Source organism: Perna viridis, chromosome 13 (assembly GCF_037379345.1).
Source record: "Perna viridis isolate PV_CMFRI_1.1 ecotype Kerala chromosome 13, ASM3737934v1, whole genome shotgun sequence".
Classification (NCBI taxonomy): domain Eukaryota; kingdom Metazoa; phylum Mollusca; class Bivalvia; order Mytilida; family Mytilidae; genus Perna; species Perna viridis.
The window spans coordinates 9,514,315-9,657,359 of record NC_142457.1 but is presented as its reverse complement, the minus strand read 5'-3'; the positions used below and the strand labels follow the sequence as shown (position 1 = coordinate 9,657,359).

The window sequence follows — 143,045 nt, the reverse complement described above, 5'->3', positions numbered from 1 at the left end:
TTTTGGATTTTTGAATATTTCTGATCTTTGAACAAAGTTAAGTGTATGTCCAACCTTTTCACATGTTTGAATGATATTTTGGTCGAACTATGAACATTTTTTAAGTATCATGTATGAAGGACTTTTTGTGTCATAATGTGTTTTTTGATACTTTGTATGTTATTGTTATTTATATGCTATATTTAGTAGTTAGGTGTTACATAGGGCTTTATTTGTATTTTTCAGCTTCTTACCATCAATTGACTACGTATACACATCATTTCAATCGTTCATCAGCATATCATGTACCATGCTACTTGTAAGGATTGCGATGTAATAAAGTGGTTAACTTCTCTGTAGTCCTTTTATTTGAAGCAAATAATTGGGAGGCAGAACAACTTTTGATATTGATTAATCCCCTTATCTGCTGACTAAATTACTTATGGCGTTTGTATTTGGTTTAACATATTGGTTTTACAAAACCAGGAAGGTTTAAGAATTCTTTCTTGCCATTCGCCCTCTGAGTAAGTGTCCTATGTGACCCTTTGAAAACCACATTAAAACACAAGCCTTTATCGTTATCAATAAATAATACATTTTAGGTTATCATTTGGTACGTCATGGTTATACAAATGTACGTTATCAGTGGTATGCGGAACACTTCTACAGATTAATTACTCGTTGTTTCAATTCCAAATGAAGTGATGGTTTAACAATGTGCTTTTATAATTAACCTGACTGTTGATCTACTTCATTTTAAACTCTTTTTTTCATTGCGATAACTGAAAAAAAGTAATTAAGCAGGAAATGTAATTATTGGTGGAAGGAATAAAGACTTTTGATAAATTTAAGTCTTTTTCTTTGTACACGAATAATTGCATTGAATCAGATTTGTGAAGCTTTTTTTGATATCCGAATTTCACAGAATTCACGTTATGGATAAAACTATTATAATTTTATCATGGATGACGTTGACTTCGGCATGGTTAAGAATTTCTGACGATTTGGTTTATTCACCTTCAGGTAATATTTTATGACCTTAGATTGTAACTGATATGATTTTTTTTGTCGTTAAGCTGTATCAGATTCTACATACTTGACTGTTGGTAGTTTCTTTTTACCATATTCACTTCTAAAGTCGACAATAAAACAATACAAATCTTCAAAAACCTGTTAACCCGTTTTCCTGATTCGTGATTTTCTTTAACAAAAATAAATATATTTTTTTAAAATGAGGATTGTTTCATCTTTCAGCGACCTAAATTATAGAACTTTAAATTGAACGCTGGAAAAGAGAAAATAGGAATACATGGCAGAATGAGTCATTTAACTCATGTTGATTTAGATCACAAACATTCCTTATTTTTTTCATCTTAATTTGAACATTTAAATGTATGTTAGAAGGGAAACGAATACTGAAATGAGAGTTCTGAACCCTACTTCGTCGACATTTCTGTATTCGAAAATGGTAAATATTGGAATAAATATTAAAACTGTAATGAATTATGAAGCAAGAATAAAAGCTCTCGCGAATCTATTGAAACGATTGACATGTTTTGCAATCTAACATGGGAATACCGATGGTCTGATCGGTAGAGCTTACCCGGAGAAAGACTATTAATGCATTTCCCCAGAGCTTGAAATAAACACAATAAAAATAGCTCATTAAAAATGTACACCGCACTTATCACAAGACAGGTGAAAATAACTGCCCACCTCATGTTATTTGTCTACTAATAGTGTCTTTCCAGTTACACAGTTATGTTTGATGCCATGCACTAAATGTTTATCCAGGATCCTGCTTATCTGATCGATTGCTCCTTCAGTGATAATGTTGCGGTGTGGTTTTATATTATTGCCGTTGTGTCTAACTTTCTAAAATGCTATAAATTACCAGTAACTATTAATGAACAAAACGGTTGCATGGAAGGTTCTGAACGTCAGAACATGGATGAAATGTCTTCCATTTCTCAATGCTAGTTTGTCCCAATATTCTAAATTCATGTTGTAGGAACAGTCTAGATTTCATTTCCTCGAGAGAAAGATCCGATGTAGCGGAAATATAAGAGTAGGTTGGAAGTTGTTGAAAATAATACTCTTTTCTTCCAAACAGCAGACATTCAATTACTGCAAATGTAATCAATTAATAAATACATAGACAGGTTGAAAGTATATTAGTGAATGAAAAATGAATAATTTAAGACGTCAACAACAACGACAAACACAGAAAGGCATATGTTAAATGATCAATGGGGACCCAGCAAAACAAAAGGGCAGTCTCTGCCTGTTTTGCTAGTAAAACTCGCTATTAGTCTAATTCAAAATTGTACATATTTGTCTCTCAAATTACAATAATTAGCTTGGTGTTTTTTTCTGAATGCATTTTCGTTTTCTGATTCTGGATTGACACTAATATACGTCAAGGCCATGTGCATATCAGGTTTGCTGTGTTACCAAACTATATAAGAAAATCAATCACTGGCAGATTCATACCAGACATTGGTATTTCATTATGGAGCTCGTCACCGAGATTCTTTATAACAATGGGGGCATCTGCCGAGAATGTAATAGAACAATCGATAATTTCTATGTGCACACTTGCTGCAGTTGTCTCGGAACGTTCCATTACCGACTTTTTTCTTTGGAGGAACTATTTAACCAACTATGTGGATAAGATTAGGAACACGTACATCACATTTTGTTAGGAAGCCCGTCGAAGTCGAGAAGCACTATGATTATGATTCTTTCCTCACATGGTATCCAGTATGTTGCTATGTATATCAGATCCATTCGGTCCGTTTATCAACAAGGTCATGATGCAAGTACTGTCGTGCAATATACATGATATGTACGTTGATCTTTTTTTCATACCGGTACGCAACCTTTTTGTGTACATGCATTCATTTATCATATGCTTAGTACATGTACCTTGAAATCGTATGTTTCATGTTGATTAGCACATTGTTCATATAGTTTAATTCTGAAAGAATGAAAAAATTCATTGGGTAACCAAACTAAATAACATATTCAATAGCCTCATCAAACACAAATGGGTAAGATTTGATATTTTATTCTACTTCTGTCAAATTTTCAAACACAAATAGAAAATATGTGATATTGTTCTACCCTCTGACTGATTTTCAAACACAAATGAAAAAGATATGATATTTTTTTCTTCCTACAGATTTTATTGTATTTTTGCGGATGAGTTCATGTGTCACGTCTCAAACTATGATTGAGACAGTAAAATACCGTACAATTAAACACAGCAAATGCCCAGTATCAATGTTTTGGGCTGTTTTAACTTCTGATTTAAGTGAGGTTTATCTAAAAATAATTTGATTTGTCCCAGTCATTCGTCTTGAACAATCATGCCGTCTCTTTAGATATAGCATAAACATTAATGTCTGATCTCCTTGACCTATATCTAGTGACAGTATGATGAGGTCTGTTCAGCAGTGACAAAAATATTCGCTTATTTTGCAATCTGTATAAAACGTCATTTCGTTTAAATTTTTTAATTTCCTTTTTTAAGCAGCAGAAATAGTGGTAGAAATAAAACCCACCAACCGTTCAAAGCGGTCCATCAAAGACACGTACACGGAACCAAGAACACTTGATTTGGCATTCCAAATCGAAGGAAGTCCTGTCAACTTGCATTTAGAACGAAACGATGGAGTCAATACAAATTTACCGGTTACTGTTTTTGAAAATGGGAATCTTAGGAAACGAAGTCTGCAAGACGAAGAGGTAATTATATGTACAAATTTCAACTAAAAAAAGGACCTTAATTGTGATTTTTAAAGATTCATTTTTAGACTGCTTGGTTTTTTCATATGCCAATTAATAGATGAAAAGCAAAACAAATTCTGCTCTAATACTTCATTTCGTAAATTGTTTCATTTGATTGATGAGAATACACACTACATTGGGTTAGAATTATCACAATGTTTTTAAATATTTATTGGTTCGTATTATGTGATATAATATGAAAGTCTGTACTGTATATAGCTAGCAATGCACTTCGTGATTATGCAGTCACAAACAGGCAGGTCCAATAACAACAATGCTTCACTTAAACAATATCCATTTTTTTGCATCACAATTGTTTCCTTTAATGGTTCTTTTTAAGTGTCAGTCACTGTAATAATCAGGCAATAGTTGAAACATGGTATAAAAAACTAACAATTTTGAAAGCATAATCTGACCATTTGCACCAATATAATCAAGGAAAAAAGACAAGATTCCCATATCACTTTGCTAAATTGAGTTAGATTTTCATTGAAATATTCTGCAAATGAACATTTTAAGGGCAGATAACTCTGTCAAAAACCTCACCTTACCAACATTCTATTGAGAAATTTCTGAGAAAATCCAGTAATTCAGACATCAAACATTGTTTTTTTTCGAATAGAAAATGCATGCCTGAGGGATACCACATTGTCACGTAGGAGGGACGTTGATATGCATGTTTCAGATTTTTCCAATTTTGTCTGATTCTTAAAAAAAAAGTAATCTTCGATCCATTGGAGAAATTCATATGTAAGTGACTGCCATATTACATCAACGTTCCACGTACATGTACCTACATGTATCTATATGTACAAAAATATATTTTTGTGTATTTGAATCCATAACAAAACTACGATATAATTTCAGTTGTTTCTATCGTAAATCCATCCGTACCTTGTTCTAACAATTGTCATACTTAAAATAACAACTGTACATATCATCGTTAAGAAGTAAATATTTCACGCTTTAAGTCGTTCCACTTACTTATTTGAAGGTAACGACCTTTTATCAAGATAAAAACACAGGTTCATCATTTGCTGTACAGAGGATAGATGATACAAATATAAACATGGTACGTACCTAAATTGTGTTTTGTGTCTGAGACATTTTCATTTGTAAGATTATGTCGAAAGAGTAATCAAGGGATCCATGACTTGAGTGACGATTCATCATATCTATTTCAAGGATGAACACCAGACAGGGGAAACAGATACATACAACAAAGAACATGAAATGGTCAAAATAAAATACACAAATGAACAGAAGCAATGGATCAACTAAAACCGGGCACATGGACCAGGTGTATCGGTGGAGTAAGCATCATCTGCTGTTCTAGAAATACTCCAATATCTGACATAGTCGGATATTTTTTTTTAAATGATGCAGTATAGAATATATGAGTAAACAACAATTTTGTTTCCTTTTTTTAACATTTGTAACAACTGACGTAAGAATTTGTTTTACCAATAATTCTCAGATAGGGAGATTCAAAGGTCAATTTAATTGGTATACAATTCAGTCCAAGGACACGGATTCTGCTACATTAGATCCTGGTTACCACAAATTTGATATACGAACAGAGAAAATAGTTCTCATTGCCAATGATGCAGATTTTATCGACGGTAAGAATTGCTTTTCATTCAAATTCATTATTGATGTCATTTATGTATCTGAAAAAAAACGACATTATTAGGGTAATTGCATAAAATGTTTAATTAAGTTTAATGAAAGTGATAAACTTCCCGATATTTTGTATTATGATAAGCTTGTGAAATTTTGTTCTATCTGTTTCTAATCAATAATATTTGAACTATAAATTAAATGAAAAAAGTTTATTACTAAGTGTATTGAATAGAAGTATATCTGGTGAAACCCAACAAACGCAACCATCGTAATCCCCCTATCAAAATAGTAAATACTTACAGAGATCATCAAAAGGTCATCAATAAGTGTAAACATACCTTCGAGCAAGCTCTCAAAATTCTCGACAATAAAAGTAATAAAGTCCACTAGTAGTAATATTAAAAAAAATAGTAGTATATTAATGACAACCATTTGTGTGAAAGTTTGTTCACAATGGCACATCTTTTTTGGTATACGGCTAGATTTTGAAGACGAAAGAGAAGGGTATGTTATAGAATGAACATTTCTAACAGAAAATAAAATTAACAAGCGTAACATACATTTATAGTAATCAATTGTTGTACATGTATTTATAGGAATTGTTTAGAAACGACTTGTAGTATAAATTCTTCATTTATCAGAAACAATAAACGACACAAATACAAGCACCGAACACGTGAGTGACCACAGACAGAAACGAGCGGCAGGATCCTATAATGTAGAACTACTGATAGTCTCTGATTATTCCGTTTATCAGTAGTAAGTATGCAAAGTACTGGAATAAAACCATGCAATTATTATATTTTTTACTTTGAGTTTTGAGTGTTATTTTAAGCAATATACTTTATTAAAATGTATAAAAAGCAAATGTACTATTTATTTTGAGGTAATTTAAGCTTAATGTTGGTAAATTTTCATAAGAATATTTAGATATATTTTCTCAGGAAATACTATCATAAGTGTTCTTATTCTTATTTATCCTCCAGTCATTGCATAGAGACTGATGTAACGATTTGATACTTTTTGAGAGAATATGAAAGGTTTTAGTACCAAATATCTGCTTATCTTATAAGATTATTTGCTCTTTCAGTTGGTACGATCTGAGTCGAAAATCATCAGATGCAGAAAAAGTTGAAGATGCATATAAGTCAATCCGACAGTATTATGCATTTGTTATAAATGGGGTATAGTTAAATCGAATACCACAAATATTCCCATTGCCTTAAAAAAAAACCTTTTTTTTTTTTTTTTTTTTTTTTAAGTTTTTTATATTGTCCATGGGTAAACCTTACAGAGGGAGATAAGGATATACCCAGAACAATATATTTCTATCATGTTTGTCTCGCTTCTTTTTATACAAAGAGAAGTGTTAGATGTTAGACTTCCATCATATTCTAGAGCATCATCCTTTGGTATACATTGTACGAGATAAACAGATATTAAAACTAACATTAAACAAATCAAAATAAACTCCATTCTATCGCATTTCTGTTAATGTATATTTTCTATTTGTTTTATTATTTTATCATACTTTTTCACAAAAAATATGCTGTATCTACATAACAAAAATATGTTATAATTTTTATATCATCTCCACAATAACACCTTTTCTGCACTGCTTGAAATACAAAAATGAGCATTAAAATATATACACATGTACATGTACGCTATAATTATTAACTACCAGTCCACATAAAATTCAGACACTGCCAATTTTTAAGTGATTCATGGTGAAGGAAACCCCACCAAACAAACGATGCTTTTTCAGTCTACATATGTTATACTACTTTCACATGGCGATAATCATTTTTGCATTTAGATCTGCACTTTTTAGAATTTTGTTTGTTTGTTGGGGTTTAACGTCCGAGCAGCAATATTTCAGCTATATTCAGACAATGAACATGAAATGGATGATAAAATGAACATGAAATGAAAAAAAAGGATGGGTCACAAGGATAATAGGGTCGACAAATTTTGATTGCCACTGGAAAAAGGGGGGATGGGTAAGGTAGGGCAATTTAGCCTCCTGTGGCGGAGCGCAAAGGTTCCTACTCCTATCGAATACCACAGCAGGGTTCTTTAACGTGCGAGGAACGTGGCTTCTTTCCCAACACGGTGCATCACTATGGTTTGCGGTCAGGTTTTCCGTATTATAGCCTGACAACCCCAGCATGTAACACGCCAGGGGTACCCCATTCCACCACCTGGGGCACACATCCCAGTTGCTCTGTGAGCAGAGCGCCTAGCCCCCGGCTAGGTTTCTGAGCACTATTTAGTCGCCTTATACGACAAGCTTAGCGCTGCTGCAGGCCTATTCTTTTAACACCCGGACCTGCACGGGGACACTTTTTAATCATACATTCATCTCCAACTTAAATCAACCACATGAAATCAAATCAAGAACGATAACTCTTGAAAAGTGCCAATTTCATGTGCAATCTATATAATTTTTATCTTAATAGCGCAACAACCAAAGGAAAAACTAGGATGGATTATATGATCAGTAAACGTTTCTGAACAAGAAACAAAACTTAATTTGTTGGGTTTTTGACATACATGGATCAGCTTCTGTCTGATCGTTTTAAAAAGATTGATACTTAAACTATGTTCATATTTAGCCTTATTTAGCACATGTAACTATGTATTGATAGCATAAGGTCGACGATCCGTCATCTGATATGAATATGATGTTTATAAGTATGTAACTTATTCGAAGAAGTGTTCTGTTATGTGCCTATTATTGTTTCAATCATGTATATGTCATATTTGTCATTGCTCCCTTTTTGGTCCTTAATCGAATTTGTGTTTAATTTTTAAAGTTTTCTGTATAAATGAAAATGAATAAAGATCATACCGGTATGTTTAAGTATTAAAACATAATGTCATTTCTGTTATTGAAATTCATAATAAGGATGTCACACGCAATCGACTTTTCCTTTCTATGTAGCATAAGATATGCGACAAAATAATTGTATATCTATCATTTTTTTCTTATATTCTGTCAAAGATGGATGCTGCTTACAAGAACATTCAGACATCTGCGTACACTATTTCCGTTGTTTTTGGTGGACTTATTGTTGCTAAGGTAAGTTATTAGCTAATTTCTGTATAAAATAAGGAGGAATAAAACAATTTGGTATCCTTAAATATTAAAACTAAAAGCCGCAATAATTGTACAGGAATGTCAAGGTGTCTGTATTCTCTTATTCAAAAATGGTTTTTGTCAAAGTTCACAAATAAGTTAAAGCATTTCTTGTTCAATAGACAGAGACTGATTCAACTTGGACAGAGGGTATAAAGAACACAACGAAAGAGAGAGTTTCGATAGATTCCGATAATAGTCTAGAAAGATTTCGTGAATGGATAAAGCAAAAACCAGAACCACTACCTGAAATGGACCATTCTATGCTTTTTACTAAGTAATGTTGCTCATCTGTTTTCTTATGAAGTACTATCGAATTGAAAATATTCGAACGGTGCCTTCATCATAATATTTGCTACAGAGAATTGGTTAATTTACTAATTTGAGTTCAGGAAACCATGATGTTTGATTTATTTGGCAAAATAAAGCCAGTACATTTAAGCACACTCCGTTTAGATATTTCAATATCACAAAAGTAAAAATAAATATAAAAAAACAGATTGTTTACAAAGCCTAAATATATACATATTTAAATTAAAAAAATCAAGTACAAATATACAGATATTTAAGGAGTTAGATATAGGGAAAAGGAGACAACTCTTGAAATCAGTGCTATGTTTGTATCATTTTCAATTTCACAAAAAGCCTTTTAAGCTTTCCTTTGAAAGAAAATGAAATCAGCCCATGTTACACTGATGCTTAGACGAGTGTGTTTTAAAATGGTGAATACAAATTTTCGAATGTTTTGAAAGAGTTTTGTCCCTAACCCTAACGATGCACATGTTTTATTACCTTTTAATCCTCCTAAAAGTAAATAGGTTGCAGTTTTTCAATTCTACCTATGTTTAATTTTCCTTAACGTATTTATCGTTCAGTTTTGTTACTTTTATTTTGTTGTGTTCTCCTTTTATAATTATATAAATTACATTCAACTTCATACACTTTTGAATGCAACGACAAACAATGCAATAATGTTTTTTCACTGTAGGTATGATTTAACAAGGAATGGATCATCCAACAATATAGGTAATGATTCTGTTTTAAAACTTTGGTGACATTAGAAATATGTCGTTATAATAACATTTAGCTCGAGGTAATAATAAGGTGATAATTAAAACACAGAGTGACTTTGTCGCTTTAAGAAAATTTAACAATTAATTGAAACAACTGTATAACCACTGTGTCTAAAATATATTATATAACACTGATTTCATAAATATGTTAACGGTGGCCAGTTGGCCAGTTTGGATCAGGAAAAGTACTTTAGCTGCACCAATCGTGACTTAAAGATTTCCTATAAACCTCGCATTCATGTACACCGTTGCCTTTATTATCATCTCCTTATAGTTTTATTTGTATTAAAATTCCTAGACTTCAATTCCGGTTATAATATTGATGTTTGAAACGTGATGGTATTTCGTCTAATCATTGTACCACATTACTAGCTGCTAATGTAAACTTGATTGATTTCTTCATTTGTGAATTTTGATTCTGGTATACTGACTGAATGTCTTTTGTCATTAATATTACCAGTGACAATTGCTTCTTATCTCCAAGTAATTAGTGTACCACGACTAATATTCCATTCTCTTTTAACGTGAACAGGACATTTATGTGACTTTTTTTATAGTTTTTTTCCTTCAAATTAAAGATTGTTAAAATGAAGTATTTTAATAATGGTACTTTTACACACATTTGATCTGCATTTATATATTTGTTTTGCAATTTTTGAAATGCACAAATACGATTTGAGGTCATTTTAGTATAAAGAGTTGGTTACTTCGTATTGCTTTGCATTATCGGCGTCCCATATTACTTATGAAGGAATATTTTGCATTGAGTATCGCTGAAAATATAGGTAAGGGAAATTTTAGTCAGAAGAATTTCTGTTTTGTTCTGTTTTGATTTGTTGATCTACTATGGACTGTTTTCCCTGGCTTTGTTTCATAACGTTATGATGTATGGTCGGATTACAAACTAACATTGAAACTTATTTTACCATGCTGTTTTAGGAAAATTTGAGGAATAATTTTCTAATTATTGATAAAGAATCATTCGAAAGAATTTATTTAACATTTATCTTTTCAAAAGTTGATTTGAATTCATTGACTGCTCCAAGATCGGGTCAAATTTTTGGTGGCCAACGGGCAGGAAATCTATGATTATTTTTATTATAAGAATATTAAAATCCCAAATTTTGCCTGTGGTGTGCATGGTTAACTGTTTTTTTTTAATTTTCTTTGTTTTTTCATTCAAGGTTTAGCTTATGTTGGCGCTATATGCGGACCTTCAAGCCAGTCAATTATTGAAGATCAATTTGACTTTGGAATTATTACAACCACAGCTCACGAACTTGGCCATAGGTGTGTATTTATGGATTGATTTACTAATTGATACTTTTAAATTATGTTTTAAATGCTGGAGTACAAACCCTGAAAATTACTACAATGAGTATATCGATTTGCTTTAAGTGACATAAAGAAGAGCTTTATATTTATATATTATATCTTAATCTATGAAACTGAAAAAAAATAAAATTCTCTATTATGTTAACCAAATGATTTTTTACTTTTTTAGCCTTAGTGCTGAACATGATGGGAAAGGTAATGTCTGTGATGGAGAAGATGGTTTTGTAATGGCGGCCGTCAGCAGTATACATAAGGGAGTAACAGCAACAAATCCCTGGAAATTTTCATCTTGTTCAACAAATTATTTCACGACTAAACTAGATTCTCTAGACGCGTGGGTATAGCATAACTGCTGTTTAATATGCAATGCAGCAGAATGATACATTTGATTGATTTAGAAGATATTTTTGCTTTAGGAACACCGCTTTATTATCATACAGAAATACGAGAAAATTGTAAAGCTACAATTCTATACCATTATGACTTCCAATATGTGTTAAAATAAAACTATATCAACGTCTTCTTGGACGAACAGATTTGATAAAATTCAGATAGAAAATTATTTTTGAAATGGTAGTTATCAACTGTCGCAATAATTTCTCCCCTCCTGCAATGTAACCTGTTAAAAATTATTAACATGCATTTAATTTAATTTTTAATGAATAAAAGTTCAAAGATTGATTACCGGTTGGTAATCAAAACGCTTCTTTCTATGGAATTACTTGAATCGTGGACAAATCAACGTTAATGACGTCATAGTACCAAGCCATATCATACGAAATAACATTGTTTGCTCAAAGAGAACCAACCAACCAGAAAACCTGTTTCAAATCAAACTAAATTATGCTTGGATACAAATGATAATGGCTATTATTTTGTTTATCGTAAGGTATATTTTACTTTAAACTTTTACTTTGCCAATATCGTATAATAAACACACATTTTGTATACTTTTAGCAAAGAAGCAAATTGTTTGCGTGAACAGGGTCCCAAGTATGACCCAACAGCCTTGACCCCTTTCAATAATCAATTTCCTGGTGAAATGTATGATGCTGATGAACAGTGTAGACACATCCATGGAAGGAGGTCTTTCTTTTGTAGGGTATGTTTTATACTTACGAAACATGTAGGTTACAAAATCGAAGCTATCTTATACATGTATATGTTTAAGCCAAACCAGGTTCAGAACTGCGTAATATGTTGAAATTTTAAATAAGTACGTTCATTTGTTGTGATTTTCCAATGGTTTAACTTGAGATTATACCTATTTCTTACAGAAGGTATAACAACACCGACGACGTACAAAAGTGGCAAGGCAACACATGGAACACTAAAATTACAACAAACAAGAACAAAACACCAAACACTAAAAACAAAAAGTATACATAGAAAAACAAACACCAAATACATATCAAATATAGCAGAAATGCTATTACTTTTTAAACGACACTTAACAACGTTTAGAACGGATATACGTTTACTCATTGTGAGAATCAACAAATCGTCAAAAATGGATTTATTTCTTTGTTACTTGCTTTTTCTCCTAGGCCTAAAATGTGGACAAATTGCGTTACACAGGCTACATATTTTCACACAATTTTACTTTTCGTCAAAAGAAGTTTAGCTGAATCGAGCACACAAGTACTGTTCATATGAAATGTTTACATCGAAATTACATCAAAATCATATGAATAGACTATTACGTACAAATCACGTGAATTGCACGTAAGTCCGATTCACGATTCACATAACTTAAGCATGAATAGTTTTGCCTGTGTTGGTTTTCACACGGTGCAAACATAATTATTGTTGTTATTAGTCGAATGGAGAAAGTTGCATTTTTATTTTAATTTTTTTTATGTTACAAAATATACAGCGGTATTTTTGAGAATTGATATAAAAACACCAACCTCTGCGACTACTCCTGCTAGAGGGCTATGCAACTCATACTCAGGTCCCGTGCAGGTCCGGGTGTTAAAAGAATAGGCCTGCAGCAGCGCTAAGCTTATCGCAAAAGGCGACTAAATAGTGCTCAGAACCCTAGCCGGGGGCTAGGGCGCTCTGCCCACAGAGCAACTGGGATGTGTGCCCCAGGTGGTGGAATGGGGTACCCCTGGCGTGTTACATGCTGGGGCTGTCAGGCTATGATACGGAAAACCTGACCGCTAACCATAGTGGTGCACCGTGTTGGGAAAGATGCCACGTTCCTCGCACGTTAAAGAACCCTACTGTGGTATTCTCCCGGAGTAGGAACCATAGGGCTCCGCCACAGGAGGCTAAATTGCCCGACCCTACCCATGTCTCCCTATTTACAGTGGCAATCAAGATTTGTCGACCCCATTGTCCTTGTGTCCCATAAGTAAAATATTTACATTTTAGGACAGATACCACGGGAATTTCACTTCAATTTGCAACGGAATGATGTGTGCAGACCCAAATAATAGAACCTACTGCTTCAATCACATACCTGGAGACGGCACGCAATGTGGAGATAAAAAGGTATGATTGTGAAGGAAAAAAGCAAATTAACGAAAAATATGTCGTTTGCATTTTGTACAATTTCATTTTTGTAAAAGAAAAGGTATCGGAAACGCTGTATTTTTTTTCTTCAATTTTTGTGCGAATTTGATATAATGACACTTACTTATGTCCTCTAAGCGGCGAGGAACAAATGGCTACGAGTTACTTATTTAAATTATTATCATAAATATCTTATAACTACACGTATATTTAACAACATATTATTGTGCAAGCTGCATTATACAATTACGTAAGGCTACTGCATATGCAAAAAATCATTCACTACACACACACTTTCATCTTATTATTGTAAATTATTACTTAACTAAATCTAATTTTTACGACACGTTGACTAATGTAAATCTTTGAACTAAACTTTCATATGCATTCATTCTGAAATACCTATAGGGCGTGACTGATTATTCCCAAGGTAATTTCGAAAGACCTCGTGTTGATTTTTTGTTGCTTGCACTGCGTACATTATACAATAACCAAGTCTTTTTCAACACCACTTGAAGGTAACTAAAGCTGTACCTGACTAACTGTCTCCAGCTTCTTCTACTCTTTGCAGACAAGACCTTTATTGCATTATGCAGCAATATCAAACTGGCAATTAACATGGTAGCCACAAAACCTGCTAAGCTGACATTTCACATTTTATTTCACATCCGATTCGCAATGATTCTTTGAATGACTCAATCACATTACGTTATTTCATAAATAATGGTTCACCTACTTGCCGATTTAGCGTCGATTTGTATCTTCACATTTTCCAAGTGAAGAACGGTGAGGGATTGATCAATGAACGTAGCACAAAAGTATTTAAAGAATGAAAAGAATGAAAAAAAAAATAGCGATACATGGAATCCTAAGCAATAAATGTTCAAATTATCAGCAATGAATATGACGAGCGATAGGAATAGAAGCTTGAGGGATAACAGCTCAATTATGAAAGTTAAGTGTTACTGGACCTTTTTTTTTCATTTCAAACTGCGTACTACATTTTACAAAGTACCTTGATTTATGTATGCACGTTTGCTGATTAGTCTCAGTTCTTTTTTGTTCTCTGTAGATGTGTCTTGCTGGCGTTTGCAAAATAAATGAAAGGGCTAAACCAGGAAACGGTAAGTTTACTTTGTATGACAAAAAACAAAAAAACAAACAAAAAACAAAAACAAATAAACAAACAAACAAACAAAAATACAACCAAATCTAAAAAAACAAACAAATCATGGTCAAAATATATAAATACAAAAGTAAGAAAAACGGTACATAGAACAAATCTAACACTACAAATAAAATAAATGTGCAGAAGCGGAGAATTAAAAAGAAATTGCACTACTCAAAAGTGAATTTGTTGTTGTCATTGATTTTATTAACAATATGAATGGTGATTCAACGAGACCTCTCATTTGTGTTATTCCTTAATATACAAAAATAGTCTGGTATCAATGAAAAATAATGAATTAAAAAAGCAAAGGCACATTGTATTTTACCTTATTTTATACGATGAGTTTAGTAATTTAAGAACATTCATTATTTTCGTTTAAGAAAAATGTTTGTATGGTAATAAAATCGGAGGAGTGTTTAGGAACGGTTGGACGTGCAAGCAGATGTATAAGGCGGCACCTAGAAACTGTCATCTCGTTGAACATGAATGTTGCAAGACTTGCCAACCACTTTTCGCATTGAATGGTATTTCAAACCCAGATGAGTTCTGCAAACGCCTGCTTGGAAATAGTTCATATTTTTGTAGGGTATGTTTTATTTGGTCAATTCATGGCTGGAATTTTAGGAAGAGTAATCAAGGGAACCAAGGTTATAGCGGTAATCAAAAGAATGTAATCCAGGGACAAAGACCCGACATGGAAAACAGACATACACAACAAAGAACATACAGTAACTAAAATCATACATACAAAGTAACAAAAGTAAATGAGGAACTCGGACTCCACTAAAAACTGGGAGCATGGACCAGGTGCACCAATTTTTTAAGCTTTTAATATTTTGTTTGACTAATTTCATTGGGGTTTAATTACATTTCTTAATTCATAGATGTTGTTGGAAATCAAGCCCCATCAACAGTTAGTATTTCTGGTAAAGGAGTTTCTGGACAACCCAACTCTGCTCAGACTGGGAGTTTCTTTTCCACTACTTTCAGCAGTGCAAATGTTGGGACTAAACCCGACATGGAAAACAGACATACACAACAAAGAACATACAGTAACTAAAATCATACATACAAAGCAACAAATGCAAATGAGCAACTCGGACTCCACTACAAACTGGGAGCATGGACCAGGTGCACCGATAGGGTAAGCGTCCTCTGCTTTTCTAGAAACACCCTCCGAGTTGCTCATAAAAAATTAAGTCCTGGGTAAACAAACGAGACAATTTCTATTGCTTGTTCAACCTTATGAAGTTTGAATCCTTTACAATAAACACATTGATAGATTCCTATAAGGGAAAAAATATTAGAGGCTACATGTCATGTTCTTGGTTCTGGAATTGAGTCTTATCGGGATTTTGTTGGATGCAAATACCCAATTTCCATATGAAAATATCACAAATTCAAAAAATTGTTTTATAATGTGAAATAATAGATTTATTTCACTTTAACAATCGAGAAAATACTTTGATTTAAGTAAAAAGAAAAGCATAAAAAGCATAAAATTGGAAAGCATTTATTGTGGTAATTGGTTCAGTGGTTTTTTTAGGATCGATACAATGGAAATTATACATCGATTTGTGATAGTTTGTGGTGTAAGGATCCAACGAGAAATTCACATTGCATTGATTATATAGCAGGTGATGGAACGCTTTGTGGAGATAAGAAGGTATGTGTATAACATAACCTTATAGTTGAGAATTTATCATTTTATAATAGATGCTAAATCGAACCCCTTTTAGACTGTATAAATATGTTCACTTTGGACAGGTATTTAGGTTAAACGTTCATATGGTTTTCAACGGAGTATTTGCGTGCAATATAGAAAAATCTTTGTATATGCCTGGCGGAATTTAATGGGATGATATTTCATTGTCTTGTATCCGTACAAAATGGTGAATGACGAACATTCCATATGGGTTAGTTTGTCGGTTTAACTACCAGATAGATAATTAGCAGAAGGGATCAATGCCAATTTCAGTGTAAACAGTAAACAACAAAATTTTGATTTATTTTTGCAGGTTTGCGTCTCTAGTGCTTGTAAAAGTGACATCAACGCACCTACAGCTGACGGTATGTTAATATTTTAAATGCATAACTACGGTAAATATATGTGTTTACTCCACTAATTGTTAAAAAACCATTATGTATCAAAGTGACGACATTTGACGGTGAGATTTAGAAATATCCTGTAATATTTTAATTTTAAAACATATTTTATATGTTGGCATACCTCAATATATATTGGCGTGTTGTTGAACAAAGCCGAGTTCTTTTTTCGGCAATTTGCAAAGAAATGCGGGAGTTAGATGAAAATTTAGTATGTTTTGCATTGTTTTATAACACATTATTAAAAAACCTACTCAGGTTTTCGTCAAATAGAAAAAAAGCAATAATGTATTGCCTACATTCTTCGTGTTTTAAAGAAAATTGCCTGTATGGGGACAATATAGGCAAGGTCTTTTCAAACGGATGGACATGCCAACAGATGTACAAAACAGCACCTCAAGACTGTCAGTATGCCGAACGTGAATGCTGCAAAACCTGCAAACCTCATTCAGCACTAAGGAATATTACAGACCCAGATCAACTGTGTAAAGGGATCGTAGGAAAAAGTTCTTTTCTTTGCAGGGTATGTTTCTGGCTTTATAAAAAAGCAGAAGAATGTATTTATAATTGAATCATCGATCGCTATTTGAGCCATTGAAGTACACCACAAAAATCAACAACGAAATACTCATGTTCTTTGCTTACCTTGGTTCCAATTATTATTTTACAATTCATTTAAAGCCCTTAGCAACCCAAAAAGTCCCTACTTTAATTTTAGTGTGGAACCTTCCCTTAAAATCGCCTTACTACATGTATATATTTGTAACAGTAATTAAGGTCATTCAGATATAACGAGTAATTACTAAACATTTAAGTAATTATGTTCAAGTTGATTAGTTATTACAAGGAATGTATGACATAAATAGGCCAATTTACGTTTATTAACAGAATAAAAACATAGGGCAATTCAGGAATATCAAGTCAAAGTTAGTTATATTTGGTAGAATTCAGTAACTCTTAGAAAAAAAATATCAAATGTAAAAAATTTGGATACATTCAGCATAGTATTCATAACAAGTTTGAAAAAATATGGACCAATTAAGTAAAATGTTGGAAATTAAAGGAAAAGTTTGGCGTAGAAAGGGCCATTTCGACAAATTTATTAATGTACAAAGAATTTAGCAAAATTGGGTAAAATTTAACATCATTAAGTAAATGTTTGCAAAACACATTGTCGTCGTAATTTATTCATGTAGCATAATTTTTAAATGAATTGAGGAACAAATATGAATTGATTTAATAAAACAATCACAACAATTTATGACATTTTGATAAATTATGAAGATCTGATGAAAAGCATAAAGCAATTAAGAAATGTTTAGAAAATAAAAATAGAAAACAATCTGTCATACTTAAGGAAACTTAGCAAAATTGTGCAAATGTCAGGTAAAATCATTCAAAAATTTAGTTACATGAAGCAAAATTGAAATTAAGTAAATTAGTAAAATTTAACAAATTCAAGTTTAATTTGGAAAAAAAATAAAACAAAAATAGTAAAGGTTATTATTTTTCTTATCCTAATGTGGATCAAGTTTAGCCAAATTTAAGAAAATATAGAATATTTTGGAGTAGAAAGTCAAATTTTGCATTCTGAATTATAATTATTATTTTTTGATTACTCGTAATGAAGAAAGACATATCAAGAAAAAAACGTGTATTTACTAAACTAGTTATTAATCACTTGTAATAACTACAATTCAGTTACTATGGTTTATTCCTTATTTCGCATATTTACTTACACACATTTACCAAAGAATCAAACATCAGGCACCCACACCATTTCCTCCCATTGCGTCATCATGTATGTTTCCAAACCTAATGTCAAAATTTATGCTTTCTGCTTTTATCTACAGGGAATTTACAAAGGAAACTATTCTTCCATTTGTGCACATTTGTGGTGTAGTAACCCGTCTAATCCGGAAAATTGTGTTTCAATACAAGCAAACGATCGAACTCTCTGTGACACTAAAAAGGTTTGCAATTTAAACATGTCAGTCTACTGTTGGTAGTTCTTAGTTTTTACAGTTGTATAATTTATGTTCAGTTTTCCTTATGTCTGTTGTAGAAAGGATTCAGACCTTTTTGAACCGATTTTAGGTGTATTTAATTGTGTAATATTTATTTTCACAGTGGCCAGATTTAAAGTGGGAGGGTTATAATCACGTCAAAGTACTTAAATCCCGCCGCAAATGTGCGCCTGTCAGGTATTTCCGGTCTTTGTATGGATTGTTTCGTTGTCACCGTTATTTATTTTTTTTATCACTTTAGCATGTAGTGGCAGCTCTTTGGCTGTACCTGTGATGTTTTGATGCCAGCTGCAGCCTGCCCTGTGGTATAGGTCGGTAATTGAAGGTGACCTTTGGTTGACATGTTCACCCGCGTGGGGTTTTCATTTGCTTACTATCCTAATATTGGAAGAGTAATAGAGGAAAACAATCAATATATAGCTAATTTTTGTGGTATTGTGGTCCATTATACAGTCACCAGCAGATTATCGGTCGTGTTACTTGCATTGAGTTAAAAAAAATTATACATGTACGAATGATGAGTAGAAATATCATTTCTTTCATTGCTACATATATGATGTACGTTGATTGCTTCTATGATTTGTCTATATCTATCTATATATATAATTACACTCTTTGATTGATATCTTGGTTGTTTTGTGTTACAGTGGTGTATAGCTGGTGTTTGCAAAAGTGATATTGATGCGCCTGTTGCAGACAGTATGTATCCTTTGCTTTATTGATAATCTGAAGTATATACATTTGTAAATGATACGTAATTCAGCGATAATTTATTTTAAAAGCATAAAAAAGATCAAATGTTTTTTTTTAATATTCTATAACTGTTTTCAACGTAATTTCAAGTTCTGTATTGTATGTAGGTATTTATATCTGTCGTACATGTATAAAATCAAATATCAAATGCATAAAATACAAGCAACAGAAAAAAATCACCGCGGAATATGTTGAAAGTGAACATGTGTGAACTTTGTACCAGACCGATATGTTATGGCCTACATAGGCAAAATTATTTCACATGATTTTCACCCGAACTGAGCAAATAAACTTTCAAATAAATGTTCACGTGAAATTAGTGTGAATTAAGCCATCGTGTGAAATTCACATGAGTTGTTCGCATGCAATTCATGTTTTGTGAATTTCACATAAAAATCAGGTTATTTTTATCTGAAGTTCATGTGAATTTCATGTGAAGCTCGATTAACATGAATTTCACGTGAAAAATATCTGCCTCTGTATATTGGCCGTGGACATAGTTGAATTTCAATATGATCTTATAGTTTCAAATACAACATATTGAAAAACTATAATATCCTAAATTGCTTTATTACATATGCATTATATAATACAACTGTTTAGTAACATAGCTTGAATACATGCACGCATGGAAACAAATCGCCGCAAACTATTCTTATATGCACAAGACTGGTTGAGCCAATGAAAATCAATAAAAATATACATCAAACTATATGTAATATATTGCATTATGACCCTCAGCATCTCAAACATTTCTTACCCTACCGGTGCACCTGGTCCATGCTTCCAGTTTTTAGTGGAGTCATAGTTGCTCATTTGCTTTTGTTACTTTGTATGTATGATTTTAGTTACTTTATGTTCTTTCTTGTGTATGTCTGTTTTCCATGTCTGGTCTTTGTCCCTGGATTGCATTCTTTTGATTACCGCTTTAACCTTGATTCCCTTGATTACTCTTTAAGATAATAAAATATGAAGTGGATGCATCAATACTAATACAAAGCTGGATAGTATGACTTTCACCTTAAGTAGTTAAAAAAAAATCGGAAATCATGAACACAACAAAGAAGGACTAACTCAAACTGAGACCAGTTTCCATGGTGCTTATTTGAACTGTCATTAAAACTGTTTGCTTTAAGAAAATATATTTTGAATATTACGTGAATTCTAAGATTTCTTTTATTGATGTTATTAATTTGTTTTAATTAAAGACCGGAAGACAATTATTTTCTTTTCGAACTTGTTTTTACCTCATATGTGGAAAATGATGTAGGTGATTTACCGAATGTTCCCTTTGTAAAATTGTTTTCGATCATTCACATTGTTAAATGAATTCGGTAATTTCAACCTGGAACTACCTCCCGATAACATTCGATGACCATGTTTTGCACGCAAACTGGATATATGGCCATTAAGTATAGAGAACCCAGTTGATATTACAACCATTGACAATCCTTTCGGACGCGTTTAAGTATTAGATATTTTGGATAAAATTTCTTAATTGAATATTTATAATTAGTCATGCTGTGTACAATATTTTTAAAACGGTAATATTGCGAGGAAAACCACAAGATATATGGGAGGATTGTTTCATTGGTGTCCTTAATTTTGCTAAACCAAAAATGTAGTTATGGTATACAGAAAATACAATAAAACAATTACATACAAAAATGTTGGTAAATGTGCTGTGTCAAGTATTGTCCCTACAGAAATTTTTCCGTAGCAATTATGTGTACACTAGTTTATTACTCACGAAACTATTTATTACTTTATGATAATGTCTATGTAGGTGACTGTCTTTATGGAGATTATGTTGAACCTGTGTATACAAATGGAGAAACTTGCTCTATTGCATATCGGAACAATCCAAACGTTTGTAATTACCACCCTGAACGTTGCTGCAAAACATGTTCACCTAAAACAACAGGCGTACAAAAAGCCACTACATTTCCATCTACCCAATCTACCCAGAAGACGATAATAAATACTCATATGGGTACACATTTTCAAACAACTTTTCAGTTCACAAAAAGTATTTTTACTACAACAAAACCGACAAAAATAAAATCAACCACATCAGTGATTCGGTCAACCAGATTACCAACATCTAAAGCAACAAATAGACCAACAACTGATATTATGACGTCATTACAGCCGCTACCAACAACTTTAACTAATTTGACGTCAAATGTTTTAACAAGAACAGATAATCGCTATTCTCCTGAGTTGTCAACATTGACTTCTACAGAAGAAACAATGTCAAGTAAATCATTGATTACTTACTTATTTACTCGATATTTGAGTACAAATTTTATAACGTCTTCAAAAGCAACAACAACGACAGTAACGGAAAGACAAAGGTTAACTGTAGAATCTTCACATAGAATTAAAACATCTATAAACAGCTTTGGGACAACACAGTCGACGAGTAAATTTGTTATGACTACCAAGTCATCAAGACCAGATACTCCTTCTGTTGAATCGACAACTACTGGATCAACACATTTTACTTACTCAAGAACTGATGGAACATCAGCATCTAGCGATTCTCTAGGTAAGAGGGGTAATGTTTGAAAAACATATTTTGTTCGTACTGATCTAAATGCAATCGTGTTATACAGAAAACAACCTTACGTAAATCAAGTTAATATCAGACCTTACATTGACTGTCAATTCAGACATTTATGCAATTTTGACATTGTCTAGTAAAATGGCACTGACGTAATAGTTTTATAGTTTTATTACAAAAAAATAAGTAAGTATGTTTGCTGGAAAAGACACAATCACAGTTATTATTGCTCGCTCGAAATAGTTTTTAAATGTACAAGTTATAACCTCTTTATATGAGAAGGACGTGTCATTCTATGTTATAATGTTTTCAACCACAGCAGTGACCAGATCTAGTTGATTACCAACAGATAAAAAGGTAGATAGACCAACAACTGATAGACGTTATCACAACCGATACCAAAACATCAGCCAAATCAACGTCAAATGTGTTTGTATTTCCATCAAATAAACCTGCAAGTAGCTTTACTTCTGAGATATCAACACTGATTTCATTCCCTTCTTTTCAAGAGGGAACAATGTCAAGTAAAGCATTAATTACTAAAATATTTTCTCGCTATTAAGTAGAAATTCCTTAACGTTTTCAGAAGCAACACCGACGATAGTAACACACAGACAAGGATTGACTGAAAAATCTTCAGATGGACTTAGAACATCTTCAAACAGCTTTCCGACAACAACATTGAGGACTAAATTTGTTCTGATTGTCAATCCATCAAGATCATATACTTCCCCTGATCAACCGACAACTAGCGGGTCAACTACACCTTTTACTAACCCCAGTGACGATGGGATGTCAACATCTAATGATTCCTTAGGTGAGAAAGTTTTTCTTTTTCAATAACACGTTTTGTTCGCACTGCTATTAACGCAATCATGAATTACAGAGAAAAAACTTTGGATATCAATTTCATATCAGAATTTACATTCACTGCTTACATTTTTTGGTAAAATGGCACTGACACGATAGTTTTATCGTACAATTTACCCTAAGCAGGATTTGTATATCGAAAACTGGAAAAACTTAGTAAGCTTATTTGCCGGAAATGACCAAAATAACAATATTTTAATAATTCAAAGTTTTTAACATCATTTAATAAATGACTTGTTTTTCTATGGATAAATCTGACTCTCATCAATTTGTAGTAATTTATTTGTTATTAAACATGTATGCATATCATTAAGACTTTTTCGTTCATTTAACAATATTATGTTTCAATTAGTAAATTGGCATTGAAATTTAAGACACATTTTCATGCATTTTCCTACTTAGTAAAATAAGTATTTCTCAATGTTCCCATTTGACACAGTAATAGATACATATTAAATTCGGATATAAACATTAAATATAATGTGTCTCAAAGGCTCAACATTATATGGTAAAACTGATGTAACAAAATCAAACTTATTGTTGCTGACATATAACCTCTTTGTCATTTATTTAGGTAATATGATATTGATACCGATTTTTGCCGTCGTTGGAGGTATGGTTGTATTGGTAGTAGTGACTATAACTGCTTGTATTGCGTGCCGAAGAAAGCAGCTGAAATCTGAAGTGAAGTTATAAAAAATAAGATATATCAAAATATTGTGGCTGAGAATTTTTGGTTTAGATTATGTACTATAAAAAGAAATTTATTTATAAAGATTTTGAATTTTACTTCTTTTGTATTTTTAAGGCATCGTTTAAAAAGACCCGAATACAACATATTTATTCTCCGTATTTAAAAAAAAATGTTAGAACTACACTGTACAGTGACATTTCTACATACGAAGGAAGAACATACGATTTTCTGCTCAAGCATGTTCGATGAGCTCATTTTCCACAGTGACATAAGATGAGTGCACCTGAACTTTAGGACTATTTTTTGCGTACATTCGAGAATAGTGGTGTGTTACCTAAACAGATATTTTTTTACTAGCAAGAATAAAAGCACTCTGTTCAACATTAGCATATTGTGAACAGATTTACCAACTTTTTTACAGTTTCAATGAGAAGTTTTAAACAATTGTATTAATAGAATGATAACATAGGGACAAAAATTAAACTGCGGACTGAAACATGAAACATGACAAAGGGTTTGAGTGTTTGCTAACATCTGTATTTGAATTAATTCATCAACTTAAAATTAAACTACCTACAAAACCATATTAATTACTCACAGAAAATCTATCTAAAATTAACAGTTATAAAGATAACCTTTGAACTGACTTATATCACCTGAATGCTACATGTTCTAAAAAAGGAATTCCTTACATTTCACAAAAAAGATCATACAGAACTCATAAAAATATTTAAATTCATTTAGTTACGTTTACCATTTTGTGCATAAATAGAGAACATATGCTTCTATGCTAAACACAGGTTGACTGAAGTACCCCTTTTTTTCTATAGTTGTTGTATAGGACTATTTTTCCGTTCAATATTTAAGTTCTTTGGTTGAACTAATGGTTTGTAACGTAAAAACCCACCTACAACTATAGAAGACTAATTGAATTTTTTCTTTAATGTAAGGCCATCGAAGAAGACTTTAGTCACGTGTTTTATGAGCTCCTCAAATGGATTAAAAAGAGCGTCCTTTTTAGCCGATAATGGTCACACACGGTTGTCATGTTTTGTAGGAATAAAAGTATGGAATACCGTTTAAGACCTTGAAGAAGATAGACTAAATTGCTTTTCTAATTTTGCAAACAAGTTTCTCCATATGAAATGTTTTACCCTGAAACCATATCGAAAATGACGTTATTATGCAAAGTTGAAAATACATCTTTTTGCTTTTGTCGTAAATTCTCACTGCTCACCATACTTGAACATTGCTACTTTCATGCACACGGGTCGTTGATGTGAGACTTTTTATTTTTTGGGAAGGGGGGGGGGGCAGTCCTTTATATGTTATTTAGTCAATTATTTTCATATTCTGTGCGTTCATATTTATACATTACATATGTCTTTGACAAAAACTGCGGTTCGTTCCACACATACCAAACTGTTCTTCTGACAGATGACCGAAGGACATGTGATGTTTCATTTTATTCGAGTTGGTTCACTCATTACATCATTCTGTAAGATGGGCCCTTTATTGCTGTCTTCGTGTGTGTGCATTTCTTACACTTCGCAACCCCTTTTCACTTAAACGTCAAATCTTTGGTAATGTTATAAATTTATTTTCCTTAAATCGTACAAATATTTTGCCTACATGTATCTCACAAGACTATTTTCTAGGAGATTTATAGTAATGCACTTATTGTACGTGGGTTGAGATAACTGTGACAATTGGTGTCATATAGGTTGTGTCAATATGTCCCAAACTACGTACGAGATATATGGAGGTTCTTCAGTACTATGGATATTTCCTGTATATGACACACTAAACCGTTCAAAAACTATATTTCAATCCTGTTATTCATCAGGGAATTAAATTTTGGCAATTAATTCATTTTCCTGTTTATCTCATTCTGATAGCTCAGCTTATTCAATTAGCCTACATGCAACTTCAAAGAGTATTGGTGATCCAGTAGCAACATCATCTCAAAATCCTAAACAGGCATTAACATCATCACCTTAATTTACAACACTGTCAATAAAGCAAATAAGAGAATAAATAGGCGAACATCATTGAGATCACTAAACATAAACTTTAGAAGTTGTAAAAATAAAGTGTCACAGATTGAAAACTTAATATCATCATCAAACCCAGATATAATAATTAGCTATGAGACATGGTTAAAGAAGGATGTCATATCCTCTGAGATATTTCCTACTCTAAAGAAGGCGGAGGTGTTGTCATAGCAATTAAGAAAGGTATCATATATCAACAAGTTTACAGTAGTAAAACTATACAACTAATAGCGGCACAAATAAGTATAAAAGAGGATAAATCACTGATTATTGTCTCGGTTTATCGCCCACCAAGTTCTGACATAAATTATTTAAAACAAATGTTATCAGAAATTACTGATTTGAAACATAAATACGACACATTTTGGTTAAGTGGAGACCTAAATATCCCAGACATTAAGTGGTCATCAATGTCAGTACAGGGTAGCATGTACCCTAAAGAGTTAAATGAAATGTTTCTGGAAACCTTAAACGATCTTGGCCTATACAAGATGGTCAATTTTCCAACCAAGAAAGGTAACACTTTAGATTTATTTTGTACCAATGAACCATCCTTGGTAACTAAAATTAAACCCATACCTGGTATCTCAAACTATGACATAGTCTAAGCAGATGCAATATGTAAACCTAAAAGGGCAAAACAATTTCCATATAAAATCTATTTATGGAAAAATAAAACAAAAAATAAAGAAATTACTAAGTCATTCTTATCAGATCTTCTTATTTAAAGAAGAGCAGAGCTTACTATTGACCAATGGTGGAATAAATTTAGAGATGGTATTTGTAGAATCACCAATGATAATATCCCTAGCAAAATGCCAAAGAGTAAGTATACTAATCCTTGGGCTGATAGTAAAATGGATAAATTATGTAAAAAACAAAGAAGAGCATTTAACAAAGCCAAAACAAAAAAAAACAAACAAACAAAAAAACAAAAAACAAAAAAAAACAACAAAAAAAAAAAAAAAAAACACGAAAGAAAGAGCATGAAGATAAATATAAAAAACTAACAGCCACAGCCCAGAGATGACGTAATCAGTCCCCAACTGCATAATAAACAGAAATCATTTTGGCAATATATTAAAGGTAAAAGATCAAAAGATCATTTAGTGTATCCAAATTGAGAGGCATTGATGGCCTTCTCTACAAAGACCTACTGACTAAGGCAAATTTCTTGAATAAACAATTTAAGGGTCCTTTTACTAAAGAAGATAAAACTTCAATTCCATCTTAAGGCAATAGTTCATACCTTACTATGCGTAATATATGTATTAATACTCATGGTATAACTCAACTCTTAAAAACATCCCCATAAAGCTACAGGCCCGGATAATATTCCAGCTATGTTTTTGAATAAATTTTCAGAAGAGTTATCTCCATTTCTTAATTTTTTTTCAAAATTCTATAAATGATGGTAAAATCCCAGAAGACTGGAAACAGGCTAGTGTAGTACCCATTTTTAAAAAGGGTGACAAACATACCGATATAAACTACAGACCTGTATCCTGAAAAGCTATTTGTTTTTAGATCTTTGAACATATATTAACAAATCAAATCAGGAAACTTCTAGACATAAATAATACTTTAAGTGATTGTCAACATGACTTTAGAAATAAACGGTCGTGCGAAATGCAACTAATAACTTGTGTTGAGGATATAGCCAAATCATTATCAGAAGGCAGCCAAGTAGATGCAGTTCTATTAGATTTCTCAAAGGCCTCTGATAAAGTTCCCCATGACAGGTTAATAAACTATTATGGAATTAGAAATAATAATCTTAATTGGATAAAGAATGTTTTATCAAACAGACAACAACAGGTGATCTTTAATGGCATTCAATCTTCTAAATTATCTGTAGATCAGGTGTCCCACAGGGTACCGTATTGGACCCTACCCTATTTTTATTATTTATTAAAGATCTGCCAGAGCATGTATCTAGAAAAGCTTGTATTTTTGCTGATGACTGTTTATTATACAGGATAACAAATAAAATAAGTGAATCTAATGTATTACAAAAGGATCTCACAAATCTTGAACTCTGGGAATCAGAATGGCAAATGAAATTTAATCCAGAACAATGCCATGTCATAAATATTTCTACAACAACTAAACCAGATTCATTTCAATATCACCACATACTTGAGACTGTACCAGACAGCAAATATCTAGGTGTCACTTTAAGTAGTGATCTCGATTGGGGTCCACATATTAACAATAAGAAGGCGAAAGCCAATAAAACCTTAGGTTTTTTACGTACATATATGAAACCCTGCACATGGAAGGTTAAAAGCGTTACATACACATAACTTGTGCGTCCGATCGTAGAGTACTCCTCGTGAGTTTGGGATCCATATAAACAAAACCAAATTGCCCAACTTGAGCAGATTCAGAGAAAAGCCGAAAGGTATGTCTTCAATAAATATACAAATAAAAGACCAGGTGCAGTGACTTGCATGATAAACACCCGCATTTGGGAGAGTCTTCCATCTCGCAGAACAAAAGCAAGGCTTGTTTTACTTTATAAGATAAATGGGGGGTTAGAAGAAGTTACAAATGGTATGCACACACAATCAGATAGGCGCGCTATAGGCCAACATACATTTAGGCAAGTATATACAAATATTTCTATATGTATTCCTTCTACCCAAACACTATAACAAATTGGAACAATCTCCAATAATCTATCTATATGTCACCTTCCCTAGAGTCCATCAAAGAGTAATCAAGGGAACCTTGGTTATAGCAGTAATCAAAAGAATGTAATCCAGGGACGAAGACCAGACATGGAAAACAGACATAAACAACAAAGAACATAAAGTAACTAAAATCATACATAAAAAGTAACAAAAGCAAACGAGCACTTCGGACTCCACTGAAAACTGGGAGAATGGACCAGATGCACCAGTAGGGTAAGCGTCCTCTGCTTTTTTAGAAACACCGGCCAAGTTGCTCATAAACAATTCAAGTCCGGGATAGACGAAAGAGGAAAGGAAAACTATGATACGTTGAACAATCAGTTTCCATGGCGCAGATGGATTCACCGTAACGATCCACGAGTTCATGATGACGGCCATAAACTTTTGTAGGGATGACTTCAATCTTGTAGCAAGATAACTCTGCTCCAGAAGCCTATTTGTTAGAATTCTAGCGCGATACAAAACGTCTGTGTACTCACGGAAAGCTCTGGCATAACTTATGAGTTGTGATATGAACACTCTATACGCAGGTGCTCAAGGGATGTTGCCACAGATGACAGGAAAGTTGACAATTTTGAATGAAAAGTTATCACGTTTGTTGTAAAGTTTGGTCAATAGTTTTCCTTTACCATCGATTTACCATTAAAAGTGGTATCTCCATATTAACATTTGAAGGACGTTATCTAGCTAAATGATAAAATAAAATAACCCCAACCACTGTACATAATGTAAATATGTTGAACTTTCATGTTCTATATTTTAACATTAATTGTAATGACTTGTATTTTAACGTTAAATTTCCGACCCCCATTTTCATGTATATAGCACGGCAAGTTCCGGGAGGTTCTACCCTCTTTGCGGAGTCTATTTCCGTACTGGAAGATGATGATGAATCATAACATTCCATATAATAGTCATCCTCCTATGTGTTTTATTTGTACTCTTCGCATTATGTAGCTTTACTGTTAAGATTTTTTTTTTTCTGAGGGACATGTATTTTCATGGAACTGTGAACAACTTGTTACAAAATAAAAGCCATTACCATTGTTATTTTGCAGGTGATGTTTTTCTGTTATTAAATGCGTGAAATAAAACGCTCAGTTACATTACAGATACGTTGAAACAATGTACTGTACATAAATATTTCCGTCACATTGTTTGGTTTATAGCGATTTTCTACTTGTAAGAATATTTTTATTTTTTTGTTTTGAACCAAACAACTCTTTCAGAGATACCGTTTTTGTAAGTAATCGACATTTTGATCTTTCAATTGGAAAAGTAAGAAAGTAATGTTGAACCAAGTTTACAAACAAAAAATCTGGTTTCCATTGAATATTCCATTATGCAGTTAAGTTCGTGGAAAATGTCATGTTTAGCGAGATAACTCGTATTTACAACAAATATCATTTTCCAGTTTACCATTTCGTACTTCACAACCTACACTGCTACATACAACGAATGACTACAACTGAGGCTTATTATAAATTTAAGGTACTGTATCAAATAAGACAAACAATATTTCGCAACATAATCATTGTTTATTACGGATAATAACGATTCTGTAAATGCGTAGGGATGGAAAATAAACCATTGATTGATGAATAGAAAATGGGGAAAAGTGTCACCCGTAATGGGAAAAGGGACAGAGTTGGAAAATTACCGAATCAAAGAGCTGTATAGTACAATGACAGTAATTTTGGGTTAATTATAAAATAAATGTTCGTGACGTCTATATCCTTTGCAACGCCTTTTTGGAAGGGAGGTTTAGATTTTTTGTCCCATGTTAATATAGAACATGTTTGTTATTATCGGTATCTTCCATTTGTCGTTTAATCAAAACTATAAATATCGAAATAGGAAGCCAAATCGAGCACCGAGAAGTTGTAGCAAGTGTAGTACAATGAAGACAGCCTCGGTATTTTAAGAGGGTCTGATTTGTGTAACTTTATCTAAATTCGGATCAGATTACACTGACTACTGGGCTGGCTAATGTCTCGGGAACTTTCCGACCCCCAGAAGTGTAAATGATGTGCAAATTATCATGATATGTAAGAAGTCGAATCCTAACACGTTACATTTCACGTTATTTTCTCCACAGAAAAGAATGGAATGTTTCATGACATCGTATGTCGATACAAAGTAAACTTGGAAACAACAAAGTTCATTCATAGCTTTCATTCTTACGCATGCATCTTCAATTTTAGGCATCTAAATATGGTTGTTTGCAAGTGTGTTTGTTTTCATTGTGATAACAAATTTATCGAAGCGGCTGAAATCTGACCAAGGTAGTGTTTGTTTTACTATTTGATATACGGTTATGAAAAAAAAGTTTCTCATCTAAATGTGTTACTGTATTTAAACGTCACATCATCATTGTGCCATTTTCGCTTTATCTTATATATTCTTTAATACATTTTTGTATTCTATACTTGTTAGAAGTGGATATTTGCAATGCAAATGATTATATAAGGTATAACAGTTTTCAAACATATTATTACCCGGGAGACGCATAAACTTACAATCGACAAAAATGAAACGCCGTTTTTGTTTTTTGGTTGTGACTAATTCGCTTTTACTTTTTGAAGTCCTTGCTGTCGAAGCAATATCAAAACTTTCAATCACTTGGTAGTTCTATTTAAAATCACATTGTGAAAATAGAATGAAAATATGAAACTGGCTGACCTATCATCACAGCAGATATGTTTCGTAGCATTATCAAAAAAAAAAAAAAAACCAAAAAAAAAAATGGCACCTGTGTAGGTTCGCTGACGTTTATATTGGTTTCAAATTTAAATTTAGAATCTGTCTACTGAGTATCACGAAGTTAAAATCATGAATTTGACAAATAGTTAAAAAAATGCGACGTTGTCGGTCCACAAAGGAAGCATTGGACATAAATTGTAGTATTTTGAACTTTTAAATTTTATACGATGCACAAGTTTAATATGCTCTTTGTTACACATTTTAACCATTCATATCAGAAATGTATAAAACTGCGTTGTAAAATCACATGAACAAGAATATGGTTACATATACCGAAATCGAAATATCTTAATATAACTTGCAGTGTGTCTGGAAAACAGGATAAATATATATTCCATAATGAATTTTGAAAAACCTGACATTAACAAAAATAAGACATTTATATATATTATTTGTCTTTCGTTAGTCAAACATGATAGAGGATTGAAGCCCGTCGATCTAAAGCAATTATTTGATGTGGCAGGGCAAAAATTATAAAACAGGAGCAAATTCTGAGAATTAAAAAAAAAAAACTTTTACTATAACTCATGTTTTTATACCGTAAGACCAAACCTATGATTTTGATTCAATCCATTTTATTCTGTATCAAAATTACCGACCCCATTTTCAAAATAGTCTTGTTAAAAGCTATGGTGCGTAACGTTGTATTTTCTGTTAAAACACATTAATTACTACAGACGATTTCATAAGCCTATGACGTCACATTTAAATGGATTGGTGTAGAAAGTTTGAACTGAGCATATGCAAACCTAGTTGCAACGTTTTGTCAGTTTAAAAGGAGTAACATGTTAAGTACAATAACTGTTTGAATGAAATAAAAGATAAATTTTATTTACCATTCTTATGTTTCACAGAAATTAATTTAACTACCAAACTGTGCAACCAGGAAGAATCCATGATTTCATCAAATCTATTAGAACTTTTTTCAAACGCCGTATTTTGATTTGTAGATATATAAGATAGCGGTTACCTCATGTAGTTCCCACCATCCTTTTCTCTAAATTTCACATGGTGTTTATTTGTTTTACATACAAAGTCTTTTAAAGTCTTTCAGATAACTTCCTTCTTACATTTACCGTTTTCCTTGCAAGTAAGTGTCATCGGTAACCACAGGAAAACCCATTTTAATTAGACATAGCTCATCAAATCAAGACGTTTTATCATTATCAATTAAACATTACATTTAAGGCTGTTATTTGAAAACGTCATGGCTCTACGTTATCAATGGTATGCGGAACACAAAAACAAATTAATTACTCATGCACCTATTAGTCGTTTTTATTTTAATTTAAAAAAAAAACGATGGTTTATCAATGGTTTCAGTGCTTTTAATTACACGTGACCATCGATAAGCTACATTTTGAACCTGTTTGTTTGTAATTTCTGAAGAAAGTACTTAAACAGGAACCTTCGATATCTAAGTGTATTTAAAACTTTCATTAATTCTAGTCTTTGTGCAAGAATTAGAGCATTGAATACAATGTTTAGAATTGTATTTTCAATATCCGAATTTCAAAGAACTCACATTTTGTATAAAACCATAATAATTTTATCACGGATTACATTGGCTTCGGCATGGTTAAGAATTGCGGACAACTTGGATAATTCAAATTCAGGTAATATTGTAAGACCGTAGACTGTAGCTGATAAGAATTAAAGTCGTAAAGAAATAGAAAGTTTAAACATGTTTCCCTAGCTGTAGATTTGTATCATTTTCGTCTCTACAGTCAAAAATTAAAAAAGCAATCTTCAGGAACTTTTTTAGCATATTTGTGTCAATCGTGATTTTGTTAAGATTTTCCTCATAAAATTCTATTTAAAGATTTTTTTCACCTTTCAAAATTTTCAGCGACCTTTAAAACTTTGAAAATAATAGATAAAAAAATGAATACACATGTTTAAATTGGACATTTGACCTCTTATCACTACTTAAATTTTGCTTTCTGACATTTCTAATATTTCAATGTATGTTAAAAGAAAAAATGAATTTTAAAATTAAATATATAAAACGTCTCCTTTTCTATATATTTTTGTTCGAAAATGACAAGCACATTGGAAAGGTAATGAATTCTTAAAACAAATCTTGGTCGCCTCAGTTCATATTCATAATGAATGTACAATGGACGGTTACACTAAAAATAAAATCAAGTTTTTTATTTTTAAAATATGAAAAGTAGGTTGATAGAAGTACATACTATTTAAGTAACAAAAAGATTTTAAAGAGTAACCGAAAATAATCTCTTCTTCAACGGAATAAAAAAATCTAGGTAAGAGCATTTACTATATTTCATTGTGAGCAATAGAAGTTGGGTCTCCTAGTCTTACACCTGTAAACGTAAACAACATCGCTGGTGTCAAGATGACCAGATTCTCCCAGTCTTTTGAGGTGGGTATCATTGATATATAACTGAAGTTTTATGAGTAAAATAATGCAAGTATTCGTTTTGCGATGCCAATCGTTGCGTCATTCTCCTCAAATATTTGATTTATGGCAAGGATTTTGTCTTTTCCCTTTCCATGTGAATTTGAATTGGTCTATGGTAAAATTCACCCAACATAATTTGCTTCTTGGTTCTTGGTTCTTTATCTTGACCAAAATATTAGAAAATTCCCTAGAGATATGATAAAATACCGTATAGCGGGTTATTTTCGCAGTGTGCTTTTTTGCGCATTTTAGCGGTCTGTCTAAAAGCGCCAAAAATAAATTTCGCAAAATATGTTTTTTTTTACTATCAGCTTAAGGACTTTGTGAACCAATGAACATTCACCAAAATAAGAAACACCAAACTATTTTGCATCATAATCGCCAAATATTACACAGCCAAAATAACTCGTTATATTGAAGTCATCTCACCAACAACTAAGTTGTACCCGTTATTGTTAGAAGAAAGAAGAAAGAAAACACCATGATTTGATTCGTTGAACCACCTAATACTTTTTCTTGTCGACAACATGACATTTTCTTGCAAATCTAGAGTTACTTCAGTCTTACATTTATGTTATGTTTTCCCTCAGCGTCTTTTAAATTACAAAGCAATGTTGATGATATATAAAAAGCGTCTGCTAAAAGATTTAATCGAATGTACCTTCGATGATATAGTGACCTTTGTTGTTTATGTTCTCATTATTGTTTTAACTACCAGTGTGGCAATATGGCTACTGTCAGGTACAACTATGTGGTTTTTTTTAAAGATTTTCTGCGGATTGTCTGAACGGAGATTTTGCAAGTATGCACCTATTTAAGCTTCATTTCATCTCATTTGAATTCCTTCAGGATTTATCTCGTAACTAAGTCTTCGGATGCTTGGTTGATATAATTAGATGAGATGTTTTACTTCAGGCCCAAGCGCCGCAGAACGTAAATGGTAGCTCGAATCAAAGTCGGTATATTTTATGACGTCACAACAAGTTACGACTTCAGTATGTTTTTTGTCATGTTGTAGTGCCCGGGACCGTTTTATGTGAGTCCAAGCTGTTTAAAGAAACAGTGTGATTCCCGAAATGAGGCTTTTAAGGTCGAAAAATGGACCATCTACCCCTTTTTATCTTGCTTTTAGTTAAATTCTTCCAAATAGTAATCAAGAGAGCCACGATTCTAGCGCAAATAAAAAAAAAATGTGATCAAAGGACAAAGACCAGACAGGGAAAACAGACACCTACAACAAATAACATAAAATAAATAATACATACAAAGTAACAAAAGTAAAAGAGCAATTTCGACTCCACTAGATGGACCAGATGCATCGGTCGGGTAATTGTCGTCTGCTTTTCTGAAAACACCCACCGAGTTGTTCATAAAATGTCAAGCGCAAAATAGACGAAAGAGGAAAGGAAAACTATGACTTGTTAAACAAATCAGTTTTAATGGTGCAGATGGATACAACGCAGCGATTTACGAGTTCATGATGACGACCACAAAACTTCTGTAGTGATGACCAATCTTGTAGCAACATAATTCTGTTCAAAAAACCTAATTGTAAGTAGTCTAGCGAGATACAAAAAATACGCGTAGTTACAACAAGCTTTGGCATAACGTATGAGTTGTGATAAGAAATCTCCATATGCTGATGTTGAAGGGATTTTGTCACAGATGAAAAGGGAGTTGACAATACGGAATGAAAAGTCACCGCGTTTATTGATTAGTTTGGTTAATAGTTATTCTTTACCATCGATCTCAGCTGTAGAGGATTCCAATGTATTCTGTTTTGACTGAAAATGCTGGATTTGGCAGATTTTCCGGAGAATGCTAATTAATTTTGTGTCACCATACTGGCTCTTTTCTTTGAGGAAGTGATGTGCGCTATCGACTGTTCCTTTCCTTATGTTAATGTAGTCCACATCCTTTCGGCTTCCAACAGTCATATTTACCAAAAGTCGAACAAGGCATATACCTGACCTATCATATCTGAACAAGCTTTATTTTCATCAGGAGGGTAACGTTGTCTAGGTTCTCTGTTTACTGTTAGAGCTAGTCCGCCAGCAACCAAGTGTGTCTAATATCATGGCAGGATTTATCTTTCTATCTCTATAGTGTCCTTCCCATTTATCATACAAGGTACACATTCTTTGACCAAACTTATATCAGAACAAATGTAGAAATGCTTAAAATTGCAATTAATGACTCAAACTATTAATTGAACAAATTGAACAGTGTGCATGGACGATTCTGAACGTAAGATAGTGAATGATATGTCTTATATAAAGAGAAAAATGAAAGAATTAAAGAAAAAAAGGATTAAACATGCGCGGTTTGAAAACATTTTTAGTGAATGAAATTATGAATAATTAAAGACCCAAGTATCGACAATAAAAACAAGATCTAAAATGCTAAGAAAAAAATAACACACAAAAACCAGACTGGAACGAGGAAAGCAATATGGGAAGCATAGTCTGATTTTCTACGAAAACTTGCCAAGTTCTTTTTAAATTATCTAATTCAAATTCATACATATGTGTCCCTTAATTTATAATAGGGTTCAAATTTGGTTGTTAAATACTTTGCATGGAACGAAAAATAAGAATGGGCGAAGTTAGTCAAATCAAGGGAAAATTTAATTGTTATCTAGGGATGTTCTGTCAATTTAAGGAACTATTAGTTTCATTATGTAGAAATATCAGCAATTTCTTATATTTCTTAATATCGTTTGAGTATAGCTGGTATTTGTTTTCAAGTTTTTTTTTTGATTGAAAGTTTTAAAATGGAATGACCTACATTTATAGCAATCATTACGCGTCGATGTGACCAGTGATACGTGACTTCCAGGTATACATCATAGTTAAGTTAATAACAGTCACCAGGCATACGCGCTATTTAACCAAAATAATAATAATCACTCATTGGTCACCTTCATGTTCATTCTGGATTTTTAAAGCGAATGGGAAGGGTATGATATATTTTTCCTTACTTCTCATTTTATAGTTATTCTTTAACGGTACATGTGCGTTTTACGTAAGATAGTAGCACATTACAAAGTAAAACGATAATTTTCTCCTCTGTCTTTTGTGTGAAATCAATGTTACCGGCTTTTGAATTTTTGTTGTATTTGAAAAGTAATATTCAGATAAAGGTAAGAAAAACTAACATAAGAGTTATGCTTTTATTTACACCAATTTACAATTGACAGATAGGGAGTTTCAAAGGTCAGTTTGGTTGGTATACAATTCAGTCAAAGAACAAGGATTCCTCTATATTACATCCTGGTTTCCATAAATTTGATAAACGAACAGAAAAAATCGTATCGATGGTCAATGATGCAGATGTTATCCAGGGTGTGACCATTTTGCATTCAAAATCACAGCACTCGTTGTCATATTGTCATAAGATTGTCATTAAAATCACAGACTTTGTTGCAATGTATAAATATAATTCAAAGATTTTATGATTATAAATGTAGAAAGTGTTTTGTTTGAAAGTGTGAAGTTAAATAATGAAGTATCAATGTATTTTACTTTTCTTTTTTGAATTTAGTACATCAGTTTATATAATAATATGAATAATTTTATATAAACTAGCTTTATTTTCTTTATATTACAATGTAGTATGCACATGTGTATTAATTGTTAAATTATTTATAAAAAAAACAATATTTTGCGACTATCCGTACACAATTTCACATCATTTTGGTATACAGTGCAAGTTTGCCGATGGCGAACGTTAATAGACGAAACAAAAATGTTATAAAATAGACATCTTCAAAACGATATAAACACACCAAAATATTGTACTTTCATAATAAAAATATTGTTGTGCATACAATGTGTAAATAAGATAGAACATGATTTTAAAGTCACAGTAAAAAGTGACGACTCTATTTGCTACACTGCTCCATCCATTGTTTTGTCGTTCCCTCCGCGGGACTCGAACTCGTACTGCTGTGACATCTATGGCAACACCGCCTGCACAAAGTCCCGCGCCCTAGACCACTCGGACAGCTAGGCTATATAAAAATATAGCTATCGCTGGCCGGGTCAATCCTCCTCGTAGGATTAATCTAGGGCATCGCAAATTTGACAATTCTAACATCGTTTTTCAGACCCTTCTATAGGTTTACGTTATCTTCCCTGTATCAATTTGATCCGATGGAGCAGTGTAGTGAATAGAGTCGTCATATTCTGAGACGTTGTATATATATGTGTATGTGTGTGTGTGTGTGTGTGTACTAGAGAGATATATGTATTAAAGCTACACCTCAACAATGGAATCGATGCGAGGTTGCAAATTGGTCGCTCCCTTATCGGGATTCGAACCTCTTCTCTTCTTTGACATCATTGACATATATAATATACTTATTGATCAGAAATAAAAGCCAATCCAAATACAAGCAGCGAACACGTTAGAGACAACAGACGGAAAAGAGCTGCAGGATCCTATAGTGTAGAACTACAGATAGTTACTGATTACTCAGTTTATATGTAGTAAGTGTGCATAGTTAATGGAATATATCATGCAGTAATTATATATTTAACCTCGAGTTTGGGGACTTCTTTTCAAACACTACATAAGACTAGCGCACTTTAATGAATAAATTAAAACAAGAGTTACCTATCTAGATTTTGAAATAACTGAAGCTGAATGTTGGTTAATAATTACAAAAAAATATAGAAGTATATTTCCTTAGGGGAAACATTTATCACCATTTTTACTTCTATGATTATTGGTGATTTTTCGTCCGACCTCTGCGTAAAAGTCTACTACAAGAGTTGGTACCTTTTAGGATCATAAAAGAAGTTTAAGCATAAACGTATTATTGTACACATTTTAATATGCAAGTTTATTTTTCTTTTTCAGTTGGTACGAGCTGAGTCGGAAATCATCAACAGTTGATAAAGAAACAGATGCATATAGGTCAATTCGCCAGTATTATGCATTTGTGATAAATGGGGTATAGTTATATCGAATATAACATGTATTTAAATGAGTCAGTTCTCTGAAATGACCATCACACAAAATCAAAATTTCTAATTCTCTCATCATGATTAACAAATGTCAAAGAGTGCAAAAGGCATTCGTCAAAACAAACTTTGTTTAGTTGTCTTTTACATCAATGCTTCCAATACAAAAACATATTGGTAGGTTCAAGTTTCACAACAACATTTTATTTCTGTCACTTAACAGAAATAATTATGCCGTCATTCAAATGTTCTTTTCCTATCCATGTAACATAAATATGATTATGCGATAACAACTATAGTTTTTGTATATCTAACTTTTGTGCTATATTTTGTTTAAGATGGATGCTGCTCACAAGAATATTCAAACATCTGAGTACACAATTTCCGTAATTTTTGGCGGACTTATTATTGCTAAGGCAAGTGTTTAGTAAATGGCCGTATGAAATAAGGTAGAAAGGCTATAAAATCATGAAAGGTGTTCCTTGACTTGAAATTATCATCTACATTTTGTAGTATTGGGCAATGTTGAATACAAATTAAAACAGTATAAATTTTAAGGAATCCTACAAAAATGTTTTAACCAGTCAAAAGCTTGAATTTAAAAAAATAAGATGTTTAATTTTTTTTTCTCGATTTATAGACTAAGTCTGATTCGACTTGGACAGAGAATATAAAGAACATAATGAAAAAGCGGGTGACGATAGATTCTGATGATGGTTTAGAAAGATTCCGGCAATAGATAAAACGAAAATCAGCATCACTTCCAGAAATGGACCATTATATGTTATTTACAAAGTAATATTGCTCATCAGTGTTCTGATAAAGTACTTTCTATCTGTCTTTATTCGTATGGTACCATCATCATAACCTTTGATTGAACTAATTCGATTCATGAATAAACCACCGTTTATAAATTTGTTTGTAACATAAATAGATGTTTAGATCATTAAATAAATCCAGAAAGCCACAATATCAAAAATGAATATTTAAAGCTGCATTAGCTGTCAAATTTGTTCAGTTTTGATTCTACTGAATTTTGCTGATTCAATGAAATAAATTTGTAGTATTGCAATTAGAACAATCAATGTCGGTAATACCTACAGAATATTGTGAAAATAACGTTTTTTTAATCAGAGAAGATCGATAGCTCTGATCTTATTATTTTTCGCCATTACTTCCGAAGATTGCCGACAGGACATACACGTGGGTAATAAATACTTTAACCTTGGTTAAAAGTAATAATAACGGCTACACAGGTAAGCACGTGTTTTGTTTTTATTTCATTTAATCTATGTCTTAATTAGTTTTCAAATGAATAATGACCATCTCAGAGCCACTTCATATCACAATACATAAATTTCAAAAGTATCCTTGCGTTATATTCGAACTTTTGTCTTTTACGGCTTGAGTCCGTCGGTCTTCCTTGTCGTTGAATAACCACTTTCACTTTGCAAGCAGATCTGTTATTGTAGAAGCGACCCCTACAGCACATGCGCGTATTAAGGTCACCAGAAGTAACATGCATACGAACTTATCAAGGTCGATTTTTTTAAATAATTCGAAGTTAAGGTATATTTCAACAGATACAAAAATACGAATTTGACAGCTAATGCAGCTTCAAGGAATTATTTGCTTATTAAGCTGAAACAAGCACGCTCCCCCACACAAATTTCAATCTGCAACAAATAGCCAAATATGCATTAGCTGCTTATCTTCTTAAAATTCCCCCAAAAGTAATTAGGTTGCTTTTCTACAAAATGTATTTATGTTTTCCTTTCAAATAGTTTGTCGAGTTTTGTATGTTTGATTAATTTTGTTGCATTGTCCTTTTATAATTTTAGAAGCTAAAAATCACACATCAAACACTATTGCACTGCTGAGGCAAACACTGCATTAATATTTTTCTTTCTAGGTATGACTTAACCAGAAAACGGTTCATCAAACGATATAGGTAATAAATCAGTTTTTATTAACTTATGGTGGTATGTAAAATGCCTCAATATTAATGCTTTTGAGATCTGGATTGCAAGGTAATAATTAGGAAAAGACACACATGACAGTTTGAGATTGAAACACAGAGCATGATATGAACTTGACGTCAAAGACAAGTTATACAAATAATTTGAAAATTTGTAAGCAATGACTCTAAGTATAATCCATAACACTGACTTCCTAAATTTATTAAAGGTCGTTAATCGATTTCTAAAAGATATATCGTCAAATTTTTTTTTAAGATCAAATAAAATACTTTAGCTGCCTCTCACATCACTGCAATGATTCCTTTGACCCTTTGCATTCATGCATATCTTTGCTTTTACTATCATTTGCTTATTGGGTTCTTGATCGGATGTTTCGTAAATTCACAGATTTTAATTTATGATTATAATATGATTTTGAAAACGCGACGGTATTTCAACAACAATTGTACCACCCTTCTAGCTGCGAATTTGAACTAGCCTCTGTTACTATTTAAATTTGAACCTTATTAACTTATTAAATGCATTTTATGCTTATTATCAGCACTTCATATTGTTACTGATTTCAAGTTGAATAATATTTCACTACTGAAATCTCAAACAGTTTTACTGTTGACGCTAATTTTATGTTTCTTTTAATTATTTTTAATGCAGCATTATTATAAATAGATATATTTCGTTGGTATTTTACCAATAATATGATCAAACATTTGTATACAATTTGCCGGTTTGAAATGTCAAAATTCAATTTAAAGTAATTTGTTAATATAAGAACTTGCTTACACGCCGTATTGATTTGCCTTATCGGTGCCTCTTATAACTTATAGTAGAATTTGTACAACTGAAGAATAAGAGAGGGTGATACTTGTACCACTGAAGAATAAGAGAGGGGGATACCTGTACCACTGAAGAATACGAGAGTGTGATACTTGTACCACAGAAGAATAAGAGAAGGTGGTACTTGTACCACAGAAGAATAAGAGAAGTGGTACTTGTACCACTGAAGAATAAGAGATGGGATACTTGTACCAATGAGGAATAAGAGAGCGGGATATCTGTACCACTGAAGAATAAGAGAGTGTGATACTTGTACCACTGACGAATAAGAGAGGGTGAGACTTGTACAACTGAAGAATAAGAGAGGGTGATACTTTTTACACTGAAGAACATGAGAGGGTGATACTGGTACAACTGAAGAATAAGAGAGTGTGATACTAGTATCAAATCTTTCTCAAAATAGGTCGGGTGCTTCCGTTTTCTTCATTCGCTATGAAATGTTTTCAATAGCTTTCTTTCACAAAGTTTTGCGAAACGGTCAGATTGCAAAGGAACGTTTAAACTTCGTTGATTTTTTTCTAATTAGAATATTTTTTGAAATTAACAAATAATTTAAAAGAATAGCCATTCTAACGAATTAAGTCAAGCTTTATCAAAAAATGTTGATTTGAAAAATTAAATGCCTGTACATGTAAATGATACAATTTTTGTAAGAATCAAAAAATCGAAAGTTAAACGGTTAAGATTTCAACTTTATAAAACATGCAATGCAATCAAGTTAAAGCATTTTTGGTGGTGAACAGACAGGTAACTTATGATTATTTTCATTCAAGAAAATCAAAATCCAATGTATATCCTGTGTTTTTGGATGACTTACTTCACGGTTTCAACTTTTTTTTCAATTTGTAATCAAGGTGTAGCTTATATTGGATCCATATGTGGCCCTTCAAGTCAATCACTGATAGAAGATCAGTTCGACTTTCAAATTATTACAACAACAGCACATGAACTTGGTCATAGGTGTGTATTAATACCTTATTAGCAAGATAATCATTTTTTTTAAAGCAGGAATGTATAACTCTCAAATTAAACCAATAAGCATATTGATCTGGCCTGGGTTTGATAAAAAAATGAAAAGTTGAAATGTCATGCACATGTTAATAAAATGGTTTTTGACCTTTTTAAGCCTTAGTGCCGAATATGATGGGAAGGGTAATATCTGTGATGAAGACGATGGTTTTGTAATGGCGGCCGTCATCAGTATACAAGGGAGTAACAGCAACAAATCCCTGGAAATTTTCGTCTTGTTCAACAAATTATTTCACGACTAAACTAGATTCACTGAACACGTGAGTACAACATGAATGCTGTTTTATATAAAGAATGTTTTTCTTGAGGATCGAAGCACTGCTTTCTGGTCGTATGTAAATACGACAAATTGACAAAGTATCTATTTCAATATTATAAATATTAAACAACATCAATGTATTTTAGACGAAAATATTTTATAAGATTTAGATGACTAAAACAAAACCTAAAAAAAACGTATTAAACGTAGAATAACGTTTAACAATTATTCCTTGAGACGTGCAAACGATAAATCGCAGTGAAAAGTAGCATACTAACATGAACTAATTAAGTCGACAATTGCACAAAAGCGCATTAAAACAAGGCTTAAATTATCGGCACGAATGGTTAAACAGGCAAAACATTCTCACAAGATTTTCTCATGAATTTCATATGAAAGTTATGTAAACAAATAAATTGCACATAAACAATATTTGCGTGCGAAGGTATTCTTCTGAATGCATGATTACACCACTACTGTGCAATATAATTGGTGTTGTTTTAAATGGTAACGAGAAAACTTTATTTGTATCGTTTCCAAAAGAATTGAAGTGTTATTTTTGGAAAATGGTGTCCTATATAATTACCTCTTATCATAATAATTTTGATAAGCATAGCTCTTTACGTATAGTAAAACAGAATCATATAAAAAGACACAATATGCCGTTTTATTACTTCACTGACAAGAAATTTTGTTCTTTATCTCACCTTTGTTGTCTATACATATTCAGTTACCTCTGGGTAGGTCATTCCATGATGATGTTTTCTTTGAATTTTGCGACTCTATAAGACTCTATAAAAATCAAACCCTGTAAAACAGAAGGTTTAAAATCTTTTAAAAATGGAATATCCTAAATATATCTTGTAAACTTGCAACTGTTTAGAGAACATTCTCACCAAAATTGACCTAGGTGAAAGTAAGAAATATCAATTCAAATATAAATTCTTTTAAACAATTATGATTCGCATGGTTATGGCTTACTGTAGTCGTTCTAGACGACTACATGTAACATAAATATTCACTTTGAAGGATATTTACAGCATTTTTCTAAGTTTGAGTGTACATTTTGAGGGTTCATAGTCACGTGTCGATAAGTGGTACTGTGAAAGTACTTTTATTCGTCGGTACCAATTTTTGTTTCTCTGTTCAGTATTTGCTTTCAAATTAGCTTATCTTTTCAGTTTTAAAACATTTGTTTAACGTTTTATTAAAAACAATGTTACAATGTAGGTTTTTCAAACTACAGTTTTTCTTGGCTTGGTTTAAATAAACTATCTTTATCGATTCAACAAGGATCATTAGTGTCGTGTCAATCAAAATGTAGAACGCATATATTTCAATGAAACAAATACATAATAATTCAATTTGAAATCAAACAAATGACATCAGCTTTTTCCATTAAAGAAAAATGTTTGTATGGTGATACAATTGGTAGAGTATTCAATTGGTTGGACGTGCAAGCAGATGTTTAAGGCGTCATCCATAGACTGTCACGTAACTTCAAATGAATGTTTCAAAGCCTGTGAACCGCTCTATGCACTGAATGATATTTCAAACCCTGATGAATTCTGCAAATGCATGCTTGGGAATGGTTCATTTCTATGTAGAGTATGTACCTTCATGTCATTTAAAAACAAAATTGCTGACCAAAAAACTTTTTCAGTAAAGGTAATTTTGATTGCATTTGAAGACATTTTCTACTGCTTTTCCAACCCTTTGAGTTTTGTATCCCTCGAATTTTAATAACTATTCTACATTCATTGATTCCTACGGGCAAAAATACTGGCAGCTACATGTTTTGTTCTGGAGTTTTAAGAATTTTAGTTTTGTTTTTTGGGAGAGACAAGGTAATATCCTTTTTGAAATGATACATTTAAGCACTGTTTTTGAAAATATGTCTAGAATTCAGTAATCAGTAAACTAAATGCTTTTATTGAATTTAGTAACGGATTTTATTTACTCAGAAATGTTGACAAAACGCAAATTTTGATTTATTTCTCTAAAATTCATATGCAAAGATATGTAATTAAAGTATAGTATATGTCAGGGGATAACTACAAGACCTACCGTACCAAATGAATATCATAATAATGTATCCATTTGATTTAGGATCGATACAGTGGGAAATACTCGTCGATTTGTAATAGGATGTGGTGCAAAGATCCAGTCAGAAATTCATACTGCATTGCCTACCAAGCAGGTGATGGAACACTTTGTGGAGATAAAAAGGTTTATATGTAGAAAAACATATGAGTTGACAATGTATTACTGTATTCCCGATGCTGAGAAGGCCAACTAAACACACACTAAAAAACATATATTCGACAAAATATGATAGATATTTAGATAATCTTTTCATTTTCATGAACTAGTACAGCGAAGAAAAAAAGAACGGATTTTTTTAACGTAACAAATGCAGTAGCAGCGTATAACCTGAATTTATAGAAAGTAGAAAATAGTTTCACCAAATTTTCTTCAATATGTGTCAATACACTTTCAAGGAAGCTCTAGAAGGCCCTGACAACAAAAAGTAATACAATCCACGGTAACTAAACTATGACAATTCTTCAAAATCAAATTTAAAAGTAAAATAACGACACACAGACACATGACCAACATCTCCTAACAGCTAAATGGACCAGTTGTGAAATACAAATACCATAGGAAGATGCTTTATGAATATCGCCATCTAGGAATGTAAAATTAACAATAGGAAAATCAAAATCATCTATTTTGTCATAAATTTTAGCGTAAAGGTTACCATTTCCTAGTGTAATATCTCAGTCAAGATATAGACCACACCATTTCGTGGACAACAATAAGTCATGAAGTGATGACTATTTGATATGTCATTGATTAATATGTTTTAAAATACATTTTATTTTTAAGACAATTTATATATAAGCGCGTCAAGGTATGCCTGAGGTTTGTTCACAATTCAGAATGGTTTTAAAGCAATTTGGAAAAAAGTGGGATTGGGTGAAAATATCTTTTACATTGAACATGTATTTTAATACCAATGGAAATGGCAGAAAATGCCACATGATTTTATACAGTTGAAAAAGTTAATTTAGTTAATGAAACTTACAAAGTAATATATAAACCTTCCTGGTTTCTGAGGATTTATTCAATAAGGTATGACTTAAATCAAGAGTTTGCGGGGTTCATTAAAATTTTTTACAAGATCTTAGTCATTATACATACATATAAAGACGATAATTGTTAACAAACGCTTAAAACATTTTCGTTTGATGATTTAAACCGGAAAAATATAAAATAAAATTTGGTAACATTGTTCTTAACATTTGTAGAAAATTGCCTGTATGGAGACAAAGTAGGCAGGGTATTTTCAAATGGATGGACATGCCCACAGATGTACAGTGCAGCACCCCACAACTGTCAGCATGTTCAACATAAATGCTGCAGAACCTGCAAATCTCAATGTGCACTTAAGAATATTACAGACCCAGATCAACTGTGTAAAGGGATCGTAGGGAAAAGTTCTTTTCTTTGTAGGGTATGTTTCTTGTTTTATTAACATTTGATAACAATATGTAGTTCTTTTATGATATGATATGTATAATTATATTTCTAATATGACGTCCTCATATCGTCAAACAGTATATGTCGGTACAACCCCACCTTTAGCACCTGCGCACTGTCTCTTTTCCTTTGTTGTCACTTCGAGACAAAACACTCATCTAAAAACGTTTACGCGATGATGTAAACACTCATTTAAAAACGTTTACGCGATGATGTAACGACTGAGAGGTTATGGAAATGAAATCAATTATATAAATACACAAATTTAACACATACGATGACATAAATATAAAAAAAAATAATCCAACTTCCATACTGGGGAGGTTAAACGGAACAGCCGTTATTTTGGCTACGCCTAAGGCATTTTTTGCCACAAAAAATTCCCGTAATTGTCATATTAGGAAAGAAGTAATTCCTGGTGTGTGTAGATTTGTACTCATTTTAACATGGGTATGGCATATATATTCGATTATTTAACACTGAACGACAGCTTAAATATATTTGTTAAATATTCTTAACCATTTGAAATACGGATAAATAATGAAATTGTACAGTTATTCCATGAAACGTTTTCCATGATAAATGATTCAATAGCTAATATGGCATATTTTAGATGTTTAAAGTATACGACATTTGCCTGAACGCACGTTATAATTTGACGTATGTTAACTTTTAATGAAAACTGACAAAAACGCCTAATGCAGCTATGCCAGAGACAGATTCTACATTATATTCCCTTAGTTCCTTACTATATATGTATTTACATTTTAAAATACCAATTTTTACAATTGCAAGCTTCATTTCTTCTGTAAAAACAAATGTTTTCACTTTCATCTTCAGGGAATTTACAAAGGAAACTACAATTCTATTTGTGAGAAATTGTGGTGTAGTGATCCGTCTGATCCGAAAATATGTGTTTCAATAAAAGCAAACGACAAAATTCTCTGTGACACTAAAAAGGTTTGTACTTTAAACTTTTTAAAATTCGTATAATTGTATTAGACCAGAAAGGGGGAAAAAAATACGTGTAGCTCAGAATTTCATGGAGGTTCACTATTTAAAATTTCAGTCACGAAAAGATATATCGCTCATTATGCATGCATCGAGTGACCCAAAGGATTTATATAAATATGTTGAGTAGAGATATCATTATTTTCACATCTGTGCTCAATAGGCGTCATTATCGACTAATATAAATATGAACAAAACTGCCAATACAATACAAATAAAAAAGTGCACCAACATTATTTAAACCGTTCAATACGTTATATTGGTTTAGTTAGTTAATAAACAGGTAATTGCGTAAGGTTTCCCATATTGGCAGAGTTATTGGTCCACGGCTACCAATAATGGACTTCGAATACCCCTCAGCCCAATATGGCTATCACTGGACCAATAACTAAGCAAATATAGAAAACCGTACGCAATAATATAATATTTTTATGCTTAACGTCCTCAAACGGAGCGTTAATAACTGTATTATTACCTGAGTCCACTGTACAAATCGGATCAGAGATTTTTCCAGATAGGGATGTCCAAAACATTCAGCAGCAGTATCGCGCATAACTGTTTACGGAAATTACGTAGTCAGTTTTGCTAATGAACAGAATAAACAGAACAGAATAAGATTTAACGAGAACAAATCAAATAAATCTTTAAATACGTGTTGCAGTGTAAAGGTGCATTTTTTACCAATGTCGGACTTTTCGGACTATAACAATTCGAAGAGTGTATTAGAATATTTGTAATTCAAAGTTCATCAGGAAGATTTAAATCTATTTTGGAGGTTCGTAGAATTATTAACATTGCTTACAAAATGAAAGGTGGCATGCATGTATTTTTATTTGAGTGCGTTTCATGTTTTACCTTGCTCACTTTATATTATATTTATATATATCCATGAAACTTGAATTGAATATTTCAAGATAGAACAGTAGTTCAGTATTTGATTAATACATCAATGTTTATAAACACATGCCAATGTTGTTTTGTGTTTCTAATTTACAGTGGTGTGTAGCTGGTGTTTGTAAAAGTGATATTGATGCACCTGTTGGTGACAGTATGTATTGTTTGCTTTATTAATAATATGAAGTACATACCCTTGTAAATAATAGTTTACAATGATTATTAATGTCGCATCATAAAAATTGACATATTTTTTATGTCTTATGAACATTTTTTCTTACAAACGTGGTCATATTTATATAATCTGTTATTCATGTAAATATGACATTTAAAATCTATTTTTAGCTAAAAACAAAAACAACATTTTTTCCATATACTTCAATGATAGTCTATATTTAGTGAAATCACTAGATATTCATTTTTCCTGCACACACACAATACGTAACAGGTTTGAAAATCAGATAATAACGTGCAATCATTGTAGACACTTTAGACTGAATCTCGAGAACAAAAGGTTGAAAAGGGCATAAAGGCTTTGAAGTACATTATACAAAATTTGAAAAAGATCTATATATATATATATGTCACTGGGTTGATTTGCATAATAAACATTAATCATTCATTTCTTCATGTATCCATTTACTCATTCATTCGTTCATTCTATCTTAATGACGAATTTGACGGGACAGTATGAAGAAATAGACTTTAAATTAATGAACGGACTATATTTAACGATATCTGTGTTCGCGCGCTAAACTAGCTGCATGAAAACCCGCACTTCACTGGTATTTAAATGGAATCAGACAATATTTGTTGTCCAGTATTTAGTCACATGTAGCGCGGAGGAGTTACATCGCCGTCTTTCAGGTAGTTATCTAAAGATTCCTATTTGTTAAATTCATTTTGGTTGATAAGTTAATGATCTAGAGAAGTAATTTATAGATTGGATTTTACTATATTGGGACTAGAACTTCAATATTCTGAAAAGAGAGCTCTAGTGAAGTAATGTATAGATTGGATTTTACTATATTGAGACTAGAACGTCAATATTCTGAATAGAAAGCTCTAGAGAAGTAATGTATAGATTTGATTTTACTATATTGAGACTAGAACGTCAATAGTCTGAATAGAAAGCTCCAATCTTTGGAAATTGAATCGAACTGTGATTCGAATATTTACATAATTCATAATCTCCAAGTTTATTTACTTTGGCAGGAACATTTGATATAGATAATGCACGTTACGCGCATTGCATGTTATTGAATATCCCATGTTACGAATTGTTACTATCATCTATTATATTTGAGAGTTTATTAATTTTGCTCGAATTTATTTGCATTGCAGTATTGTAAATTAAGTTACATAATGTGTACTTTCAGAAGTAAATTATATATCATTAGACCGCTCAATTTTAGCAATGGCCAATTTATATATAACTGGACCGGAACCATTTTCCACTACGACATTTTGAAGGTTCGACCGAGATCTTGTCCAACCAATATTAACTTATAGAACAATCCATCACCCCAACAATTAAGATGTTCTACAAATATTGTTCCTGTCCTCTGTACCACGTATAGTTCCGGAACGGCCTGATAAGTAACAGATTTCGACACAAGGCGATGTTCTTATATGAATCTGTTATCCAAAGTCAGTTTGTATATGGTACCAGCCCGGGTAAGTTTATAATTATATACGTGTGACGAAGGTATACTTGAATTTGAATTAAATTCATGTGATGGCCAAACCTGATAATATTTTCCAACAAGTATTTATTTCGTAAAATGTGAAATGTTCGTTAAATTGTGGAAAGGTGATTTTCCGATATATTGTTATGTGACCAATTCGTAGTCGTATCACAGAAATTCCAGAGAAGGCTTCTGATTTGTGTATCGAATACAACTATAGACTAGATGTATTTGATACACAAATCAGAACGCGAGGAGGAACAGATTTCATATCATGTGAACCATTTTTTACATGCTATAGACTGAATATTTTTGTCTATTTTGAATATACATTTGTTTAAGAGTTCAGGGACGAACCCATATTTTTTGACGCAGGAGGTGTGCGTCACTGGGTTGATTTGCATGATAAACTTTAATCATTCATTCATTCATACATCCATTCATTCATCCATTTATTAATTCATTCGTTCATTCTATCGTCTTGACGATTTTGACGGGACAGTATGAAGAAACACACTATAATTTATGAACAGACTATATTGCATGATAAATGCGTTCGCGAGGTTAACTAACTGCATGAGCACCCGCACCTCACTGTTATTTAAATGGAATCGGACAATATTTATTGTCCAGTAGTTAGTCGCATGTAGGGGGGAGGAGTTACATCGCCGTCTTATAGGTAGTTATCTAAAGATTCCTATTTGTTAAATTCATTTTGGTTGATAAGTTTATGATTTCGAGAAGCAATATATAGATTGGATTTTACTATATTAAAACTAGAACTTCAATATTCTGAATAGAAAACTCTTAACTTTGGATTTTACATAATTCATAATCACAAAGTTATTTTTGCGGGAAATATATTATATAGATTATGCATGTTAAGTGCATTGTATGTTACTCTGCAAAGGACCCATTTTCGCCCAATATTGCATGTCCAATATTGTAAATCGATATTTGGCACTTATTTTTAGAATTTAGAATAACGTGAGGACTACGTTTTGCCTTCGAAACTGTAAACAATATGGTGGCCTCTGTGTTGATATCGCTGATAAAATCAGTCATACATTTTGTACGTTTTCTGCATGTAATATATCTCCTCCCTGGAGCTTACATCACCAATTACAGTGCTCTATCTAAAAATAAACACCGGGAAATATCCGCGATACTGTCAAATCCAAATCCGTCACCACAACCACAAGTCAGCATCGGGCACTTCCCGCCGGTCCGTCTCATTGTCATATGTCACGCCATTTACCGCCTTCTCAGTTCTTCAGCTCATCTCTGAACTCTCATACCCAGGCAAATCAGCTTGATAACTATATGCTTTATGGCACGACGTTCGCCCATCCAAAATCTTAATGTTTACATGCATCCACTCCCGAATTCCATGCATATAGGACTCGTTTTGTGACGTAGTGATACAGTAAAAGCGTTTGACAAGATTTGTTGACATTTTTTCCAGGTGGAAAACAGTTACCTTTTTCATTTATATTATTGTGATATGTGATGTTCACGATATTTACGATATAAAGTTAAAAATAAATCCTAAATTAACGAACTCATTTCAGCGCTCATTGTCAACAATATCATCAGAAAAGTGAGTCGCCGATTACGCAAAGAAGAAATAACTCAGCCTCGCAACCGTAGTGTTGTATAAGGATCATTTGTTTGCATGAAATTACAAAGACAATAATTATTAAAATACTTTTAAAGTCTCCCGAATATATTCCTTTAAAAATGCCTACCCGTACTGTCGCTAAGATATTATTACGCGCAATAGGGGTACTTTTTGTAAACCATGTAATAAGGGGTTTCACATAGAATAGACTTAAACCAATATATTTTTTATTTGCATGATAAATACAACAAAAACTCAGTGTCCTAGCATATCGGAAATATGGGTTACTCGACGTGAAATGGTGGTAAATCGCTCGTCACAACCTCGCGAAACCCCCTTTCTTAGCCTCATACCCATATTTGTATATTTATTGAATATCCCAGGTTACGAATTGTTACTATCATCTATTTTGTTTGAGAGTTTATTCACTTTCCATTTCAGTATTGTAAATAAAGTATCATCATGACATGTACTTTCAGATAATGCCTCTCATTCTACGTTTACTACCAGAAAAAAAAACAATACTAGATACTCAAATGGGTGAACATTTCCAAAGAACTTCTCATTTCATAAACCGTATTTTTACGTCAAAAAAAAAACATACAACAATCAAATCAAATGCAGAATGGATCCAACCAACCGGATTATCACCTGCTAAAGCGACAAAGAGACTAACAACTGATATTGTCACGTCATTACAACCGATACCAACAACCTTAACTAAATCAATGTCAGATGTGTTTATATTTCTATCAACTAAACCAGAAAAAAGCTTTACTTCTAAGATGACAACATCGATATCATCTTATACTTCTACAGAAGGACCAATGTCAAGTAATGCATTAACAACTAAAATATTTTCTCGATCTTTAAGTAGAAATTTCTTAATGTCTACAGACGTAACACCAAAGGCAGTTACAGAAAGACAAATGATAAGTGAAGCATCTTCAAATGTACTTATAACATTCAACAACAGCTTTCTGTCGACATCGATGACATATACTACTCCGAAGGCACCGACAACTACAACGTCTACTACGCTTTTAACTAATCCTAGAAACAATGGGACGTCTACTTCTTCCGACATTTTTAGGTAAGAGTGGTATTTTCCAACACTGTATTTTTTCCTTCATACTGCTTTAGATGCAATCGTGTATTAAAGAACTTTTATAAACCAATTTCATATTAGATTTTACGATTTATATACATTCAGAAAATAATGCAATGTATATATTTTGTACAGATGGCACTGACTTGACTCGCAATATTTAAATATCGCATATTGATTTGTTTATCATAACTAATGCAGGAATTTTATTTGGAAAAGTGCAAAAATTGAAATAGCATATTTGCCGCAAATGAAAAAAAATTGCCATAATTATTGTTCTGAATGCTTTCTGACTTTGCAGTAATAAACCTCATTATTTGACAAGAACTTAATATTGAATGATAAAATAAAAATGCTTTATTTAAAAAAATATTAAAACTTCATTCACCTCATTAAGAATTTCCTGTTTGTAAACTTCATAAAACAAACTTAAATCTAAGCATTTAATTTTATAAAAGTAGACTTTGAAATTTTTAGTCTTTTCCTACCATGTCAACTATGTTTCTTAATGTTCCAATCAGAAATATTGGATGCAGATATGATAATTTCAAATTATTCGATATTGTTTCCATCAAATACAATGTATCTCAATGACTCAATCTTTAAAATTAAATCAATAAAATGATATTAATTGCCTCTGAAAAAATAACTTGTATATAATTTATTTAGGAAATATACTAGTGATACCGATCCTTGCGGGAACTGGAGGTATTTTTGTGTTGGTATTAGTGACTATAACTGTTTGTATTTCCTGCCGAAGTAAATTATTAAAATATGAAGTGAAGTTATGAAATAAGATATATCAACACATTTTACTGGAGGATTCTAACGTGATTATGCTTATATGTAAAGAGTTTGTATCATAAAAGAAATATTTATTTCATGATTGTACTTCGTTTGTATTTTAAGGCACAATTTAAAACGCCAGCAAATATTTATTCTCCTGACATTATTATTCGAATTGTTAAAATAACTTCTTCTGAACTACATTGTAATTTTATTGCATTTAGTTACAGTGACCATGTTATGTACAAATAAAGAAAATATGCTAAAGATGAAAATTTTATGTGAACTTTTCCAAATTAACATAACACAAGTGCACTGTAGTACTGTTTGTGCGTTCGTTATAAAAGTTCATAGATTAAATTAGTGGTGTATAACCTAAAGAGATATTGTTTGCTTGCAAAAATTAAACAATTGATTCTGTTGAACAATTTGTATATTTTGAAAAAAAATCAACCAACTTTCAGACATGCGCAGTTTCAATTATAAGTTTTCAAAAAACAATGTTTTAATAGACGTATATCAAAGTTGTAAGGTCAAGTAAACTGTCTGGCTTATCAAGGAATAGGGTTTGACTGTTTCCTATCATCTGTTTTTTGTTTTGTCTAAATAAATCAAGCTGTCAATAAAATACTAACAAAAGCGTTAATGACAAACAACCAATGCTATAAAGTCAAAGCTATTTCAAATTTTATCAGTTTTATGAAAATAAAACTGAACCGTGTCCCCTTGATAATACCAATACATTTTCTATTTCTTCATCCAAAGTCTTATTTATGGGTGATTTTCTAGTAATAGTTATGTTCTCTCATAAAACTATTACATAAGATACTGCTTAATAAGTAAGAATTTTCAAATATTTGAATTCTTTAACTTCATATAAATCTCTTTTATTTAAACTAGTCTAAACTTGGTAAGATAAACTAGTATTACTATAGACAAGATATTAGAACCCTTAGAAATGCAATGAACTACTTACTAACAGAAAAAAGTACATTTCTTAACCAATCAGGCCTACAAATTGGTGAAAATCATATATTCCGCTTAAATTTTTGAAGATACTTTGGAAAGAACTTAAATTGTGCATTAATCTTTTGAATAATTTTAAGACAGGCCAGAACACTTTGAAGAAAAATGATATTTCGCAATGCATTTCATTCAAGGCTACATACCACTTACATATGTCCCTTGCCATAGGCTCCAACGCTGATTTCACTTCAGTTCAATGTGTTATGGAGCTTCTACCTTACGTTCAACCTGCAGACGACTTATATCACATAAATATTGCATGTTCACACCAATAGCACCGAAATTTACTACAGTGTGACACCAGCTTGTAGAAGTCAATGATAAAAATATAACGGGAATTCTCCTACAATTCACAAAAGCGTGTCACCATACAGAACTCATAAAGATATATAAATTCCTTTAGATACAGTGATCGTTTAATGTACAAATTTAAAAAAAATATGATTTTCTGCTAAAATAGGTTCACTGATGTGCAGTTTTCTACACTGACATAACACAAATGAACTAAAAATTTGTGTAGGACTATTTTGAATACGATCTAAAAGCTCATTGGTTCAATTAGCGGTGTGAAACTTACAAGACCATCTACAACTGATATGAATTAATGAGAAAATACGTTTTTCTTTAATGTAAAGATTAATTATACGTCTTTAGTCATATGTTTAATGAGCATCTCTTACGGATTAAAAAATGGAAGCCAATTATGGTTCTACACTGCTGTCATTTTTTTTTGGCAATTTTAGACTTTAAAGAAAATCTTATTAGTTGTATTTTCATATGCAAACAAATTTCGCCGCGGGTTAAATCGAATGACTAATTATTATGATAATTCATAACCCTTTAACCCTACCGATGCACCAGGTCCATGCTCCCGGTTTTTTGTGGAGTTCGAGTTGCTCATTTGCTTTTGTTACTTTGTATGTATGATATTAGTAACTTTATGTTCTTTGTTGTGTATATCTGTTTTCCATGTTTGGTCTTTGACCCTGGATTACATTCTTTTGATTTCCGCTGTAACCTTGGTTCCTATGATTATCCCTTGATTACTCTTTTGATACACAACAAACCAAACGGCGAGTTTACTAGTTTGTATGACATCGTCCTTAGTATGATATCATAAATATCTACCCCGTTCAAGAAGTAGATAAAATGACCAATCAAAGAGAATCATAATTTAATAGTTGTTTGAATAACATTTGAACTGATTGATATTATATGTTTATCACTTGATAATCACAATTCGATGTTTTCACAAACAGAAGTCAATGTTAGCAGACCAACATTTCCTTACGGTAATTATACAATTATTTTATGATATATGGCACGATGACATTACAATGTATTATACTCTATTTGACATAATAAGGACTTATTTATACTGTTTGATAAGTAGATGATGATCTTCAACTGTTGAACCGTCCCATTTTCTTTGTTTCCAGTTTAATCCTTCCAGAAGTTTTCTGATAAAAAAGCAAGAGAAAATGTCACAGCATGAAGATGTTATGTCTCAATACATGATTATTTTCACTTCCGATGGGAAATTCATATTTTTATTTATGGAGTCTAGATTTACAGTATATTTAGTTGACAACAATTACCATACAGTCGAACTTTACTCGCTCGAACTCGGATAGCTCGAACACCCGGGATTTCTTGAACACAATTCAAAGTACCAATATTTTCTCTTTTATAATTAAGATAAACAACCTTGGATTTATCGAACACCCGAACAGAATATCAGTCCGTTCGGTAGTAAATTTTAAGAGAATAACCTTTACTAACTCGAACTCGTCAGCTATTTTGTAAATTTGGGTATTAAAAGGTGTGAAAAATGAAACTATCATTAATCAGTTTCTTTTTAGTTAATTACAGGAAATATTCAAGTCATCACTAATTAAGTAGTTTTAATCTTAATACAGTACTGATTGAATTTCGAAAATGTTCCGAAGTCGTCATGATGAAAGCAGCAAAGAATCATATGAAAACATATTATTGACCAAAAAATTCGTTTTTTAAGCAGACACAGCATTTTGAATGTCCACATATCAACATAATCTTCCGAAAGCGGATGGAAAAGTTCCATGAACTAACAAAACGTCGTAGGATGTAAGTAATTTCTAAAGATAAAGTTGAACTCGGACCGGCAATGAAAAAAATTCCGATAATATACGAACTTCAATTTTTGGAACTCCCGATAACTCGAGCTCAATTCAATAGTCCCTTGGAGTTCGAGCTACTTAGGTTTGATTGTGTTTATTTCCGTTTGACTTTTTTAGAATTTTTAATCATGTCGGTACTAAGTCCTGTGGCGCAAAATTGTAAACGACAAAACCTTTTTTGATATTCAACTTAAATAAATAATGCAATAGACAAAAGCATGTACATGCCCAAGCAACTGTTATTTTTCTTACTTCATCAAGTATAGTTTCTGATCAAATGATAAAATAAATATTCTTGTAAAAAACGTAAGTGAATGTACGTGTTAAGAATGCACTTAGTTTTAACTAGTGCAAGGAAAAAGTTAAATCTAGCCGTTCTTCGGCACTTGTGATCATATTGTGGTAATTCAATCTTTCCGACTAATTATCCTATCATTATAACATTCCATAACATTAATTTATTCCGTTTTATCTACTGCGTTTTGTATGGCACCCGGTACTAGAAGATCAAAAACATAATAATTGCACATGTCCTTTACCTGCTTTTCTATGTCCTTTTCTATATCACCGACTTTGTTCTTCGGTAATTTCCCTCTACAACAACAGCAACACGTAATGACGGAAATAATCAAGAACAATAACCCGCCTCCAACTCCAGCAATAATTGGCAATGATGAGTTGTCTGCAATATTATAATTAATTAGTTAGAATGCGCAAAAATCGACATATTAACAAAGTAAATACAATGTACATTTGGCCACTTAAATCATGCGTTTGAATGGAAATTGTGTTGAAATATATTTGAGAATGATCACAGCTGTCAAAGAGGGTCTGCAGTCTTATCGCAACACTTGTTACCCCCATAGTTGTATTAATTCAAACTGGATCCTGAAATATTCGAAAGATCTTTTGGAGGCAATCAGTTCAAGACTATTATCAGAATATAATATCATTAAAACCTATGATTTTTCGACAATGTATACTTCTTTTCCCCATACTCAGTTAAAAGGCCTACTTAAAATTATTATGCACCGTTGTTTTTTTAACAAAAATGTGGTACATCTTGATACAAATATATAGTTCTTGGTAGAGATTCCTCATACTTTGTAAAATATAATTGCAAATCATCTTCAAAATATTCAGCGGGAGATGTTTACAAAATGCTGGAATTCGACAACATATTTGTCAAGTGTGGTGGACGCATTTTTAAACAAACGGTTGGCATTCCAATGGGAACAAATAATGCTCCTCTACTTGCTGGCCTATTCCTTCACTCTTATGAGGCTGACTTTATACCTGATCTGATCCGAAAGAAAGAATATCGTTCAACTAGATCCTTTAATCTCAATGTCCGTTATAAATATAATGCATTATCCTAAAACAATCCTAAATTCGGGGATTTGATACATCGCATATTCCCAAAAAGAACTTGAGATAAAGGATACTACAAACACTGTTCAGTCAGCCTAATATCTTGACGTACACTTAGAAGTCGATGGTAAAGGAAAACTGTCGACCAAACTTTACGGCAAACGTGATGACATTTCATTCAGAATTGTCAACTTTCCTTTCATCTGTGGCAACATCCCTTCAGTACCGGCGAATGGAGTGTGCATATCACAAATCATACGTTATGCCAGAGCTTGCCGAAACTACGCAGACTTTTTTTTATTGCAATAGAATTCTAATAAATAGGTTTTGGAACAGGGTTATGTTGCTACAAGTCTGAAATCATCACTATAGACGTTTTATGGTCGTCATTATGAACTCGTGGATCGTTATGGTGTATCCGTCTGCGCCATGAAAACTGATTTATTCAACGTGTCATAGTTTTCCTTTCCCTTTTCGTCTACTCAGGACTTGACTTTTTATGAACCACTCGGCGGGTTTTTTTAGAAAAGCAGAGGACGCTTACCCTACCAGAGCATCTGGTCCATGCTCCCAGTTTTTAGTGGAGTCAGAGTTGTTCATTTGCTTTTGTTACTTTGTATGTATGATTTTAGTTACTTCACGTTCTTTGTTGTATATGTCTGTTTTCCATGTCTGGTCTTTGACCCTGGATTACACTTTTTTAATAACCGCTGTAACCTTGGTTCCTATGATTATTCTTTCAAGTTTAAATCCCTTTTCCGTACACAAGACGTTAGTCACTCAGTTATAGTATATAGGTTACATGTAGCAGAAAACTTAATCTAAAGATGTTCCTGTTCCTTACATCAATTTGGACAAGACCGGATTGTATCTTTTACATTTGTTTTGTTTTGTTATTATGTTTAATTTTGTTGTTTCCGTCTTTCTTTTCTTTCCAGACCATATCTTCTGGCAGATATATAAACTCAGACTACATGAACATTACGCAATCTTTACCTGAAATAGAACTGGGTGCAGTAGGAAACTTATTTTTGTAATATGTTGAAATCGCTGTCTGTGATGGCAGGGCGAACTGCGTTTGAAAAGCATTGTAAGTAGTAACTTTCCCCAATGAGTGTTTTGTTTTTGAGATCCCATTTGTATATTGAGTAGTTGGTGTTCTAGTTGTCGGAGTTGTAGGGGTTGTTATTCTGGTTGTTGGTACGTTTGTTATAGATGGGGATGTTGTTGGCAGTGTTGGTAATGTAGTTGCTTTTGTTGTTGTAATAGGCGAACATGTCTGACAGCATGGCTTGCGATTAGTCAAGCAAATGTATGGGTTTTGTTGGTATGCCATAGCACAAGTTTGCCCATTCGAGAATACAGGTCCAATATAGTCTCCGTAAAGACACTGATCTACATAGAAAAAAGATACATAGCAAGGTAAACCAGGTTAACATATGGCAGTCCACTAGTCAACAAATAAGGGGAAAGCATGACGGTTACCACTTCATCTAACTTTAATAGTGCTAGATTAATAAAAATAGGGTTGGTATCATTTAGAATCGCCTTGATATTTTCTATTTAGTGTTAGTTACTCGAATGAAAAAAAAACTTTAAATTAATCTCTACTGTCATTTCTTATATTTACATCAAAGTTAATATATTCTGCCCAACATTTTGCCCATCGAAAAAATGATTCCCAACTTCTTGTCTGAATTATATGAAAATGTATTTGATTGCTGTAGAGAGCGAATACATGTATTTATTTGGTTGCATGATAAATATCATTCCAAAACAACACAAAGGTTTAAATATCTAAACAGCGCGGTAAATAATAAAGCAAAATTGTTAACACATAAATCGGCAACCAACGACAAATTAGCCATACAGACATTGTTTTAAAAACAAAATTACAAGAACTTTACAGGAATTTTACAGATATTTGTGTGCATTCGTTGTGAGTAGTGTACACCATTAAAACAGCAGATTCGTTTGTCACATATTGCATGTAAGTTGTTGATAAATGAAAACAAACATTACATTTGAAAAAAAAGTAATCAACGACTTTTTATGTCAAATGCATTTTCTCTGAATGTTTCAATACCAGGTAACATTGAAAACATGGTTGGTTGGTATGACATTGTATTCAAATGTATGCTGTTTCGACCTTCTTTATTCGAGAATATTTTCATTAATTGTTTATCATTTAATTTACATGGTTAATGCTCGATGAAAAGACATGATATGGTTTCAATTTTGTTAAACTTAAGGCAGATATCTCACCATTGCCTGAAGGAGCCTGCTTATCATACTTGCAAACACCAGCTTTACACCACTTAAAAAAAGAACTTCAAAAATGAAGATATTTGTCATTTTTTCATTTGGTAAATAAAAATGATGCATCCAACACATTGACATTAAAGTCCTAAGATTTGGTCAAATCGTGAACAATATGAAACAAACAATCCTAATATACATTATAGGCAACATAATACAATACAATTACATATAAAGTTTAAAAATAAGACAAAATAGATCGCAGACAAGAAACTTGAGATATGAACTCTCACAAAACCGGGATGTTATTTGTTTTTTTTTGTTATATGTTGACAAACCTTATTGTTTCCACACTGAGTTCCATCTGCAGGTATACCAGTGAAGCAGTATGATTTATTCTTTGGATCGGAACACAATAATCCATTACAAATTGACATAAAGTTTCCATTATACATTCCCTGAAATATTATCCAAGTATACAAATGACAATACAATTACATATGTTCAAGTATAAATGTATTACAAGGGCACAAACAAGTACCTGTGGTTAATTTTGCAACAAATTAGCAGCATAAAGTCGATGGAAAGGTTCAATGTCACAATGCTACTTTTCATTATGATTTCATAACGTAATTAATTTCACGTAAGACTTTATATGAATTCGTTCATCGTTGTCCTGAAATGCGATTTTTTGCTTATGATATACCCATGGTACTGTTATTATGTTTTATGTATGTATTTATCAAATATGTGATTTAAAAAATGTAGTTTATTGAAAATTGTAAGTTCAAATAGTTTTTTCTGGAAATATATAAGGGAACTCTTTTTTCCTGCCCCATCGTACATTCATATTTAGTTAAATCGAGATTGTTTCGACTTTATGCAGAAATGTACATGAAAAGTTGACAAATATTACCTAAAAGCGTTCTTTCTGCCACTGAAACATACGCTCTTAAAAAAGCCTCTGTCCTTTGAAAGACAGCCCAAAAAGTCTTGTCTAATATTTTAATGTTCTCTATGGTTTATATCGTATTGATGTAGTAACATACCCTGCAAAGGTAAGATCCGCTTCCATAAATATGTCTACACTGCTCATCAGCGTCGTAAATCTGGCCAGGCAATTGTTTATCATAGGGAGCTAGTACAGTAGGGTCATAGTGTGGATCCAGTATACTCAAGCAGTTGTCTTTCATACTAATACCACAAGAAGGACGAAAAAAAACTAGGGTTACAAAAAAATAGACTTACTGATGTATTTTGGAAGTGACGTCTGCAGGATGTGATTGTTTGAACATTGAAACAGAAGCATGATATGATAGAGTAATCTCGCATATTCCCTTTGGAGATACAGGAGCAGTAATCTTTTATAATGGTACTTTATCAATAAAATTAAATGCAAGTTGAGTACAAATAATTCTGTTCCTAATAGGCAAAGCCTAAATTCATATAACAAATGGACCGTCGTTTATATATGTAATGATTTGAGGACATAAAAATAAAAAGATTCACAAAACACATCTTTAATGTTTATCCTATACACGATAACACGTCTTTAATGTTCATCCTATACACGATAACACATCTTTAATATTTACATGTACACGATAATACAAATTTAATACTCACGATTCTAGAGAATCTATTTTTGTAGTGAAGTAGTTTGTTGAGCACGTTGAAAATTGCCATGGGTTTGTTGCAGTTGCCCCTTTATGTATACTGCTCACGGATGCCATTATAAAACCGTTGCTTTTACTACAGGAATTGCCTTCCCCATCATGTTGTGCACTAAGGCTATTGTATTAATGAAAGAATAAAGAATATGCTTTTAGTATGAAAAAGAACCACAAGACTGTACAAAAGGCAAACATACAATGATTTAAATCCGGATATTGATAACTTAAAAATATGTTATTTACAAACCTGGATTAGTTCTGATAGCGTTTTGTAAATGTATTTCTATCTCATCTATCACAGAAGTTCTTGTGAACAGATCGTTGAATTGATAAATTAAAGCTAGTTTCCGTGGTTGCTTTGTCTGATACATTTGCACTCATTTGTAACTTCATTGTTTCTAATTGGTCTACTGCTTGACATCCAAAGCTAGATTGTACGTGTATCCAAAACAAAAAAACAAAAAACAACTGCATACTGCAGATTATACCTATTGAAATATCAGTTTATTTCTATCGCTAAAGCAGACCAATTTATTAGTTGCAACAAAAGTAAATACTTGCTAGGTTAAAAGATTTATATGATCTTCGAAATTGGATTAAAAGACAAATTTCTTATTTCACCTGTGTCCAAGTTCATGTGACGTTGTTGTTATAATTTGGAATTCAAAATTATCTTCAATAATTGATTGGCTTGATGGACCACAAATCGCCCCAACAGATGCTAAACCTGAATAAAAAACTGTATCGTAACTTAAGGTAATAAGGATCTTTCGAAAGTAAAGTCAAGCCAATTTTCAGAGATCGTTACCTTAAGAACGTCAAAAAAAGAGACGGAGGCAAGTATAAAGGCTAAAAACCACTAATTCCACTTTCCATAGGCTTCTATGCTAATTTCACAATATTCAATGGCTTCTCTGGACTTTACCTTAACTTTAACCTGCAGAGGACTATATATCAGCATGATTCTACATATGTCAGCTCACAATCCTCAGAATGGCATGTGGGGTTAGCAGACTTGCAGTGCAGTACTGGTCACCGGAAGTGAAGGGTCTATAAATAGCATAGGAAATCCCAGTGTTTTCACAAGATAGGGGTATATTTAAAAATCATTATGGAGATTAGGCTTCACATCACAAGAAGCAAAATGCACCTATAAAATGTACAGAAATGTTTTTCCTTTCAGAAACTGTTTAAATTTTTTTAAATAAGATGAGAACTTTTTTCACAGCACTATGAGGAACAGGGGTAATTTCTGCGTAGGACTATTTTTGCGTACGTTCCAAATGCTCATTGGTTGAATTGGTGGTCTGTAACCTAAAGGGAATGATATAAAAAGCATAATTGAATCTCTGTATAAGAAACCAATATGCAGAATTCAGATCTTAAGCATGTGAGTATCATAAGCTTTTCAAAATACACCCGTCAAAATACTCAAAAATAGTTCTATTTTTATTGATAAGGAATTGAGATGTTATAATGAATGGCGGAGACCTGTTGACAAATTCATTGTATAAAATCGATTACTGCTCTTCTGTTGAAGTAATATCCCACTTTTCACATTTCAAATACCCATTTTTCATACTCGATTATCCGAAATCAAACTTCCGTAACGCTTGTATATCCATAGTCGTCTAATACGTAGTAAAAAAATATTAAAAAGTAACTATTGTTCATATTTACTACGATATTCATATATTTATACATAAAGCAACGCTTTGCATATAAACGATATATGTCCTAATTTCGATAATTAATTTTCTCGCGGTCAATTCACAATTGTTCAGTTTAATGAGAAGTTTATCTGGTTAATATACTGCAACTTAGTCGTGCTGAGTAAAAACCAAAACAAAAAGAAGAATAAAGAACCTTACCAACAACATCTGAAGAACCATTCCGTGTTAAATCATACCTTAAAATAGAAATGGGACCATAAAAAAGTCCATACAACATGAAAAAACATTCAACTACAAAAACAAAAACTTCGTTTGTCAAAGAATCAGTCTGAAGTCGTGTTTTTTTATGTAATGTTGATGTTCTTTTCTTTTATTATTCCTTATCATTAAACATGCACTATTCGTAGTATCATGTTATATTCCTATTGCAACTTACTTTGTAAAAAGCATTGAGTGGTCTTTTGTAGGTAGAGAGGCTGATTTCCTCTGAATCCAAGCCCTGAAGTTGTTGAGACCATCATCAGACTCTATAGACACCCGAGCAGTGGATGTATTTTTAATACCTTCTGTCCATGAGGAGTCTTTTTTTGTCTTAAAAATAAAGAAATTGGATGAAAAAAAATTTAGAAAAAAAAAAAAGAAAAAAAAACTTATGGCTTTGAACGGTCTGAATAAATAAACAGAAAAAATAACTCACCAGAAAAAAAGTAAAATCTTATTGCCGTATCATATGTTTGAGCAGAAAAGTTATAATTTCTTTCTCCGTTTAAAGCAGCTGTTTTAAAACTACTTAAGATTTTAACACGTGTTATCATAACGATCATTTTGACATTGTAAATCGTGTGGTTATTTCAAAATACAATGCAACCTGTCTGAATTTTGTAATTCACTCCGATTAGAAATGTGTTCGGTTGGCCAAGGTTCATTATACATATTCATTGATATAAAAAGGACTGTTGAAAGGGTTCGATATCCAATTTAATGATTATTCAGTGTATTCCGTTTGGACAGGTTTCACTGCTTTAGCTAACAAGCGTAAAAACGTTATTTTTCATCAATAACATTACCACAAGGACCATTTCCTCAATATAAATCTTTTTCTTATATCTATAATCAAGTCCGTGTTACTCATTTACTTTTGTTTCTTTGTGTGTATTATTTTAGTTAATGTATGGTCTTTGTTGTGCCTTTTCATGTCTGGACTACGTTCCTGGATAACATTCTTTTGATTTCCGCTAGAATCTTGGTTCCCATGATTACTCGTCCAAAGCAATCTATCTACTTTTGTAGGCCTTTTCATAACAATATTTTTTTGCAATGACAATGATGTTTTTCATGATATTACATGAAAGAGTTTGTCTGTATCTGCAATTGTCATAGTGATGCAAGCTAAGCATGAAAACTACGTCCCTATATTCATGTTTCTTGGTCAAAGTCGCATAATGATGACTATAGCCAGGTATAATCAAAATTTATTCATTGGGCTAAGGAGAGAAGATATTTTACATGACTGACATTTGCAGAGCCTTAATTTTGCGATACCGGCATGTCCAAATATATCAAAAATTACCGTTACGGAAATACTCTATGTTTTTCCGTGTTGCATTTATTGTTTGACCGGAAACTAGTTATAACAAGCAGTTTAAAATTATTTTAGGTTTACAATATTACAACATCTAAATAGTTGTCAAAACGTGGACATTACAGACAAAGACCACATCAAAATACTGCAATTCTACTCTCTCATTGAAACTTGCTGTCGACTAGCATAAGGCGATTTTTACACGATATTCTTTACATTATGTAATTTTTATTATTCAAACGATGCAATCAAGTTCAAGTGATTCATGTTCTTACCTTTGAAATAACAAGGCCTGCAAAAACAATAGATATAGTGTAGGCTGACGTCTTAATATTCTTATAAGCTGCATCCATCTTAAAAAGAAATTTCAAAAGAATATATTTATTGCGTGGAGGACTACGCAAGAAAATGGATATAATGAAAACAAAAAGACATTGATTCTCTGTCAGAGTGGTTAAAGGCCGTGTGGTCTTTAATTGTGAAACAAATGAAAGTGTTAAGTAGGTCAATGAGTGACAATGTTACATCATTTGTCAAAGACCGCGTGTAGCAAAATATTGTCTACTATACATGACAAATATGTTGTCGTACCAGCAGACAAAGCCCCACAACAACATTATTTTAGTCTGCGAAACGTTTAACATCCAATGTTTGTTATCAGAAGTAGACATAGAAAATTATAGCAGTGATAAGACCTATACTGCTACCACACTCTCCGAAGAAGAGACTGTGGAAAACCATAAATCTATGCTATCCTCTTTTGGTCTCTCTACCAAAGACGATGATTGTGATTTACCGTCTATGTATTGGATTCCTAAACTCCAAATGACTGGCTTCATACAAACAAACCCCCTTCAAAACTTTTAACTTCTATAATTACAGTTGTCAAAGAGGGTCTGCAGTCCTACCACAACACATGTCACTCCCATCCCGTAGTGGTATTTATTCAATGTGGATCCTGAAAAATTCGAAAGATCTTTCGGAGTCAATCAGTCCAAGACTATTATCAGAATATAACAATATTAAAACCTATGATTTTTCAACACTGTATATCTCTATTCTCCATACTCAGTTAAAATCCCGACATAAAAAACAATATACATCGTAGTTTTTTTTTCAAAATAAAAGATGGTACACCTCGACACAAATATATAGTTCTTGGTAGAGATTCCTCATACTTTGTAAGAAAAAAATTCGTAATCATCTTCCAAATATACAGAAGAAGATGTTTACGAAATGCTGGAATTTTTAATCGACAACATATTTGTCCAGTGTGGTGGACGCGTTTTTCAACAAACGGTCAGCATTCCAATGGGAACAAATTATGCTCCTCTACTTGCTGACCTTTTCCTTCACTCTATGAGGCTTATTTTAAGCTGATCTGGTCCGAAAGAAGAATATCGTTCAGCTAGATCCTTTAATCTCAATTCCCGCTATATAAAGGACGTACTATCTTTTAACAATCCTAATTGTTTGGGTTTAATACATCGCATCTATTCAGAACTTGAGATAAAGGATACTATAGACACTGTGAAGCCAGCATCATATCTTGACCTACACTTAGAAATCGAAGGTAAAGGAAAACTATTGACCACACTTTACGACAAACGCAATGACTTTTTATTCAGGACTGTCATGTTTCCTTTCACCTGTGGCAACATCCCTTCAGCACCTGCATATGGAGTGTTCATATCACAATTCATACGTTATGCCAAACTTGCTGTAACTACGCAGATTGTTTTGTATCGCGCTGGAATTCTAACAAATACGCTTCTGGAACAAGGTTATATTGCAACAAGATTGAAATCATCACTACAAAAATTTTATGGTCGTCATTATGAACTCGTAGATAGTTATGGTGTATCCATCTGCGACACAAAACCCTGACTTGTTCAACGTGTCATAGTTTTCCTTTCTTCTTTCGTCTACCCCGGACTTCACTTTTATGAGCAACTTGGCAGGTGTTTCTAGAAAAGCAGAGGACGCTTACCCTACCGATGCACCTGGTCCATGCTCCAGTTTTAGTAGAGTCCGAGTTGTTCATTTGCTTTTGTTGTGAATGTCTGTTTTCCATATCTGCTACAGAAACTGACACTTAACTACTTGCAAATTAAATGAATGTTCTCGTCACATGTAATTAAGGTGCATGAAATGATATATATATATATATGTATCTGTCAAATGCCTTGAAAATAATCTAATCAAACTGTGTATGAAATGAAAAGGACAACATATGTTTTACTCAATAGGTATTACAGTATTACCAATTAAGTAAAATTTTGATTTGCTATTTCAATTCTGAGATAATTGAAATTATTACTGTATATTCAAATGCACCATCAATATTACGTATATTTTCCCCACAAGCATGCTTAAGCTTGTATGCATTTCTGATGCACTATTGTAGGGCAGATCTTTTTTTTTATCGAATTGAATCAATGTACTCTTGTAACAAGACAACGACAGAAACATTTTTTTTTATTACTGAATTTTAAGTACCATTCTGTGTAAGAATCAGGCAATGAGTGGCACAGCAATTCTCTCAACTTGATCTTTTTGCCTCAAATATATTCAATACATCTATTTAATAACAGGAAAGCTATTTAAATTAATCCTGAAGCATGTTTAACTGGTTATATAGGAAAAAAGTACGAAGAAATTTTCCAGCCATTTTCCGTAGGGCATTTCAACTAAATTTGTCCAATCAATATCAATATTAAGTATTAATAAAATTCATATTTTAATCTGATATGTTAATCTGGTACAAAACTCTATACATGTATACAACGATAGAATCATGAATGTTTTTTTTTTGTTTAGCAAGTACACTAAATTTGAAATACTTAACCCCATTTAGTACAAATGCGTAATACTGTTTAATCGATCTAAGTGCATCGTTTTCTTTATCAGATGGAGAAATCTCCGGACTCAAATCATACCAGCTGTAAAAGAAACAAATACCGCGCCATTTAAAAATAACAAAATATGAAAAAACTATGCTACTGCAATGAACAGAGTATCAATGCCTAAAACCTCGAAATGAACTAGAAAAGCAGAGGACGATTACCCTACCGGCTTACTTGGTCAATGCTCCCAGCTTTTAGTGGAGTCCGAGTTGCTCATTTGCTTTTTGTTACTTTGTATGTATGATTTTGGTAACTTTGTGTTCTTTTGTATGTGTCTATTCTCCAAGTCTAGTCTTTGTCCCTGGATTACATTCCTTTGATTACCGCTATAACCTTGGCTCCCTTGATTACTCTTTCAACAGTTGAATAATACATGTATATGATTTATAATGAGACATGAGAATAGAAATGCCTATTTCAAACCCTTCCATTGATAATAAAAGCCATGTTACTGTGCACGATTACACAAACAAACTTTTCGAGTGCGAAACTTTCGAAACTTAAAAAAAATAGAATATTGTGATTGTACCATAGTGAAATAAATACAAATATAATGGCACGAACTCATACAAACGAAATGAGAAAAAAAGGAAGAAAAAAAAAAGCAAGAGGAAAACACAAAAGCAAACTAGAAAAAATGTGGACAATTCATATTTATACATAATCAGTATATGCATGAATAACGTTGTCTGACAGAGTCAGTTTTGTCTTTGTGTTAGAAGCACCATCGCGTAGTTGAATATCTGTCTGGTGATTAACACAGTAAAAAATTATTACAAAATCTAACAGGGTTTTCAGTGCAGTTATTTGGTGACTTAAACCTTTTTACCACGACTTTATACATGTAGTTATATAACCTACACCTTACTCATAATGCTTATCTAAGACAATGAAATGACCCATGATTAATGTTTGTTTTTCGTACTGTTTGCTATGTACTCTATAAGCATACCACCGTGATTCTTTCTCAGTGATCACTTTTATGATGAGTGAAAACTTAATATCGCAAAATATCAACTCAGGTAATCTCATTTCAACATCAAAACAAACCAGCCTCGGTGAGTCTGTTACGATGTTGAAATAAGATAATACGAACTGACATTTTGCAATAAAAAAGTTTCACGAAATAAACATTCGTTTGAGTATAATTCCTCTGGAATTTTTGGTTGCTTGACATCCGGCGTCTGCCACGGCGGACATTTTCGCGATCGACAGTCTATGACGTAACCAGTTTTATCGAGAGAACACCATTAAATACGTCACAACGCCGCTTTCGACTAATAAGATGTTATCGACAATACGTCAAAATCCTTTAACAACCAATTACAACGGCAAATTTATAATATCACTAATTCATAAACTATTATTTGATGATGTAATATCGAAAAAAAAAGGCCAAAGGAGTAGATAAAACGTCCAAATTATAAAGAACGTCCAATAGGTGCGAGTATAATAAGGTCAGTTTTTAACTTACTATTTATAGACAGAATAGTCAGACACCATCAATAATTCGACATTGTAAGACCCTGCCGCCCTTTTTCGTCTGTACGGAAAGTGGGTTTCCGAACCATCTCCACCATTGATTTGTTCTGTTAGAATAAAATTAGATAGGCGAATTATGACAAAGAATTCAATATCAATTTTTTTTTTATTAAACTTGATTGGGTAAGAGATATTGCAGTCTACTGGGTTCCAAAAAAATGTTTTGTATTACTTGTATCTCGCTTTATTAACAGTAATCTCCCAGAAATGTCCGGTGTATAGTAATTATTTCTTATTTTTTGTATAATTTGAATACATGTTCATACAAAGACCAGTAATTTAGCTATAAGTAGCATGTGACTTACTCCGAAGAATGACCTCATCGTTAGACATTGGGATGGGTTTATCTTTTCTTATTTCAAATTCTTGGAGGCCGGACTCTACTAATGATGAGTCTATATCTTTCGACTGAAGTGTGTACCAACCATACTGTCCTAAGAAACTGCCTATCTACGGAATTAGATAAACATATGAAGTAATTATTTCGCATAAAAACTTCCTTATAAAAACAAATCTGTTAGAAGAAAGAATGCAAAGATATACACTACGTGACTCTTAAGTTGAACAAGTTCAATATGTATAAGATAATACATTTGTTGTGTTTTTTAAATATTGGACAAACATGCACTTAGATGTAAAGTAGCATACTAAATTACTTTGTTGAACATAATGAAAAACAATAAAAATAAAATATAAAATAAAACATGAAAAAAACTCAGACACTTAATAATTATACTGGATGCATAAATATACCTACCATTTGTATTTTGCCATCACCTGTCCTCTGTATAGCAAAGGAGGAAGCATAGCTTTTGTCTTGATAAAATGTTGTAATCTAACCGAAGAGATTTAGGATACCGTTTATTATACTTTTGGTAAGTTTTAGTTTAGCACCTGTAGTTTGTTTTGATGTTTTTCTGTTGTGTCTTTGATTTTTTGTTGTTGTCTTGCTTGTCTCATGATTTCATCCTGATAAAACGTCGTTATCTAATATTACAAATTAAAGATACCGTTTATTATATTTTTGGTAAGTTGTTGTTCTTGTTATTTTGTTTGACTTTCTGTGTTTATAAATTAATTTTGCTTGCCTCATAATTTCTCAGTCCTATTTTAATTCACTGTTCAAGTTTGTTATGTTCTACTCAGTCGTTCACTTAAACGTTATTTTTATTATTATTTTATTTTTGAGTGACCTATAATATTTTCCAAGACTGCCTTGGTCTTCATTTTATAAGTAGTTTTAGCAACCGAAATATAGTCAACTATGAATGACTCGTTCTGACTGATAATTTACGATTACCCTACCGGTGCACCTGGTCCATGCCCCCTGTTTTAATGGAGTCCGAGTTGCTCATTTGCTTTTTTACTTTGTATATCGGAATTTAGTTACATTATGTTCTTTGTTGTGTATGTCTGTTTTGTTTGGTCTTTGTCCCTGGATTACATTATTTTGATTACCACGATAACCTTGGTTCCCTTGATTACTCTTACAGCGCAGACTGCGTTCGCAATACTATACAATAATGGTACCTAACTACTTCCGATATGAATATTTACGAAACACTTGGAAAGATACAAATGTACATGTACTAGTATTGACTGGGGCCAACTGATAATGTCGATATATTCTTTATGTTTTCAATACAATATGATATTGTATTCAAAATGAGATCATATTTTATTGCTACAATGTAAATGTTTTAAATGTGGTATATTGTATATCTTTTCAAATCGAAAAAACACGTATTAAGGATAATTATGATCAAATTTAATTAAAGCAGAACTCGCGCAAATGCAATTTTAACAAAATAAAGTACATGAAGTATAGAAAATAATTTTGTGACTTAGCAAACGCTCTATTCGTAAATAGACATTTTCTAACCTTTCATGGTCCTGTCAATATATATTTTAAAAAGCTAAATGCATTTATACATACATGCATCATGATACAGAATGACTAAGGATTGACAAACATTTGTCAGTGTTTTTCTTACTTACTCAATTAATAATAAAAAAAGAAATTCAGATAATTTACTCAACAATTAAGACTTGAAAATTTTCCAATTCATTCTCAAAATAGTAAATTTTAATGAGTTGAAGGACAAACCATTATAACCGTTATAGTAAAGAAGGGTTAAACATGACGGACATAAAACATTACTTTGCGGCGCCGAAACTAAAATCAAGGGAAGATAACTGGGTGGGTATACCAATACTGCATTTTAGCCATTCAAACTGTAATCTTCAAATGCAACCAAACTTTCGGGAAGTGCGAAAACAAATAATTTGGGGCACCAAACACATCAAATTTTAAAATAAAATACTTGTTATTGGACATTGGATTGATTTTAATATTTTATTATGTAAGTAACATTAAAAACGAAAACGGAAAAGTTTACAACAATAAAATATTAGGTAAATTGAAAGAGAATTTACGAAACTGGATCTCGGAAATTTCAACTTTTAAAGGATTTATACCTAAGTCGTGTTCAAAGTGCGAGAAGTCAGAAATAGCGAGAGCCAATATTAATTAAAACGTTCATAAAAACGGAATGCACAAAAAAAAAAAAAAAAAAAAAAAAAAAAAAAAAACGTCGAGCACTCCAGTTTTACATAAGTACCTAATAAAAACAAACAAAATCGAAATGAAAAAGGGAATTCAAGTTCGGTTATTTTGAACAAAGTAAAAGTTTTCCTTTTATGCATAACCTAAAGTGCAATAAGCTTTGAATGTATTGGTGGAATATAATTTGCCATATATTCCTTTCAATATAAAACCTGCATACATGGCGAATAAACCCTCAGCGAATTGCATAATTTGTCAAACTGTTGATTTTTACCAACCCTTTTTTATGGGTTGCCTAGCAGTAAAAGAATTTGAAGCGAAGTAAGAGAAATTTATATCAAAATTAATTTTGATAAAGAAATCACGTCGAACCATTAGTTATAGGATATAAAATAAATAATCAAAACTATTGGGTCATCAATACTATACTCACCGTTATTTGTTTCACTATTTATAAGTATTATTAAAAGTCAAACTTGAGAACAAAATGAATTGATATTCTTATTCTTATTAAGAATAAAATTATTCACTATGTCACTATCAACAAACTGAATACATTATATCAAAGTTTAGGTAAATTGCTTATACTTTTTACCATACTTACTTAAAATACGTGAAAGCACTAAATTCACAAAGAAGATTATTAGGTAATCCATAGAATAATGTTGCCAGTTACTAATTATACTAAATCTCAATCAAAAGTCACGCCCCATTAATTTATTTCCATCTTACGGGGAAGTAGTGAATTCCGAGCCTGTTTTCATTTAAATGTACGTGTGTGTTGTTAAGATAACATGACTGATTTAACCTGTAATATGCCCTGTATTAATAGATTTTATCATTCCAGGGTACCTTACCAGTGAAAGCTGTAACTGTAAGATTTTTATAACAACTTTGCTAAATAAAATATATTTTAAAGGGGAAAAAGAAGTTAATACGCTTACCTATGCCTTAAATATTGATAAAGTCAATCGTTGAGTTGAGATTTACGCTTTAAGTAGCACTCCAGCCAAGAATCATGCAAATTGTGATATATGGTTGGAAAGCCTACACAACTATATTTTTGATATTTTGTTTAAAATGCTTTAGTAAACAGAAATTAACAATTGGTTTTTCATATAAGCAGTGCTCATAGGAAATAGACAAATTTTAGAATGCACTGTAGATTTCAAAATTAAGGGAGATAACTATGTAAATTACACCCAAGTTCAACATAATCTACTTGATTTTCAATGTTGATTATTCCCTAAGAGCAGGCAGATCGGAATGAATAAATACACATTTCATATTATACAACCATAAAATAACTTAATTACAAAAAATAAAAATATGTAGCCTTTTTTGGGGTATATCACATTTTTCAAATTTTGCATGATTACTTAATTACTTAATTATCTAATTAGTTTATGCATTCCAAAACTATTTTGTTTCGGTTGATAAATTAATTCTATCGATTTTGATTTGAATTGATAACTGGAAAACAAATGAGCATGTTAAAATATATGCTAAAATAGTCGAATCAATGTCGACGTTTTAAAGAAATGTTGTTTATCGTAAGAACAAACCTCTTTATCATGCACGGCCGTATTTTGCAGTTCCCCATTTTCAAAACTAATAATCGGAACATTGTTGTTGATTCTATTGTTCCGCTCCAAATGTAATGTTATAGAATCTCCCTCGAGATGGAAGACCAAATCCAGCGAGGTTGGGTCATCATTTTTGTCCGTGATGGATCGTTTTGTGCGGTTTGTCGTTTTAATTTCTATTGTTATACCAGCTAAGAAAATTAAAAAAAAATACTAAAACAAATGTATTAAAAATTGAGGCTTTCAAATACTTTATAACAACATTCTTATTTTGTGTATGTCAAATTGCAATAGTGGCAAAATATTTACAGCGCTATAAAAACTGGTATAAACCACAATTTTTATTGCTTGTAACATGTTAGGATCATTGCGATAGATTCCGAGTTCCCAGCGTTCACCTTGCCGTTGCCAATTATTATACACACTTCTTTTTAATTATTCCTTTTGACTGTTGTCTAGATTTCATCAGTTTGATAACTTTTGAATTACCGTTCATTGAAGAATAAATCTACGAAATGTTAATCTGAAGCAAAATCATCAGAAGATAAATTGTAAAGGAATCGATGTTGTTCAGTTTATATAATTGCCTAATAATAAATTATTTTTGTAGTGGATTTGTTTAATTACTGTGAAAAGCCTATGACTACACCTACTTTATGAAGACCTGCAAGATTTTGAAATAGCGGCTCATTTGATGATTTCTTAGGATACAGTAATTAATACGAAAGTTATTAATCATTTTTTTCAATTCATTCATACACTTTGTAAACTCCAGCATGCAAACGATTCTAAAAATGAACAATAAAGAAGGAAGAACAAACCAGAGTACGTGTTAATGCTTTCGCATTAGAGAGAGAGATACAGAATAAAAAATTATCCGCAGTAAAGCAAAATAACGAAAACAAAAACAAACAAAAACAAACAAAAACAAGAAAAAAAAACAGGAAAAAGCAACCGAAAACCTCAGACGAAGCCACAATCAACACGAAATCATTATCCAAACAAAAGCGATAACAACGAACCAACCTACCTACCAACTAAACAAACAGACAAAAAAACCAAAACAATGAAAAGCTAACAAACTAGCAAATTGAAATACAAAGAGAAAAGAACTATAACAATAACAATTGAAAAAACAAATACACAGGGGCGGATCCAGGATTTGAGTTGAGGGGGCGGACGTAAATTGAATTTAATGCCGTGCAAAGCAAGGCAAAACATATTATGGGGTGAAACTTGTGGTAATTTTTTTTCTTACATATTTAGGGGGTGGTGGCGTGCGCCCGGTACGCCAGTCCTTGGATGCGCGCCTGATACACAACAACAAGCAATTACCAAAAAAAAAAAAAACAAAACAAAACAAAACAAAAACACAAACACAAAAAAACAAGAATAAATACACGATAAAAGACAAAGTGTATATTTTACAAAGGCAAAGCGCCTTTTTATTTGCATTTACACGTACGATATGGCACATTATTAAGACAAGCTCTCATACTGGTGTCATATTGACCTTTAATTTACCTTGATACTGGTTTAATGATTCGGTAGACATTTTTAACCATGCAATCGTTACAGTACTCCATGACAACAAAATTAGAACTGTTTTGTCCATTTTATTTGTATCGTCGGTCGAAAGTAAGAAATTAAAAATGAAAATATTAATCAAGCTTCCAAATAAATACGATATAGCGAATAGTTAATCAAAACTGGCATACAGATAACTTGATATTCGACTATACTATCAACTTATATCATTTTTGAATGACCAATCGGCGAAAGGACCGGGTTTAATGTAAGAAACAAACTGTGCTGAAGAAGGAAGTTTGCACATTACTTTTGATTAAAGTTTTCATTTTGATTTACATAATAGTCCGGCAACAAATACAATTATTGAATTTAAAGAGCTCTACCGAGAATTGAAAAGTTTCACTATTCACCCTTCTGATATTTAAATGTCGATACAATTTAAACATAATCTCTCATTCTTTAACTCTGACATCGCAACCTGGAAACTCATATGTATTCTTCCTACTTATTTAGTTTAAGCTATCAGTTGGTCCAGAGAGCGATCATTCAAGTAACACATGATGATTTATTAAATAAAATGCTAGCATTACTGGAAATGTAAAAATTAGGACGAATGTGAGAAACAACACGAAATATTTTATTACTTTTTTATTTTTATTTATGAGCAACTCGGTGGGTGTTTCTAGAAAAGCAGAAGACGCTTACCCTACCGGTATGCTCATTTACTTTTGTTACTTTGTATGTATGATTTTAGTTACTTTATGTTCTTTGTTGCGTATGTCTGTTTTCCATGTCTGGTCTTTGTCCCTGGATTACATTCTTTTGATTACCGCTATAACCTTGGGTCCCTTGATTACTCTTTCAACCACATAGCTATTCCATAAAAGCCGATTGTTTCTTGACAACATTATTAGTTTGTCGAAACATATTGCCCATATGTTCGGACGTAAAACACCTGTAAATATCATAATTTCGTATGAAGTAAATACAAGTTACATAGGAACGGTACTTATTTAGTCATTATAAGAGATAAATATTGAAACAACCCGTAAATCTTCTTTGTTTCAGTTAGATAATTTGTTTTGCAGTAATCAACGTTGCCCATAGTCAGGCATTAAAAAATAAAATACTTCGAAAACAATCAATACCAAGAACGTTTGAATAATAATTTTTTTATGTGTAAATAGAGTGTTTTCATTACCTGCGCTATATTGAAATAGAAAACAAAAGTAGCCCTGTGAAAGTTGAGATTGTTTAAGGCTAAATATATACGGTCTTGTGCCGAATTATGTGAGATGTAGTTGTTGGATAAAACTGGACTACAAAGGTAGTATCGCTCTCCAAGTTTATCACATTCACAAAAGTCCTGGAGACGCCCACGATATCTAATATGGAAGCATGGATCAGGTGCACCGGCAGGGCAAGCGTCCTCCACTATTTTACGATGAACAAATCGTTTTCCGTGTTGTAGATAGATACACCATAACGATTCACGCGTGCATTTTTCTTTTAAATTGTGTCTAGTTTAATAAATGTAATTTTAATGTAAATTTCTACAAAACCTGAGATTGTCATATTACCCTTTACTTACGTCTACACACAGATTTGAGTAATCAATGTGTGGACTTAAGACGTAGATTTGTTCCTAGTCGACTGTGTAAACATTAGTTACCGAAAAGATTTTGCGTTTATCTCTATCTGGCGAAGGACAGGAAGGAAATCTATGACCCGTTGAATAAATCAGTTTTCATGGTGCTGATGGATACACCATAACGATCCACGAGTTCATGATGACGACCATAAAACTTCTGTAGTGATAAATTCAATCTTGTAGCAACATAACCCTGTTCCAGAAGCCTATTTGTTAGAGTTCTAGCGCTATACAAAACGTCTGCGTAGTTTCGGCAAGCTCTGGCATAAGGTATGAGTTGTGATATGAACACTCCATACACAGGAGCCGAAGGGATGTTGCCACAGAAACTTATATTTTATTTCGTTACTATCTACGCATATTTAAAATACAATACACACCTTTCTCTATTGGATCTAAATGATGTTTTTTTTCATGAGTAAATTATTTAGTTTACATTTACAAAATGATTCTAAGTTTTATTTTATTTGTTTTTTCATGATTCCTTCCTGAACTGAATGAAATTGCCCAAGGGTGAAACGCTCTGATGTTTTTGATTAAATTCCTTTATTACTTCGTGTTGAAGAGCCACACAACTAGTGCAGGATTATGCATACACATTTGACTGGTGCCGCTGACACAGCAGGATATGCTACTCTTTAATACGACCTGATGTAAATTTGGTTTTTCTTTTTTATGGAAGTTTAAATTGCCACTACAATTTTTTGTATTTTTTGTGGTATATCTTGTTTTCTTATCTACAGTATTTTTCTGTAATCTATTTTATTAGGTTCGCTATATCGTATATACTGATCGTCTCGTCTCTAATGTATATTTTCACGTCAAGGCCATATGTATTTGGATTTCTATGTATCTGCATAACCTCATTATTGATGCTACGGTATTTTTTCCGATACATTACAGTTATTATCATATACAAAAATATGCATAAAATCTTTATCATTGAATAATAACGCGATGATTCTGCGTCGGAGTTTAAAATTTTGAATTTTTAATTTGTCTATGGCAATATTTAAGGCCATCATTCTTAAGGCAGTTTTAATTGGGTTATTGTATTGTAATTACAATCTTCAAAACAGATTTGTTAACGGTGATGTAGTTTCCCATCTTCGTTTTAACATGAATAAGAAAAGCAAAGGACGCTAACCTTACCGGTGCACCTCGAATTTTTTATTTCTTGTTGTCTGTTCTAAAAATGGTCTGTCTGTGTACATACCATAATAGCAGTTGTGAGGCAATTACATATACTTTTACCAGTAGTTCTCTGTCCAAAAGGTAATCAAGGGATCCACGACTCAAATGGAAATCAAATTAATGTAATCCAGGGACAAGGACCAGACATGGAGAAGAGAAAAACACAACAAAGGACATAACATAACTAAAATAATAAATACAAAGTAACAAAAGTAAATGTACAGCACTAACCCAACTGAAATCTGTGAGCGTGGACCAGGTCCACCGGTAGGGTAAGAGTCCTCTACTTTTCTAGAAATACCCACCAAGTTGCTCATGAAAAGTCAGGGCCGGGGTTGAAGAAAGAGGAAAGGAAAACTATGACACGTTGAACAAATCAGTTTCCATTCTGGAGATGGATACACCGTAACGATCCACGATTTTATGATTACGACCATACAACTTCTATAGTGATTACTTCAATCTTAAAGCAACATAATATTGCTTATTTATACCTCAATTTCACATACTACTGACACAATATTATTACTAATATATTCCAAATTCATGCTGATGCATAAACATATATGCAAGAGTAATCAAAGGAACCAAGGTTATGGCGGTAATCAAAAGAATATAATCAAGGGACAAAGACCAGACATGGAAAACAGACACACACAACAAAGAACATAAAGTAACTAAAATCATACATACAAAGTAAAAAAAGGCAATTGAGCAACTCGGATTCCACTAAAAACTGGGAGTATGGACCAGGTGCACCGGTACGATAAGCGTCCTCTACTTTTCTAGAAACACCCACCGAGTTGCTCATAAAAAGTCAATTTCATTTTTAGATACAATGTATATGTGAACAAACTAAAATATTAAAGAATAACCCCGCTAAGTAGACACGTATTGTAGTGTCTTGTTTGAAAGGTAGATTAAATTTACATATTCTATAATGAAAATGGAATAATTATCTAGCAAGAACATAATTCCTTCATCAAAAAAATAACACTAACATTCTGTGGACATATCTTATGGCTGTGATAAGTGCAACATATAAGAAGTTGCAGGTAAAAATTTACTGAAATACTGTTTTTCCAACCATATGAACAAATGAACGAAAAAAACTTGCATACGGATGGGAGGACGACAGGATGAACAACAGGGTCACTGTATTCCATTTGGTTTAGCAGAGGTATAAAATGAGATAAATGACACAGGTTACGTAATGTTGTCCTGAGAACACACCCAATTGACCAATTTCATCATAGTAAGTCGTACGATAAATATTAAGTAGATAGGCGGGGAACTGGCAATAGAGAGATATTGAAAAAGGCTACATCGAATAAATCAGTAAACGTAAGCATTATACTAAATTTATATAAAAAAAAGCGGTTGTAAGGACTCGAGCGGATACAAAAAGAATGTTTTCTGGTAATGACAAAAAAAGAAGTAACACAGTACAAAACATCATGCAAAAGCAGTAATTATAGCAGTTTATGGTATCCCAGCATGTACGGTAAAACGTTATAGACAGAGTAGAAACCTCAGAAATCGAGTTTTGTTTTGTTTGGGAAATACTCTGTAAGATTATGCACAAGTATGTAAACTTGAAAAGTTCTTTATTAATGACTGTAACGTGCATCCAACGTAAGCTCAACAATATGAAATATAGAACATTGTTATACTTTTCTTATAGAACGTAGCATATATTAGAATAGCTTTTGTAAGTAAATGGAAATAAATATATCACTCAAATCATTGCAATACAGTTGTATCCATAAAGACCATATTTTATCATTTTTCTGATGTACCAGCCCATACAAGATACAAACTCTGCTGTGGTAAGATAATTCATGGTTAAGAAAAAAATCCACCAAACAAACAAAGCTTTTGTTTGTCTACATATGCAATATATTACGCAACAGTAGTACTTTCTGTATTCAAGGCTGCAATTTGAGAAAACAAACATCCATTCATCTCGAAATAAAATCAGGAACGACAACTTGGAATTGGGCCAATTTCATTCATAATAACTGTAATATTGATATAGAAAGTGTAAAAACTAAATAATAAACTACAATAGTTGTCTGCACAAATTAAACTGTTTGAGACATAAAAGTGAATTTGGCCGGTTTTCCACATATGTAAATCATATGTTGCCGGAATTGTTTAGCTTTCTTTTATTGTTTTCTACATCGTAAGTGTACTTAACCTATTACCTGTTTTATCTAAGCATTTGCTATATTACCGAGTTGGTTTTCGATAGTTTTCTTCTACAACAACAACACACTGTAATAACGGAAATAACCAATAACAATAATCCGCCTCCTATTCCAGCAATGATTGGCCATGATATTTTATCTTCTGAAATTGAAAAAAAAGTCTGTATACGCTCTGAATCAAGTAATATGGTGCCTTTTCCAAAAAGTATGTCTTTTATGAAATTATGGATTAAATTGAAAGTACTTTTCAACTTGAAAGGTTGAGACTATTTCGAGACTATTTAGAGCTGAAAATATCAAGAAGGTTTAAAACCTAGTGTAGCAATGTAAAAATGAAAACAGCTTTACGCAATTTTAGTTCTTGCGGAAATAAAATGTCTATCCTTACAATGTTATATTTTATCTTATTGTTGCAGTCTTATGTATCCATTTCTCTTTGGCAGCGATTTAAAATTTCCAAAAAGGGTATACAAAGATTAATAATCAAATGTATACGATGTCTGTTATTTGTAGTTTTGTCTTCTTCACAAGTAATGCACAAGGTAGAACCTCTTGGTGTTCGATTAAACTTCATATATTTTATATTTTGGTTTTGAGCGTTTCTTGTATACATTTATCTTTTGGGTTTAGATCTTCCAAGGTATGTCAATCTAACGCTGCTGGGTAATTGTTACACAACTTTGCCGTACAAAAGTGATTGATATTTAAATATAATGTCTCTTTCATAAACATTACAAATTTTCTGCATATATTTAGTTACATTTGAATCGTAAGGAAGTACATCGTACAGCCAATAATTTTAGTGGAGTAGTTTTTGTTCGTGCATTTAAGTGGTCTATCTAAACGTAAAATATAAGCTTCTGTGCTTAAGTGCGCCCGTTGTCTTCAGCCAAAATAAGAAATGAAAATATAAATTATTTACCTTTTTGAATAAAAAAAATGCACAATTAACACCTGCAAAAATAAAGGTATAAAGAGAGAAGATGATTACCCAATGCCTGTCGAGGTATTTTTGTTGTTGTGTATATTACTTTCGATATCGTTGTGCTTTTTATAATCTGAGGTGTATGTGATGTAACAAGTCTGGCTGTAAAGCGAGCAGTCGTTTTACTCCTTGTTGAACTAGTTGTCGTTGTATTTGTTGCAGAAGCTATTGTTTTATTTGTTGCAGAAACCATTGTCGTATTTGTTGCAGAAGCAATTGTTTTATTTGTTGTAGAAACCAATGTCGAAATTGCTGCAGAAGTCATTGTTGTGTTTGTTGCAGAAGCCTTTGTTGTAATTGTTGCAGAAGCCATTGTTTTATTTTTCAATTCTGTTGTAGCTGTTGTTTGAATAGTCGTTGATTTTATTAAGGAAGCCTTTGGTGTTGTCGTTGCTGTCTTCACCGTTGATAAAAAAGTACTCGGTATATTTGCTGTAGCGGGCGTTGTAGTTGTTGACTTCACCGTTGACAAAAACAAATTCGTTTCGGTTGTGGTTGGCAATGTTGTAACTGTTGGCGAAAAGGTCGTTGATTGGTTTGTTTTTCTCAGAGAACACGTTTTACAACATTGCTTTCGAACCTGTGTGCAAGTATATGACGGGTTTTTTTTATATGCCTCAACACACGTTGTTCCATCTGTGAAGACTGCACCTACATGGTCTCCGTAAAGACACTGATCTACAAAAAACAAAACGATGTATATAAAGCTGTGATGTATGTTTAGGTAAACAAGACAAAACAAAAATAAATCTAATGACCATTACATTACCGTGTAATCTCAGACGGTGTCATTGATTAACTTGTGATTATATGGATGTCGTTCCCACGTAGTATTGCAAGGTAGTACAATTATTTGTTACGAGTAGAAATATTTATCACTACATAATCTAGGGTAAGTCGATGACACTTTTTTATCGGTACTGATTAAGCGAGAAACGAATTAGATTTTATTACTAGTATCGATAAATTCTCCTGTTTTTTTCTAAAAATGTTATGTATTTAAGTATGGTACCGTCTAGAAATCATGCAAATGGTGATTTATTACGTATTTGATATTCATCTTAAAGTAGCCTAAATACATTAAATAGTGCCTTTAAATGACCTTGCAGTGATTGCTTCACTCTAATATCAACGTTATGAGTTTCGAGGAATTTCTGATAGGTTACAGTGAAAATTGGTGATTACATATGTGCGGGAAATTCAAAAGTTTTAGCTGTTTGTATCTACTACTTGGCGTAAACTAATACGTCATTGTTGAGAAATTTGGTCGATAAGCCTTTTAAAGTGTTCTCTGTCAAAATATCAGTATGATTATTGTGTATAATGGTATTCATGTACATGCATACTAATGAATACATAAGAATTGTAATAGAAAGGTCTTCAATCTTCAATTAATTTTACATTTTATCGTTTCCTCATATTTTCAACCATATTTTCTAAGGGGGTACCTAAGGGGGCACCTAACATTTTCTCATTTTCTCCCAAATTTATTCGGAATGTTTGATTTTTTTGAAATTGCAATCAATGGTCTTTGAAAAAAAAACAATAATAAATAAATAACCAAATGTTTCATGGAAATAATTTCAATGAACATATCGTAGCTTTATCAACAAAACTGTTGATCACTAAGATGCTTTCGGTTTGATATCAGAATGTCAAAAAATAAAACGTTTTGTTGATTTTTACAGAGTTATTTCCCTTAGGTGATGTTAATCCCCTTAGACAGTTATGACCAACATATTACATGAAAATGTAAAAAAGGTCCACCTTTTAAATCTAAAACAAATTCCGTCTTCTTATTAAAAGTAATACAAGTGAATACATCTTTTCTTTTATATTAGATGCATGACCTAATTTTAAATTTGAAAGTACTTTGTCTGTACATATGACAGACATGAAGTGCAAAACAATCTCTGCCGTTAGAGAAAACTCTATATGAACCACCAGGCAAAGACGGTAATTGCCCTTTTTTCATATTCCTTTGTCTTTTAAAATTTAAAGCAAAGGGAAACAACCAGTCGTACCAGATAGACTGGTTTTCTGCCCGGCTTGGGCAATGAACAACAGAATATTCCAAATATTTCATTTGTTTGAGCTGCGGTAAGTACACAGAAAAGTTTTATAACTAATTTCAAACCATTTAGGTAATAACCAAAATGAAATTAGCTTTAAAAAGTGTTTACAATTCTTCTTCACAATGAAAACGACAACCAGGTTGTCGTTGGTTTCGTCTAAATGGAAAACTATGATAAAATGGCTTGCATTCCATTAACATGAAAAACTGGTCTATTGAACTATTGAATTTCAAATATGATAATTCTAAAATTGCTGTTCCCAACTGTTTAAGCAGATGAGTGTTTTTGCTACACATGACAAATCCACATTTGTACATACCGTCAGCAACTGCTGCATTGGCGTCAGCTTTACACACTCCAGCTAAACACCACTTAAATCAAAGAATTAAAAGAATTAACAGTCGTCACTATTTCATTCACACCGATGACTTAGTTATTTGTCAAATAAAGAAGACAAATGGTAATAAAGATGTTCAAAATTACGAATGCGAATCCACACCACATAAAAGTAATAATTATCATGCGAGACCAGTTACTACATCACTCCACTCTGAAAAATACATTTTTAATGTGAACGTAGACCAACTTCTATACAACGCCTGTTCAAAATTTAGTCGTGAGCCGAAAGAAAATCAGTTCTCTCGAATGATTTAATACAGTTTTAACAACATCAATGATAAAGGCAAGGGACCGGTCAAAATTTATCGCCACATAGGACCGGTGCAAAAAAATAAGAGCCTAAATAAAAGTAGCAACCCTATGGATATCTGACTTGAAAAAGTGATGTCTTATGTCAACTTGGTAAGAAAAAAGTTGGTGTCCCTATCATAGTTTTTATAAGCGAGGCATTGAAATAAAGCTATTTCTATTTTAATACATCAGGAGCGGATCCAAGGACTGGCGTGCCGGGCGTACGCCCCCCCCCAAAAAAAAAAAAAAATCGGTAAGAAAAAAATTCTCACCACAAGTTTCACCCAATAGTATTTTTTGCTTTGCTTTGCACGGCATTTAATTCAAATAACGCCACCCCCCCCCCTAATCTCAAATCCTGGACCCCCCCTGTACATATAGTTATTCCAATTACAATGAATTATATTAAATAATTTTCTACCTCATTTTTATGCAGTATACTATTTTTGTTATAATAGTTTGCTTTTATAAACGTTATTAAAACATTTAGTTCAAAGTATATGTTCATAAAAAATGTGTCCAATGGATATTATCAGTAAAAAAGGTGGTGTCCCAACAAAAGCATTACAACAAAAAAGTAGCTGTCCTACTGCTATTTGCGATGGTCCTATGTGGCGATAAATTTTGACCGGTTCCTGAAGGCAGGTTTTCCCTATATTTATTTCATTTATGTTTCGATCTTTCATTTTTGTCTAATTCAATTTACGTGTATGTTTATTTAATTGCAAACCTTTTTATTTCCACAGAGAGTATGGTCATTTGCTGTAATTGAAGTGCAAGACTTGGGTTCTAATGGTCTACTACACAACATGTTTGTACAAATGGAGGAGTAATCGCCCTTGTAAACACCCTACAAAGGTCAAAGACAATAGCTAATGCACACTGCTCTCAATACAATTAAGTTACCTCAGAAACAACCCGATTGTAATATACGTTTTCGTCTGTTTTAGGAGATTTCAGTTTGTATCAAATTTAAATGTACACCTGAAAATTTGTCGGGATGACTTATTCTGTTTCACTACTTAATATGTACATATCATGATAATAAATTGTAATCAAGGGAACCAAGATTCTAGCGGAAATTAAAAGAATGTGATACAGGGACAAAACCAGACATGGAAAACAGACATACACAACAAAGAACATAAAGTAACTAAAATCATACATACAAAGTAACAAAAGTAAATGAGCAACTCGGACTCCACTAAAAACTGGGAGCATGGACCAGGTGCACCGGTAGGGTAAGCGTCATCTGCTTTTCTAGAAACACCCGCCGATAAAATATGATAATAAGAATTTAATGTGTTATCTTTGAAGATTCACCAACGTGTGAAATCATATACTTTGATGCATTTTGCCATGCATGACTTTTGATCATTTTATCATAAACTTACAAACTCAGGGACAAAACCAGACATGGAAAACAAAAGAACACAACAAATAACATATACAGAGTGACAAAAGTAAATAAGCAACTCTGACTCCACTAAAAACTGGTGCAGGTGCAATAGTAGGGGGTGAAAAGATAGATGTTTTTTTTAATATAATGCCAAATGAATTAAGCCAAATAATGATAGTAATATCAAACAAAAAAACAAATGCCAAAACAAAACAATAACGTAAAACAAAGAGAAAAATAAATACACAATAAAAACAAAAACCTCACAAAAAACAGAAATAAACACACACAAAAGCAAAAAGAAATTAAAAAAACAAGCAAATACTTTATAAAAAAAAAACACGTAAGTAACAGCAGAAAATGGAAAGAATTGTGATATGATTTTTATACCATAAATGGTAACAAAGGACAAATATGTTTAAGACACGTTATTGTTTTATCACATGTTATTCATAAATATATATATATAAAATATCTTACCCTACACAAATATGAAGTACTGCCAAGCTTCCCTTTACAAAGTTCATCTGGATCTGTTATACTCCTAAGAATTAATTGCGGTTTGCATGTCTTGCAGCATTTTTCTGGAACTACCTCGCAATTGTTTGGTGCAATCGTATACATTTGTTGGCACGACCAACCGTTTGAAAATACTTCCCCTATTACGTCCCCGTAAAGGCATGTATCTAAAATACAAATGTGGTTAGATCAGGTTAGTCTACGGAGCATTTATTCACACCCGACTATCTATCTATCTATCTATCTATCTATCTATCTATATATATATATATATATATATATATATATATACGGTTTAAAATAATTTGATATAACGGCAATATATTACTGGTATATGGAGGTGATTTTTAATCACTGTGCGGTGTTAAGGTAAGATGCGATAAGTTTATGGTAATCAATTGTTTTGCTGGTTGAAACTCAATTCTTTATAAACGAATTTAAAACAAAACCTTCAATGTTCATGGTGAGAATTACAAATGTTTCACTGTAGCACTCACACAAAACGTTGATAATTTTTTTAGGATTTGTAGGGAATACATAGAATAATCATTTTTTTGTAGTAAATTATGCAGTCACAATACTACATTCATTATGACGTCATAGTGCATGACTAAATTTACTTTAACAATATTATTTTTAACTGACGAAAGATCGAACATGAAGTACGGAATAATCGTATTTCCCTTTCGATAAAATAAACACATTTTGACCTTCAAGTAATGACGACCCTCTCATTCGAAGAAGTTCAGCGTTATATATGACACCAGCATCCCTTCACTTGACTTGCTCAGATTTATACATACCGTCAGCGACTGGTGCATTTACGTCACCCGTACATTCACCAGCTAAACACCACTTAAATCAAAGAAAGTAAAGAATTTACTGTGAAAGTACATTACGATTTATGGATTTATAGATGACGTATCATCTTTAAACAATCCTAATTTCGGGGATTTGATACATCGCATCTAGTGGAGTCCGAGTTGCTCATTTACTTTTGTTACTTTGTATGTATGATTTTAGTTACTTTATGTCCTTTGTTGTGTATGTCTGTTTTCCATGTCGGGTCTTTGTCCCTGGATTACATTCTTTTGATTACCGCTATAACCTTGGTTCCCTTGATTACTCTTTAAGCAGGTTTTACAAGCAGTAAAAAAGCAAAACCAGGCAATACAGACATTAAACTGTTGAAAATTTAATTAGAAAAAACAGACCCAAACTAAACTAAAAACTCGGACCCGGTAGAGTTGCACTCCTCTATTTATTTAAAATGGTAATTACTAATTTTGTGATTCTAGATGAATAATACAGTTTAAATGATATTGAGACACCGGAGACTTATTGATGGGTATAGTAACTCGAGCCTACAACAAGTCCAAATTTAACTTATATGCAGAACAACAGCCGCCAACTCATTAAATGTGTTCTTCAACATTCATGATCATAGTTTGATTATTCATTATGTTAAATTAATTTGTTTTGTTTGTTTGTTTGTTTGTTGGGGTTTAACGTCCGAACAGCTATATTTCAGCTATATGCAGACAATGAACATGAAATGGATGATAAAATGAACATGAAATGAAAAAAAAAAGGATGGGTCACAAGGATAATAGGGTCGACAAATTTTGATTGCCACTGGAAAAAGGGGGATGGGTAAGGTCGGGCAATTTAGCCTCCTGTGGCGGACCGCAAAGGTTCATACTCCTATCGAATACCACAGCAGGGTTTTTTAACGTGCGAGGAACGTGGCATCTTTCCCAACACGGTGCACCACTAGGGTTTGCGGTCAGGTTTTCCGTATTATAGCCTGACAACCCCAGCATGCAACACGCCAGGGGTAGTTAAATTAATTATTCTACTGATACCTGTCTTGCATTTCATACCCCTGAGCGGTTTCGTCAAAACCTAGAGGTTGTACAAATGTAGTGCGTTTTCTCTTTGTCACTTTACAAGCCAATGTTTTGTCAAAAGATATGAAAAATGACAAAAGAGCAAATATAACACTATAACACAACAAGGTAAAAAAAAAATTTTGTTAATAAAATTTAACATTATAACATGTAAATGTTCCTCTGACAAGGCTGGGTTGATGAGTACAAAATGAAAGTGGAAGTAGAGAAAATTGTTTTATTGCTTAACTTTCACTTATCTGGCATTTATGCATGTAAGGACATGTAAACAGTTATTTTTCCGTAAAAAAGTAGGGTGAGTCCATAAAGATCAGACAGAACAGTGTAAAGCCATTATCCCTATTTTCACTTTACAAATAAGCTGCAAACCTTTCTGCTACCACAGATGGTACGATCATTTCCTTTTATTGAAATGCATTCTTCAGAATTTGACGGGTCACTACACCACAGATTTGCACAGATAGAAGAGTAATCTCCTCTGTATTTTCCCTACAAATAACGACGAAAAAAAATATTTTTATAAGACAAGTTACTACTGGATACATCGCAATATTTGCGTTCGTCTATTAAAAGAACAACTTACTCATCATTTTATTTCTTATATATTATAATACTGTTTTACAAAACACATAGCTACAGATGGGGATTATACTTTGAAGGGATACATAGCTTGTCAAAATAAAATATTCAAAGAGATTGATATCCAGCATTATATATTTAAAACTACTGACAAGATAGCACGCCAAAATATTGAAAGAGCAAATAACAACAGGAGAAGAGATTACATGAAAGACCTAGGGTAAGGGACATAACTCATGACATCAGTGATATGTTTGTATTATATTCAATCTCATCAAAGCCTCTAAAGCTTTCGTTTGAAGAAGAATAGAATAAAATGAATCCAAGTTAATTAGATGCTTACATAAGATTGATGTAAAATGCTGAATACAAACGTTCCAATGATTTTTAAGAGAGTTAGAAAGCTATTTACTAAAGCTTCGTTGATCTTTTGATATTCACCAAATACAAAATTGGAAATAAATACTTAGTGTAAAAACTTCTTCAAGATAGTGGACAAGGGGTTTATGGAGGTATTCGGCAATTGGGATATTTTTCTAGAAAATTCCTTGTTATAAGAAAGCCAGAGAACGCTTCCCATACCAGTTCACCTAGTCCAAACTTCCAGTTTTTGGATTAGTCCGAGTTGGTCATTTGTTTTTGTTTCTTTATACTTGTTACTAAGGTTATTTTATGTTCTTTGTTATGTGTGTCTGTATTTATTTTTGGATTATATTATTTTAATTTCTATTCGAATATTTGTTCCCTTTATACCTTATTAAAATAGAACTTTACAGTATTGGTTTTTAAATGTCATATTCGAATAGCTGTTTATTTAAACGCATACGCATGGTCTATAAGTATATAAATGGAATATCGTACCCTACACAAATATGAAGTATTTCCAATCATTCCTCTGCAGAGTTCGTCTGGGTCTGTTATGTTTTTAAGTGCTAGTTGTGGCTCGCATGTCTTGCAACATTTATTTTGAAGTCTGTCACAGTTGGTTGGTGCATTCCCATACATCTGCTCGCACGACCAACCGTTCAACAAAACCTCTCCTATAGCATCACCGTAAAGACATTTTTCTAAAATAACAATTAAAATTACATTAAAAGTAGCCTGAACATTTATGTATTTATTAAGACCTTAAGTCCATATGGTCATATGTATTGTATAAAAAATCGACACAGCAAATTATTCGACCATCATTCCCAGTTATAGACGAGCAATGTTCGGGCACGAATGACTTACACATTGCTAGATAAATGTTCACACTATGAATTGATAAATTGATATGTCATTTCAATTTGAATAATTTTGAAAAATACCAACCGTTTCCAGACGGAGCTTTTCTGCTGTAATGACAAACACCAGCTTCACACCACTGTGAACAAATAATACATACTTGCAATCAATTAAAGAGTTTTATTACGTTTCAAGATAAGATAATGGGATTGCCAACACCACAATGGTAATAGATTTGTAAACAATGTAGGAGTTTATTTCGAACGCAGATATTACCTAATATGAACAATTTTGTAAATGACACTTGTTTATATCACATAAATAAGACGAATTTTGTTTCATAACAATTTCAGCATATGATTGGTCTTGGTTTTAAATCATATGAAAAACAATCATGCATATGAGGCCGAACGTATGATCAGTAGGAAATAATTTACATTGTACTAGTCTGAATCTAAGTCGGATTTGATATATGCTAGCCCACGAAAGCAACAGCTCTCGGGTAAGCATGCCACCCACCTGGTCACATTGTTTTAACGAATCAATCGTTACTCTGTCTCTGATATACTACATGCCTTGTCAAGAATCACAACCTCCTGTAACCTAGTCGAACACGCTACCATATCTACTAGAAGAAGTGTTGGGTCACAGGCATACTAATAACCAAACGTATGAAAGGTCAAAATTTCTTTTACGCATAATACTTCTTTTTGTTCTGTTTTTCATTAAATTTACGGTCTTCGTTACTCTTGAAGTATTTTTAAAGTAACAAACCTGGGAAATAACAAACCTTATTATTTCCACATTGAGTTCCATCACCAGGTATATGCACATAGCAGTGGGAATTTGTTTTGGGATCGTGGCACCACATTTGATTGCAAATTGATGTAAAGTTTCCGTTGTACTTGTCCTAAAGTATAATAGCTGCATATTGCGAAAGTATTTATATTCGTAGAGTACCAATTTTCGTGAATTTCGTGATTGACTCAAACCATAAAATTCTACTCATGACGAATTACATATTTTCCGTTTATTTGTACTATGGGAAATATCAAACCACGAATTTAAGAATACACGAATTGACAATTTGTCTGCAATCCACGAAAATTGATAACGATGAAAAAAAAGTACTTTCACAGTATACTGTATCAAAAAGAGCATGATGAAAAAGTAAACATTAATCTGTGTTCAACGTATTAATGGTCAATCTAAAGTTTATATCCTGTGTTTGTTGGCTTAAGAACAAAACAATGAGACGTTTTATGACGCAATAAGAACAAATTCCAAGATAAGAGTCGGTAAAAATAAGCAAAAATATCAATGAGTCAATGAGCAGCGGGATGATGTAAATACGTCAAAGTAAAAAACAAGCATGGCCTAAACGTAATCATAGGACAATCAAATATATTCTACATAAACAAATAAAATAGGTAATAACATAAACACTGAAGTATAAGGAAAGTCACACACAATAACTGTAAGCTCTAGCAATATGAACGATTGTACATACCCTTTTAATTTTGGTTAAAGAAGCGTTTAGAAGGCATTTTTTACGTTGAAATTCAATGAAATTTGTTTTACGTAGACATTCACAACAGAATTATGTTCTGTTTTCTCTGCAAATCAGATTCATAATATTTCCCGCCAAAATCTAAGCATCATCTGTTATTATGTTGATTCATGGATCAATATTATGAAATGCATAATTATTCATTCCAATCTGTCTGTTCCGACGAAATAAATTACATCGAATTTTGGATTTCAAGGTTATTGACAGTTATCTCCCTTGATTTTGAATTCTACTATACATACTATACATGTACAATTTATATCACCCAAGACTTGATGTTTATATGAAAAGCCACGTGTTAATTTCTGTTGACTAAAACATTTAAAACACGATACACAATATATAGGGTTTCCAACCATGTATAACATTAAACATGATTCTTAGCGTGAGTGCAACTTTAATAAATGACGAATCATCTGTGAATGCTTTCGATGTAACCATACATAAGTATGTTTCTGCCTTAAAACGAGGCACAGGGTAATTTATCATATCTTATGATAATAAAACTGTATAAATACATTTGTTAAGGTCCTAAAACAACACTTCCTATGTTCATGTCCTGAAGTCTGCTACTTATTGTGAAATATTTTTTTGCCTTGGTATAGTGTAAACATTCTGGCGAGAAGTTTTCGTATACTACCTGCAGTAGAATATAACCTAAATTTAAGTGTTAATATCAAAAGTGGGCAACATTCATTTGCTCTTTTTATTGTTAATTACAGTTTCTATGAGGCCTACTGAAGGATTTGGGATCTCCTATATAGCATGAAATAATTCTGACTGGTTATAGTGGAAAATACTGGGAGGGGGAGATTTTCTCGTACTTTTTCTAACTTTTTTTCACCTAATAATAATAAGTACTAATATCTTCAGTGGACTATTTCCTAATACCCAATACAGTTTCTATGGGCATACAGAAGGATTTGCAATAAAAATAATTGGGACTAAGAAATGCAAGAATCACACATTATAAGCCTCTGTCTTGTTTTTAGGCATGCAGATTAAAATGCAGAGGATGTTTTAAACTATCGATTCACCTAGAAAATGTACCAAGTTTTTATTTGATGCAGTGTTGGTAATTTACATTTGTTTTAGATTACTTTGTTGTTTGTGTTTACTTTCCCTGTCTTTTAAATATGTTATCTTGGTTAACATACGAAACCTGGTTCCCATGATTTCGGTTTCACAAAAAGTCGTAAGTGTGAAATTGATCGTAAATCATGACAATGCTATTTTAGTTTATGACGTCATTACTTAAGATCAACTTTACACTTACGACTTTTTGTGAAATCGAGATCCGGTTTCCATGATTTCCTTTTTGTATTCATAGAAACCAAAGAGAAACTTGTTCTTAAGATTGAAACCTTGGAGAATTTTAAGAGCCATGTGTTTATTTTTTATGGAACGAAACAGTAATGTTTGTTCGACGATAGCTTTTTTAACTATCATACCCGACACAAATACGATTTGTTGCCTTGGATGTTTCTGCACTGTGCGTCGGCGTCATAAATCTGACCGGGAAGTAGTTTATCGTAAAGTGCCAGAGCTGTTGGATCATACTTAGAACTTTCTTTACTCAGACAGTTTGCATTCAAACTATAATATGATAAAGTTTGTTTGTCAATGAACAATGAACTTTTTAATGGTTAAAAGTGTGATTCATTTTTGTTTTGCTTATATGCATTTATATTCATTCTAAGTAAAATGTTTTATTCTGTTATTATAACATTTTAACAAACTTTAACATATTTATTATTTCAAAACGTGAACAATATAATTTATCTCTTAATTAAAATACACTTACGTTTGCCGATAGTAACATATTTTGAGATAAAGAAACACACATATATGTGAAAAAATATTCAAAAAGGCAGGCATTGAAAATTGAACTGAACAAAATGAATCAAATTAGCATATGCATTCTTACATTTCGGTGTATGCAAATCGCCACCTTAATTCGTTTACGGAATTAAATTTCATTAATTCCCTTTAATGTGTTTTCTTTAAAATTATAAAATAGTTCGTATGTTTGAAATAAGTATAAAATACTCACTAATTTAGTGATTTCATTTTAGTGGTAAAATAATTTGTAGAGCAAGCTGAAAATTTCCACGGATGAGTTGCAGTTAACCCTAATTGGACACTACTCTTGGAAGCCATTATATAACCGTCACTCTCACTACAGGAATTCTCTTCTTCGTCGTGCTTGGCCCCGAGGCTAAATTAGAGATATGCATGTATATAGTCCGTTACATTGTCGACAAAATGAAAAAAAAACATCATTTGTACATTTGCAATTAGCCAATTTAAATTCGCTTATTAACGTTTGATTTGAGATATACATTTTTCCAAGATAGTTAACTCACATGCATAAAAAATACTTTGATCTGCACCTTGAAATGAAAAAATAAAAATGTCACTCATAAACAATAATGACAATTTGTGAATATCTGTGACATCTATGGCAACACCGCCTGCACTAAGTCCAGCGCCCTAGACAATTCGGCCGGCTAGGCTATACATCTATGGCAACACCGCCTGCACAAAGTCCAGCGCCCTAGACCACTCGACCGGCTAGGCTATGTGACATCTATGGCAACACCGTCTGCACGAAGTCCAGCGCCCTATACCACTCGGTCGGCTAGGTTATATGACATCTATGGCAACACCGCCTGCACAAAGTCCAGCGCCCTAGACCACTCGACCGGCTAGGCTATGTGACATCTATGGCAACACCGCCTGCACAAAGTCCAGCGCCCTAGACCACTCGACCGGCTAGGCTATGTGACATCTATGGCAACACCGCCTGCACAAAGTCCAGCGCCCTAGACCACTCGACCGGCTAGGCTATGTGACATCTATGGCAACACCGCCTGCACAAAGTCCAGCGCCCTAGACCACTCGGCTGGCTAGGCTATGTGACATCTATGGCAACACCGCCTGCACAAAGTTCAGCGCCCTAGACCACTCGGCCGGCTAGGCTATGTGACATCTATGGCAACACCGCCTGCACAAAGTCCAGCGCCCAAGACCACTCGGCCAGCTAGGTAATGTGACATCTATGGCAACACCGCCTGCACAAAGTCCAGCGCCCTAGACCACTCGGCCGGCTAGGCTATGTGACATCTATGGCAACACCGCCTGCACTAAGTCAAGCGCCCTATACCACTCGGCCAGCTAGGCTATGTGACATTTGAGGCAACACCGCCTGCACAAAGTCCAGCGCCCTAGACCACTCGGCCGGCTAGTCTATATAAAATAAAGCTTTCGCTGGCCGGGATATATATATATACTGGGAGAATGTTCCAGGTGAAAAGTAGGGTGAGCGTTCTTTGCTTTTCAAGAAACACCCGCCAAGTTGCTCATAAGATGAAGGGAATACTATGAAAGTTGAACAAATCAGTTTTCGTGGTGCAGAAGGGTACAGTGTAACGATCCACGAGTTCATGATGACGACCATAAAACTACTATAGTGATGACTTCAATCGTGTAGCAATAACCTTGTTTCAGAAACCTAATTGTTAGATGTCTAGTGCGATAAAAAAGTGCGTAGTTCCGCCAAGCTCTGGCACAACGTATTAGTTGAGATATGGAAACTCCAATCGCAAGTGCTAAAGGGATGTCACCACAGATGAAAGAGTAATCAAGGGAACCAAGGTTATAGCGGATTTATAAAAAAAATATAATCCAGGATCAAAGACCAGACATGGAAAACAGGCATACACAACAAAGAACATAAAGTTACTAAAATCATACATATAAAGCAACAAAAGCAAATGAGCGACTCGAACTCCACTAAAAACTGGGAGCATGGACCAGGTGCACCGGTAGGGTTAGCGTCCTCTGCTTTTCTGGAAACACTCGCCGAGTTGTTCACAAAGAGTCAATTGAAAGGAAAGTTGATAATACGGAATAAAAAGTCATCGCATTTGTCGTATAGTTTGTTCAATAGTTTTCCTTTACCATCGATGTCTATGTGTTGGTCAAGATATGAGGCTGACTTGGGGTAGATGCGATGTATAAAATCCCCAAAACTAGGATTTATCATTTAATGATAATTCGTCATCTATATGTGAAAACTAAGAAGATTAATGAATCTAGTTTAATGAATGCCGTCTATTTGTTGAAAAATGCGTCCATCACACTGGACAAATACGCTGTCGATTACAAAGTCCAGCATTTTAAAGACATCTTCGGTATATTTGAAATATGTGTAAAACTTCAAAACCAGGAAATTCGAATAACTCTCTCAACCAAACAGACTCCTTCATCTAATTAAAAGGGTTCGGTTTTGAAAGGTTTCACTTTATGATAATCATAATATAGACATACACTTGTAGGCTACACACCTGTGGCCAAGCTCATGTGCTGCTGTTAAAATAATTTGGAATTCAAATTTATCTTCAATAATTGATTGACTTGTCGGACTACAGATTGCTCCAAAATATGCCAAACCTGAAATAGAAAGCGATTTTATTTATTCCAGTCTTTTTATGGAGTGTTGTTTTTTTTTGTTCTTTCCTTTGAATTTATAAACATTTAAAAAGTGATATAGTTCGCATTATGTCCTCAAGAATCTCATAATTGGAGTTTAAATTGATGTATTTACATCCCATTTGTGCACCCAATGTTTTAGTATTGCGTGCAATCCAATTTTATTCTCTTTATATCTAATTTCTATTTAAAATGTGGCTTCTTTCAGTTTTTTCATTGTTTATATTTACGGATAATCAGAACACATTAAAACTTAAATCACTGTTACAACCTAGTTCCACTTTTCTAAATTAAAAATAAGGTATGAAATATTCACAAATTACAACCAAAATCATCTTTATCTATATTTTGTGTATAGTTGCTGATCAATGCATATATTTCAGAAACGTCTTAACTAATTAAAAAAACTCACCAACGACATCTGATGAACCGTTCCTTGTTAAATCGTATCTGAAAAGTTATGCTTCGTTTATTATTTTCGCACCAGATGCACTTGAAAATATTTTTGTTTGTTTATTGACGAACGGATTTACCTAAATCGGTATAACAAGAATTTCAAAATTAAAGACAAAAACAAAACAAAACAAAACAAACACAATAAAACAAACCAACACAAAACAAAAGAACATACACAAAAAAAAGTAAAACAAAAACAAGAATAAAGAATACATTTAGAACATAAAATAACAAATGAAATAAAGAAACAAACTGAAAAGTAACAAAAAAAAATAATAACACATGGTCTGAACAGTGCCTTGATTTCTAATTATTTGAAATGTTTTCTACATCCATAACTCACAAAATGTGGTAGCTATGAATACATGGTACAATAACAGTTGCGATAGATAACTACATGTATATGTATTAGAAAGTAAACATAAAGAACTTTACTTTAGTAGGTTTGTGAGAGTGACTGTGTATAAACACAAACGATACCTCATTACAAAACTTCCGTTTCAATAGAGTTACAAACTGACCTTATTCTTGCATGATGAAAATTCGTCTATTTTTTATATAAAATTTCAATATATTCAACTTTGACCTCTAAAGGATTACACTTGACCCATATCATCGTTGTCAAGGAAATTGATTTTTTGTTATGCATTTGCATAATATCAATTATGTAAGAGGACCAGGGATTATTTTGCATCGAATCGAATAGCCTTTTTTAGTGCAATAATGTAAAACAATTTCGTCTTCAACGCTGTGTGTTATTTTTAAATGAATGTATAAGCGTACCTTAACCGGAGACGAAATTACCATCAAGCAATACTGAACTAGGAGAGTCTAGTTAGATCGTATGTACTATGTTTTGGCGTAGCCAGGAATTTCGAGTGCATTTTCATCTATACATTTAATAAAGAGATTATGTCTCCATTTTTTCACTCGTTTATTATGATATATGAGGACTGTGAAATATATTTGATACAAAAATGCAACGGAAATTATTCATAGAAAAATTATTACATGCATATATATTTATACATACATATGTATTAGATAAGACTGCTTAACAAGTAGAAACAAATCTCATCTATATACATTTATATTACATATAATTTAATATATCGCATATCATACAAGTTATATGATATGGCGAAAGAACATTAAAATGACATGCCATATATCTTCTGCAATGAAAAAAACATACTTCGTAAAGAGCATCGAATGGTCCATCGAAGGTAGCGATGCTGAATTATTGGAAACCCAACCACTAAATTTGTCTAAACCATTAGAGGAATTAATAGAAACACGAGTTGTTGAAGTGTTCTTTATACTTTCTGTCCATGTTGAGTCGGTTTTTGTCTATAAAAAACAAACACAGATACAAAATCAAAAAAACAAAAACAAAAACAAAAACAAAAGACAAAAAAACAAAAACAAAAAACAAAACAAAAATATAATTGCAGAAATAAATTGAAAAATATAAATAAATTCTTTTTCGTATAGTCTGACTCTTTTACATACTTTTGCCAAAAGAAAAATAACAAAAAACAAAATAAAACAAAATACAAAACAAGTTTCATAACTTTTATATCTTAACATAGAACATAGAAGATCGCATTTATGAATTGAATTTGAATAGCAGTGGAAGCGTAATCTAACATATACAGAACCTAGTTTATTTGATTTGTAGTAGGTTAAAAAGCATTAAATTTGAATACAATTAGATCAGAATGTGATACCAGTATCACAATTATCTTCATCTACTAAAACAGTGGTCAGCGTGTAAAATATATGTGCCGTTATACATAAAGTTTCACACAGGGGAGTATATGCACATGTTTCTAAATCGTCAATCTTTTCATTAATTTCATGTTCAAATCTAAAAAAAAATACCTTTTATATGAATAATGTAAAGTGTATGATGTACAATTGTTTCAAAAACTAATCTCTCATCAACAACTTTAGAAGCAAATATCAAGAAAGTTCTAGAATTATACAAGGTGTATAAAGGAAGCATGCTATAATTGACACACTATATCTAGTTTCACATTGAAAACAAAGACTGGAATTAAATTACTTATTACAGAGCTTATATGGGGAAATCTTCCCATTCTATGGTATATGATTGGGGGGCTGGGAAATGGGGAATGACTGGTTGAGGAATGGGCATGGGGGTGGGATAGTGTATGAGGGATGGGTTTTATGAATGGGGAGGATCGTGGAACATATTTTGTAATATTTATTGATTTGAAAAATGGGTTATATCTAATAAAAAATTACAGTGTAAATATAAAAGAATTCAAAAAATAAAATTTTGTTTGATGATGTGCATATTTGATAGAAAATGTGCAAGGGTGATTCTATTGGGGATGGGATTGTTCAATGAATAGGGATTTGGACAATGAAGAATAGGGATATGGATAATGGGAAACAAGTATATGGTATGAGTGGGAAGAATATATCATTTACGAGCTGTATAACCTATTCCATTTTCTTTTCTTACCTTAGATATAACAAGACCGGCAAATAAAACAGATATAGTGTATGTTGATGTTTGAATATTCTTATACACTGCATCCATCTGAAATAAAAATAGACAAAATTTGTCATTTTATTCGTTATAGTGTGTTTAAGCCTATTTACTAATTTAACAGAATAAAATTACATATCTTGTTTTGAAAACGCGATCTATAGAAATTGGAAATATTGTGGTATATCCTGCATTCAATTTCTGAATATAAAATATAAGTAGAAAGGGTAGACAACATTGACCCAAAGTGTTCTATCTACAGGTATATTTACACCAAACCTTTTACAAGAATCGTGTTTTGGATTTCCAAGCACTTAATTTATCTATACCTTTAAACAATGATATCAACATTACTGGTATATTGCAATTGATAAAACACCATTTGAAATAATATAATTACGATTAAAAATGCATTACTCCGTTTACTATGAAGGCATAATACTGTCGAATCGACTGCAATGCATCAGCTTCTTTTTCTGTTGGCGATATTTTTTGACTCAAATCCTGCCAACTGCAAAAAGTGATATAACGTATGTCTAAATTAGTATGTCTAAAGAGCTAACCCAAATTAAGAGAAAAAATACTATATGAAACAGGCTACAAACTAAAACCAACCAACAAAAACAAAATTAAAACTATAACAAATACAAATAAAAAACAAACAAACAGACATAAAAACCCCAAAAAGACGTGTTTTCAAAACATGTAGATTATCCTAGACCTAGGAGTGGGACTGTAATGAGTCTTGTAAATCTCGTTTAAATACAGATTGTTTATTACAGTTCGCTGCAACACTTACCTAATTAAAATATGTAATAGCAGGTGAGACTGAAACAATATTAATCTATCGTTATAAACTGTAAGTATAAGTAATTACCAGTAGAAACACCAATTAAAATACTCTACAGTCAACCAATAAATATATTTGCCGCTTGAAAGATTTGATTTGATGTTGCTTTCAGATGAGGAGGGATTTTTATTGACTGTTTTATACACTTACTATTTATAAACAGAGTAGTCCGTCACCATCAAAATTTCAACATTGTAGTGTCCAGATGCTCTTGTTCGTCTAGTTCTGTTGAAATTCGTCAATGAACTTTCACCTCCTTGTTTAGAATATTAAACATAAATGATTGTATACTGTTTTTAAAAAAATAACTCAGTGAGCACGTTCAAATACTCAACGTAGAGTATGCGTAGAGGCAAAGACATGTTGTTTTAGTCTGTTTCAAAAATGAGTTTCAGTAGAAAAATGGGCATTTACTCAAAATTATAATGCAGCGGAACTCAATGTAAATACTCATCTTTCGTCTTATATATTTTGTAACTACTACGTTCCAACAAAAAATACTGTTGTATCTAGCAACACTATTTTGTATCGGTTTTACATTTTGACCACTACGCAGATCAAACTGATATAGTTTTTTTCTTGTATACCTTAAGCTTAGGGTTTCTGGTCCAATCGGGTATCAGTAAGAGAGCTACAGAAATAAGAATCGTGTTTAGATCAAAGCGTTTTAGAAAACTTATAATAAGTCTTATAAAGTAGGTGTAGTAATGAACTGTTTATCACGTGTTACTTTAATTCGTGGATACTAATTTCTGTGGATTAGGGAAGAAATGCAAGTTTGCAGATTCTTGAATTCGTGGTGTTAAGATTTTCAGTATACATCTTTTTCCGATTGGAACCAAATTTCGTGGTTTCACCTACTTACCAAAACCAGAAATATTGGTACCCCACTAACAATAGTACTTCACTGCACATCTAAAGTGTTGACCAAATCATCCACAACCAACCCAAATGATCGAAATCAAATAATATTGCTAGACAGCTTCCAGATTGTAGAATATATGAATAATATGATATGAAATGAAGTTTATTTTGTACTCTTGCAAAATTTGATTTGATTGTTTATTTTTTCTTATGTGGAATATTTTTTTAATTATAACCGAAATTCATATGATACCAAACCAAATACGGCTTTCATGAAAGGGCGTATCTTAATTTTGACTGATATCGATTAAAAAATCAATTGAAATGTTTTCAATTTTTATTCACGTCTTTGCTCGCTTAACCAACGTTGGAATCGTTTATGCTTTTTTCATAAGATGAAGCGTAAATACCTAAAAGCTAGTTACTTTGCATACAAATGTAACCTGGTCAAAAACGTAAAACAATCCTCAAATAAACCAAAAAAGAAATACCCATAATCAGTCACTATATCGTTTATATTTACTTACTGTATAACATATTCTCATCTTTATCATTTGCTGTTGGTAAGATGTTATCTTTTCTAACGTAAAATTTATGTGTTCCAGATTCTAATGAAAAGGTTCCAAGTTCTTGTGACTGAAGGGTGTACCAACCATTCATACCTCGAAAACTTCCTATCTGATAATTATAATAACAAGATGATGTTAAATTTGTATCAATGATCATTAAAGATTTGCTAAGGATTCATAGCCTCTATTCAGAAAAGTTATACATGCAAACATCACTACACTAGCATACACAAGAAGAATGGGTCTATTTCCTTATTGTAATTTTTTTAAAAATTAAAACCATTCTAAATTCAAGGATAGAAAATTATTGTGTTAATAAAATAGTTATAATGACGTTAAACCTCAAACCTGCTGTGCATAATTAAATATATCAATATAATTCAGTGCTTGCGTCATAAAGATGAATGGCAACCCAATTTCAAAATTTATGGTATTTACGATACCATTAATAGTCCAAGATTGGAGACGTGTCATCGGTCATTACGTCATATTCAGTACATGTATTTGTTTTAAGAATTGTCCAGCTACCTATGTACCTATCCTTTAAGAATCATCATGTTGGCAAAGAATATTTGCGGGTTCTTTGCAGTATAAACAAATCCCATTTGGTAAAACAAACCAATTTTGGCAACTTCTAATCTCTTTTGTAGTTATTCCTATATATATGTTTGTTATTTTCTGAAATCTGGACATACACATAATACTATAAGCGTATTACGTGATAAATTTTGTGTGTTATATCAAAAGAATATATTCGCAAATATGAATGTTGGCGGTGATAAAAAAGTAAATAGCTCATAGTGTAAAAAAAACATATTTTGCGAGTGCTATTTTACGCGCTTATCTGTGCACCGCCAAAATAGCCAAAATAGTACAACGCAAATCTTAATTCGTCTACAGTAGTCATGGAAATGAATATAGACAAATATACTCACCATTTGAGGTTTTGCGTTTCCTAATCTTTGTACGGCAAAAGACGATCCATATATTTTATCTTGATAAAACATCGTAATCTAATAGAAATGAATCGATTGAAACATTTAATACATACAGTTTTTTTTTCATTTATCATTAAAGTTCAATTGTTTGAAGTATTAAAATAGCTAAAAAGAACAAAAAGTTCAGCCTAATCTTGTTTAAAAGATTAGTGTTTGGCTGCGTATAGAGTTTGATCCTGATCAGCATATAACGACTCTACCGCTATAAGGATCTATAAACAATATTTAAAATTTGTATTGATTCTTTATTATAAGCTACTACTACGAAACTACGCAGACTTTTTGTATCGCGCTAGAACTCTAACAAATAGGCTTCTGGAACAGGTTATTTTGCTACAAGATTGAAGTCATCACTACAGAAGTTTTATGGCCGTTATCATGGATCGTTATGGTGTATCCATCAGCATCATGAAAACTGATTTATTCAACGGGTCATAGTTTTCCTTTCCTTGTTTGTCTACCCCGGACTTGACTTTTTATGAGCAACTCGGCGGGTGTTTCTAGAAAAGCAGAGGACGCTTACCCTAACGGTGTACCTGGTCCATGCTCCCAGTTTTTAGAGGAGTCCGAGTTGCTCACTTGCTTTTGTTACTTTGTATGTATGATTTTAGTTACTTTATGTTCTTTGTTGTGTATGTCTGTTTTTCATGTCTTGTCTTTGTCCCTGGATTGCGTTCTTTTGATTACCGCTATAACCTTGGTTCCCTTGATTACTCTTTATATATGAAATTAACACATCACATATCATTGAATCTTGAATGACGACCACCACAGAGGCGGAATAACTTTATTCAACCAGCCTTCGTTTTAGTTAAAATAACTATTTACTAACAACAATAGCATGAATATAGATGCGATACGTATTCGGTATTGCTTGAAGTTCCTTGCAATAATGTCAAATAACAGTTTCATTATACACTTCCTGAAACGTGTAACGTTCCCAATCCTAAACACACGAAGCACACGATACCCGAAAGCCACATGAACCGTTGCACGAAGCACGATACACGAATGATCGTGTCGGCCGAAAGTATTCATCTCAGTTATTGGTATATTTCGGAATCTAACTTGCAAAACGAAACTAATAATAAATTATGGTATATAGTGTACTACTGTTCTGTTCGTCGTATTTACATGATTGCTAACATCTTACATGTAGTTTTACATTAATGTGTCTTATGCTTTAATGAACACATTCGATATATACAATGTCCATATATGTTTTGATATAAAATCACGTTTATTTTCATAATACATCGTAGGTTGCGGAAACATTTCATTTTCATTGGTCTTTGATTATGAAAATGTTGCAATTTCATACCATTGAAGTAAAATTCAAAAATATTCAGTTAGTAAAGTTTTTTTACCATAAAAATATTGCATTGTTGATATAAAAATGTCTATTTTTATTATACATGATACATTGCAAAAACATTTTCATTGGTCTGGGAGTTTAAAAATAATAAAATTTCTTAAAATTGGGGTAATTTATGCTCATCTTTAAGATAACAAAGTATTTTTAGCTCGTACAAAACCATCTAATTGCTCTGAATATGAATAGAGAGTTGTTTTTATGTGTAAAAAGTCCACATTTGTTGAATATGGATCATTGGGAACACATTTCTTCATTCCAGGAGAAAAAAAATATCAAAATTTCAAAACAGTATCTGCAAAACATACGTATACCTTATTTTGAAGAAATTTAACCATTTTATGTTATGCGATACCATCTTATTTGTTTTAAAAAAAGTAACTGTTGCAGTTTGGCTATGAAAAATGTATATCTGATTATACATGGTACATTGCGAAAACATTTTCACTGGTCTGGGTGCATGAATAAATTACAATTTCATAAAATGAGTAATATATATTCAATTCGTAGATAACAAAGTATTTTTGATTTATCTAATCATCTAATTGTTCTGAATACATGTATGGAAAGGAAGTAAATTGCATGTGAAAAAGTCCATATTTCTTGTATATGGACTATTAGGAACACATTTTCTACATTCCAAAAGAATAAAAATACCAAAATTTGATATAGTATTGGTAAAAAATACTTTATGTGTATATAATTTGCTATTTTAACTAATGCGATACCATCGTATTTGTCTAAAAACGAAAATATTGAATTGTTGATTTGACAAATGTCCATTTTTTATTAAACATGGTACACTGCGACGACATTTTCATTGGTCTGGATATATGAACATATTGCAATTTCATGAAATGGGGGTAAAATATACTCAATTATTATATAAAAGGGTATTTTTGACTTATGCGATACCAAATCATTGCTCTGAAGAAAAAAAAGAAAGTAGTTTGCATGTGAAAAAATATCCATATTTATTGTATATGCATGGATCATTGGGAACACGTTTTCTTCATTCAAGAAGAATAAAAGCGTGAATATTTGATAAAGTATTGGTAAAAAATACTTTATTTTGAAATAATAAAGTTATTTTAACTAATACCATATTATTTTTCTAAAAAAGAAAACACTGCATTGTTTATATGAAAAATGTCCATTTTTTATTAAACATGGTACAGTGCAAAAACATTTTCACTGATCTGGGAGTATGAAAATATTGAAATTTCATGAAATTGAGGTAAAATATACTCCATTCGCAGATTCTAGAGTATTTTTACTTAGTTGATACCATATCATAGCTCTGAATATGAAAAGAAAGTTATTTCTACGTGAAAATGCCCATATTTGTTGTGTATGATCATTGGGAACACATTTTTTTGTGATAGAAGAATAAAAATATCAAAACTTCAAAATGCATTGGTATAACATGCTATATTTTGAAGTAATTTAGCTATCTTATGTAATGCTATACCATCTTACAATATATTTGTCTAAAACAGAACATATTGCATTGTTGATATGATTAATATCCAATTTTATGATGCATGGTAAATTGCGAAAAAAAATTGCACTGGTCTGGGAGTATGAAAATGTTAAAATTTAAAAACATTGGGGTAATATATACTCATTTTTTATTGTCAAAAGACAAACAAACAGCTAAAGTTTGGAAAACTTTACCCCGACAATTCCGGAAAGCTCTTCAAATTTTTGCAGTATTTCAATAAATGAAGCACGCTAAAATGGGAATGTCACACGTTTCAAGGGGTGTAGTGTTGAAACAGATAATTATGTTAAAAACATATGAGTATATTACAAATGACGTACGATCTGTACCAACCTCATTATCTTTCACTGTACTATATTCCAATCGACCATTTTCTAGAACAATTATCGGAACAGTTGTGTTAATACCGTCATTTCGCACTAAATGTAATGTGATTGGATCTCCGTCTAGTTGGAAGGTTAATTCTATGTAGCTTGGTTCTGCGTACATGTCAAGACCTGAGTGCTTTGGTAATTTAATCTTTATTTCTAGTTCCTCTTTTTAGATGAAATAGAAAAGGTAATACATATAGTGTGGAACTGTTTTGTTATTTTGATATTATTACTTGATATCAAATTTATCTTCAGTACCCGTGGTAAATGTGAGAAAAAATGTGTTGAGTAGTCACGATATAGTACTGTCACCTATTTGAACGGGCTACTTCTGTGATGTAAAAAATATTTGTTATAGATTTATTTGGACTTGACTATTGATCGGATTAGTGTATGATAATTTTGTTGTTACCCTTATTCAAGAGATAAAAGTCTCTGATGTTTCGTTTGATTATCTACAGACAGACAGACATACAAACAACCAGACAGATCTCTGCTGTGTAATGTTTTTGAATTGAAATAAGTAAGAGTAATCAAGGGAACCAAGGTTATAGCGGTAATCAAAAGAATGTAATTCAGGGACAAAGACCAGACATGGAAAACAGACATACACAACAAAGAACATAAAGTAACTAAAATCATACATACAAAGTAACAAAAGTGAATGAGCAACTCGGACTCCACTAAAAACTGGGAGCATGGACCAGGTGCACCGGTAGGGTAAGCGTCCTCTGCTTTTCTAGAAACACCCGCGGAGTTGCTCATAAAAAGTCAAGTCCGGGGTAGACAAACGAGGAAAGGAAAGCTATGACTAAAACATGATATCTACGTACACGTTTAATATGTTGTGGAAAAACTTATCATTTTAACAGAAATATTTCCAATGTTTTAAGATAAATAAATGAGAAAAAAATGGCACTTTTCATTAAGTCTTCTGATTAGAAATGGCAGCAAATTTATGTAGGAAAGTATGAAATAAATGCATATATAATACATCCATTAATTTCCTGTCGTCTTACCCGGCGAGTACTTAAAACCTGCCGCTTTTGGAATTGTCTGTTTTCATCTGTCACAATAATAGGGGAAAAAGGGAAGTCATGAAGCTCAGTAGTGAAACAAAATCATTCTTTTTTTTCTAAATACCAATATAATATTTTGATGCATGAAATCTGTCACAAATTCTAGAATAGTTTTAGAACAAAAGACATGTCGTAAAATTGACGCTACGTCCAATTTCCCTCTTTTGGAAAATTGTAAGAGAGGGGTCGTTTTCTCTTGAGTTTCCAACCATTAACGCCTATGCAAATTGTATTTCCGCCACAGTGCAAACAAGCTTTTCATACTTTTAATTCAGGTTAAAAAAAAACTGAAAACAAATAGCACGACAAAAGCGCGTGGTCCTAATGTCATATTAGACCTGTCATAACAAATACTTAAACTAAATGCAGAAGAAATGTTAAACAATTTACATTATATACAGGAAACTCAAGTGACAGGATTTTATACATACGACAATGCATAAAAATGAAAATACATTTTGCATACAAACTTGTGATCTCCAACACATGCATTAACATTGTACATTTACACATATTAGAGATATTTTTTTGGAAAGACAAAAAAGTCGTGACAGAAGTTTTCGTTTTAGATAGGACAATTCTTAATCATTTCATTAGGTAAATAAACAAAATGAGACCTGTGTGTTTTTGTGTCATGGGGTTTTTGTTCACGGGAGTAATAGAAATTTAAGCAGCAAGAAATCTCTTTTACAGAGTATTTTATATATTCAAATACAAATTTCAATAATAAAAATATATTGTTCGGATACTATTAGATGTGAACTGTGCATAGCCCTGTTGATATCAAATTGCACCAACCGGAACAATATTAGGATTTTCCACTGTATACTTCTATTTCCCATACTCTGTTAAAAAACATTATACACCGTTGTGTTTCCAATAAAGATGGTACACCTAGATACAAATATATAGTTCTGAGTAGATATTCCTTATACTTTGTAAGAGGAAATTCCAAGTCATCTTCCAAATATACAGAAGAAGATGTTAACAAAATGCTGGAATTTTTAATCGACAACATATTTGCCAAGTGTGATGGACGGGTTTTTCAACAAGCGGTCGGCACTCCAATGGGAACAAATTGTGCTCCTTTACTTTCTGTCCTATTCCTTCGCTCGTATGAGGCTGATCTGATCCTAAAGAAAAATATCGTTTAGTCAGGTCCTTCAATCTCAGTTTCCGCTATATAGATGACGTATTATCTTTAAACAATTCTGACTTTGGGAATTTGATACATCGCATCTACCCAAAAGAACTTGAGATAAAGGCTATTACAGACAGAGTGAAGTCAGCCTCATTTCTTGACCTACACTTAGAAATCGATGGTAAAGGAAAACTATTGATCAATCTGGACGACAAACATGATGACTTTTCTTTTATCTGTGGCAACATCCCTTCAGCACCTGCGTATGGAATGTTCATATCACAACTCATACAGTATGCCAGAGCTTGCCGCAACTACGCAGATTTTTTATATCGGGATTGCATTCTCACAAATAAGCTTCTAGAACAGGGTTATGTTGCTAAAAGATTGAAGTCATCACTACAGAAGATTTATGGTCGTCATCATGAACTCGTGGATCGTTACGGTGTATCCATCTGCGCCATGAAAACTGATTTGTTCAACGTGTCATAGTTTTCCTTAACTTTTTCGTCTACCACGGAATTGACTTTTTATGAGCAACTCGGCGGGTGTTTCTAGAAAAGCAGAGAACACTAACCCTACCGCTGCCCCTGGTCTATGCTTCCAGTTTTTAGTGAAGTCCGACTTGCTCATTTGCTTTTGTTACTTTGTATGTATGATTTTAATTACTTTATGTTCTTTGTTGTGTATGTCTGTTTTCCATGTATAGTCTTTGTTCCTGGATTACATTCCTTTGATAACCGCTATAACCTTGGTTCCCTTGTTTATAACTGAAAATATAATTACAATCAGAAAAAAGTATTTAATCTTACAAAAATACCTGTTGGTGAATAATTTGAATGGTCGCCGAGTTTCAACCTCGCAGATGTCACTGTAATCCACACCAATGCAATTAAAATACGTGTGCCCATTATTTTAAATTGATAGAATTGTGATTTGGAAAAAAAGTAACAACAAAACAAAATTGACAAACAAGAATGTTTCAGTGTTCAGTTCTTGCAACGTATCCATCTATTATAGTTCACATTCGGAATTCCTTTATACGATATATAAATATCACTTGTCAAAGTAGATTATGACGCCTAACAAGGTGTGGCTGTTTCATTTAAGCATTGTTTTTAGTATATTCCAATCTAAATATCATGCGTGCAAAATCGAATGAAAAGTGAAACTACGCAAAAATCTCATCAGAAGGCATGATCACAATAACATATATACTAGATATCTGATATTTACAGCTAAGTCAATGTTCAGTTACACTAAAAAAAAGGATATCTCCCGGCATATTTTGTGAACATGTAAGTCTAAATGTTATAAATATTAATATGCCGGCTTAATAGGGAAACAAATACTGCTGGGGTTAGTTGAGAAGTCTAATAATTTCATCCAAAAGTACTTAGAGGTAAAACCAAATGCGTGAAGTTTCGCCTTCTGCATGAGGTTTAGGCAGAACAAGGTAAATATATGATATATACACTTTGAATATGTTAACTCCCTATCCTATTTGAACGTAAGTTTCCACTTGAACAAATTATTATTTAAAATTTGTATCCGGAAACTTACTGTGTGTCATGTATCATCAGGGGTCACACAGGCGCTTTGATTATAAGATCATACGGTGAGAATGTTTTATGTTAAAGAAGAAGATGCCTAAAGAGTTTTTTCCATTTTCAAGAACATGTACATTTAGGAAAAAACTGTGATGATTGTTTTATTGTCATGTTTATATTCCAATTAAAATATTGAATAAAACAATGTTCTGTTAAGACTCCTGGCGTCGATTTAAAAAAATCGTAAGTGTAAAGTTGATCGTAAGTAATGATGTCACAACCTAAAATAGCATTGTGACGTCATAATTTACGATCAATTTCACACTTACCACTTTTTGTGAAACCGACGCCTGTACACCAACACATAATTTGGAATTATAACTATGTCGATGTCCGATGTAACTTAACAAACGTTTTTGTTTTTACAAACCGCCCAACTTTAATTTGATGAGTTTCCGTAATCATATGTAGAAATCAATGCATCGTATTAATACATAAAGAGGGTGTTACTAAATATAAGTAATGAAATACGTGATGCAGTAAGTATCAAACTGTGTTATATGAGACATACAGTATATTCATCTACATAAAGAAATTATGGACGAGGTTCATTTAATTATATAATGAAAATATCATATTGAATAGTCAGATCTTGAATTCTACGGTAGAAGTTAAGTTCATAGGTTTAAAAATTGAAAAAAAAGTTTAAGAAAACAATGATTAGAACAACGAACATGGTATTCATTGTCCGGGGAGGAAAACTACAAATACAGACAAGACATGTAAATAATACACATAAACTAAAGATATACACCCAGAAACTGATTTTAAAAAAGCAACCCGTACTAAGCAAGCAAACAAACACCTAAAGAAAGAAAAACGAAAACAAAAACAACAAAATAAAAATATCAGGACGGACGGGTGTATGTAAAATCAAACAACCATCATAAGTCAATGTTGCCTTTCATCGGATTTCACTGCACTTCTCTATTTTGCAACAAATTATTCACCAAGGCCTACAAATATGATGTGAACTGCACGAACAACTCATGTTTTAGAAAATTTTGGGGATTTTAAAGAGTAATCAAGGGAACCAAGAGTATAGCGGTAATCAAAAGAATATAATCCAGGGACAAAGACCAGACATGGAAAACAGACACACACAACAAAGAACATAAAGTAGCTAAAATCATACATATAAAGTAACAAAAGTAAATGAGCAACTCGGACTCCACTAAAAACTGGGAGCATGGACCAGGTGCACCGGTAGGGTAAGTGTCCTCTGCTTTTCTAGAAACACCCGCCGAGTTGCTCATAAAAAGTCAAGTCCGGGGTAGACAAACGAGGAAAGGTAAACTATGACCCGTAAACTATGATGCTGATGGATGCATCATAACGATCCACGAGTTCATGATGACGACCATAAAACTTGACTTCAATCTTGTAGCAACATAACCCTATTCCAGAAGCCTACTTGTTAGAGTTCTAGCGCGATACAAAAAGTCTGCGTAGTTTCGGCAAGCTCTGGGATAACGTATGAGTTGTGATATGCACACTCCATACGCAGGAGCCGAAGGGATGTTGCCACAGATGAAAGGAAATTTGACAATTTTGAATGAAAAGTCATCACGTTTGTCGTAAAGTTTGGTCAATAGTTTTCCTTTACCATCGATTTCTAAGTGTAGGTCAAGATATGAGACTGACCTCACATTGTCTGTAGTATCCTTTATCTCAAATTATTTTGGGTATATGCGATGTATCAAATCCCCGAAATTAGGATTGTTTAAAGATAATACGTCATCTATATAGCGAAAACTGAGATTGAAGGATCTAGCCAAACGATATCCTTTCTTTCTGATCAAATCAGCTATAAAGTCAGCCTCATAAGAGTGAAGAAATAGGTCAGCAAGTAAAGGAGCACAATTTCTTCCCATTGGAATGCCGACCGTTTGTTGAAAAACACGTCCACCACACTGGACAAATATGTTGTCGATTAAAAATGCCAGCATTTTGTAAACATCTTCCTCTGTATATTTGGAAGGTGATTTGGAATTATCTCTTACATAGGATGAGGAATCTCTACCAAGAACTATATATTTGTATCTAGGTGTACCATAAGATTTGGAAAAACAACGATGTATAATGTTTTTAAGTCGGGATTTTAACTGAGTGTGGAGAATAGAAGTATACAGTATTGAAAAATCATAGGTTTTAATGCTATTATATTTAGGTAATAGTCTTGAACTGATTGTCTCCAAAAGATCTTTCGAATTTTTCAGGATCCACATTGAATTAATACCACTACAGAAGTAATAAGTGTTGTGGTAGGACTGTAAACCCTCTTTGACAGTTGTGAGTATAGAAGTTAAAAGTTTTGAAAGAGGTTTGGTGGTACATTTTGCAGATCTAGCTATGAAACGTTGTTTGTATGGATTCTTGTGAAGTTTAGGAATCCAGAACATAGACGGTAAATCACAATCATCTTCCTTGGTAGAGAGACCAAAAGAGGATAGCACAGATTTATGGTTTCCACAATCTCCTCTTCGGAGAGATTGGTAGCAGTATAGGTCTTATCACTGCTATTATTTTCTACGTCAACCTCTGATAATAAACATTTGATATAAAACGTTTTGCAGACAAAAACAATTTTGTTTTGGGCTTTGTCTAAAAATGTAGGTTACCCATGTTAAAATATTCATTGTTTTTAACAAAACGTTTGAACAGATTCAATAACATTCTATACTTTGTGACTTTAATATGGACATTTGGAATATATTTTTTTCTATTAATGCTGAGAAAGTCTACAAGTATGAACAAATATTCTAAATTGATTTTGGTAAAACTCTAGTATAAGGCCAATTTCTTCTAATCTCCTGCCGGTCCCTGTTTTAAATTTCTGACCTGTTTTATATGGTCCGACATGGATTTTTGTCTCTACTTAGGACATTCGCACTTCCATTAGTTTCTTAATATTGGTTGTTCAACAGACAATTACATTTCAAATGAATAAACCCATAAATGGATGTATTTCTTTATAATTGGGGATCCAAACGGCAAAAATGTGAATAAAAGTACTATAAAACAAGGTTATGGTTACACATCGTCGTTGAACTCTATAAAGAGTAATCAAGGGAACCAAAGTTATAGCGGTAATGAAAAGAACGCAATCCAGGGACAAAGACCAGACATGGAAAACAGGCACACACAACAAAATACATAAAGTAACTAAAATCATACATACAAAGTAACAAAAGTAAATGAGCAACTCGGGTTCCACTAAAAACTGGGAGCATGGACCAGGTGCACCGGTAAGGTAAGCGTCCTCTGCTCTTATAGAAACACCCACCGAGTTGCTCATAAAAATGCAAGTTCGGGGTAGACAAACGAGGAAAGGAAAACCATGACTCATTGAATAAATCAGTTTTCATGGTGCTGATGGATACACCATAACGATCCACGAGTTCATGATGACGACCATAAAACTTCTGTAGTGATGACTTCAATCTTGTAGCAACATAACCCTATTCCAGAAGCCTATTTGTTAGAGTTCTAGCGCGATACAAAAATATATAAACTTATCATATACTGTAAAACAAACATATACCAAGTTCATTTAAAGTACAGTAATACCTGTCTAAACCGAAATCTGAATAAAGCGAAAACGTTCATAATTTCCTTTCCTCTTTCGTCTACCCCCGAATTGACTTTTTAGAAACAACTAGGTGGCTTTCTAGAAAATCAGAGGAAGCTTACCTTACCGGTGCACCTGACCCATACTCTCAGTTTCCAGTGGAGTCCGAGTTGCTCATTTGCTTTTGTTACTTCGTATGTATGTTTGTAACTTCATGATTTTTGTTGTGTATGTCTGTTTCCCATGTCTGGTCTTTGTTCCTAGATTACATTCTTGTGATTACCACTATAACCTAGGTTCTCTTGATTATTCTTTTTAAAACAGAAATATAATACAATATAATATAAATGTAATACTGTTTAACCACAACAGAAAACACTGCATTTTGATACTATTGATATTGATATCAAAGGTCAATCAAATTTCGGTATTATTATTCCGATGATAGCCAAATATTTCCCAAACATTTCACTTGTGTAAGACTTTGCTAATCAGTGATTTCCCTGCAACTAGCGGAATAAACTGAGTATCGATAATAAAGTACCTCTCTATCTTAGAATCGGACAAAATGTTTATAGGGTGTGGCACTTGAAGGAAAAAAAACGCAGACATTTTATTGCATGAATTAAGTATTTATATCTAACAACCTCCAAAATAATAATCAGTGTATGTAAAATTTACCTTTTTAAGATATTAATTGGTCAAATTGAGTTGAAATGCACCATGGAAAAATGGCGAGAATATGTTCCTACAAATTTTCCCCACTCAAATAGTATCTACGTTACAGATGCTTCAGGGTGAATTTAAATAGCTTTTCTGTTATTTTCTTGATGTCCTTGAGGTAAAAACACCAACTTGAGAATTATGTTGTGCCAACCATTGCCTGACATAGAATGATACATAAGTACATGTTTTTGAATTAAAAATAAATATGTATATGGGCAAAATGTTTTAGATTGTACATAATGTACTTATTAAAACAAATATCAGTATATTGCATTTCTCTCAGGTAATACACAACTTTATATTAATGTTTACATGAATTGTCTCCAATTTTCAAAAGTTATCTTTCATTTCAGAAGATGTGACATATTCCCATCGTTCTAATGTTCATATCTCAAATATTTATAATTTGTACACGCCAAAAAAACAAGAAAACAAAAACAAAAACAAAAACAAACAAAAAAAAAAGTTCTTATGCGATCACACATAATTAGTTAATGTGTTCTTGTTAATGATATTCACAGCTTTGGTCTTGTGTTAAATTATTACATATACTTTGCATATCAATCGACTGATCGCACATTTGAGACATGAAACGTCAGCGCGCTTCATTGAAAATGTGCTATGCTCAACGTTTTTACACGACGATGAAACATCAAAATGAAACATTCTATCCTTACAAGTACATGCATAAAATGTCATCCATTCATAGTCGTCATCATGAAATCGTGGATCATTACCTATTATCTTTCTGCACCAGGAAAACTGATTTATTCAACGTGTCACAGATTTCCTTTCCTCTTTCGCCTACCCTGGACTTTTTATGAGCAACTCTGCGGTTGATTATAGAAAAGCAGAGGACGCTTACCGTATCGGTGCACCTGGTCCATGCTCACAGTTTCTCAGTTACATTTGTTACTTTGTATGTATGATTTTAGTTACTTCATGTTCTTTGTTGTGTATGTCTGTTTTCCAAGTCTGCTTTTTGTCTCTGGATTACATTCGTTTGACTTCCGCTACAATATTGGTTTCCTTGAATACTCTTTTTCAAAAGAAAAGAAAGAAAAAAAAGTCAAATTTACAAAAATTGAAAGTGAAATATTGGCATCCTTAACCGATCAAACTTAGATATATTCATGATATTGTTTTAAAATAAAACAATAATAAAAAATAAACCATATTTACAACCAAACAAAATGTTAATATAGAAACTTACATGTGTTAAATTTTAAACCATTGAAAAAAATACGAGCTCGAGATGATATATAACAATGAGAACACAATAAAAATAAGAAGACAGGGAAGTAAGTACATGTATGCCAGCAAAACAGGTAATCAATTGGTCAAGTAAACTCTGTCCCTAAATATTTGAGGCACAACATGATAAGAGCGAATATATCCTTAGGTGAATGGTACAACTTACAAGTAAATTATTAGGTGTAAGCTTTTGTAAGAATCAAGCAAAATGCGAAAAACCATAAACCGATGTTTTCTTTCGTTATCATTAAGAAGATTGTTTTTATTCATGCATGTAAAAATGAGATAATCACGTTTATTTCTTATCATCTAATTCAAAAGTAGTTTGTCAGTTTGTCAGCAAGTTGTTACAATTTCGAGATAGAAATTATCGAGGTTGTATATGAAATTGGTTCTTTGCAAGGGTTGTTGATTTTATTCACTTTGATTTTGCTTATTTTAAGGGGAGACTAACGTAACTAAAAATACAAACAGAGGGATACAGAAAGGACCAGGACTATCCTACGAAATATGATAAACAAAGACAAAAAAAGCATCATTTGTTCGGTGGACAACACCATGAATCACCTATATCATAGGCATTGTTTGAATGGTCTGCAGCCCTTTTCACAAAAAATTCTAAGAGTAAAATTAGTCGTAAGTTGTGACGTCACAGTACTTAACTCTATTAAGGCATCATAACTTACGACTAATTTTACACTTTTTGGGAAATTGACGCCTAATACTTAAAAGAAAAAACGAATTATAATTAATGGATCTTATTTATTCATAAAAGAGAAAGCAACAGGCAAAAATAACAAAATAAGCGCAGCACGTTATACACAAAAGAATTGAGGACATATATATATGTTAAATAAATAGAACATTGTTCGTGATCTTTTATTCTTGAAAAAATGCATCTTTATTTGCTTCTATTTTCTTGTACCAGTAATTCTCTGTTAAAAAGAAACAAAAACTGCTGCTAATAGTATTACTTTATGTGAAATCTCGATACATTCATTTATTTTTCCCGTTTTGAAATGGAAAACTATCTTTTGTTATGAAACAATCGGTATTATTTCATTGATTTGTATATTTACTACGCTTTTGTTTAAACCATGTTCGGATTTTTTTTATTTTGGAAGTATCAACACATGTCGTCGACAGTTCGTAGTTCGGCAACAAATAAGGAACGAATATATTTGTAACAACGGAAAAATAATATTTAGTTTTTAAAATAACACATTAAACAAATGTACGTTCACGTTGGCTAAGGTTCTCGCATCAAATATAAAAATCAATTATGAATACATATCTGCCAGTATAAACAACATCTTTCAAGAAATTTTAACGATGATCATATGGGAAAACAACCAGAAATTACGATCACTAGGATGACCTTCTTTTTAATTTGTCAACTTTTTTGCTAGATTAATATGAAGCATAAGCAAGTATGTGTTAAAACACGAGAAGTTCTATATTTGCGAATGCAATATATATAAGTAGAAATTCTTAGTTTTTTTTTTATCTAAGATGATCCAAGCTTACTTTGCAGGAGGGCAAACATTGATAAACATTTTAATTAGCATATATAAGAATATTCATTCATATGCGAACAGTTAACAGCAAATAATCACATTTCATCAACATCTATATCAACCAAAATGTAGCCTTTTACTCATAATGTTTTCTTATTAACGACTTGTAGGGAACGAAAAGTGTACGTCTTTTACCTTTTTATTTGTACCGTCTTCTATATCACCAACTTTGTTTATCGATGACTTTCCTGTACAGCAACAACATGCTGCAATGCACAAGATAACCAATAACATTCCTCCTCCAGCAACCGCAATTATTGGCAATGGCAATTTATCTCCTGTAATACATTGCATAAAGAAATAATGTTAATCGTCAAATTTTATGGTGAAAATGTCGAGTTTCACCTACACAATATGTTGCGCGGTTTGTGTTTTCTTCGGGGAAGGCGGTCTGTCAAGTATAGTTTAAATTTACTCAATATTGATATTCGCAGTGGCAATCCATACATTGGTTCTGGTAACAATCACCAACATATGAAAAGCACCCTATTTTTCATTAATTGACATATCTTACAATCTCAATATAAACAGAATAAGCAAAACATGTTTGATTGGTCAGTAAACGAAAATAATGTCAAAAAATAATATCATACCAGTGAGACATAAATTATCGCAAAAATAATTAGACATTTTCTGTTTAATGATGTATTTTTAAATTAGCAACTTGAAGTATCTGTCTTTGGTTTCGGGATGTTGCACTTAAATTAAGAGTCTTAATATTGCATGCACTATACTCTCTCCTAAAATAATCAACTTTCAACTTTTCACTACACATTTTCATGTAAACCGTAAGGGTAGATAAAACATATGGTTGTAGCATGAGAATATAAAATGAGATTACCAAATGCATTTGAAAGTTCTTTGGTAGTTGTATATTTCCCCTTAGGAATTGTTGTGATTGTGGAAATCTGAGATGCTGGGAAAAGTGGTGTTGTAAATATACTGACTGTTTGAGCAGCAGTGGCAGTTGTAGCTAAATATTTGGTAGTAATTGTGGTAAAGAATGTTGATGTAGACAATGCTGTATAAGTCGTTGATTTTGTTGAAGCAGTGGATTTGGTTGTCTGTAAGGTCACTGTTTCGGTTGATGTAGGCATTGAAGTAATTGTTGTTGTTCTCAATGTTGTTGAGGCGGTTGGTTTAAGTAAAGAAGAATTTTGTGTTGTTCGAAATGTGGCAGTTGCCGTTGCTGATGACTTTGCTTTAGAAGCAGTTGTTCGCAATATTGTTGAATGTGATTGGGTAACCGCTGAATTTGTCGAGGTATCAATAGCTGTTATTAATTTTGCTGTAGTCGGTGATAGGACAGTAGTTGGCTTCCTTGTTGTTGTAAGAGAACATGTTTTACAGCATTCAATGGGAGCATTCTTACAAGTAAATGAAGGGTTCTGTTGATGCGCTTCGGCACATGTCTGGCCACTCAAGAACACTTGCCCCACTTTATCTCCGTAAAGGCAATTATCTTCAATGAACAAAACTGAACTGTATATATTTATACATTTCTCGTGGAATTGTATTTTTTAAAAAAACTTATTAATTTAATAGACCAGGGACTCCCCAAATTTTTTTCCACATTTAAATTTTCTCTAAATTGATGTTATACTAATTGTAGTACATCTCATCTGATAATTTAAAAATAAATTCCCATGCAGATTTAGAATAATAAAATTGCTATTTTTCGAAATCTGAATCATGGGCCAAACTGAGCCATATTTGATACTTCAGGGTCATTTTTACAAATCATTTAAATAAACATTTGAGCATTAAGTCAAATTTGATTAAATTTGATTAATATATAAGATTAAACATGAATTTTTTATTCCATATATGTAGTCGAAGAGTTAGTGGGCTTTTATTTTACCAAACTAACAAAAATCTCTTATTTGCAAAAAAAGCCCATAATTGAATTTTCATACGAAATTGATATTATATGGACCATTCAAATACAAATATAAAAACAAAGTCTCAGAAGAGTTCATTGTGTCGCTATTATTTTTTCTAATGTTTAAATGATCTTTGGAAAAAAAAGGGACAGAGAATATTTCAGTATTTAAATACGTATATTTTATCTAAAGGAATCTTAGTTGCCAATAAAAGCGTCATTTCAAATATTTTCCCAATGAAAGACCTCAATTTACCCATTTGAAATATTTAATCAACACTTTAATTTCCTAGTTTATAAAGAGCAGAGTTGCTGGGGGCTGACACCTCTGTTCTAGAATTTGAACCCTTGCTTCGAGTTGTTTCCCTTTAACACCAGTGGCAGTTTGAAGCTTTCAAATTGGGAGTAGTTCAAACGTTCTATTGACTCAAATGTTTATAGTTTGGATTACCTCCCTTACACCACGTCTCCTACCTTAAGTCATAGATAAATACGGTTTCTTGAATTGGCTACTTTTATATGCCAAGGTAATAGAAGATGTCAGTCTAATAAATTACTGCAATATGAATCAGACATTATTCGAAATATATACGCGTCATTGTTGTCAATTGACACGTTCATTTGAAGGAAAAACGAGTCATATTTTTTTAAAATCTAAACATCGCTTCTCATTGTTTATAGGTAGATAAAGATTGATAACTGAACATGCAACTATGCATTGAATATATACAAACTAGAAACACTAATATTTGTTCTTAGATTTCAAATAAATACTTACCATCAGCGACGGGTGCGTTGCCATCACTCTTACAAATACCAGCTACACACCACTAAATTTAAATAATATAAGAAAGGATTGTTTCCAATTAGTGTTCGCTATTTTTAAGCATGTGTTTGATGCAGATAAGCGTTTTAAGGAATAAAGAAATTTAATTTCACGTTGTATCAACATTTGCGATGTATGTCACGAAAATTGTCTTTTGAAAACAGTACTGAATTGTCGTTAAAAAATGTATTAACGAAATAATGAACACTAATAAGTCAAAACTGAGAAACGGACATAACGACACGATCGATGCATATGTCGATTGTCTTTCCGACATTTAATCCCATCTTTATAGTATGCCAAATTCAATAATTTGTATACATTTGTAATTGCAAACCTTTTTACTGCCACAGATGGTATGATCATTTGCTGTTATTGAAATGCACTTATTAGGGTTTGACGGATCATTACACCACGTGTTTGCACAAATGGAAGAGTAATTTCCCTTGTACGTTTCCTTCAAACACATAAAAAAGAATTGTTTGCTGGTAACAACATGTGAAACAATACTGTATGGAATACAAATGTATTTATTCAGACCACATTTGTTGAGTGGACATTAGGGATTTATAACCCTGAGTTACGTACTGTTTTGAAGCAAATAGTTGTCTTCAATGATAAAACAAGTATCTATTCCCTGAATGAACAGTCTCAACGTACTTGTTTGTTTATCAAACTGATCCATTTTAATGTATTCATTATCTTTTTCATTTAGAGAAGCGGAATGCGCAACCAATTGCAGAATTACTCGAAAGATCTTTTAATTTCAAACACTCTCATATTGTTTTTTAAATTAAGATTTGTGTTGCAAAACTATATTATAAAAGTTTATACGAACTGAAAGTTGCGCAACGTTCATTGCGAAGGCTTTAAACTAAAATTCAAGCATATTACACTGCATTAATATATAAAAACACTTATGTATATAGTTTTTGGTCATTTAGTTATGTTGCTTTGTACGTAAAATTTTTGTTATTTATGTTCTCTGTTGAGTGTATCTGTTTTTTATGTCTGGTCTTTGTCCCTGGATCACATTTTTCGATATCCGCTAGAATTTTGATTCCCTTGATAACACTTGTACACTGAATTACTTACCCTACATAAATATGATGTGTTGCCAAGAACCCCTCTACATAGATCATCTGGATTTGTTATATTTTTCAGCGCCAATTGAGGTTTGCATATTTTACAGCATTTATCTGAAACTCTCTCACAATTATTTGGTGCAACCGCAAACATTTGGTGGCACGACCAACCGTTCGAAAATACTTCGCCTATTGCATCACCGTAAAGGCATTTTTCTAAAATACATTTGGTATGACATTAATTTTGTCTTACTGGTTCTTACGCATAAACGACTATCGCCATTGTAAAAAAAAAAAATAGATTGATTTGCAGTTATTACAAAATGTAAAATGACACGATTGTAATGAAATATGAGTTTTATCAATACGTGTCCTTATAGCGGCAAACTACCGAGATTTCGATAAAAAGACAATTACATTTTAAGTACATCAAAATTCAAGTTCATGACATAAACGTAACAAAAGAAACAAAGACGATCTACGTACGCACTGTAACGAATAGAATAAAATACAATTAAAAATAAAATCTGAAGATGTGTAAAGCATGGCATCACAACAATTTAAAACACAAACAACACGAACTCCCAGAAAAAGTCGGGAATGGCATTTGTTTCTCCGGAAAGGTAAACATGTACTTCCCCACTAGCAGCACACATCACATTTAAATGACGTTTTTTGTCAAACATTTATGTACCGTTTTTGTAAGTAAACCTGTAAATTTATAGGAAAAAACAATCAATGCTTCAAATGTATGAAATATACGCATATTTTTTTGCAGTAAAGGCGTAATAGCCTCTTGAAATGTAGAAATAAAAAAAATGACACAGATCGTCACTCACATTACCCTACAAAAAAGGTTTGTCTTATGTACACATTGATTTGGATATAACATATACATACCATCAGCATTTGGAGCAGAAGCATCGTTTTTGCAAATACCAGCTATACACCACTGAAATAAAACAAAGATAAGAATAAGAAATTAAACGAAAGAAGAAGCAACATCTAATTTCCATATGCATTTATGAGGTAGGTCACACTAAAATCCAAAATTATTTCAGAACCATAAATCAATCTTGGATAATAGAAAAAAAATAAATGTAAATGAACAGAGGACGAAAATAAATTTGATAAGTATATGGAATAATATAATCGGAAGCCTTTATACTTTAGTCAATTGCTGTTTATTCATCCCATCTCCTATTAATTTTACAGTATGACAAATCTATTACATGTGTATGTTATTGTAAATGCAAACCTTTTTATTTCCACAGAGAGTATGATCATTTGCTCTTATTGAAACGCACTGTTTTGGATTTGACGGATCACTACACAACATGTTTGCACAAATAGAAGAGTAATCTCCCTTGTACGTTCCCTGCAAATGTAAAGAGGAATGATTAACTAGTTAAAAAAAATGAGAATGTGTAATTCGTGTCTATGAACACAATCAATTTACACGTGTAATCAGATCGGTTTGTTCTTTGCTATCAATTGTAAAGAAAATGTGTTGCTTTTGAAGATTACTTGCAATACTTAAGTTTCGCACATTTTTAAGATAAATTTCAAACTTGTACGACAGTATGATCTAGGAAAATGATAAATGTTTTGTTTTTTTATAATATTAAAATAGATTTTGTCATTTTTCATGAAATTTGCATGTATTTGAAGTTGAACTTTTAAATGATATAGGTTTTTCTGATTACTGATATAACTGTCATCAATATGCCTTTTGCGAAATATTATTGTGGTCAAAAACAAAATACAGCAAATACAAAAAGGGTCAAGAATTAAGGGTGTGGGTATTTAACAACAGTTACAACATCATATATGTTTATTTGAATACTTTCTATTCAAGTTCAAACTACAATATAATTAGGAACGTTTGTGCGCAGATTCATGATATATTTGGGATCGATCTACATAAGTACAAAAATATTCGTCCGTTGTTGTTTATTAAATGATAAATGTTATTTAAGTTATGTAATTGACGATGCGCATATAGGTTCCGTCAACCTATTTAACGCAGAACTGACTCAAATTGATTCGATACTTATTATGACCAAAACCAGTTAAGGCTCTTCACGAGAGGTCAGTAGATAATAAAAAGAATAATTAATTAAAAAGAGTGAATAACCAAAATATTATCACGAGTGCAGGAGAACGCTTAGATTTAACGAGTGTGGGGAACTTGCGCACGAGCTAAATCTTCAAGTGTTCTTGGCAAGAGTGATCTTATTTTGATTATTCACTATAACCAATCGATTATCCTGTTTATTATATAGCTTTTATTAATTATTGATATTTTCAAAATGAATTTTAAATTCTGTTTTGGCGGGAGAAAGTCCTTGAGTGAAATTACCGAATTCATTACACAGTGTGCATTACCGATATTTATTACACTGGAAACATTCAACAAAACACCGCTATTTATATAATAACGAAATATCATTGAGACATTTGATGAAGCAAATTATTACACTCATATTGAACAAGTCAAAATACAGCACATTGATATGAGGTATATTAACCAATAAATTCATGTATCACAACCAACACTACTAATACAAATACATTTTTAAAAGGAACATACTCTACATAAATACGAAGTATTGCCAAGCATCCCTCTACAGAGTTCATCCGGTTCTATTATGTTATTTAGTGCTTGTAGATGTTCGCATGTCTTGCAGCATTTCTCTGGAACTTTCTGACAATTATGAGGTGCAACCGTAAACATCTGATTGCACGTCCAACCGTTTGAAAACACTGCGCCTATTGCATCACCGTAAAGGCATTTTTCTAAATAACAATAGTTTTCATTATCAAAAGGTCTTCGGAACATATATGCATAGCCGAGTATCATTATACTGATACAAATATTGTCCTAAAGTAGTTGTTTCGGCAAGGGATTGTGGGTTTAAATGTATGTACCCAATATCAAACTTTTTCAAATAGATAAGTAACACATTTCAGCATAGAACAATCCACTATAAATTAGAAATGGCTAGCAACTATTGAAGTTTTCTGCATTTTTATTTTGGTATGCAAGATTGTCAATAGAAGGTCCATAGAATATTGTTCTTTGAGAATTTGAAGTTGAGACACTCTGTATGACTGGCTGAAAATTTCACATGAAATAAATCATTAAGTATCAGTCCTTGTAAGAACCAGGCATTGGGTGAAACATGGTATGAACAAAAATCCCACTATTTTTAAAGTTTAATTTGACTAATTGCATCATCAGAATCAAGGAAATAAATCAAGATTTTTTCTATCATGTAAATAATGAAATAATTAGTTATAATTTCATTGAAATGCACTGAAAATGACAATTTAAGGGTACATGACTCTGTCAAAACCTCATTTTTTTTCTAACATAAGATTCTATTGAAACATTTCTGAGCAAATCCAGTTATGCAGAGAACAGACAATTGTCTTTTCAAATAAAGAAAGCATCCTTGAGCATGAAATCATATTGTCTGATTGGCGGGGTTTTAAAATGATTGTTTCTGATTATTCCATTTTTGCCTGATTCTTACCAACACTTACATTTAACTACATACCGTTTCCAGATGGAGCTTGTTTATTGTACTAACAAACACCTGCTTCACACCACTAGTTACAAAATAATAGACATAAACAAGTAAAACAAAAAATCAACTTTATAAGGAAAGTGGGCACTTATATCTAAATAAATTGACGTACGTTTGTTTGATAAATAAGTGCATTTTACTTACATCTAAATAAGTTAAATACGAAGTATTTTTGTTTGGAAAAAAATATTTCTAAATAAAATAAACATTAAGTACGTTTTTTGATGAATAATGGTATTTCATTTATTTATTTTAATAAATTAAACAGGAGCCAGGTTTATTTGATAAATTGGTGTTTTTCTGTTACATTATCTATTGAAATAAGTTTTTCATACTGAGTGAATACTAGAGAAATACATGTGGGTAATTGTTTTTTTTTCAGACAAAGTACAAAAAGCGAGTGTAAATGTTAGAACAACAAACATTACTTTTTCAATGAAAAACAAAACATTTTAGAGTCATTCTTGAAAGAAAGGAATTTAACTAATTCATTGGTCGTTGTTCAGCGCTAAGAAAATATTAAACTGAAACACTTATGTATAGTACAAATATACACACATGAGTACACGCTTATGTTTTTGCTATAAAACAAACCTTATTATTTCCACAGTGAGTACCGTCACCTGGTATCTGACTAAAACAGTAGGAACTATTATTTGGATCATGGCACCACATTTGGTTACATATTGACGTAAAGTTTCCATGATATCGATCCTTAAATATTAACATTTACATTTTATCATATTCACTTTCAATGCTTGAAAAAGGCAAAGGCCATTAATGTGCATTTGGTCTTTTCAGAACCGGGAATGAAGTAATATTAAAGAGTAATCAAGGAACCAAGATTCTTACGGAAATTATGAGAATGTAATCCAAAGACAAAGACCAGATAAGATAGACCTCCAATTTAGGACGTCATTCTAATGATAATTCAATGGACGACTGATTTAATTATTACAATTATTTTTCAAATCTTCAAAACGTAGAAACAAAATTGATTATGAATTACTTTCATTATTACTAGCCCAAAACGGTTAATATTGTATCTACTCTAATACTGATTTTAGAAAATAAAAATCAGATTTTGCCATTACATTCCTAAGAAGCGTCTATTTACAATAGCAGTCAGCAGGAGCTCACACGGCTTAAAAAAAAGGTAATATTTATGAGTTATTTTTTTTACGTTCATTCTTGAAAAGTGCTGTTTATATCTTGTACTGTCTTGTGCACCCGCGAAATTATCAAATATCGTAGCGATATCATATTAAGTATACATGGTATGGCAAACAAATGTTTGCAAATAACGTAATCTTACGTACGACTGGCAAATAACAGAAGTTCTTGTTGGTAACATTAATGAGAAGTCGGCACAAGATATCACAGTCAATGATTTAAACACCCGAATGAATAAATTACTTCTTGTTTGCATTCAATGTTGCACCGTTTTCATTTCATATAGAACATCAAATCTTTCTTGCTTCATAGCCTATTTTGATTTTTAGGCTAACACAACTCATATTGATTTACGGATCCCTAAAGCTTATATAGTATTACTTGTATATGACTTATGTATTTGATAACATTGAATAAATAATCAAAATTTATAGTGAAGTCTACCTGAATGTAATACTAACATCTTTGAGATTATACACGAAAGGTCTATATCAAAGCAGAAAACACATTACTTCTGAAAGTATCGAAATTTACAATATGTAAAACTGGTATTTTTTTGTATTTAAGAACCATTGGGTCGATACAGCTGCTGGTGGACCTGTGGTCCCCGAGGGTATTCACCAACCCAGTAGTCAGACTTGTCTGACCTTGAATAATATCACATTTTATCTACCCTATTTATAACATCTTGCAGTATTCCAAATTTAAAAATACGTAAAACACCGAGACTTCATTCCTTGCATTGCATATGGTAGAACCTCTCGGTGATGGGTTTGGCTTCCTCTTTCGATATTTGAATTCTCAAAATAAACAAACAAAACCAACCAAACACAAAAAATAAAGTGCTTGATTGATAATAATTGTTCAATGGAAAAGCAGAATATACCAACGCACAAATTTGGTCTATTATAAATAAAATAAATATTATAATAAAAAATGGCTCAACATGAACTATATTTTATTTTTTGGCATATAAACGGTATACTATAGACATGTTGTGTTCTAGTATTTTCAACATGCCTGCTGATTTCAGGTATATATTTTTCAGTTTCAATTCGAAAATAATGAGTTTTTCATACAAAGGGGTATTTTCGGATTTTCATATTTTCTTCCATTTCAACGGTAATGGCTTTTTTTTTCAAGTACCCTACTTCAAACAAACATTTGCATATACAGACACATCTATGTAGCATCTAAGCTTTCTAATGAGCAAGGCATTGCATACCTTAACGTATCCTAAGCTATAAAGGCGAAAGAATGGTATCCCATACCCACTAAAATTTCTAAATGGTGTTGGATACAATTATTTGTACAATATAATGATAGCAAACAAAATCAAATCATGTAAAAACTGTGATATCTTAAACATTAATTATACAATTTACATAGTAAAATACGTGATAATATGTTTTAATATTTCCCTTTTTGTAATATTTTGTCGTCTTCGAGACAATAAAAGCATAATTTTGCTTGACAATGAGATTGATAGAAGAAGTTCTCGGTAATAAATGCCAGACAGACATTGCGTACAGTTTGTGCATGCTATAAACAACCATTTTCTTTCATATTTGGGCAGATTTTAATGGGTAGGGGTTACCATCTTTCGCCCAAATGACCTGGAATACGTTTGATTGTGCATTGTCTTGGCTCACTAGTCAAATAAGATGTTATACAAATGTATTTGAATATACAAAAGCTTGTTTGAAATAGGGTACTTGAAAAACATTGCCCATTACAAACGAAATAGAAGAAAATATTAAAATCCGAAAATACCCAACATGTCTTTTTTTACATCGATTTTGTGCTAAAAATTAACATTTTGGTTCATATTGAGGTATTCTTTTCATGAAAGGGGTGATAATTTTTCGCCTAATTGAAATTGGAAAGTTCAAATATTTATTACTTGGGCTCATTACATCTCTAAAACAATATATTTTTGTATTTGTATATACACAAGCTAATTTGAAGTACGGTTTTTGAGAACAAAATGTTAATTATAGGTGAAATGGAAGGAAATATGAAATTCTAAAAACATTCCATTTTTATGAATAACTCATTATTGTCACTTTGAAAATGAAAAATACGCCCCTGAAATGAGAAGATATGTTGGATACACCGATACCTAAAACAAAAGTACCAAACATGTCTCTTGTACAATGTTTATATATTAATTATTAACATTTGGCTTTATCTTGAGGCATTTTTGTCGGGGGTTGCAATTTTTCACCTAACTAGACTAAGAAAAGTTCAAATATTTATAACTTGGGTTCATTTTAAAGTGAAGACATCAAATTAATGCACTGTATCACACAAATACTTGATTTTATTACGGTATTCTGATATTCTGAAAATTCCCCTTTTTTCGATTTTATAGTACATATTACACAAAAAAGAAAAAAACGAAACGCCTTAATTGATCAGATATATTGGGAACACAATTATCTTAATTATGACTACCTAAAATATGAGTGTCGGTATGCTGTGAATGAGAATTATTTTTGATACTGAGACCAGTTTTCTAGGGGTAGAGGTAATATTTTTATATTTGTTTTATTCTCTGTACTTGAAAATTAGTTTTTGGTTGTTTATTTATGTAGAAAATTAAATTATCTATCGAATGATACCAAATTTGAGGCGTTTTATTCGAGTAAATACTTGTGGAGTTAAATTTGTGTGACTTTAGACCAAAAATTCGAATATCCCGTTTTTGCCATTTTTTGATCAATTCTGTCAACGAAATTCGCCAAAATTCATCAAAAGAACCCCAGAAGTATATATTGTGATAATACAAAACAGAAAATACCAAAGAAGCCATTTTTTACCGATGCATAAATACTTTGGGGGTTTTGACATTGAAAAATATGTCAATTTAAGCGATTTTTTTGGGCGGAGTAGAGGTACTTTTTTTTCATTTTACCGCAAAACCCTAACTAGTACCGCATTTTTTGGTTTGGTTCTATTGTAAAGTTGAGACATTGGGCTACATGATGAGCCCATCTGCGCTATTATTTTAAACTAAAGACATTTTATGGTCAGAGTATGATCAACAATTCCCGTATGCCTTTGTTTTACTGTCATACCCGACAAAAATAAGACTTGCTTCCACGAATGTGTCTGCACTGTGCATCGGCGTCGTAAATCTGACCGGGAAGTAGTTTATCGTAAGGAGTCAAAGCTGTTGGGTCATATGTAAGACCTTGCTTTCTAAGACAGTTTGAATTCATACTGAAATATAATTCAAGTTTGTGTCAGAGGCTAATATAAAAATAAATCACATTTTACATGTATTTTTCACAAACGAAATCTATCATGAACTTGGATTTTATAATACGAATTTGTGCACAAAATATCGAAATCCGGAAGGGATTTAGTTTGGCTAGAAATCTATCATTAGATCAGTTCAATACCTACAACCTTAAATATGCCAGTTTAATAATGCACCTCGTCCATGCTCCCAGTTTTTAGTGGAGTCCGAGTTGCTCATTTGCTTTTGTTACTTTGTATGTATGATTTTAGTTATTCTATGTTCTTTGTTGTGTATGTCTGTTTTCCATGTCTTTGTCCCTGGATTACATTCTTTTGATTACCGCTGTAACCTTTATTCCCTTGATTACTCTTTGATGTATATACTGTTTTTTTTCCATTTTTTTAGGTTAAACTATGGTGTAAAGAGGAAGGGGAAATGATATCCGGAATGGATACTTGAAGTAGATATTATGGAAGAATTCCAGTAAAAAAACAAACATTGTTTGAGGTAAGGGCAAAACTAATTTCGTATAATTAGAGATACCTTTTGAGATCATGTTTGCACACAATTCTTTCATTTAAACTAAGTTTTGACATTTTATTAAAAACTCGATGGGAGTTTCTAGAAGAAATAGAAAATCAGAGAACACTTACCCCGGAAAGGTCCCTGTCCATACCCCAAAATTTCAGTGGAATCAATTGAGAATTTCAGTAATCATTCTTAACAAAAGACATACCAGAAAAAAATCACATCAGTCGTTCAACACGTCTAGCAGAAGAAGCACCATATTTTGATTACCATGCAATATCATTGCACCATACACCATTGTAGATATCGTCAAAAAAAATCCCCATCTCCCCATACACCATCCCCATTCTCCATTACCCGATTCCTCGTTTCCCATCCCATATATACTACAGAATGGGAAGCTTTCCCCATACAAATACTGTACCATAATAAAAACGAATAACCTCTTAAGTTTTAAAAACTGATTGATATGAGCGAATGAAGATTTAGCTTTCAAAACATGCATATCTAAATAGTACAGAAAAGGTACAAAGAAGAAAAAAACAACCTAGATAGACGAATCAAAACAGTTACTGTGTACAAATATATGTGTATCAGTAAAGTTCGTTCCAATAGTTTCTGGATAATTGTTCCTTAAAATATATGCACAGATAATTACTGTTAAAAATAACATGTTTTCCCTGAACCAAAAAAAAGTTTATCTTTCATTCGATACCCGGTATTCTAGAAATAAAATAGTGAAATACTTACGAATCCAGAGAATTAAGTTTAGTAGTAAAATAATTTGTTGAGCACGCTGAAAATTTCCAAGGATGAGTTGCAGTTGGTCCTTTTTGGACACTACTTTCAGAGGCCATTATAAAACCATCAAATTTACTACAGGAATTCCCTTCTCCATCGTGATTTGCGCTAAGGCTACAATAGAAGATCTATCTGGTTTCCTGAAGCATCACATATTCAAACAAATCAGTCTTAAACTAGAAGTTCGCCTTTATATATTCAGAATATTTGTAGTACTTTCAACAGACTAGAATGTAAATGGAAAATCAAGTAAAACAAGATATTTTTTCCTTTCCTTTCTTCGTTCGTCTACCCGGACTTGACTTTTTATGAGCCACTCGGCGGGTGTTTCTAGAAAAGCAGAAGACGCTTACCCTACCGGTGCACCTGGTCTATGCTCCCAGTTTTCAGTGGAGTCCGAGTTCCTAATTTGCCTTTGTTACTTTGTATGTATGATTTTAGTTACTTTATGTTCTTTGTTGTGTATGTCTGTTTTCCATGTCTGGTCTTTGTCCCTGGGTTACATTCTTTTGATTACCGCTATACCCTTGGTTCCCTTGATTACTCTTTAATCTATGTATTTAGCATTTCAACATGTACATATGAAAGTCAAAATGAAAGTAAGCACGAGTTATTTTATTACGAAGCATAATACAAACGTTCCAATGATTTGGAAGTGTTGTGTCTCTTAGCCTTGGTCTACCTCCTTACGATACACACCTGTGCCCAAGTTCATGTGCTGTTGTTGTAATAATTTGAAAATCAAATTGATCTTCAATGATTGATTGACTTGAAGGACCGCATATCGCTCCAAGAGATGCCAAACCTAAATAAAAATCTGACATTTGACATAACCCATATAGGTTTTTTTTTATGTTTCCCATGAACTATCATATACAGGAGGAAAGTATTGGTTTCGAATAACATTCGTGATTTACCAATACTTCGAGAGCTTGTTTTATAACAATAACATACTTACAATTTCATAAGTATCAGTAACATCTAAGATAATTTTTAAAAAGGCAAATGTATGGTATAATATGAAGATTCAGCTTTATATACGGGCAAACCGCAATGTGTCAAACTCGAAATATATGTAATAGAAATATCGGATAACTCGAACTTTTTTGCAGTTCCTACACAGCTCACGATTTATCACTGATGAATTTGGATGACTAGAGGTTTTCAATATATCCTCGTGATAGGAGTTTGAAGTTCATTTACTCTGAGGACCTAATTGCTTTAAACCAAACTATGATTGAAGTTTGTTTTACAACAATTTGTGTGAATTGTGTCATTACTGGAGCATGATGTTTTTATACAAAATTCTTTGTGTAGTGAAAAAACTCATTTTATTATTCAAACACTTGACTTCACACCAATAATACTTTTGATTAGAAAACATTATCATTCATAAATTGTACTTGTCAACATGATATCTGTTCGTTAATCAGGCAAAGCAGATAATAATTACTGATGTATATACATATTATTGAAAATCAGAATATATTACACATTGTACTTAATCAACTTACCGACGACATTCGATGAACCGTTTCTTGTTAAATCATACCTATAAGATTGACATGTGTATTTAATTTATGTACGTCATGTGCAATTCATTACTAAATAGTATTTGATCGACAGATTATTTTTTTTCTCTTTCTTTCTTGCTCTCTTGTTTTGGAAGGAGTGTAAATCTCTTTGAACCTTTTGGAATACTTTATAATCATACCAAAGTAAAAATGACGGTCCAGATTTCTACTTTTATATAGTTGTAAGGACCTTTTATTTGTTGAACAAGAAAGTGTATGGCTCTTAAATGGTTTAGACGTCTCATTTACAATATATATCATCCAATTGTCACCGTATCCCTTCCCCATAGAGTGGTTTTAATCATCCCTAATTCAAAGTCCCAAAACTCCATATAAATTCCTCTTCCAAATCTATATTCCATTCCCCCATGGAATGAGAAATATTTTACAAATACGGTTAATCAAATATTAGTTATTTTCACAGCAAACAATCACTGAACTGTATAACAATTAACGATTTCATATTAAAATATATCATATATGATACACTGAAGCATGATGAAACTGGGTTTCTTTATATCTAATTAAGAAAATACTTTGTAAATAACATAGAGTGATCCTTCACAGGCAACGACGTAGTTTTTTTGGAAATCCAAACCCTAAAGTTATCTAAACCTTTAGGTGATTCAATAGAAATTCGTGCTGTCGAAGTGTTTTTAATACTTTCTGTCCAGGTGGAATCACCTTTCGTCTACAAGAAGGGAAAACATATAAATGGTATATTAACCTACTACATCAATAGAGCATATGTATTTATTAGAATTTGCAGTTTTTACGAATGTTCTATGATATGTTTCCCTATCGTCAATTTCTGACATAAATACTTCTTATTCAAAGACTTTCCATAATCCTCGTCACGTTATTTCATTTGATATTATTCTACCTGATGGACGTATTGGACGTTATTGTAGTAAAAAAAATTATTCTCAAACAAAATCAGTAATAATTCCTGATGGAGAATTTTAACCCACAAATGTAATACCCTTCATTACAGAGTAGTCGCGATATTTAGCAACGGCAAAAATTATCTGCTATACATTTATCATTATTCTTATGAGAAAAATATATTCTGTAGAACAAAAATGAAATCATGGGATATTTTGGCACCCAAATTAAAAAAAATGAAAATTTAATACAAATCCAATTTATTCTTTTTCATACCTTAGTTATCACAAGTCCAGCAAATATAACAGATATCGTGTATGCTGATGTTTGGATATTCTTATATGCTGCATCCATCTTAAATATACAATGTGAGGAGTAGTTGTGTATGAAAACATATTTTTATCAGTATTACAGGGTGTTGCTGTGTTTAGTGTCGATAAATGTTTTGACGTCGATGTTTATTTAAATGTAACAAGGCAAATAGTGGTGAAAAGTAATACAATTTCTGAGTACGGATGGATGAAATTTCTAAATAATGTATCTATCACGACACAGGGCACGGTTTCATGAAAAAAATGAAATTTACCTTAAGTCTTCCTAAACTCAATTTTTGACCAATAAGATTGCTTGAAATTGAAGATTTGAAGAAAACTCAATGATTTGAGAAAAATCTCAATTAAATATTTTTTTATGAAACCAGACCCTGGTATTTGACAAACTTGGTATCCATTATAGTATAAGGAGATACGGAAAGGGCGGTACGGGATGAAGAACGGGATTGGTGAATAGGGATTTAGTATGTGGAATGGTGATTTAGTACCGGGATTAGTGAAAAGGGATTTAATATGTAGAATGGTGACTTAGTATGGTGGTTATGTATTTTGAATACAAAAAAGGGCAAATGAGCTTAACAGTTGTTTTATTTTATATTATTATTATTTTCAAATTATAAATATATATCATTGAATAAAAACGATAATTTAAATATTTAAGAATTAAAAATAGATATCATTTCAGTTGAAATGCAGTTCTATAAAAATAATATAATGAAGATTCAATACCGATGTGGATTTTTCAATGAGGTATTGGGAATTTTCTGCAGGACAATGGTAATAATGAGTGATAATAAAAAAAATTCTTACTCCGTTTATTATGAAGGCATAATACTGTCGAATTGACTGTAGTGCATCCGCCTCTTTGTCTGCTGGAGATACTTTTGGACTCAAATCATACCAACTAACAGAAATAAAAACGCTAGTGAAACAAATATTGATATACACCACAATATGAGTTAGGCACAACTAACAACCGAGAATTGCAGTTTTTTTTTATTGATCTTACGTTTGTAAAATCATTGAAATAAGGACGATAGCTGAAAGGGACGAGAAAAAATGAGTAAACGATTGTCTATTTAACAAATATAATTGTACTAGAAAACATGAATAACACAGACGGAACAAAATATACAAATAAATAAAATATAAAACAAAACAAAGTCGACTTATATTTGACAGCATATTGAAAGCATATTTTTATTACATGATAAAACATTAGAGTTTTGCCGAAAAAAAACTTCCGACAGCTGTCCATTTACAAACATTTGCTTAATAGGATAGACAATGTTTATTCCTCATGGATATTATTGTTTTTATTCACACACTTACTACTGATAAACTGAATAGTCTGACACCATTAAAAGTTCAACACTGTACGACCCTGATGCTCGTTTTCGTCTAATTCTATTTGACTTTGTCATATAACTTCTGCTGCTTATTTTATCTGTTAAACAGACATGGCTAGTCAAATCATATAAATATCATTAAATTCTAGTCTTTCCAACCGTTAAAGGGGTTATATCTTTCATTGCCTGTTTCATTGATGATACAGGCATCATTATAAGCATCGTTCTCTTTTCATATTTCAATATTGTGAATATTCCATGTATTCTTGAAACAAAATGTAGGAACGTAATGAGGACGCTCACAAACTTCAAACCTGCAAATTTCAGAATTAATTGCAGAAAAATCCAGATACAAGATATTCTAGCAAAATGCCAACAGGTTTTTTTGTCATAAATTCAATACGTAGTGAAATTTTAAACTGTAGTTTATGTGAGGGAAGAAGACCTTTTTACTTCAGTAGCGTATTTTACGCTATGTTATAAAAGAGTACATTACCGGAAAATAATTACCTTGGACCTTCGTATCCTACACAAGCAAAATTATTTCACATGATTTTCACACGAATTTCACATGATTTTCACCTGAATTGAGCAAATAATTTAAGTGACAGAGTTCACGTGAAATTCGGGTGAATGGAGCCTTCACGTGAAATTCACACAAAATGTTCACATGAAATTCGTGTTTAGTGAATTTCACATAAAAATCATGTTAATTTCATGTGAATTTTACATGAATTTTATGTGAAACTCGATTAACATGAATTTCACGTGAAAAAAAATTGTCTGTGTAATGCTATCTTAGACAGACACTCATAAAAACCACATGGTTGACGCTGAATAGTTTTCATCGATATACGTTGTCTTGTTTAAACATCATGCAAACGAAAAGAAATAAATAGTTTCGATATGATAAAAACTTGTTGAATATTTTATTTACACTTACTATTCAGAATACTTTCATCATTTGCTATTGGTATGATGTCATCCTTCCTAATGTCAAATTTATGTAGCCCAGACTCTAATGATGAAGCATTGACCTCCTGTGACCTAAGCGTGTACCAACCGTGCAGACTTTGAAAGCTTCCTATCTTTTAATATAAAAAACTAGACAATCATCAATATGAAAACAACACACTTAAAAGTGTGCCATAAAAAGCAATACCAGAAAAGCATTTCTCAACAGACGTTTTCAATATACTCAAGGTCAGAGCGCGGGAATAAAAAGCAAACGAACATGCACAAAGATACGACTTACGTTAATAAACATTAATAACGCCTGATAAAATACCTGCTTTTAGTTTCTGCAAAAAGAATTTGAAGAACAGTAGACCTTACTCAAAAGGAGTATATGAAAATCTGATGTTTGTACTATTGCAGACTTTTATTTATGTACCTTATCAAAATAAGACACTAATGAAATAACCTAGATTATTGCTCACCATATGAATTCTTGCGTTTTCTTTTCTCTGTATAGCAAAGGAAGAACCATACTTTTTATCTTGATAAAACGTCGTTATCTAATAAAATGTAATAGTTTGTTACTTTTTTTCTACATGTTGTATCCGTTAACGATATTATGCCTTACAAGTTTGTGGGGAAAATCCTTATGTACGTCTACTAACCTAAACGTGCATGTGTTGTTTAATCAATGTGGGCAGCAGTCACCTACAACACGACAAAGCGGAGAAGAGCGTAAATGCAGAAATTGACAAGAGAGAGAGAGAGAGAGAGAGAGAGAGAGTGTGTGTGTGTGGGTGTGGGTGCGGCATAAGGAATCCGGTTTTACATGAATAACCAAAATGCACTTTGGTAAATCAGGTCATGGTGACGACCGTTGAAATCGTGTTCCAGTAGCTTTTGTGTAAATGCTGGTCAAGAAAATAAGTACAGGCAATTTTTATTGAATTATTGAAGTTTTTTTATAAAAAAAAAATATGTACGCTAGGGAAGTTCCTGATAATGGAATGTTCACAATAAGAAAAACATACGTATTGCTCTTGTTTTCGAGATCGAATTGATAAGTTGTAAAACTATATTTGTTTGAAATCCATCAACATGATTGATATTCATTATACATGACATTATTCACTGCTTCTCATGTTACGTTATGAAAATACAATAATAATAAGATGTGAAAATAGCCACGTAGTAAATATAAAAAAGAACATTCATATTAGTTGCAAATGTTGCTATGTTTCGACATTACTCAACACATGTTAATTGTATTCTGGTATCATATTGAAACTCTTATGAGGGTTTCCGTGCTTCCATCATAGAACAAAACGTAAATACCATTATACACTGTTGGCAAACAGGTAAAATTTTACTCTCCTTGAAAAGCATTTTCTTCCACACAAAAATACAACCAGTGTTTACCAGAATTTACGTAATTATCAACATATATCTTCAAATACATATAAAACGTAGTATCTTTACAATTTTACAGAATGCATATCATAATGTTAACATGTAAAGTTAAAGCTGTATCAGTATCATTGTACCAACCTCTTCATCTTCCATTATATTTTGCTCAAATCGACCGTTTACTAGAACAATAATCGGTAGAGCTGTTGTGAGGCCACTATTCTGTTCCAAATGTAATGTGATAGGATTCCCTTCTAACTGGAAGGTCAAATCCAGTGAACTCGGATCTATGTACGTTCCCAAAACAGATCGTTTGGCACGGTCTGCTCCTTTAATATCTACTTCGATTTTATCTTTTCGGTAGTAGAAAATAGCATAAATAAATAGATTATATATTCTTATGTTAAATGTGTATATGTGATTGAAGATGGGTTTGAAAACAAAAGATAAGAATCATAAAGGAAATTAAACAACTGGATGCTGGTTTTCAGTCACCGAAAATTTCATAAAAGTTCCAAAAGGATTGGAATTAAAATGGGAAAACAAATTTTCTTTGTTTATTATTATATTTTGTATCTAATTTGTTCCACACATTTTCCACGTTTTTTTTTAGATTTATATTTTTTATGTTCAAAGTCTTGTAATTTTCTGTTGTGTTCGAGTCATATCTATCTTACCATCTCGAAAAACTGTAAGATCATGATAAAAAGATTGAAATCAAACAACAAACAAACTAATTGAAAATAAGCAAAAAGAAACAATCGACAAGACAAAACAATAACAAAAACAATAACAAATAACCAGTAACCATGAAAAAAGAATGGAAAAAGGTAAAATCTGAAATGACTTTCCGACCTAAAAAAAATCGCACTGCTACATGCAACATATTAATTTGCATAAGCAATGGGACAATGCTATAAGAAGCTTAACGATTATCACAAGTATTTATTAGAATAAAACTCTATGAAATATTTCGTTCAAAAAACCTTTTACCTGTATACGACTTGAATGAGTCGGTAGCCAGTCTTAGCCATGCCATCGATACGCTACTCCAACAAAGCAAAATGATAACTATTTTATCCATGTTAGTATTGCGTCGAATGTTAATTTTGTTTCAAATCAAATACCAAATGATCATTCGTTTTTCTTCAAAAATCTTCAAAAATTCTTCAAATGCGATTATTTCAACTTATTACATTGTATTTTAACTGTCAAAAGACGATAAATTACCATGGAATATGACTACTTAATAACTTGGAATACAAGAATTACACTGTTCTTCTACAGTAGAAGGAAGTTTGTACAAGATTTCAACTTGACATTTTGATATATACTGCAGGTCAGAAAAACAAATACACCTATTGATATGGGAGATCCTTATCAAAAATTGGAAAGTTTCTCTATTTTTGGGACTTATAAATTTAAAAACAAATCTAAAGAATGAAAAAGATTCTCGGACTTTGAACTGTTTATCTATTAACATGTTACTGTTTACCTAACATCGTTTCTTGTTTTTTTTCGTAACATATACCCACTATTCTGTTCCAAATGTAATGTGATAGGATTCCCTTCTAACTGGAAGGTCAAATCCAGTGAACTCGGATCTATGTACGTTCCCAAAACAGATCGTTTGGCACGGTCTGCTCCTTTAATATCTACTTCGATTTTATCTTTTCGGTAGTAGAAAATAGCATAAATAAATAGATTATATATTCTTATGTTAAATGTGTATATGTGATTGAAGATGGGTTTGAAAACAAAAGATAAGAATCATAAAGGAAATTAAACAACTGGATGCTGGTTTTCAGTCACCGAAAATTTCATAAAAGTTCCAAAAGGATTGGAATTAAAATGGGAAAACAAATTTTCTTTGTTTATTATTATATTTTGTATCTAATTTGTTCCACACATTTTCCACGTTTTTTTTTAGATTTATATTTTTTATGTTCAAAGTCTTGTAATTTTCTGTTGTGTTCGAGTCATATCTATCTTACCATCTCGAAAAACTTTAAGATCATGATAAAAAGATTGAAATCAAACAACAAACAAACTAATTGAAAATGAGCAAAAAGAAACAATCAACAAGACAAAACAATAACAAATAACCAGTAACCATGAAAAAAGAATGGAAAAAGGTCAAATCTGAAATGACTTTCCGACCTAAAAAAATTCGCACTGCTACATGCAACATATTAATTTGCATAAGCAATGGGGCAATGCTATAAGAAGCTTAACGATTATCACAAGTATTTATTAGAATAAAACTCTATGAAATATTTCGTTCAAAAAACCTTTTACCTGTATACGACTTGAATGAGTCGGTAGCCAGTCTTAGCCATGCCATCGATACGCTACTCCAACAAAGCAAAATGATAACTATTTTATCCATGTTAGTATTGCGTCGAATGTTAATTTTGTTTCAAATCAAATACCAAATGATCATACGTTTTTCTTCAAAAATCTTCAAAAGTTCTTCAAATGCGATTATTTCAACTTATTACATTGTATATTAACTGTCAAAAGACGATAAATTACCATGGAATATGACTACTTAATAATTTGGAACACAAGAATTACACTGTTCTTCTACAGTAGAAGGAAGTTTGTACAAGATTTCAACTTGACATTTTGATATATACTGCAGGTCAGAAAAACAAATACACCTATTGATATGGGAGATCCTTATCAAAAATTGGAAAGTTTCTCTATTTTTGGGACTTATAAATTTAAAAACAAATCTAAAGAATGAAAAAAGATTCTCGAACTTTGAACTGTTTATCTATCAACATGTTACTGTTTACCTAGCAACGTTTCTTGTTTTTTTTTTTTCGTAACATATACCCAATCTAAGCCACGCATTTGTTTGTAGCGCTGATAAAATGAATTAAGTCGATATAAAGCTAGTCAAAATGTAACACTTTTCATGCTTCGAAAATACATATATAATAAAATACAATATAATAAAATACAATATAATAAAATACATATATAATAAAATGCAATATAATAAAATAAATATATAATAAAAATATATAATGTTTCTTACATTTCAACTTTTTACTTAATACTAATACAGTTGCTATTAAGTACCATTGTGTGTAAAAATCGGGCAATGGGTGGCACATCGTTTTCTCCAGTTTAGTCACTTTTGCTTAAAATATAACTAGAAAACAGCCAAAAGCAATTTAAGTTTATTCTGAAACATCTGTGACATAGATATTTTTTGAATGCTTATATAGGGAAAGAGGTTGTTTAAATATTTCCCACCAATTTTCCGTAGTGTGTTTCAACTAAATTTGACCTATTAATATCCTTAACTGGCAAATTTTACAAACACGTTGATGATTATTTCTGGTCGTTATCAGTTATAATGAATTGGTTAAAGCAATAAAATTTATGCCCTTCATGTGCCACACCTTACATACATTTTGCCCGATTCTTAGACGAAAATGTACTTAATACTACTTGTAGTTCGTTCTTCAAGATCGAAATTTGTGAGTATCCTCGTTTCAAAACGATATTTGACGATTTCATTTTCAAGTGGATTCAGTCTATTTCATGTTCTCGTCTTGATACAAATTTATATACATTTATATGTGTAATTTATGATATCTAAATACATTTTCTACACTTACAATAGTCAATATCTGTTGGTTATCATTCATGTTTAAACTGTGTAAATGTGTAATATTTGCGTTTAAGTCATTGTTACATAACACCAAGGGGACAATTAAACTCTATTGTGATTTAGGTCCCAAACGAAATACAGTTTATCGGTATTCAAATTTCACGTCTTGGGCATTAAGTTATCAAGATTGATAAATTTTACTAGCTTAAACAATTTATTTTTCCTTGTAAAGGGCAACGAATATTCGAACCTCGACATATTTTATCGCTATTTAGTACAAATGCAAAAACATGTCTATTGCGTTTTAATGTCCATCTGCGTAATTTGATAACGTACATATGTAACAAAAGAGAAAACATAGCTATGTGTTTAAAACATCCTTGACTAGACAAGCAGCATACATGTAACTACACTTCCCGCAGCCTGATAAAAGTAAACAAGTCAACTTAATTCATAACCGTACAAAATGTATCAGTCGGGATACAATTCAAGGGTCATTGTCATATATGCCGACACTCTATCAATAAAGCCGAAATGATAACCCTTTAGTTCATTTATTTAGCTACGTCAATCCGAGCAACGAACCCTTCGATGCACAATCTCAAGAGTCAAAACCCCATATAGGCGATATACCACCATTAAATGCTTAGCATCTCCACAAATCATTCTCTTGATTCTTGCAGTAGATTGAAACATGTCACAGTAGAGCATAGTGAATAGCAAAATTCACAATAGCAGTACCTAGATAGGGAACCTGCTCCTGTGGTGTAATATATCGATGTTTTCGAACTGGGATGAAGAATCTTAGCTAATTATGAATAATTTAAGTTTCAATGTTGATAGAGATTTTGCTACATATTCTTCCCAACCCTATACAATGAACTTTCAGAATTTATGCGCTACATGTTCGCCACTCGTACAATGCAAGAGATATAATTAAATATTATTATAGGTTATATCGCAATATGATGTCAAACAAATTCACTAAACATTTTACACAATATACATACGCACGCGTTTTGCCTGATTGCTTGTCACATTTGACACGAACAAAAAATTAGTGATCGAATGGATTATGATGATCGTTCTATGTGTTGTAGAAAAGCAATATCGCAACCCCACCGGTACACATGGTTAATGTCCCAAGGGAATGTTGTTAGTTTTCTAGTGCTATTCGTGTCATCTGTTGCTTTCAACTGGTTGTTAAAGGTATTTTCTCTCTCCTTTTGTTGTGTCTTTGTCAAATTTTTGACTATAAATAAAGAAGGTGGGCTTGAAGTAAAACGTATTTAAGACGTAAAGTACTGCCGTGGTAATATTAATTTATACGCATGAAGTTAATATTATAATTATAAAGGTCGTTATTGGTCACAATTTCAATAGGAAAACGTATATAGATAGTAATCTTCGTGGTCATCACTTTATAAGTTTTAGTACAGCTCTGTCTAAAACCCAGACAGAAGCGTATAATGGGTGATTCATGCATGTTTTAATCCCAAAATGTGTTTTATAACAAATACTTTTTAAGGCCCCAGAGAAACTATATTAGGACATAAATGAATAAGCGCAAATAAAAGTAGTCCGATGGAGATATTCAAATTTTGAATTTGGTTATGAAAGTCTGGGAAAATTTCCCAACAGAATTATAACACTACTACCTGTCAAAAAGTAGTTCAGGATTAATGTGAGATCCCAAATATTTTTTTTTCATAGTAATTCTTCAGTAGGCCTATTAATGGAAACTGTATACAAAATTGCAAATGCAAATAAACATAGTCCATTGGATATATGAATGTTTCGATTTTGGTAGAGAAAAATACAACAAAACTTACCGCCAGAATTAATTATACACTTTGACCAATTCAAACATATTTCCCGATAAGTAGCAGATCTAAGGACATAAACATTGGGAGAGTTTTTATCACCTAATGAATATATGATGAATCACACCCTGTATGTTTTTAGGCAGAATTATGCATAATGTATATAGTATTATCTGTGATTCGGGCTTTTAATCTACGTCTTCATCAACTAGATATTTGCGATGGCACACCATGGACTATGTCATACATGTATGAACAAGTGACATGAAAAATTTGCCGTAACGATTAGTTGCTGTTTCTTTGTGTGTCATTTCCTATTAAACCTGGTTGGTCGAAATTGATATTTCTACGTTTCTGATGTCGTTCTCCCGACTACATTAGTGACGTCATGGAGGACAATCACTAGAATTTTTGTCATGACAAATGCCGACTATTAATCGGCCAAGAACTCCAACGGATTCAAAGAGAAAAGGATTTCATTACTTTCGAAAGTTAAATATCACAAAATATTACGATAAACTCACGATATTTAACTTCAATATCAAACATAATTCACCGAAGCTCGTTTATTATGATGTTAAAATCATATTACTTGAGTCGATAATTGGCACCCTCATTATGACAAATCAGAATTATTGCATGAAGCAAAATATCCTTCTTCGATCAACAAATAGTGTGTACAAAGTTATAATAGTGCTTTATAATTCCAACAAAGTGTAACAAATCGCACGTTTAGTCTGTTGACCATCTACTGCAGTACAAAACTTCTATTTCAAACTAATCAAACCGTGTTCTATCACTTTAAGTATCACTGTTTGTAAGAATCATGCAAATTATGTAATGATACACTTCAAAGGCTAGACATTTTTGTTTTGTTTTGTTTTGTTTTTTGTTTTTTTGTTTTTTTGGGGTTTTTTTGTTATTAAGTTGCTATGTAAGTCTACATAATGGAACGTATATTTGTTCATTCCAATATGTTTGCTCTTAGCAGATAATCTACATTGAAAATCCAACAGTTTCTATTATAGTTTACTGTTATTTACAGAGTTATCTCCCTAAATTGTGAATTCTGCTGTATATTTGTTTTCTCCTAAAAGCATGGGTTATATGAAAAAACACACATGAATTTCTTTTAAATATAACATTGGTACTGCAATATCTTACGGGTGCAATGACAACATTGAAAGAATAGGAAATATTTCAAGCCAATATAACATTAACATAAATATGATAAATTTATTTGACAAAAATCCAAGACGAATAAGGATTTAGGACAATTGCCATTATACATCACCTAAGATCACGATGTCTCCACAGAAGGTTTTATTCCTTTCATACAAAACCCCCTTTGACATATTCGAAAGAGTAATCAAGGGAACCAAGGTTATAGCGGTAATCAAAAGAATGTAATCCAGGGACAACGACCAGACATGGAAAACAGACACAAAAAAGAACGTACACCAACTAAAATCAGGATAAACAATACACGAACTCTAAAATGGGAAACATGAACGTTTCAAGTAGTGTACATACTAATTACATACATCGACTTCTTGAATTGTTTAAAAGAATGTACAAACACAACAAATGATGTAACTACAGAAACAATTATGGACCAAACTACTAGTATTTCCGGTTTGTCCTCGAACTCGGATTACTCGAACAGTTTTGCATGGTCCCTTTGACTTCGACTTAACGAGGTTCGACGGTAAATGGTTGAGGTGACAAATGTTCCTCTTTTTTTTGTAAAAGCATCATATGATTTTATTGCAGGTTAATCACGAACCGTTAGATCTTTCAGTAATGAG

The 143,045-nt window shown here is 32.3% G+C and overlaps 5 protein-coding genes and 1 pseudogene across 14 annotated transcripts; 3 read left to right on the top strand and 3 right to left on the bottom strand.

Moving 5' to 3' along the window:
* The first annotated feature begins 609 nt into the window (after nucleotides 1-609).
* Nucleotides 610-23,746, top strand: LOC148599492 (uncharacterized). Of its 3 annotated transcripts, none has more exons than XM_088559828.1 (23): nucleotides 616-1,002; nucleotides 3,518-3,729; nucleotides 4,766-4,843; nucleotides 5,249-5,393; nucleotides 6,036-6,153; nucleotides 6,485-6,578; nucleotides 8,402-8,479; nucleotides 8,659-8,813; nucleotides 9,525-9,562; nucleotides 10,794-10,899; nucleotides 11,114-11,278; nucleotides 11,902-12,046; nucleotides 13,324-13,443; nucleotides 14,537-14,588; nucleotides 15,016-15,221; nucleotides 16,182-16,301; nucleotides 16,654-16,705; nucleotides 17,059-17,264; nucleotides 18,595-18,714; nucleotides 19,416-19,467; nucleotides 21,308-22,072; nucleotides 22,674-22,904; nucleotides 23,532-23,746. In XM_088559828.1, the coding sequence occupies exons 1-23, from the start codon at nucleotides 915-917 to the stop codon at nucleotides 23,651-23,653; spliced, it is 3,468 nt and encodes a 1,155-aa protein (XP_088415954.1). In that variant the 5' UTR covers nucleotides 616-914; the 3' UTR covers nucleotides 23,654-23,746. The 3 variants fall into 3 exon arrangements, with proteins under 3 accessions (XP_088415955.1, XP_088415954.1, XP_088415953.1); XM_088559827.1 differs by having other exon boundaries at nucleotides 3,515-3,729; XM_088559829.1 differs by lacking the exon at nucleotides 22,674-22,904 and having other exon boundaries at nucleotides 610-1,002; nucleotides 3,515-3,729.
* A 3,588-nt stretch (nucleotides 23,747-27,334) lies between these two features.
* LOC148599491 (uncharacterized) lies at nucleotides 27,335-44,956 on the top strand (annotated as a pseudogene).
* A 101-nt stretch (nucleotides 44,957-45,057) lies between these two features.
* Nucleotides 45,058-48,664, top strand: LOC148599490 (uncharacterized). The gene is made up of 3 exons (XM_088559830.1): nucleotides 45,058-46,174; nucleotides 47,041-47,160; nucleotides 48,208-48,664. Exons 1-3 carry the CDS (start codon nucleotides 46,031-46,033, stop codon nucleotides 48,280-48,282), a joined length of 339 nt encoding a protein of 112 aa, XP_088415956.1. The 5' UTR covers nucleotides 45,058-46,030; the 3' UTR covers nucleotides 48,283-48,664.
* Nucleotides 48,665-55,522: 6,858 nt separating this feature from the next.
* Nucleotides 55,523-72,834, bottom strand: LOC148599489 (A disintegrin and metalloproteinase with thrombospondin motifs 16-like). Of its 2 annotated transcripts, XM_088559298.1 has the most exons (16): nucleotides 72,670-72,834; nucleotides 70,257-70,334; nucleotides 69,805-69,949; nucleotides 69,432-69,546; nucleotides 67,900-67,993; nucleotides 65,327-65,404; nucleotides 63,906-64,060; nucleotides 63,668-63,705; nucleotides 62,418-62,523; nucleotides 61,750-61,914; nucleotides 61,173-61,317; nucleotides 60,462-60,581; nucleotides 60,130-60,181; nucleotides 58,861-59,259; nucleotides 57,033-57,175; nucleotides 55,523-55,794 (listed from the first exon to the last, which is right to left on the bottom strand). In XM_088559298.1, the coding sequence occupies exons 2-16, from the start codon at nucleotides 70,257-70,259 to the stop codon at nucleotides 55,738-55,740; spliced, it is 1,815 nt and encodes a 604-aa protein (XP_088415424.1). In that variant the 5' UTR covers nucleotides 70,260-70,334; nucleotides 72,670-72,834; the 3' UTR covers nucleotides 55,523-55,737. The 2 variants fall into 2 exon arrangements, with proteins under 2 accessions (XP_088415424.1, XP_088415426.1); XM_088559300.1 differs by lacking the exons at nucleotides 69,805-69,949; nucleotides 70,257-70,334; nucleotides 72,670-72,834 and having other exon boundaries at nucleotides 67,551-67,993; nucleotides 69,432-69,486.
* A 6,782-nt stretch (nucleotides 72,835-79,616) lies between these two features.
* LOC148599488 (uncharacterized) lies at nucleotides 79,617-108,458 on the bottom strand. Of its 3 annotated transcripts, XM_088557889.1 has the most exons (23): nucleotides 108,230-108,458; nucleotides 105,152-105,354; nucleotides 101,880-101,957; nucleotides 100,903-101,053; nucleotides 99,662-99,767; nucleotides 99,079-99,172; nucleotides 98,635-98,712; nucleotides 97,336-97,490; nucleotides 96,097-96,134; nucleotides 95,540-95,645; nucleotides 93,244-93,408; nucleotides 92,642-92,786; nucleotides 90,411-90,530; nucleotides 89,708-89,759; nucleotides 89,255-89,460; nucleotides 88,184-88,303; nucleotides 86,708-86,759; nucleotides 85,866-86,071; nucleotides 84,717-84,836; nucleotides 83,616-83,667; nucleotides 81,228-81,899; nucleotides 80,234-80,378; nucleotides 79,617-79,960 (listed from the first exon to the last, which is right to left on the bottom strand). In XM_088557889.1, exons 1-22 carry the CDS (start codon nucleotides 108,318-108,320, stop codon nucleotides 80,254-80,256), a joined length of 3,135 nt encoding a protein of 1,044 aa, XP_088414015.1. In that variant the 5' UTR covers nucleotides 108,321-108,458; the 3' UTR covers nucleotides 79,617-79,960; nucleotides 80,234-80,253. The 3 variants fall into 3 exon arrangements, 2 of the variants coding, with proteins under 2 accessions (XP_088414015.1, XP_088414014.1); XM_088557888.1 differs by having other exon boundaries at nucleotides 79,617-80,378; XR_015917824.1 differs by lacking the exons at nucleotides 79,617-79,960; nucleotides 80,234-80,378; nucleotides 81,228-81,899; ... (1 more) ...; nucleotides 84,717-84,836; nucleotides 85,866-86,071 and having other exon boundaries at nucleotides 86,705-86,759; nucleotides 87,770-88,303.
* A 6,870-nt stretch (nucleotides 108,459-115,328) lies between these two features.
* LOC148599487 (A disintegrin and metalloproteinase with thrombospondin motifs like) lies at nucleotides 115,329-138,364 on the bottom strand. Of its 5 annotated transcripts, none has more exons than XM_088559036.1 (16): nucleotides 138,085-138,364; nucleotides 136,780-137,456; nucleotides 135,928-136,139; nucleotides 134,862-134,939; nucleotides 134,366-134,510; nucleotides 133,406-133,520; nucleotides 132,884-132,977; nucleotides 132,018-132,095; nucleotides 131,393-131,547; nucleotides 130,797-130,834; nucleotides 129,982-130,087; nucleotides 129,232-129,396; nucleotides 127,787-127,931; nucleotides 124,128-124,247; nucleotides 123,504-123,555; nucleotides 122,602-122,739 (listed from the first exon to the last, which is right to left on the bottom strand). In XM_088559036.1, the coding sequence occupies exons 2-15, from the start codon at nucleotides 136,868-136,870 to the stop codon at nucleotides 123,532-123,534; spliced, it is 1,566 nt and encodes a 521-aa protein (XP_088415162.1). In that variant the 5' UTR covers nucleotides 136,871-137,456; nucleotides 138,085-138,364; the 3' UTR covers nucleotides 122,602-122,739; nucleotides 123,504-123,531. The 5 variants fall into 5 exon arrangements, with proteins under 5 accessions (XP_088415166.1, XP_088415167.1, XP_088415162.1 ...); XM_088559037.1 differs by having other exon boundaries at nucleotides 122,608-122,739; nucleotides 123,490-123,555; XM_088559039.1 differs by lacking the exon at nucleotides 132,018-132,095.
* Between the last annotated feature and the right edge of the window lie 4,681 nt (nucleotides 138,365-143,045).

Coding starts and splice junctions, on each gene's coding strand:
- LOC148599492 (XM_088559827.1), top strand. CDS start 915: ATGGATAAAACTATTATAATTTTATCATGGATGACGTTGACTTCGGCA. Junction 8,480..8,658: donor GTGGACTTATTGTTGCTAAG/GTAAGTTATTAG, acceptor CTTGTTCAATAG/ACAGAGACTGATTCAACTTG. Junction 12,047..13,323: donor GGAGGTCTTTCTTTTGTAGG/GTATGTTTTATA, acceptor TTTACATTTTAG/GACAGATACCACGGGAATTT.
- LOC148599490 (XM_088559830.1), top strand. CDS start 46,031: ATGTACAGTGCAGCACCCCACAACTGTCAGCATGTTCAACATAAATGC. Junction 46,175..47,040: donor AAAGTTCTTTTCTTTGTAGG/GTATGTTTCTTG, acceptor TTTCATCTTCAG/GGAATTTACAAAGGAAACTA. Junction 47,161..48,207: donor TTCTCTGTGACACTAAAAAG/GTTTGTACTTTA, acceptor TCTAATTTACAG/TGGTGTGTAGCTGGTGTTTG.
- LOC148599489 (XM_088559298.1), bottom strand. Junction 67,994..69,431: donor GACTATTCTGTCTATAAATA/GTAAGTTAAAAA, acceptor TTTCTTTTACAG/CTGGTATGATTTGAGTCCGG. Junction 62,524..63,667: donor TGGTTCTTCAGATGTTGTTG/GTAAGGTTCTTT, acceptor TTTTTTATTCAG/GTTTAGCATCTGTTGGGGCG.
- LOC148599488 (XM_088557888.1), bottom strand. CDS start 108,320: ATGGGCACACGTATTTTAATTGCATTGGTGTGGATTACAGTGACATCT. Junction 83,668..84,716: donor CTCTCTGTGGAAATAAAAAG/GTTTGCAATTAA, acceptor CTTTGATTTAAG/TGGTGTTTAGCTGGAGTGTG. Junction 81,900..83,615: donor CAATGCAGCAGTTGCTGACG/GTATGTACAAAT, acceptor TGTTTTTTGTAG/ATCAGTGTCTTTACGGAGAC.
- LOC148599487 (XM_088559036.1), bottom strand. CDS start 136,870: ATGGATAAAATAGTTATCATTTTGCTTTGTTGGAGTAGCGTATCGATG. Junction 134,940..135,927: donor ATATAATGGAAGATGAAGAG/GTTGGTACAATG, acceptor ACATTTTATTAG/ATAACGACGTTTTATCAAGA. Junction 124,248..127,786: donor GCAAGTCTTATTTTTGTCGG/GTATGACAGTAA, acceptor TTAATATTTAAG/GATCGATATCATGGAAACTT.